Here is a 111533-nt window from a genome sequence, read left to right as displayed (position 1 = left end):
CAAACAGATCTGAACGTCTTCATCCGTCACCCCAACACCCGGCGCGCCCCCTCGCCCGGCAGGTGTCGGAGCCCCACGGCAGCCTCCGGCTACAAGATAAGCACGCTTCCTGCATGAGGTTTGGGCCTCCGCCATTTGCGCCCGTACCACCGCAGATCCCCCCCCTTAGCACCCCGCCCACAAACCCCCCCCGGGTCGCAACGCCGGAGGTTGTGGTCGCCAGGTGCAGACCTGAGAAACTCTGCCGCAGGCGCCTCTCACCGTGGCCGGCGAAGCAGGTCGGGGGGAAGGGGTCGGGGGGGTTGCAGTCGTTGCAACGTCTGCAGCGGTGGCGAGGAACCACAGACAAGTACTTTGGTTTGGTACCTTGACTTACGAGTTTCTGTGACCAAGCTTGTAAGTAGGCCAAACCATATTGAAACGTGTGCTGAAGTTTTTTTAAGTAATCTTAAGTACATTTCCAAGTCTGCACTGTACTTTTTTTTTTTTTGCAACAGTACTTGTACTTTTACCTCAGTCTTTTTCTACACAGCCAATTGTACGTAAGTAGCGAGTCAGTCCTTCCTCCAACTCGACTTGTCTGCGGTTGGTTGGGAGATGTTCAACAACACCAAAAGGTTTCACTGTCTGTCATTGTCTTACATCCTGGCTGGGCTCCTCCATGCTGTTTGGTGCTCCTAAAGGGAGGTGGGGGGGGCATGCTGTGGTGGCGTCGGGGGTGGTCTGTGAAACTTGTTGGTGGGCCCCGGACTGAAGCGGAAGTTTAGCTTCAAGGAGGAAGTTTGACAGCAAAAAGTTTGAGGCGTGTTTTTATTTCTCGCGTCTGACACAGTGAGGCCCTCTTATGGACAAGCAAGCAACTGCACACCTTGACTCCCTTTTGATGGAGGGGGGGCTAGATTTGTGAACCACTCAAATTCATGTCAAAGTTCAGATTAGCGTTCCAATTCTGAATTTTGGACATTGGTCCTGTCCTAAATTAGATCCAAGTCCCGTCCTAAGGTTCCAAGTCAGGCCTCAAGAGCTCCATGGTTGGGTACTAGTGTTGACGTCATATGTTGTGTGTGTGTGTGTGTCTGAGTAAGTGTGTGTGGAAAGGAAAAATCCCAAATTTACTCTCTTCTGTGTGTGAACTTATACATTTATGTATGTGCACACGTGTGATATTCACACTTATTACTCAAAATCAAAAAAATTGCAGCACATGCATATTGGCTCACACACACACGCACGCACGCACACGCACGCCGGATATCATCTACAGGCCATCTCACAGACCGTCCCATCAAAAAGAGCAACTATTCCTCCGTGCCATTTTTTTCCCCCCTCCCTCTAAATCTGACATGCTCTCATAATAAGCAGTCTTGCATATCAGCTCCTTGGAAAGAGATGCAACTGCTCAACTGAGGGAGGAAGGTGGCGGTGGGGGCGCAGGAAGTGGGTGGGGTGGGGGGGGTCGGATAGAAAACGGCGTCGACTTCTGTCACTTCATGAAAAATAGCTTCCCCCTTTGGACGGAACTTCACAGGCCACAATCAAGCGGTGCCAAGGCGGCGCAATCGCGGCAAATCAAGTCGGCATCTATTAATAATATTTCTGGGGCTGTGGCGGTGAGTGCCGCGCCGTGTCCTCCCGCTGTCACAGCCCCCGTGATGGAGCGCTGCCTTTATCTCGGGCCTGGCACGCTTCTGTCACCGTGATAAACAATTCACACACAAATATGAAGAAGGATCCTCCCAGTAGGCCCCTCTGCGCCCTCCCCCCCAAACTCCCCCCTCATTTTCTTGATGGGGGGAATCTAATCTTCCGGCTTGGTCTTCTTCTTGCTCTTTTCCCTCCCTTTCTCCCTTCTTCCCGTCACCCACCGCCCGACCCCTCGTCCCCCCCCCCCCCCACCCCACCACCACCCCCTCGCCCGCCGCCCTCGCCGCTCCGGTCCCTCCTTTCTCCTTCTTTTCAATCTGTCTTTCAAAGATATGTAAATGACCCGAGATGGGACCCGAGCGCGTAGGTGGTGTAGCGTGAATGTCAAAACCCGGGCCCGTGAACCCTATACACGCGCGCGCACGTCTACGCACACACCTATGCCGCATGCTAATTCGCCGTATGCACTTGCTTGGACTTGTTTGTCGGTAAAGACGAAGAGAGAAGAAAAAATAAAATGGAATTTCTTGGAAATCTTTGTTGAGAGTCCTTAATGTTGACTAGTTTAGCTCCCGCACGCAAAACTTTGCGTTGGCTCAGGTTCGAATATCACCGGAATATTTACGCTTTGAATCTCGGTCCGAGCTAACGCTACAAAAGGTTGCGGATTATCAAACACAATCTTTTTTTCATCCTGCTCATTATTTCATAGCGTTGGCACCTCGTCCGAGTGTAATTGTCAGCGCGGAGCACCCCGCCGAGGTGCCGCCCCCTGCACGTCCCCGAGGTAATTGCATCTTTCTGCCGCAAAAACATGCAAAAGCAGTCCAAATGAGATGTGGCTCAGCGGGGACGGAGACGGCGGCGGCGCTCATGACGAATGTTTGCGGAGATTGATTAGCGCCGCCGACAAGTGTGGCGGATGTCGGCCACCGCCGCGTGAAACAAAGAGGTGAAGTTGTTGGTGTGACCGAAAGGTGCGACGAGTGCGAAGTCGCTGCCGTTTGGACTGGGTGAGAAATGAGACGCTGGAGGAAATGTGAGCGGTGACGAATACGACAAAAAAATATATATACAGAATTAGTCGAGAGCGTTGTAAAGGATTGCGAAACTCTGACGCCGCGAGCTAGCTGCCCACACCGAGTCTCATGTTTTCAAACTTTCCACGGGATGTTTCTGGTTTTCAAGACAATATAGTTTTGCCGTTGCGGCATTAATGTGATATAATTGTTATATATATAGTTGCGTGCTAAATCTGCCAGTGCCATTCAATAATTGGGTAGCAAGTGGTCATGTCGTGCGTGGCGCTAGCATGATCACGCTGCACCCGTTCCTGATTTTAGCTTGAAACAAATTCCGCCCGTGCTGCCTGTCACCGTCCGCCAAGCACGAAAACTGTGAACAAACAACTTTTTTGAGGTTTCTTCTTTTTCTATCTCGGAGTTGAAGATTTGCTATTTTGCGGCGTCACATACTCGCTAGCTATATAGTTGAGCATTAAAAGGCGGTGGTAATAGCATTTAAGCTTGGTGCCAAGTGTCACTTATAGCGAGCAGGCGTATATTTTCATGCTTTCATGCACAGCGTGCGGTCAGCTTCAAAATAACAACGTTTTAGGCCAACGCGAATGAACAAAGCGCATGAATCGTCGCAGGAGCAATTAGCCAAAGGCCATCGCAGCGTGTTATTTTCAATGGTGGCTCACCGCGATAAGTGCATTTTCTTTTCTTTTTCACCTTGTTGACTCGCAAAGCACTTGACGGCATCTCACAAATTTTTCAAGCTGCAAGAGCGAGGGGCGTACACAAATTGGTAAAAGTATATTTCTCGGAAAGAACAAACTGGTTGCGTGTGGTGAGAAAATGACATCAGTCAAACTGTAGCAAGACTTATTTTGGTTTTTAAATCAAGAAATACAACTGCTGAATTTTTGGTGGGGGGGTGACAAAAATAGACATTTTGCCTTAAAATAATATTTTCTTGAAATAAGATCAGAACCGGTTGCATAATTTTTATTTCCCTTGCTGTCCCGGTCACGCAATAAACATGCTTTTATGCTATTCGCGGCGTCAACGAGCCCTTCGATGCCACTTAAGCTTGGCGGCAATGTCGTCGGGCCTGGCAGAGTCTCAGAGACCAAGCCAAAAAGCACATACACACACTTGTGTGTGTGTGTGTTTTAATGATGGTACACAGCGGCAATAATCATAAAAGGCCGGGGTCTCCTCCTGAACGGTAAGTGACATTCGTCTCCGAAAGTAACTGCAGCCCAACGCCGGGCAATTTCCTGCCGACGTGCCAAACGGCGGGGACGAAATGTGGGAGCTGCCATTCTCCATGCATATTAAAGACACTTGTCATCAAGACGTCACCCAGGAGCTATGAGAACAAGAGGCGCGCTTCCTCCCGAGACGTACTCGCTCGCCATCAAAACCATGAAATTAGAGCCCGGGAAATATCCTTGTGATGGGAAAAATGCTACACTTTAGTGCATTTTGCATATAAAAAAAGAAAAGTGGGGGGGGGGGGGGGGGGGGAGAGAATGGTGCAAAAAGGAATGCATGTAAATTGCCCGCGCCACAAAGACAAATTGGTAATTCCGGATTGGAATGAAAATGACTCTAAAGTGCAGAAAAAAAAGGGAAATGATGGTGTGGTGTGAAAGGAATAAGGGTTGTTAAAATGTCACATTTGAGATTCCGTGCCTTTAGGAATCGAGATGTATTGTCGGGAGGAAATGCGATAATGTACGGGCGGCAAATAAGAGCCGGCTGCGCGTTGTCTTAGTCACCGCGCTTCCAGCGACGCCCACCAGCCCATCCGTGCGGCGACTTTGACGCGCACAAAAAAAAAAAACACATGCTAAAAAAACGACAAACACACAGCGACGGAAGCACGTCGCGGCACAATGACACTCAAAGCCCAGCTTGCCGGTGAATGCGGACTCTTTGATAGCAAACGCGCGCGCCGCCTTCCTCAAATGACCGAAATCCGCGGGAAAATATGTTAATTCCACATTGAACACGCCCGATAATGTCGGAGCCACTCGGCAGCCTTTCAGCCGCTGCCAGCTTGCAAAGCCACAGACTTTTCTTTCTTTTTTTTTTTTTCTCTCCTTGCGAGCTTGTTTGCAGAAATTAGCATATATACGGTTGCAAACAACTTTTTCCTCCCTGGTGACAAGCGCCATTTGGTTTGTGGCGCCGCTCCTCAAGGGCCCGGGACCGACCGCTGCCCCCTGACCATGACAAATGGCCTTAATGAAATTGGACAAGTCAGCATACATGCATAAAAGGCTTTGAAATATTGATAGTGAAGATCAACTCGCGGTGCATATTCCGCTCTTTAATATTTTAAGTGTCAGACGGGTCTATTGTCTATCTATTGGAAGGGGGGCAAGCGAGCGGGTGGGGGGTGGGTTCAATGGGCGTCTGCAAGCACGGACGCTGTCAGAATGCGGCGACACCTCATCTTCTTATTCTCGCCGAGGAGCTTTTAAAGAAAGCACCTAGAAGGTGGACACGCCACATTCGGAAGGGAACCGTCAATCAAAATGTGCTACAAAATTCAAGCTCGAAGTCAAAGTGGCGAGAAAATCCTTTTGTGTCATTGGTGGATTTTTTTTTTTTTTAAAGTATTTTAACAACATTTTATGACGCTACTCATTAATGGCTGGCCGGCAAAGGGGCAAATCAGTTTAGTGCAAGACGCCTAATGCGTATTCAATGAATGTTGGAATATGAAAGGGACTCTAAAAATATTTTGATATTTTCAGCGGCAGCGGCTCACCTTGAGGGCATGGCGCCATGCTGCGCAAAGATCACAGAAATCACCATTATTCAAATTAGGGTAGGAGGAAAGGGGGGGTGAAGTAGTCGGGAGTAATCGGCTAATATCCGAAAAGGAAAATCAATTCCACTTCCATTTGGACACAATTGAATGTCTCTAAAGAGGCCAATTATTAAATATACAGATCAGATTCATAATTGGTGTGATGTGAGTGGGGGCGGGAGATGCGCTTATAAGGCTAATGCGTTGAGTGTGACATGCTGGGCCGGGACGAGGGGGGGGGGGTATCCTACATTCTTTAATCCAGCCCACTGAGCTTTTACATTGACAGTACTGGAGAATTTGTTAGATTAATTTAACCATTTTTTTTCTACAAAAGTTGTCATTTAAAATGAAATAATTGATTTATTTAATTCTAAGTAGATTTTTTTTTTGTTAAATGAATGTGCTATTATGATTTTTAAACAGTAAATCAACTCAGCAATTACTCAATGAGACAATTTAAAAAAACAACACTAAGATATTTTAAGTAAACAATTTAAGGCAGAAATAACAAAAATATTTTAAAAAATTAACATTGTTATTATTTCATGAAATGAGTGGTTCATCAGTCGTATTTTTACAAAGATTCAAATGAGCAAGATCTATAGTTGTATTAAAATAAATAGTTTTAAAAAATATGAGATGAATGAACATATGGAAATCCAACATATTTCACGTGTAACTTTTTTGTCAAGCTCACTGTACGAGTGAGTTGGCCCATTTGTCGCTTTTGTAAGAATCAAATATGGCTCTTGACCACCAAACTTTGCCCATGAAGGTGTGTGTGGGGGGGGGGTAAGGGTTAGGGTTGGGGGGGGGGGGCTGCCAGGCTGCTTAAGGGGATTTGCACCCCAGCCCACCTGGGGATGCGTCCTTCCAGGGGCCCACTCTTCCCCTGCAGGAACCCCCCCCCCTCACCTCCACCCAGCAGCCCCTGGAGAGTGGCTTTGGTACAGGTCCCCGACACACCGGAGGGATGACCCTGGGAATCTCATTATGCATACAAGCAAAGTGCACCCCCCGCACCCCAGTACACCCCAATTCACCCCCACCCCACCCGCTCGTGTATTTGCATAGAGAAGACAGAGCGAATAAGGCAATAAATCAGCAGCCTATATTCAAATGCTTTGCAGGGAGATTGAAACCCTGCCGTGCAACCCCCCCCCCCCCGACCCGAGTGAATTCCCACCCGTGCCGCTATTCTCCTCAGCGGACACGGCACCGGACAGCGGCATAAAAATAAATATATAAATATATCCGCCGTCTCATTGCATAGCCCAGGGACGTCCACGCTTCAATTGATCAATAGACAGTACAGATAGGCTTCTATAGAAATGAGCCTAAGGCAAACTAACTGCCCGGGTTGAGGTGGGAGGGGGTCTACGTGTCCCCCGAAGGTCACAGCTCATATTGAAGTGGGGGAGGAGGTGCCATTTGAATACTGCACTTAACGTAGTACGTCCGCCTTTGGTCGCTCGGCCTCGTCAATAATGAAAAACAGAAGCAAACATTGCGTAATGCACCGTATGGAATTCAAACTTTCAGTTTAGATTTTTTGCAATTTCCTTGCCAAGACTGTTCCTCACTTTGTTTGTCGTACTTTCAAAAATGACTTTTTTTTGCGTCAGGTTTGGACAATGACCTTAAACAAACGTGGATTGTTTCATTATCTTTCTCATAAGGTGTTTTTGGGGAGGCGGGTTTGATTAAAAAAGGATTTGAATATTCCAATGAACGCCCGAGTGCTCTTTTGCCGTCGTCAGTTATTAGCTCACGAGGGCGAACTGTATCGTTTCTTCCCCTTTTTGGACAAATTTCACGTCTGATTTGCGCCGGCGAACGAGGGAAGGCGCTTATTAAAGCGTTATTTACATTGACTCGGCTACACAAAGTTCCAGCTTGACATTTTGAGTCAACTTTTTTTTCCGTCTTCTTCTTCCGCTATTGACTTTTATTATAGATCGGCAACGACGCTCGGCGCAAAAACGAAGCTCGCCGCTTGCTGTTTACCGAGATGTAATTGGCTATCTCGAAGGAACGATATTTTTTTTTTTTGTAGGTAGTACCTCCTCTCCAAATAGAAGTCGGCGCCTGGCAATAATTATCCTGGTGATGTGCACCGCCGCCATTGTTGCGCGGAGATCAAAATAATGACTTGTCGAGACGCGAGAGCAAAGGATTAAAAAGCCCAGATGGATTTTCTTTTTTTTTTTTGTGCATGAGCAACGTTGCACAATTTGGTGTCGTGATTTGCCCCCCCCCCCCTTAAAAAAAAAAGGGACAAGTTGCCCTCTGTGTGAGGCGCGTTAAACAAACCAAGTAATAGCGGCGGGCTCCCCATTAATTAAGCTTGAAGGATTCCTCTTACTTTTGTTGATGGGATTGCATACTTCACAGCCTCTGCCCCTTTGATGGCAGTTTTGGGACCAACAAATTGATTGATGGATCGCCATTTGCATTTTCTTCAAATGTACACCCCCCCCGACGTTCTTATAATAAGATGGAAGTTATTACGCGCGCATTAATTTTGCGTGGCGATCACGGCGCAACCGGCCTTTTATTGTTTGGCCAAATCTGAGCGCATTTTTATTTATTTTTTTAAAGATTCCTGATGTTGTTATTCCATCTCACTGTGTCCTATTCGAGCGTACGCGCGAGCCAGACACTTGTTTATTTATTTATTTAATTTACTCTCACACGGTTTGAACCTCGCCAAGCGTGTGACATGTACTACGCTTCCTGCGCGCTAAAACAAAAAAAAATGTAATCGGGGTTTAAAACGTATAAAGAGGTACGCTTGTTTTGAATGGCTTGCCGCGTTCTATTTTGATAAGCAATTTATTATTTTGAGACATTTGAAAAGTTAAAATTGCACTCATCGTCTCGACAGGCAAGGAAGTGATGCTGATGGAGCTAACGAGCGGTTCAAAAAGAAGGAAGGAAAAACGGAGAGGAGGAGGCGACAGAGTGAGGAGAGAAAGCACGCGAGGAAAAGCAAGAGGACTAATTAGCAAACAAAGATGAGGTGAGAGAACACGAGGGGGGGTCTTAAAATTGGGGAGGGGGGGTGTCTTGATGAGGACTGATGGCACACAGGTGACGCTCACAATCAGACAAGCAAGAATTTACTCAAACCACAAAGGAATTCTTGGGAAGTCCAACTTTAAACAGTCTTCACTTTCCTTTGAATGTTTCACTCAGGGAACCTTTTCCACTACAGCGCCATCTGCTGGATGGGAAGGGTTGTATTGTAGTCATTCAAACTGAATGATTGAAATGACATTTGCATTTAATGATTAAATACAAATGAAATTTTAAAATGACAAAATCCTTTCACGGAATCAATTGCCGACTGACTGAGGAAGCAACTTCCTGTCGGCGTGCTCACTCACTTCCTGTCAGACATTTTCAGAGCGTTTACCTCCCAAAAATAAAACGTTTGATCATCTTCCTGGCGTCCTGACACTTGTGTTGTTGTGATAAGGTCTTATTGTTACCACATGTCGCACAAACGTACACGCACACGCACACACACGGGTTAAATCAAGGCTTAAAAAAAAAAAGAGGTAAATGTTTGAGGATAATCAAAAGTCAGCCGTGACAAGGAAAAAGCAAATGTGTGGTCTCAATTGGGGGCCCAAGGCCTCTGCAGCCATAAACAAAGTGATTTATTCCAACTTTTCCATATCACGATTCTGCTATCTAATTACTTCAGAGGGGTGGGCGGGGGGGGGGGCTATCATATCCCGCTCGCCCGTGAGTTATGGAAAATCTTCTTTATGAGTGAAGTTGATGGAGGATGTGGCGAAGAGCTGGTCATAAATCCTCAATAATGCAAACGTTTGAGGAATATCTCCAAAATAAAAATGCAAATGTGATTAAGGACGCGTTAGGGCCGTGCTGATACGGCAGCTCCGACGAGGTACTTATAGGGGAGAGCCTCCAATAAACAGGCGGCGGCGTTCCCGACTTGCGGAGGCCGCGCGCCCGCCCGCTCGTAAAGGCACATATGTCCCGCACGTGCGGCCGGGGGGAAAAGTGTCGGCCCGACGTTTTAATCCCGCGGCCCTAACGAGGGGGCATAAAGTTTTAGGAGGTGGGCTGGAGTGGCGTCTCGCCGATGCAAATGGGCGGCGGCGGCGGGCGTCACAATGCGAGAGCTTGTTAGCGCGCGCGAGGACGCCGGCGACACCTCGTCACTCCCCTTTTATCTCTCGTCATTCACACATGAAAAAAAAAAAAGATTGCCGCCGATCTGCCACATCCGTTCGGATTAGCATAACAAAGGCGGGAGAGAGCGAGGGGGTCGGAAGAAGAGTGCCAGTGAGAAAGAGGGAGGCCATATTGACCGTCCTTCGTGACAATTTTTATTTAATCACATGGTTCCGGACTGCCACCTTGAGAACATCGTGAACATTGTGTCATCTTGTCAAAGCAAAGGCTCAAAATCTAGTTTTGTGTTTTTCTTGAAAATCGATGACAGTGGAGTGCTACACTTTCTCACCGCTGCCATCTACAGGACAGGAGTTGAACGCATGGTTTGCGGTCCCCGAACATCCATCTGAATTAGCATAAGAAAGGAAGGAAAGTGAGAACATATTGACTGTCCTTTTTAAGAAATTCTTTGTCTATTCTTTTTTCCCCCCCTGTGGTGAGAACAGGTGTCGACGGCCACCTTGAGAACATCCTCAACATCATCTCCTGCCGTCTAGTCGGAGCAACGACAGAATTATTCCCTTTGAATAAAAAGTGGGCAAAAAAGGCAGAACTCATTGCCTTTCTGTTTCTATCACTATTATCCCGCCCCACACACACACACAAGCGCCATACAGAGCTCATTGGGTGGAAAGAGAAGGAAATGGGAAGGCTCTAAGAAGAAGGCGGGTGGGGGTGGGTGGTGGGGTTGTTGGAGGACATTATGCATATGAAAATGTCCTGAAAGAGGGCTGTGATTTATGTATGCATTAGATGCAGATTCCATTACGGGCCAGTGGCTCAAGTGAGATCTTCCCGGGAACGCTGGGGCCGACCTGATCAAACTCCACCTTCATTACCGGCCATACGGGCGCAGGGGGGAGGGAGGGAGGGAGGGGTGTTGAAGGGCTTACGTATTTACAACCGACACACAGACACATGCGTAGGTGTCCATACACACATCTACACACAGCTCCCCCATGGGGGTTGGTGGGCTAAATTGCAATCTGCCCTCCAAGGCGCTTACCTGAGAGGCGAAAAGGGGGTGTGTGGGGGGGGGGGGGGCTGTCCATTCCAGTGATGGTCAAAAACATTTTACTTGCGATTCTAAAAACGGCTCACGACCTCTGCTAAGGCCTGACAATCCTTAAACTGTCAAGACCACTCCCGTCCTGTAGGGGACGCAAAGGAGAGAACTAACCCAGATCAAAACCTAACCGCTCAGGACGTACTTTATGTACTTGATGGAAGTTTTCATTTTCCCTTGACCCAAGCACCATGTCTCCATAATCGCTTATGTCGTTCAATTAATTTCAATGGGGAAGATGGATTGACACGCTTGACCAAGGAACAAATTAACATCCTAAGTCAAGGTACCACTTTTCTCGTTTTGCAGTTCTCATTGCTGCTTGTCAGGACATCCACAAAGTGCATTCCAGAGGCAATGTATGCACGTGCACAGTGGCGGGAGGGGGAGGAGGATTGTTTGATTTGATAATCACGTGGCGGCCGGCGATAAGGAAAAAGTGTTTTGCGCAAAGAAAACACAGGCTGTGGCGGCGGCGGCGGCACCTCGGCGCGCGACCCCGCCGCCGCAGCCCCCCGTGATTGGGGTCAGCCGGGAGATTCCTCTCTGGCCAGCTAATGTGATTGCATGGCAGCAATCCCCCTAAACGCCATCACGTCTGATCTGCATAGTAATTGGCTGCGCTCTCCTTGGATGTGACCTTGGGGATGGGGCGCTGTCACTCCTGCTTTTCCCCTCCTGTACCACCAATAACACACACACACACACACATATATATATATAGGTAGACATATATATATGCAATGCATGCAGAGTGTCCGTGTGGAGGCGAGCTCGGACCGACAAGGTGTCCTACATGGATGGTTGGGTCCTGAGCGGATGTGACAAGATGGTAAGGGACGTGGCCATGGAGCCGGCCAGGAACATGCGGGGAAACATTTTCAAAGTGTGTCAGATAGACAGGCCCCCACGTCGGGTTTGGTATCACGAGAACAAAGACATAGGTCACCTCAGGATTTACTTCTTTACACAAATGGGAAATGTATGTCGGTGGTGAGACGGCGTCAGAGCGCCACAAGGTCAGAGCTTGACCAAAGATGCCTCATTGGCGCCCCCTACTAGTAGAAACGCAAAGGTCCCCAAATGAAAGCCCATCACGGTTTGGATTCATTTGCATGTTTATAATCAACAGATGTATGGTTGCCAGGGCAACGGCCGTCAGTCACTTCTCGCAAAAAACAAAAAGCAGCCAGGCGCAGCCCCGGCATCCAAAAGTCAAAGAACGGGAACGGCGTGTAGAATAACGTTTGCATCTGTCTCCGCGCACCACTTCCACTTCCTGGGCAGCCAAGTTTGACGGCGCAGCTGCTCGCCAGCGTTAGGAGAAAGCGGCAAAGACGAAGAGGGGGGAATAAAAGACACGAGAACAATAAATGATCGCATGCCGAGGTTGTGCGCTAGGGCGGGCCAATATATATTTTTCTGCAAAAATACAATTTAAATTTCTCAGAAAATAAAATTGGTTCAATCAAGTGACTAAAAGCTTTGACAAATGATTCGAATAATCGCATCTGACGAATGAGAGGGCAGGTGCAATGAAATTTTGCAAGAGTCGTGAAAGTACAGTTAAGTTTGGGGTTAAGTCGTTGTTCAAACACGCCCGGCGGCATCGCCGCTTTTTTGCTCCGCTCTCTTCTGGCTTTCCCCGCATCAGCGCTATTTGCGGAAGATCTTAACCAAAGACAAAGAAGCCAATGTATATTTTATGAACGTGCAGCGCCGGTTTATCGGGCTTTCTTTTATTATTATTATTTGGCGCGTACAAATACACGCGTCGGCGGGGCGGCCCTCAAAGAGCGCGTCGCCTTTCTTCTCCCCCAGCAACCCGGTGTCAGCGACAAGGTAAGTTGTGGCGTTTTCTTTGCATTTCAAACGGGCCAAACTTCACAACCCGGCACGAAGGCTAATTTGCAATGGAGATTCGCCCCCACCCCCCCTTCTTTATGATGATTTTTTACGATGGCGGCGGCGGTGCAAACGTGTCAAAGCGAGTGACGAGTTTGTTTTCGCTGTAATGATTTGCGCAAACTTGAGGTCTGTTGTGTTTTGTTCCTGAGACAGTTTGACCTAGTTGGAAACGCCGGAGCGTCCCCTCACTCGCGTCGCCTGGCTCATGCATTGTTAAAAAGGCGGGACCACCCAACACACAGATATGAGAATGAGGCTGACAGCTAATAGGCGCCACGGCGGAACCTCGAAGGTCCAACGTGAGCCGCTCCCCGACCTCCCATTTGTTAACAACCCTTCCCGCAGCTGTGCCGGCATTTTTACCGCCGAACATGCGTGGAAAATCAAGTTAGGTGTAAATCAAAGTGCCCGTCAGTCAAAACGTGTTTGAAAATGGCGGCAAAATACGGATCTCAGAAGCCACTCAATGAGTTAATGACACCTGTAGAAGGAAGGAGAAGAAAAAAAAGGGGTTGCGGCCTTCAAAACTTTTTTTTTGGGGTGAGTGAGGGCGGGCATAAAGTTTACAAAGCATCGATGTGGTGACAAAAGTCAACAAACGAGCAGACTCCCCCCGTCCTCGCTTGCCTCTCACCATGACACCCAACAGGAAGACGAGGCTCCTCCGGAGAGCACGGTGCGCCTCGTTGTCTCCAGGTGACAGATATGTCACCGCAGCTAAAACCCTGTGGCACAATTATACTTCTGTCGGTCTGAGGGGGGGCGGGCGGGGGGGACGCTGGGTAGTTTGGGAACAGAGTGAGTGAGACGTGTGTGTGTGTGGGTGTGTGTGTGTGCGTGAGACGCTTTACTCCTGGCTTATTCAAAGAGACAGCCCAAGGGATGCCTCTCGCTCTTCTAACAAAGCACTTTTTTTTTTTCTTGAGTATTGCTGGGTGCGCTCCAGTCAAATCCTCTGGGCCTCAGTCAGTCACCACACCCACCCACCTTATCATCACCGTCCTCATCCCCCCCCCCCCCTCCTTTCAGAGCTCAGCCATTTGAAAAACTTTTTCAAATCTATTCGTTTGTGGCGCCAGGTGTCAGGTCAAATGCGTTTTGGATGTATTAGTGGCTTTTTGTCATATTCGAAAGACACAAAATGGACAGTAAGATTTGAGTGACTTCTTCTGGCCAATCGGGGAAGTTGGTCAATGGTTTATAGCATTTGCAGAAAGGAGAATATGGGAGAAAAGTTCTTCTATTTCAATAGTTCAATGCAAAAAGGCCACAAGTGCCACTGCGGTCGCTCCCGCAATGGCGCAAACGCCCCCCTTCTGTCAATTGAAACTTTTGTGAGACTTTTGGACGTTCTCAATTTTTCAACCGAGGGCTATCGCATTTCAGAATCATGCAAGAGTTTTGAGGGCGACCTAAGACTTTTTAGAAGCTTTAAAAAGGACGACGCAGGTATCGCCGACATCTAAGACAATATGTCTGCCTGCTGTCCTTCCCTGAGAGACTTCGATTTAAAAGGAGGGGAGAAAAAAAAAGTGTCATTTTTACATAAATGATGAGACTCGTCCTCCCTCCTTTCGCTTGGCTCGCCCTCGTACTTCACAGCCAAATCAACGATTCCGTTGGCAGTGAAGTCGATTGAATTTGACAAATCCAAGAAAGACTTTCTGGAGGAGAGTTTTTTTTTTTTTCATTATTTTATTTTATTTATTTTTTATATATTTTGGGGTGACCTAATTGTGCGCTCCCCATGGCTGCTCCTTGTGCGGTCTCTCTCTCTCTCTATTTCTCGCACTCTCTCCAAACGGCTTCATTTCCACATTCAAATTATTCATCATCGCCCGGATTTACTCCTTCCTTTCTTCACTTTTCATACCTTTGGTGTTCTCTGCGGGGATTTGAGAAGTGGAAGAAGGAGGGAGGAGGAGGAGGAGGGTGATGCATCAAAAAAAGTGCTGCTTTGTTTTTTGGTGTGTTTTTTTTTTTTCTTCTTTCTTGGCGAGCTATTGTTGAAACACCTTAAGTCTCTGGTGTGTGGCAGGAAGCGAAGTGATAGACAGGGCTGCCCTATTTACAGCCAGATTAAAAGGAATCCGACAGCAAGACGCGGCTAAATGATGATTGTCTATGACATTTAACAATTGATTAAAGAAAGATAAGTTTTAATAGGTGCCGCGAGCTCGCGGCGTGGGCGGCGGCTTTTTAGCGGAGGGGAGGGGAGGAAGGAGGAGGGCTGCTTCTTGTCGTCTCATGTCGTTTCAAACATGCCACGGTCGTACAATGAGGCAATAGAGTCATTTAGCACCTTCCCGAAAATAATCATTATTGAATTCAATTGTTAAGAGAAAAAAAAAGTGACTTTTTGTGAAAGATATCCAATTAGTTGAAGAAGAAGAAAAACAAGTCTGGAAAGTTTCATTCTGGCAGAGTTAAAAGGTGTAAAAACGGATGAAGGATGACAATCCAGCACATCTGAGCTTTACAAGTGAAAACATGAAATGAATTGTAATTATTAACTCTCTTTTTTTTTCTCCGCCCGTCCTAACAACACATTTTCATATTTTTATTGTAATGTTTAAACCATTCGAAAAGCAAACCGTCGTGTCGGCCAGTTGTGCCTCCCGTGCGGGAAAACGAGATGACAACAAAGATGACAACAAAGATGACGAAGATGCGTGACAACGCCAGTGGAGTAGAAATTAGTCTGTTACAGTCGATTAAACTTTAAAACTTAAATAAATAAAAGTGCTGACATTGCCATAATTAGAGGGGCAGGCAAAAATAAAGAGTTTGATTTATTTGCATTTGAAATATATCAATTCTTTTTCTTTGTATTTATTTCTATTTTTATTTATTTCGTTTTTTTTTCCTCAATTTAAAAACCTGCCTATAAAACACAATTACATGTACAGGTTTGACATCTGCTAAATATATTTTCAAAAAATAATCCTAATGTTTGCTTTTCGCTTGGGTTCAACTTAAAACACTTTTCATGACCATTTAAAATGTCTTTTCTAGCACCTTTCACCTCGGGTGATCAATTACACGTTTTTCAAGAATGTCACATATTATAAATGATATATATTTCAATGTGTTATTTGCCCACGTCGCCTTTATGCGATCGAAGAGGCAGATGAAACGAAAGGAAATGAAAAGAGTCTGGAAGAACACTTGGCTTTGCTGACTGGTTTGATAAATATTCCGCATACTGTCTGTGTCATTCTGTTTTGGCACACTAACCTAATTGCAAATCTCAAATGAACGTCATTTTAATTCATATTTTATCAAGCATATCTATCAATCCATCCATCCATCTATCAGACATGAAAACGAATGTCGGCTCACATGACGTCGCATTCGAGCTGCTGCGTTTCCCGCCTCGTAGCGACATCTGGCATACGCGCACGGACGAGACGACAACTTTTCAAACTTCGCCCGCCCCGCCCTTCCAAAATAACGAAGGAAAAGTGCATTTAAATGCTGCGGAAACAAACAAAAGTTTTAGTGGTGGGGAAGGGGTGCGAAGAGTTTAATGAGTTGCATCGTATTGTGCCGTAAATAGCGCCTCTCGCCGGGGTTGCGCGTTGGCCTGCGGACGCTCGCTGGTGCGTCTGTGAAGTGTGGCGGTGCCCTGTGGGGACGCGCACACACGCACACACGCACGCACACACACACGCAGAGGCACGCCATCCCCGCCAGCATCCCCCTCACAACAGCTGCCATGCTGCGGGAGGCAGGCGCACCCCTCGCTGATCAAATCTTGTCCGTCACATTTCCCCTAATTAACGGGCATCTGCTTCCCCCGCGTTTCCCAACACGGCGGCGACGCGCTCTGCCCGTGTACTCGCAATCATCCGACTGCTGCGACCTTTCACCCCCGTGCCGGCGCAACCCCCGCGCCGCCGCCGCTGTTCCCGAACCAGCTGCGAACACGCGCCAGAGTTTTATTGGCCCAAATGTGCTGGAATGCTTTAACATGTTATTAGCTGTAAAAGAAATTTAAAAAATCAGGATAATAGGCAAGGCAGACGTAATTTGCACTTTAGGTTCGAGCTTGACAAACTGGCAGTTTTTTGTAAAGTCCTTCAAAAGGAACTTTTGATTTCATAGAAGTATGATCCTTTGATTTTGCCGTTCAGAAATTCAGCGAGTGCTGACGTTGGCGTTACGTCAAAAAGTTAAACGTAGATTTAAAGGTTTGGAATGAGAGTCACGGCGTGTATATATTTTTTTCTGTCCCTCTCACACACACATACATATATATAGTTTTATTAGTTTATGTTATTGCTGAATGTTTTTGGAAGGATTTTTTTTTTAAATTATTGCTAAGCTTGTTTTCTAAGTCCAGTTTTAATATAAAAACAAAAAATAGAATAGGACTAATATTGGAGGGGATTGACATCATGAAAGTGTGCTAAAAGATTAACACCAGTCACTCTCTTTGTTGAGTGAGGGTGCTAAGGAGTGAGGATGAGTGTGAGCGTGTATGTGTGTGTGCGCGCGTTCCGTCATTCACAACACAGACGCACCTGAGCAGGCACCAGCTGGCGACGTGGAGAGGTGCGCTCTAATTTAAAATGCATCTCATTAGAAGAAAGCCTTTGCCTGTCACATTGCAAGACAACAACCACACCGGCTGGAATTAATGACTCTCCCAAGGAAAGAAAAAAATCCATTCAAACCTATTTGGAAAGAAAATATCAAAAATATGCAGGATACAATGAGAGATATTTCGCTCTGATTTAAAACGTAAATTTGTGATTTTTTTTTTGGGTTGCTGTTCGACCTTGGCGGGGAGTCGCGTGCTTTCTGATGAAGGCTTTTGTTTGTTTGTGTCCATTGTGGTTTTTTTTTTTTTTAAAGCCATTCCCCCATTTGCGGGCGAAAGCCAAGAGAAATATACTTAAGAGAAAAGAAGTGTTTATTCATTTGTGGCAATGGCGCGGCGCCGCTGCCAAAGAGAGGGGACGTGATGGAAGCGCAGATTCATTAAAACTTAATTAATATGCATCATTATGTAAATGAGGGTGCAGTTAATGAGTTTTTAAAAGAAGCATTCCTTAATTAGTTCACTTTTAATGGCATCATCATTTATCTTTTTCTTCTTTGAAGCAGAATGATGCACAGGACGCGGGCACTTTCTAAAATGCTAATCTACGTTTTATCATCTTGTTTTTTCGCCCCCCCTCCTCGGCCCCTCCCCCTCCCGACTCCTCACGTGACGCCTCAAATCTTGTCACTAATGAGCGACGTTTACGCGTTCTAATGTTTCTTTCATGCAAAAAAAAAAAAATCCTTTTTTTGGGGTGGGAAGGATTACAAACAACACGGACCGCTTATTCTGCCACCTCGGGAAAAAAAGAAATGATAATTAAAAACGTATCGCCCGGTCCAAGTTAAATCCCAAACCCTTCGGCAACTCAACTGCAGACTTTTTTTTTTTTTTTTAAATTCCCTATCCTGTTTGAGGCCGTTAAAAAATAACTCCTTCCAACAACTGACGAGGTGACAGGGAACTTGACGGAGACTTCTGACAGCGCCACATTTCAGGGGATAATTGGTCGCCGGTAGTTCACGTGGGGAAAGAAAAAAAAAAAAGTCGTCAAACTTCCTCGTTTAACACACGATAAAAGTTTGGTGGCGACGTCGCATCGCCGACGACGATGGGGAATCACTCGGCTCTCATTTGCAAAAACAACACCTTGGGGTATGTTCAATTGTTGTCAAATCTTTTAGAGAAATATAGAACGTATACGTCGTTACGTTACCAAAAAAAAGGTCTTAAAGTGTCATGACTTGTATCTACGATTTCATTTTTATTGGCAAGTTGGACACTGCGTTTGATACTCAAACTATTATGTTTAAAACGGCCTTACAAGCTTTGCATGGGCTCACGTTGATATAATATTCTGAAGCTTCAGCTCTTCTCACACACGCACACACACACGAGCACAAGCGCGCGCACACACACTGATGAACATCCGGATTGTTCCGCCTCAGAAGGAATCAGTTGCATCATTCCTCCCAGGGCATTAGCACTGGGCGCTACAAGCCTTTTGCATTAACAATAAATTCATCATGCATGAGGATGGATGGCAGCGCAACCCTCCCCAACGTGCCCCCCCACCACCACCACCACCACCAGAAAGTAGAAGAGCGTGAGGTCGCCGTCACACCAAGAGAGTTCACGCCAGGCGTCGCCACGATGGACACGCTCCTTACATAAAAAACAAGTCAAAACTATACTAAGGTTTTTTCTGCTTTATTTGTTTTTTTAAACTGACAAATACAAAAAAAACAACAGATGCTAAATGCCTATGTTTGATATATTTTAAATTTAAATTAATTAAACATTAAATTAAATTTGTTTCATTTGTTTGCCAAAAATGCGACCAGAAAAGTACGTTTAATTCATTTCAAAAAGCGAGTGTCTCTTTCATTTCATTTTTTTAAGTCAAAAAAATAAATGCAACTAAAAGTTAAATACAACTGAGTGTACTTATAAGTACATTTAGAATATTTAATTCAGTAGCTATCACTTTTATAGAATTAAAAAATAATAATAAGAAATGAAAATCAGCATTTAATATTTAAATGCATGTTTCCAGTGTTTTAAACTTTGACACGGGCGATGTATCAAAAATTCAAATATTATTACAGGACTCTGAATGATTATGAGCGGGTCATATGTTGCCCGTAGGCTGTACTTTGCTCACTGGAACCAGCCGAGTTCGTTAAACTAATTTAAATGGCATGTAGGCTCCGTAAATACGACTTTTTTATATTGTTATTATTATCATCGTGCTTATTGCGGGCGCCGCTCTTGTTGTTGTTGTTGTTGTTGTTGTTGCGGAGAGAAAAAGCCGCCTTTGTTTGGCTATTATTATCCCCAGCGCTGCGGCTGCTTCTTATAGATGAAATGCAGCAGATTCTCTCATTATTTAGATGTGCATTCCTGTGGAATCAATTCTCATAGACACATATAAATTATTGTTTAACGAGAAGCTGTATCCCATAAATTATTCAAAGCACCTGGGATTACAATATGAGATCAAATGATAGGAAAGAAAGAGCACTCTGCTGGAGGCGGCCCGCACACCAGCCAGCCCCGTCGCCGGTTTGATGTTGCACACGATCTGCTTATGCAGGAATAATTGGGAGGGGGTAAGGCACACCATGTCTTACGGAGGGGGGGGGGGGATAATTGGGCCGCCGGACATGGTCAGCAATGTCAGCCCCCGATTGCTACGACATGCCCCCCCCTTCCCTCAGAGAAATAATCACTAGCTGATTTATTCCAAACATGTTTGGGAGGTGCGCCGTGTTTACAAGCGCGTACACCCACAAAGAGAGAGAGAGAAAGGGAGGATGTGTGAGAAAACAGTCGTAATTTTTTTTTTTTTCTCTACCGGCAGTATGGGCCAATCCAAAAAGCGCAGCGGCTCTCGAATACGCAAGCAGCGAAAAGAAGGAAAAAAAAAAAAGGAAGAAATTTACGGCACGTTACGGCGCCCTGAAGTGCCGTAAAAAAAGGGACACTCGTGCAGATAAGCAGGAAGCCATTGTGTGGCGGGTGACTGATGGAGGGCGGTGAGGGTGCGAAGGCGGGGGGGGCGGGGGGGGTCTTCGATGGAGTCCTCGGCCATAAAGTAAATAATGTGCGTGTCACCTAAGCGCCGGGCAGATAGAAGGAGAAAAGATGACAATGATCTGCTCTCACGGCACTTTCGGGGAGGGGGCGGGAGGAGGAGGGAAAAAAAAGGGGGGGGGGGGGTAGTAGTAGGCTCAGACATGGAAGGCATTGAGGGAAAACTTGCATCCATGTGAAAGCGTGGAGTGATCCGAGATCCACGCTGAGATGCAGCAACAAGTTTCAGGGGCTTCAAGTTCAGTCGGACCTTGACTGCAGTGATTACCGTCGAATCTCTAACAATTGTCGAATTTTATTGAAAGCAGTGTAAAAGCATTTATTTTACATGCCGTGAAATGTTGACCTAAAAAAATATGGGCTTTTTCCTGCGACCACCTAATTTCGCTCCGCCACAGGCTCTCCAAAACCTCGGGCATCATTCATCCCCGCGTCTGCAGACATGACAGCGCCCGAGCGTTTGGCCTTGGCGGAGGTCTGCGCTGCTCCACTTGCTTTTACATCGCCGGGACAATTTCCAGAACGACCCAGTAAAATATTGCAAGGCAACGAGAGAGACAGAGAGAGGATAAAATGCGTCCGCAAAAAAAAAAAAAGTTATGGAGATGTAAATTATTTTGCTTGAGGATGCACAGGTGCAAAGAGACCCGCAACAGGAAGACAACTTTTTTTTTTGTGCACAGGCACACACAAGAAGTAAAAATAAAAAAGTAAGTTAAACGAATACTTTTTTTAAAGGTAGCATATCTTGAATTTATAACTTTTGGAAAACCAGCTGTCTAAGTTTACTTCCAGTTCAAAAGAGTATAAAACTGTGTGGTAAGAATTCTTTATTATTTTTCTTCTCCTCACACGACAACTAAATGTTGATCGACGTGATATGGCCCGAGCGTGAGCCCTTGACAGAGGTCTGCGTCGCAACACCGGGTTGCACTTTGGGAGGAAAACTTCCAGAACAGGGAAAAAGAAAATATTGCGAGATGAGATGTGTCCACAAAAAAAGTTATGAAAGCCGTAAATGATTCTGCTTCACAAAGCGCAGGTGCCGAGATACCCGCAACAGGACGACGACGACTTCGTTTGCTTCACCTCTCTCTCACACACACTCAAAAAAAGTAAGTTACAAAAAAAAAAAAGCGGTGGCAGCGGCAGCGACGCCGAGCGAACACACGGAGGAAGATGAAGCGAGGACGGGCCATGGGGAGAGACAAACCGACACAAAGATAGAGGAGGAAGCGGGCGAGTGGGAGGGAAACAGGAAGCGGGAGATCACAGCGGTGGAGAAGAAGAGGAGCCAAAGATCACAAGAAGAAGGCGAGCGATGCACCATTTGCACACGAGAGGGAAACGAACGCGAAGAAGGAGGAGGTGGGAGGGAGGCCCGGGACCGTTGGGGACTGTCCCCATTCCGGCACCCCACGCTGAGGCTGACGCTCGGCCCTGGCCCTCGTGACGAGTGGCGGCGCCATCTAAAGGCTGGATCCCCTCTGAATATATCTGCACAAGCTTTTTTTTTTTTTTTCAATTACAAGAGGGACGCGTGTACCCACCCCCACGTCTTCCCATCCGGGGCCTCGGCCGCGGTCCCCTTGTCGTGTGATCTGGTGTAACTCGGCGGGACGACATGGTCGCGATACGCCGACGTGCCATTATCTGCATATTATATGTCGATGCTTACATTAGTGGATACAGCGAAGAGAAAGGGGGGGGGGGGGGCGAGGAGATTAGCATGGGCCCGGGCTGGAGAAGTAGCACGCATACATGCAAAATAAATTTATGAGGGCAAACATGTTGGGAGAGAGAAAAAATACGCCACGCCATGTTATGAATACAATCAGGACTGGTTCAACACACACACGCACACACAAAGTCACACACTGAGTGACTATTACACTCTAATCAGACCCACTACAAAAGATTTAACCCGATGGTTGAGCTTAAAACCCGCAAGCCCTTCTGACTGCAAGGGACATAAATTTAGGTACACCCGCAATATCAAAATAAAATGTCAATAGTTGCACTGACTCCCACAGATGCACTGTAAAATTATTTAAAAAAGAAAACATTTTATACATGCATAATACATATTCAAATACATAAACCCGAATTGGACTTCTATTTTCACCCTCTTACTAGATAGATAAAACAAAATTTTACAAAGTGGGTTCCAATCATTTTTAATCATTTGACACGAGCCATAAAATTAGGCACACCAATAGTGGCCGGCAAATTCGGTAGTCCCACGTAAGATTCAAGTATCATCACCGTGTTGAAATATCTCATGGCAAAATTAAGACGATCAAAATATTAGAAGCTGCAATCCTCGGAGCACAATCATAAATAGGAAATTAATACCATAAAAGGTGAGCATTATTACTTTGCATGGAAGGAATTTCCATATTAAGATGGTGCAGGTGTACCTAATGTTGTGTCCAAGGAATGCTGGCTAATCCGCATGTGCTTTTGCTTGACGGATTAGGAATAAATTGCGCATTTCTTCCCTTCTACCTGAAGTCTTTAACTTCCTATAATCTTGACTTCAATTCCGCCACGGGCTCCTTTTTTTGGGGGGGGGGGGGCTCGACTTCCTTTGGAGAAGCCGGGCTCCTCTTTGTGTCTTTTATTTGTGTTTATGCATATGAATGGCATACGCTGAATGCCGATGATTAGATGGCTTAAGTTCCCCTTCAGAGTTCATATCCGCCATAAAACTGTCCAATTACGTGGGAATGTTTTCACGAGGCGGCGCCGCACCAAAGCACGCGCAACACTGCCCCCTATCACTCGATATGCACCACAACGCCATCATCTTGATTTTTTTGGGGGTGGGTGGAGGACGAAAAATGCTGAATGATACGTCACACAAAAGGGCAAAAAAAAAAAAAAAAGATTTTCTGTGACAATTCCCTGTTTCCTAATCACTCTTTCACGCACGCACACAGTGGTGAAATTTCCAGCCGAGCACATAATATGCATACCTTGTCGGCGGAGCGGCACAATACCTCACCGGGAGTCGGTGAGTAATTTTTCGCTGTGTGAGTTCGACGGCGGAGCAGGGGGAGTTATTCGGCGGGCTGATAAGTGCCAAAATAACAGCAGATAATTAGGCCCTTTAGAGCGCGGGGGTGTCTCTTAACAAAGGCACCTGCGGCCCCCTCCCTCCCTCACCGCACACCCCGTCGAGGCGCCGCCGTGCAAACCCCCCCCAACTGATTGTCATTTTTAATCTGCCTCTCCTGCTGAGGCTTTGTTGGCGACGGCCTTGTTTGTAAGGTGGTGGCGCTACCTGTACGCGAAAGGTGTGGGGGCGCCATGTATGTGCAAAGGTATGCCGATGCGGAACATGCCATGAAACTTTATGTACAATGATACTTTTACAGCGGTATGTGAAATTTGTCAATATTGAGAGGCCATCAAACTATAAAGTCATAGCTTCGCCTTCGGAAAGGCCACTTAGCTTAATGCTAAGGCCATTGACAAGCTAATGAAATGTCATGGCAGTCGTGCCTATAGTAAAACACAAATGGTGCAACAACACATGTAGACAGGCAATAGACACAGAGACAGATATTCTTTGAAGATGCCTAATATTACATCCTACCGAGTCACTTGCAGTAGTAGTGAAAGAAAAACTATGCTTCTTGGTGACGTGAATTACAAAAGCAAAACAGAACTTCTGCCTCCACACACAAGAGCGCTCGGGTGCGGAACGGACAGCGAGTTTAATGTGGTCCGGGTGTGTTTACAGCCGACGGTAATACAATGTAATGAACAGACGCTCTCATTTTTACGGCTATCTTTGAACACAATTCAAGGAGAATTGTGGCAATCTTTCGCAAGGCTAATAAAACGATACTTTTGTAGCTCTTGTATGTGTTGCATAAGCTGTTGAAGCTCATGTTTGCAAATTGCGCAGGTTCAATGTAGTTTTTTGGGGGAGGTGGCGGGGGGCGGGGGGGGGGGGGGGGGTTTTGGCATGAACTAAGTAATTTCTTCCGAGCATCTTCGCTCATTCGACAACAAGCTCGCCTCCCTCCCCTTGGCTAACGCACCCCCCTTTTGTCTTTTTTTTTTTTTCACCCTCCCCCTTCCATCTCTCTCTCACACACTCTAATAAAGCAACAAACGGCGTGCCAAATAAACGCAATTCCTCTCCAGTGCAGCCATCCACATCCCGGACTGTGCCAGAGCTGGGAAATCATTGGGATTGTTTACCCCCTTCGCGCCCGCCTCCACCAGCACCCGAGACCCCCTCAACGCGCCTCCCCGCCTCCTTCTGCTCCTCCGCACACACAAAAAGAAAAGACGACGCCGGCTCGGTGATGGTCGGAGCCAATTTGCGGGGCCCGCGTGGCACCCTTCCCTTCAGACGCGGGCATTGTGCCTGGCGCTCGCTTGGCAAAGAGGCGAGGAATTATTTTTATCCCCCAAACACGCGGGGCTACGCGCCGATGATTTCCAAAAGGCTCGGCCCTATTGTGCGGACCGTTCGGGCCAGGTGCCAAAGCTATTATATTGATCTCTCTTTTCTCTCGCATTTCAATGCAGATTTAGCGCAGCGAGCATATTAGGGGAATACAATCAAGGCGGGAGAGAACGGTGGACGAGCGGTGAGCGTGTCTGCCTCGCAGCTCTGGGCTCTGAGGTTCTAATCTCCGCTCTGACCTTTTTCTTTTACATCTCTCCCACAAAAACACACGCGTTGGGTTCACTGAGGACTCAAAAGTTTGAGAGCCCGTCGCTAAAGAAACCGACTGGACGGACAACGGACGCGTTCTGGCACGCCAGCCAAATTGCACGTCATTAAGTTTCACAACATTTCCGCTATTATTTCCCTTTCTACTTGTGACATTATTGCTTTGGCATCTCGCCGATCCCCTCGGAGTGAGTCGCTGGCACGTGTAGCGGGCGCCGGCGACTTTGCTCGCAAAACTACGAGACCTCCGATGTTTGCCGAGGCGCGTGGGGGAATATTCCAATGTTGAAACTGGCAGTGTAAAAAGGAGGAAGAAGGGCGGGCGGGTGACGAGAGGGCGGCTAATGAGCGTGTCTAGGAGAAAATGATTTGCTTGTTTCCTGAGAGGGGAATCACAGAGAATGGATAAATGGGAGCTCTCCGAAGACACGGCGGCGGGCGGCAAGCCTTCGTGTTGGGAGGCCGACGACTGGATGTGCCAATGTCATTAGCGCCGAGAAACGAGCGTTAGCGGTGGCCGACGGGTCCCGTCTGTATACGGTCAAAGAACGTCCAGGGACATCCGTTGGAGCAAATGCTATTGTGGATTCAAAAATCTATTTGTTACTGGGTTGATACGGAGAGACGAATGTCAAAATGATGCGCTGTGGGAATGCTGGGAAACGAATAGTCAAACTAATGCTGCTGCCATCGCTGGTGTCGGGAGGCTAATCCGAGTAAACGTGCCAATGTCGTCGACGCTGAGAAGCGACCATCACACGGACTGGAGCCAAACACAAAAAGAAGCAAAAACAAAAGGCGCCCCAAATCAGACGGCGAGACGAGGTTACGCCAGCCGTTTGGCGGCCTTTCGGGGCCGACGCGTCTTTAGCCCGTTTGGCAGGCGCAAGGCGGTGCGACGACCAGCCAAAACATAGTGTCGCAATCAATGCATTGATCAGACGTGTAACAGATTTAAAAAAAAAAAACGTCTGGCAGGACAGAACAAGGGCTCAACAAGCTCGCGCTCATGTTTGCTATTAGCCTTCACCTTGGAGCGCTAACAGAGTCCTACTCCCACCAGCGGGTAATTTTAATTTGAGTATCAAAAATATTTGGAATTGTATGAAAAGCGACAAATATGAATTCCTACAATTGCTGACGTGCAACAAAAAAACGTTTTTAGCAGTGTCAAGGTAGAGAATTTCTAAAATGTAGTTTTGTGTTCATTTACATGGCTGACTGACGGCCTCGCATCGATTTTAATTGGTCCTAAGGCCAAAAGGTGATAGCAGACGCTCGTATCCTCCGGTCAGCATCCGGCACCGTCGGAATAAAGATTGATGACACCGAGGTAAGAAGGGTCATCGTGATATCACAGCGCTTTTAGTAATGAAATAAAATCACGGGGAGAAGCAATTAGCAAGCTCTCTGCATCCTTGACGAGAGACAAACGCTTCTTATTCGGCCTTCGCTTTTGCGGCGAGTCGTCCTGCGTTAATTGAGGTCAAAGCGTTTGGGCTAAGCCACGCTTGATTCTCGATGAAAATTAAATGCAATCTTAAAGTCTCGTTCTCACTAAGTAGTCCACTCCGAGTTGAGACTTGAGGGACATCCATAGCTAGATGGCTGATTTGAAGTGGTAGGGAGAAGGAAAGGGGCCAGCTGGCAGTAGCTGAAGTCCAACAAAGCAGCGTCTTCCTGCTTCCCGGTGATCCCACAAGGATCCTCCGGCTGGCGGCCCATCAGAAACCCGCCCTCCCTCCCTCTCTCTCTCTCTCTCATCGTTGCGGAGACGCAAGATGGTGCTCAGATGGCGAGCGCAGTACTGTCGGAGGGGCGGCATGTGACTAATCAGGAGTGGGCCCGCCTCGGCGAATAGTGCCGATTCAAAAGGCCACTGAGACCTGGCGGTAATGGAAAAGCATGATGGGGGCCATCAGAGGGAGTCAACAAGTATCGCGCTCGCTATTGCCTTGCTTTGCATCCAATGGCGTGCGTGGCAGTATTTCAAGCGGCCCCGCTGAAAGCCATCGTGGGATTCATTACATAATGTAAACAAGTGATTGATCCCTCTCTGCTGTCAATAATCTGCTTTACAAGTCAACCGCGTGGGAATGGGGCGAGTAGAAGATGGTGGGGGGGGGGGGGGCGGACCGGGGTGTCACCCGTCTCCCGCCTCCATCTTTCTCCCACTCCCTTGTTATCTCTTATTTCTCTCGGCGGTCATACGGCTCCTCCGCACGCGGCCATAAAATGGAGGGCGGCCAGGTTCCAATTCAGATCTCATTTGCGGCGCCGCCGGCCCCCTGGCCGCGCCGCAGTCGCCGAGAGGACCCGGGGGAGCTCCATCGCGGCTCTATATGCAAATGCACCCGCACCTGGGCAACAGCGTGGGCATGCTGCAACGCCAAGCTTATTTATGCAAATCTGGCAGAGCGCCACACGGAGCCCCGTACGCGGATGGCGACGGAGCGGGAAACGTGCACGACATGAAAGATGTCCTCCGAGGGGGTCGGGATGGGCGTGGGCACGCTCGGCGGACACGTTAGCGACACCTCGACTTCGGCAAATATTTCGACCTGCTTGCGCTTTTTTTCCGGTGAATTACTGCACATAAAAGTTGAATTGATGGCAAATGAACTTCTCTACATACATTTGTGTAACACTACAACTTTTTCTCGAAGCACAAGAAGAAGACTAAGTCTTCTCCGTTCAGCCGCGTGTCGTCGACAACAAAGCAGAGTGCGTCAAGATGGCGGAAGCTCAGAGAACAAAACCAATCTTTTTCCGCGTCAGCAACACTCCCTCGGCGAGCAAGGCGCCGCCGCATTAATGTGCAAATGGGATGCAAGAAATGACAAAATGACAACCGAGCCAAGAAGGCCACTCAAAATTGTTGGAATTATGAATAATTCTTTTTTTTTGCCTGAACTTTCTTCTGTTTTGGCCACTTGAGCCTAGGTGGTGAGGAGATTGCCATGTGGCAGCAAAAAGCGAGACGGATGGAAACGTTACTTCACGAACACGAGTGTTTTAAATCTGGTGTAGCGATGCAATTTTTATTTTTATTTTAAATTGAACATACAACATACATGCATATATATACATACATACAACATATTTCTTATTATTGTCAATGTATCTGTAAAAGTGTTTTGTAAATTCCTGCATACTAAAAGCAGATCATTCAACTTACCTTTGAAATACATTCTATAGTTCTTACAGTAAATCTACCAATGCATACTAAAAACAGATGATTCAACTTACCTTTGAAGTACATTTTATAGTTCTTACAGTAAATCTACCAATAGGTCCAAAATGTTGAGTTCTTTTTGTGTACACAGTGTAAGAAAAGTGAGGAATTAAAGTGGCTTACCGCCTGTACTTGACTCTTCCTGGGTCGGGTCATTTAAATCTTTTGCATGACTTGAGCATTTCTTTCATGATCATGCTTCAGAATTTCATCAAGGCCCAACTGCGATCCACCATCAGCGCTGAGCTGACTGATGAACGCAACATTCTGATGATTAGAACCTGCGGAGGAGGATCATATGTCTTACATGCCGCATCGAAATCTACAGTCCTTCGGGGGGAAACAGGACTTGGCGTCAAAAACAATGGAAAGTCTTTGGGCTTTATTTAGACAGCAGATCTGTCCGTGTGAGCAATTATAATCGAATCGATATAATCACATTTCAAGTGACACAAAACAGCTTTTGCGGCATCACCTTAGCCGCATTTTCCCGATCGCAACACTTGCGCTCATTTTCGCCTGTCAATAGAAAAGCGCCTCGGCCCGCGGGCTGACTGGCAGCTTTTGATGTTCTGATCACGCTCTGGTTCAAAACCCCGTTCGGCAGAAGGCCTCTTGCCGTCCCCCGCGGGGGCGTGACTGAATGCGGCAACGCGCCGTGACGTGGGCTGGCGCGCAGGTAAGTTGCCTTTCAAGAAGGTATACCGGCCCGTCGTGAAAGGTACATGAAAGCAGCCCTTTGGAGACGAGGCCCGAGAAAGTAAAATGTCAAGGTATTAAAGAAAGCATGCAAAAAGGAAAGGCGGGGGGGGGCATTGCTGCTGTTGTTATTGTGTTTGATGTAGCGCTTGACAAGGCGGAGAGAGTTTGGATGTCCTCATGTCATACAATATGCACGCCAGGAGAGGTTTCATTTAAATGCGCGCTCACTCGTATGCGGAGTGGCGGTCTGCCGGGGATTCATCACAGCCTCGCCGATAAAGACTCTCAGCAGAAACCGATCGCTCGCTCGCTCGCTCGAGGTGAGATTGCCTTCCGAATGGACACTTGTTATGTCGGAACACGCGACCCTGCCGGATATTATCGGCGCACTTGTGGACAAGCCGGTCCGCCTGTCCGAGGATTGCGTCGCTACTTTGGCTACCGAGCGTTGGAGTGGCCAATTTGGCGGATCGCTAAGTATCCGCTTAAACATAAAAAAAGAAAAAAAAAGAGACATCCAGCACTGAGTAGAAATAAAGCGTTGAAGCTTATCGAGGTCTGATTGGAAGCAATGGAAACAGATTGTACGAGAGAATTGGACTTCTTCGGCGACGACGCGTAAAGCCATTTTGTTGCTTGCTTTGAATTTAGCAGATGGTTCTGACCGAGCCGTCCGTCAATACTATATTTATAACAAAATTGAGCTGTTTGAACAGGTGTCCCTAATAAAGTGGTGTACGCGAGTGTCACAAACGCCATAAATTAACGACAGCAATTACTAGCTTTTAAGGAGCAATTAGTGCAGATGTGCAAGAGAAGGAAAAGAAAATGACAGCCTTAGGTGGTGGTGTAATTTTTTTTTCTCCCCCATTAGTCTATTGAATCTTTATATAAAAATTCATTGGACGTGTGTTTACATTCATAAAACATAAGAAAAATCCTACACTACCGAGAACAAAATGTAAAATCAATTATTTTCAGTTTAGCTACCAGAAAAATTCATTTGGAACTACAGTTAACGTTTTCACGCTGTGGTGGTTACAACGCAACTTTTCCCCCTTGATGTAAAGACGCCGGTGGCAACGCGGGATGCTGCAGGTGAGCTTGAGCAGAAGCTGAATCAGCAAAGGCTTCGCTGGCAATTAGCGCGGCGACTCTCGGTGGCGTCCTTGGACAAAACCGCATCCCCGCCTACGTGCATTTGCACAATAACACATGGACTAAAAGAAGTCCAAATGAATGCAAACACGTCCCTCCATCTGTTTCCGCTCCAATTTCCCAACAGGTTACCCATCGCTTTGCTTTTATCTCGTAGATGAGAAAAGTTTTTGGGGAGTGCGGCGGCAGCGAGGGTGGGGGGGGGCATAGCGTGGTGCCGGTGGTGGCGAAGGAGGCGGCAATTAGCGCTGAGCTAATGAACTGCTGCTCATTATCTGTGAATCAACAGGGCCGGCGCTAATTACGGCTAGCAGGACGGACCGGTCTCCGCCAACGTGGGCCTTGGGGTCCCTCTACAATGAGCACACGGTGGATTCATCTGCCAGGAGCAACAGGTGCTCGCCGATGCTAAAAACACGACAGAGTTGAGACGATACCAAAGTGGAGATTAAGCTCTCTGACACAACTCCGTAAAGTATTTTAGAAGCGAAACTTCTCGTGACCTTAAACCGACAACTAACTTGGAAAGGAGTGCGTCGTCTCCAGTGTGGCAAACAAACGTGTTTTCCCCAAGCAAACATGGCCTGATATTCGGGCATCAAACGCCCGGCGCCAGCCCACCGCGGCCGCCTTCCATCTACCCGGCAAAAAAAATAAGTTCTAAGTGCATTAATGAGGAGACTAAAGGCGATTTAAGCGAGCCGCCGAGGAGAGCAAATAGCAAAAAAGATTCTCCGGCGTCGAACCGTAAGAAGAAGCGACCTGGGCGTATAAAGTAGCCCCCCTTCCTCCTCCCCCCTGCATTTCCTCCCATAACTTAAGCAGAGATCAGTGGCTAACACTCTTAATCCCAAGGGGGTGCTTTCTGAGCTGTAATTTAAAAATAGCGTTTTAATAACACACCACCGCTACAGTACATTAATCTCGGAATTAATTATCTAGCCCACCCCCAGCCTATTTGCTTGAAAGAGACGCTTTGCCCGCATTTCTTGTGTTTTAGTTCTATTTATTCCACGAGCGAGCGAGCGGATAAAGAGAAGCTCGCCGAGGCTCTGCCGCGCGTGGCGCTAATTACGCCGCTGTACATTAGCGTGCGAGCGTATTAAATATTTAAACCGGACGAGGAAGCGGCGCGGGCGGGCCGGCGAGGTGTGAATTTCTTAAACGCCGCCCAATCTCGCGGCGGGCGTGCAACGTAAACAAGAATCAATTCAATTAAACGGGGCTAAACGCAAGCGTAATCCAAAGATATTGTCGCAAACGGCTTCGTTTACATTTTCGCTTTTTTTTCTTTTCTTCCCCCTTTTAATCAAACGTCACTCGCAGCCGTAGGAATTCAATCCCACGGAGAAATTAAAGGAGGGCGACGTGACGGCGCGAGAGGCCTAAAGGCAGCGCAAATATTCAAAAACAATATTAAAGTGCAATAAATAAAATATGAAGCTTCTTTGGCAATATAAGACCGGGGGCGTCGGGAGAAGTGGGCACTAAATGCGACTTAATGAAAGACGCTGGCGTTTAAAGGCGCAGTAATCACCGTGCCAAAGGTGGCGCCGCTCAGCCCTCCGGCGCGAGCTGCAGCCTGACAAGCACCAGACGGTATTTGGGCCACACGCTCAAGAAAGGGAGGAGAAAAAAAAGAGAATGAAATCTGATTTATTTTGGGGGGAAAAAAATTCAACTCTGAAATTCATGACTTCTTTTTTTTAATAATTACTGCTCTATTTACCAGAAATATGACTTCATTGTCAGATTGCGGCAAGTGAATAAACACAAAAAATTTTTGCTTCAACTCAATGGTCATATTACGACACCGTATTATTCTTTAATCCAAAAATACATCTTTCATGGACACAAGATTAAGTCTATGAATTGAAAGCATGTTAATAAAATCGAACGTCATTCTCGCCTTCCCCCCGATGATTGACTGACTGACCGACCTCTATTGTCACGTCGTCGCCGATCTCCCCACGCACGCCTCCCTTTGCGCCTCCTCGGCTGAATGGCGTCGAGGTACGCGAGGCGAGTGCCCCCGGGTCTGTGTACGGCAGATAACCTTTAAGGAGGTGCGGTTCACGCCTCCTGGCCTCGGGCACCTATCGCGGCGCGGCATCGCCACGCGCTAAAATGCGCAGAGCGGAGGCTCGCCGCGCATGATTGATGTCGACTGCGGCGCGTCCGCTATCGTGAGGTGTAATGCGGGAGATAGCGTGGAGTGGAAGATTGCGCCGGGGAGGAAATAGAAAAAAGAAAAGTATGCGGCGATAGCATCCTGTTTTTTTGCGTCCGCAAAAAAAGAAAATCAAAGCCTATCTCCGCGGGTTACGTAAAATAATAGCCTTAACACGTGTCGAAAGACGTTGCTCGCATTCAGATTGGGCAACTTGGACGTCAACCAGCAGCAAAAGTTGAGCGATTTTTGGTTCTGTCCATGGAAACCCAAGTCCAACCAATTTGTGTCATTTCCAGTGGAATAAAAATAGAGTGAAAACGATGTCACTTAGCTAGACAGTGTTGACATGTAGCAGAATTTGGCGCTATGCTAACGTGTCAAAATCATGGACAGAGGCGTTTTATGACCGGCTACAAATAGTTTTAAACGTTCTAATTAGGCTTGATTGAGTAATGTGAGGCGAGCAGCCGAGCGGGACGAAAAAAGAAAAGACAATTGGAAAAAAAGATGACACCTTTGTTGTTTTTTGGGGGGCGACACGCCGCCACTCTGATTTTTTAGCCTGTTCGTTTTGTTTACAGCGAGGCAGGTGGTCGTCGGTTTGAGTCGTCTCGTCAATCATCTTTTTTTTTTTTTACGTGCGTGTGTGCGGTACTGTTTTTTTTCAAACAGCAAAAATAAGTTGCTAAATTTGCCAGTGCTCTTTCTAGACACTGCAGGTTTAATTGCTAATTGTTAACTGGGAATGAATGCATTTGCATATTAATTAGTTAGCCCATTTGCATTTTTAATTTGCCGCCTTCAAAGGGGGTGAGATAAAAGGTCGCACAATTCTGAATAATTTAAATAATTTATGCTCCATTGGTGAAAAGGAGGCGAACAGAGAAGTGTTCCGCGGATATTAACCCCTGAGAGCTTTTACCGAATAAAGCACTCCAAAAATTGTTTTAACAAATCTAATTAAACGGAAAAAGGTCTGAACACACAACCACCCGGAGCACCAGCAGCTCGAGTGTGTCCTCGGGACCAAAACAACGCTGGGGAGCGAGCGGGATGGCGGCGGCGGCGAGGACGCCACTTCCTGTCCTCCGTGCGGATACGAAGGCCCGCGTGAGTCCTTTCATCAGCCGGATTGATCAAATATCCCTACAGGAATGCTGATGGAGTCGCCGCTTGCTAATCGGAATTCTCTCTGAAGTGAAGCTGCTCTCCGCTGAGCGTCACCCTCCATAAGTAATCAAAGAGAGGCGTGCATGCTTGAAAGTTAACCGGGACAACTTTGAGCGACGAGGCGGCCTAATGAATGGCGCGCGGCCCACCGCAAATGCAGTCCAAGCACCAAAGTCCATTGGAAAAAAGGGCAACTTTAGCGTCAGCACTAAATTTGAACAGTCGCTCAGTCATATCTTGCGCTCCTTTGTTCTAATCAAAGTCCAAAATGGCTTCTGGATCTTCTCGGGTGTCCTGGTGATCTTTGGATCTGGTCATCAAAACCCAGACATGGCTTCTTCAGTGGAGGCCACACAAATGTCCTTTGTTAAAAGTGCCAACATTTTTCCCCGTGCCCATTTTTCAAATTTGCTCCCCTTTCTCCTCCTCTTCTTGATCCAGGTCCCGAGTTCTTTGTGAGTCTGTCTCCTCTCCGGTGTCCTGGTGATCTTAATTACAGGCCCCAGGAGAGGCCCCTTTGCATCAGAAGACATCCAGCTTCTATTATGGGCTTGGCATTTGTTCTTTGTGCCCGTGCTCTTAAATTACACGTTGCCAATCGTGGTAGGCACGGGCGACGCCAGGACGGCTAAGGGACAAGTTGAAGGAGGGGTGGGCGGCGATGGCGGCGGAGACGCCGGCTTTCGGGGCTGCACTTGCCAACTGTACCCCCCCCCCCTCCCGTGCCGCTCTTTATCGCCAGATAACTTATGCAAAGCGGCAGATGAAATCCATTCCCATTCAAGTCGCGCTGATTGTCAGAGTACGCTCGCATTCCTTTGAGAGCGTGATTGACCGGCTGAAAGGCGACAAATTAGGGGGCCTGCGCCGTCTTTTCTTCCCGTCGGTCGCCGGGTTTATTTGCGGCAGATTCACCCGGGCCCAAAATGAAGTGAACTCAGGCGCCGCTGAATGGGGAGAGCTATGATTGAATAATTGATTTCCTTTGTGTGGCCTGTGTTTAAGAGGGATAACTCGACATCCTTTGGAGTGTAATGATTATAATTACCGCCATGACTGGTCATGTCAAATATGACACAAGAAAGGACTGTTATTAACCTTTATTCTCCACCAGGAGACCAAAAAAAAAATCCTCTTGTCTCTTGCCTTCTGCGTAGGGTTTTTACAGGCGGGTTGGAACGCTCGGACGAACTGCCAAAGGTTGACGGCTAATTGAGTGTGCAGTCGGCGACTCGCTTTTGGGTCAGGCGGCGAAGCAACGGCGCACTGGGCCTGGAGATGGAGGCGTGGTCAACTGTTACCTGGGGTCTTGAGGTCATAAAGACGGGTTGAAGGTCAGGGAAAATGTGACTCCAGTCTGGACGTGCCCGTGCATAACATTGGTCTTCTGCCATCTCTTTGGAATGGGAGCAAAGTGTCCTGCACGATGAACAGGGGTTGGCTCTACATTTGAGAAACGCCATTGATGTGGATGGAGATATATTTGGACATCTTCCCAGTGACAAGCACACGCTGCGGTCATGTGTCAGCCGCCCAGCGGGACATGTGACTCTTTTTTTTTTACAAGAGCGCCGATTAGCCTGTCGCGCACTCGGTCGCGCGGAAGTGAAGGCGCTCGTCGTCTGGAGTTGCCTAATGACTTCCTAATTCCTCATCAAGGCATGAATGTCTCCCCACAGCAGGTGGACCGGGCGCGGTGGCGGCCTGGCGGGGTGCCATCCAAGAACAGGTGCCGAGCACCCGCCGTCCGTGGGCCTCAATTAACTCCTTCCGGAAAAAAGCCCGCTCACCTACTTGCGACTAACGCTAATCATGCTGATTTTGACAGTTGACGCAAAGGAAGCTGGAAGACTTCGCTTTTTTTGGGGGCTTATTTAGTTTAGTAAATAAAAACGTTTCTGAAATTTACGCAGCAGGTGACAGCAAAATGGCTGCCAATATTCAAACACTACAATTGATTTGATACATTTGCTCCACCTCAGCAGGCAACTGAATATTGCACAATACTTTTAAAAAAAAAAAAACATTCATGGTTGCAATGTGAATTCAATTAAACTTACCATGGGGTGGTTAATGATTGCTTACCTTTTTTGTCCTTTCCAAGTTCAGCGCTACAATTGTTTACATAAGACACCATAGAGATCAAAACTAACCTTATGGTTCAATTGTGGCCACTTTTGAAACACATGAAACTTTTTTTTAGTAAACAAATATTGAATTGAATCATACCTTGGGTAAAAAAATAGGTTTCATTCCAGACTCAACACTTGTACTTTTCAAAGATGTACTTTTAAACTTTTAATCACCAGCATATACATTTAAACTTTTAATCACCAGCATTTACATCATTACCTTTCGGCCAAGGGAGAAGTTTCAAGCACTATTGTAAAATCGCATGTGAAAATTCAAATAGCGTACTGCCGAAAACAATGTCATACACATTTTACTTCTTAAACTCAGCAAAATTCTGTCAATGTAATATTAATTGAAGAGCAGACAATTGAAATAAATCTGTTATGATATGCTAATAAGTCACTTGAACGAAGCTAAATGCTAATTTCTTTAGGGTAGCATCTTACCTGTTGTGAGTCGTCTTAAACTTTCTGATAACGTCCCCCGTAGCTGTCATAAGCGTCCTGAAAGCACAACTTGTATTAAACGTGTGGTCTGAAAATGGACTAAATGTGACTTTTTAACGTTTTTGGCCGCTTACTTCGACGCTTTTCTTCATGGCGTGAAACATTCTGAGCAAGTGTATAGCCCTTTTGATGTGCCGCCCCTTTGAGGAGAAAGAAACCGAAGTCGTTTTAACGTTCGTTTTGCGAGGTCATACTATAGTAACGTAGCAGGTCTTAAAGAGTGTAAAACACCATACAAATACAATTTAGATGAAATGTGTGGTCTGCTAACAGTCTAAATGTGACGTTTGAGCGTTAATTGGAGACATTTTGGGACGCTTACCTCGACGCGCGTCTTCTTCTTCTATGAATTAATTCTCCGGGGAAAGTGTATTACGATGTGAAAGTTGATAGGCGCCCTCGTGTGGGGAAACTGAAGAAGTTTACATTTATTATCACGTTCTTCATTCTCTTATTGAAACACATTTTTGTATTTGTGGTTTACACATTTCATTTTTGAAATTTAATTTTTGAATAATTTTAATGTGTATATTCATTTAATTAGAAAAAATTATGTTTGTAAATTTTGTTTTCAAAATACCTTTAGGAATTAAATCAATGTTCGCGTCATAGGCCTCAGATACAACTGAGTTCCACTCCAGCACACCCGCCACCCTCCTTCAGAATATGAATGAAAGCATATATTTCATGCCTTCACTTGAATGGTATCCCAATACTTTTGCATCCAACAGCAACCGCCATCCGTCATTCCATTAGCCCTGTTGGCATGGTGCCAGCAACCGGGGCTGTGGTCGAGGGGCGACTCAGGGACGTCCGAGGGGGGTCCGAATCGCTCTGTCACTCACGGTGCCGCCAACCGTCATCCAGTCATCAATCGTGGCATGTAAGCATCCAGCCAACAGATGGAGGCCTGGCAGGAGGGGATGAGGGGGTGCCCTCAGCGTCCAACCTCACACAGCAAAGATGAGCCACCAGCAGTTATCATGGCCAGGCCCTCCTGTAGTTAAGTTCTAATGTCACCTGTGATTAAGTAGACTCCAAATGGACGTGTACAAACTAGAGAACACAAGGAGGTCATGTCATGGCTACACAGAAAAAAACGAGGGGGAAACTTCATATTATGGTATTTAGAACTACTGGGTATTAGTAGGAGGTGTGCATATGCATTTATTTTACTTTTAATAAAAAAAATAGTCTTGAAAATCTTTACATTTCGACTTTTTAAGCGGGCTTCTATAATGGTAAGATTATATTATTAGAATTTGTTGTGGAACAACAAAATAAATGTCTTGGTTGCAGCTAACATAAGAAATAAACCCCCTTGTGCCGGATGGCGAGCAAAAATAGCGATTAAGACGGATAAAGATGTCTCGCTGTCTCGGGTGAGATATGTAATGATATTCATAAAAGAGACCACCGACTGGGGGGGCTTAAAAAAAAAAAAAGAAAGAAAGAAAGAAAAAAGTGTTCCTAAGCAACAACAACATACACGCTCACAACAAGCTGCATCTTGGGAAATTTTGACCGTATTGGGACGACGCAAATGGGAAAAGCTTTTTCAAAGTAGGCCATGTTATGTGTGCGTGTGCCGTCTCTGCGGACGCAAACATGAGCCATTGATCAATTAAACATGAGAGCCTTAATCATCAGCCAAAGGTTGAAGCGGAAAGAGGCAAGCCTCAGCCATACGTACACTGGTGCCTTGAGATACGACTGAACCCACTAACGACCTTTGCGAGACACAAACCACCATTTGGTCAAATATTTGCTTTGGAGTTGCAAGAGGTCAAAGTTGGAGTTGAGGTCAAAGTGGCCTTAACTCACTTCACAACAAGCAGCATGTACATGTTCTGTTTTTCAAGCAATTTGTTAGGTTTCTTTAGAAAAGATCAATTCTACAAATACTACCACTGGAAAAAAACTGACATGCTACTCATACTCAATACGCTTATCTTCTGCTGGCAATATTGCAATATTCTATTACAGCAGCTAACAGCTGTATAGACTGATATCTATGTTATACTGCCCTCAGGTGGCCATGAGGCGCACAACAGAAAAAGCAGCGAAATGGCCGTTTAGTAGTATTAGTAGTCTACTTTATAAATTGAGTGTCAGCTCTTCAGGTTGTTACCATTTCGGGTTTTGAGTCCGTCCGTCCATCCATCCATCCATCCATCCATCCATCCATCCATCCATCCATCCATCCATCCATCCATCCATCCATCCATCCATCCATCCATCCAAGCAAAGAGAAAGCAGGTAAGTGCTTTTTAAACCATGCCAAGTTTGTAGTAGGTTGCGTCACCTGTCAGCACGTTGGAAGTTGATCATGACGCCTCGTTTCCTGATGGCCTGCACCAGCACCACCTAGAACGAAAAATGGTCAAGGACTTGGATTTGTCAAGTTTGTCTTTGCAACAGGTTCAAAACCTTGGAAGCGCTCTTCACCAGTCGATTCACGCTGCGGAAACCTGGTCCTCTGGCATCCCCTAGTGGACAAAAGAAGGAAGAGTATGCACATGCTGAAATACATGTGTCAAACATTTGGACGTGTGTGTTTCACCAGTGAGGAATGCAGGGCAGCACCGGACTTCTCTCCAACCACAGGCCCTTACTAGTCATCATCTGACATCCTGGAGGAGTTCATGCGGATAATAATGCTGCAAATACGGATGTAGCTGTAAAAAAGCTACACATTTCCATGTTTTGCACACACCCTACCCATGATGGTTGTTATCCAGGAGAAGTAGATCTTTTCTTTCTCAGTAAAATCAAATAATCAGTCGTTTTTCTATTTTTAATATCTATTTGACGTACATGCACCCCCCCCCCCCCCCCCGCACACACAAATACAGTACAGTTAGAGTAATGTAGAACACTTGATGAAGACTTAATGCCCCAAACTCAGTGGCGAGCGCACTAGTAGGCTTTCCTTGAACAGCTGAATATTTGCAAACAATCACCACACAAAGCAACGTCAGCTGACTACAATGGCTACGAGGGGAAAACACATTGACGTCCACCACAGAAGACAGTTGGTGTTTTGAAGCTATGCAGGAATTTAGAGGGAATTCACACACACACAAAAACGGGTTCAAGGAAATGTAAAGAATGTTTTGTTGTTGGATATGTTTAAAAAAATCAAATCAAATAAAAGCCAGCAAGTTTTGCAAATGATGGACATGTCGCAATAAATTCCACAGAGCTTTATAAGTCATTAAAGTTATGGAAGATTTTTTTAAAAAATATTTGTATATATGTTTAGAACAACCTTAGAAAGTCCTCGACCAACATTTGCAGCTTGAGGGTTCAGGCTTTGGCCTCCAGCAGCTCCAGTAAGAGTTTGTGCATGGGCACGCGGCCGTCCCGCTTGACGCCGCAGAAGTGCTGCACGGCTCGGGCGGCCGTCTGACGCAGCAGGGGGAGGCTCATGATCAGCTTGCCGGCCCGCCGAGGCTCCTGCGCGTGCCGGCTTGCCTCGTAGTCCTGCAAGGCCCCCTGCAGGACATCCTGGAGGTGCTGGACCGCCTCCGAGTCTTCCACGTGCACCGAGTCTGTGGGCGGCGGACAAAAGGAGAACATCAACCTTTACTGCTTCACTAGACCATGCAAGTCATTCATTGGACTACCTGAGTTGACCAACGCGATGGCCTTGAGGAGCACAAACTCTTCCCTCTCCAGCCGGACGCTTTTGTACTTCTTGACCAGCTGCAGGATGGCGTTGTTGAGGTCCAGCAGGCCGGCCATCTTGGACCGGTCCCGGTCCATCACGTAGTCGTCGGCGTACGCCAGCCGCTCGTGCAGCGCCAGCGAGCGGAAGACCACGCGCAGGATCAGGATCTCCATCCAGCCACTCTGCAGGAGGCTCATCTGGTCGGCCAGCGACAGCGACGGGAAGCCTGGCGGGAGGCCACATGGGGTCACGTGGCAGCAAAGCTTGGGCTGCATCATCGTCGTCACGGCCCAAAGCCAGCGCGGGGCTCCACTCGGCCTCCATCAGCGTCAATGTCGCCCAGACGCCGTCACCTCCCCCGAGGGCCGAGGACTCAGATGGCTCATACCGAGCCTTCGGCGGTCGCATGATGCGGGATCGTCACTCGGCCCCGAACATCATGATGGCGCCATGACGCTGACTTTTGGATTATTATTTGCTATGTCTCATCTATGTATCATTGGGCCTACAAAGGTCTGTCAGAAGACAGCGGGCTCTCGGGCCTACCTGGGATGTGTTTGGCCCAGCCGATGTTGACCACCAGCTCGCGGTCGGCCAGGTCGCACAGCGTGGTCAGCGCCTTGATGTCGCTGTCGGGCTCCGTCGGGTCGGCCATGGCCAAAATGGCGTCGGGTTCGGCCAGCAGGAGCAGCGACACCACTTGGTTGGTGGTGTCGCTGGCTGGAACGTCGGCAAAACATCAGCGACAAAGGATTCTTCCATTTTTGTTGGGAATGGATCCAACTTACAGGTTTTCTTGTGCAGCTGGCCATAAGAGCAGGTGCCGTCGTCAGCGTCCACTCGCCGCTTGTACTTTTGACGACCGCCTCGAACGCGATCCAAACGCACACCTACGAGACCAAAAAATTATGGAAAACCTTTTAATAGGCGGACACAAAAACGTGAAGAAGGTGAGGAAGGTATTAAAGAAATGGATTCACTGCCCTTTGACCTTTCCCGGATGTCACGGCAGGGGAAGCAAATACTAAGTGTGGATTAGCCCGGTCACTTGGCAGGTGCCGGTCCAGAGGTCACATGACTCTAAGTCAGTGCCAGTGTGTGTCTGAAAGAGTTTTTGTATTTTTAGGGTCGCTACGCTAAATGGGAGAAGCGTGCAATTGTTTGTCATGTAGACACGTAGCGGTGAGGGGACCAGCTTTCCGGCGCCACGGGAACAGAATGGGTCAGGTGGGTCGTGCCGCGGGACACGCCCCCCCCCCGCACACACAGACCCTCGAAAGCAATGATGAAAGTGTCCCCGAAATAGATGAAGAGACGCCAGAGTGCGTTTACACTTGTTTGTTCTCCACACAAACTATTTCTGGCCTGGCTTCCTGTCGGCACATTCCCACATCGCAGAGGAGCAAATTCAAATCCAAATTCACTTGCCGGGGTCTTTCATTTGACACGGCATTCCGAGAAGAAGCCAGTAGGTTTTGTGTTGTCATTTCTTTTGTTATAGGTGCATCACTCCAATGTGTTGTCCAATTACAGCTGTCTGGGCCTTTATTGCGCCCTCTCCTGGGGCGGAGGGCGTTACGAGGCACACTCGCCTTTCACGCAACGACGGGAACCCCGTGGGGCATCTGGAGTTATTTACGAGAGTGGTTGCTGGGATGATGCGCGGAGCCTTATTAAAAAAAAAAAGATAATGGAGGCATGCACGCATGTAGAAATGTCAGCTCGGGCTGAGTCATTCAACAAAGTCAGAGAGAGAAGAAAAGGAGCCATGGCTGCAGTAGGACGCCGCCAATGTTTTCCTTTTGGCGTCACTTCTAAATCGGGACAACAATATGTCAGCGCGCTAACACGCGCGCGAGCACCTGACCGCTGGTACGCACGCACACGTGCAGCGCAATGTACAACACGTCACCCAAAGCTTGCAACGGAAAAATACAAATAGGACGGGAGCGAGCTCGGTGCGTTCGGGGGCTCACCTTCCCTCAGCATGCCCACGGTCAGACACTTGACGAAGCGACACGCCTGGCACGACTTCCTCCTGCGCTTGGTGATTTCACATTGGTTGGAGCCCGGGCAGCTGTACTCGATGCTGCCTGAGTGGCAACGACAGCACGGTTGAGTTGCGTTTCAATTGTCAGTAGAAGGCATGACGTGGCGTGGCTCACCCTGGATGGTCCTCTTGAAGAAGGCCTTGCAGGCCTCGCAGGAGGCCACGCCGTAGTGGTAGCCCGAAGCCACGTCGCCACATACCAGACACGCGCGCTTGGCCGCCGAGCCCAGCAGGAATTGGCATTTGACCAGGGCCTCGTCTTCCGCCAACCTCGCACCAAACAGACAAATGGAAATTAATAAATCCATGTCATTCGATTGCAAAGCAAAGAAAGGCACCTGATTGGCTCTCGGACGTGGGCGGATCCCAGATCCTTGCCGTGGCCCTTGTCCAAGCTGGAGTTGGTGGATGAGGACGAGGCGGCGGGGCTGGGCCGGGGCGGGCTGGCGTCACCCTGCGAGCTACCGGGGCTGGACGGCTCGCGCTTGACAGAGGGGGGGCACGGCGGGTCCGGACCCCTCGCCGACATCCTGCTCAGCTCTCTGCGGGACGACAAATAAGGCCACCGCTGACCTTCTGGACTGGATTCATCATGACAATTGAGGTTCCACCGTAGCATCCATCCATCCATCCATCCGAGCGGCAGTTTGTGATTGGCCGCATTATGCAAACGCAGGCGGCAAACCGCCAGACTGCTTTGCTTTCAAAGAGGGGAAATGCCCAAGCAAATTTAGGCAAATACACTTGGCTCTGTTGCCGGGACATTTTATTAGGGACACCTCCGCAATTCAATAAACACGAGAACAGGACGAGCAATTTTGCATCGCTAAAGTTGCTGGCATCAAAACACACGAGTGGAAGTCAAAATATAAAGTGATTGGGAGTACGTTGAAGCACGTGTGCGTGCCAGCCACACTAAAAAAAATAAAATAAAAAAGCATGTGTCTTCATAAACACCCTGACACATTTCAGCATGCAACTGTTTGTCGTCAGGCCCACTTGAGGAAAAAAGGAAAAACTCCTCTGCTGTCTGTCACTCACATGAACACATGGTTGTGCACGCACACACACATGCACGCACGCACACACGTCAATCGGCTTCCTGCCATGAAAATGCCAGTGGCATGAGCCACAACTCATTTGCTTGGCAAAGGCCTTCAGTCGTTTTTAAGCGTTGCCCGAGTAAACCGCGGCCACGCGCTACTGACGCCTCCACAAAACCGCAAACACACACATAATTGTTGTGTGCAGCATTCAGCAGAAAAACAAGGTGTGCAATTTTTAAAAGTGATTCTCAAAGTGCAAGATGAGTAGCTCCCTCTAGTGGAACGCGAGAGAATCACTCAATGAAACACAAATTCAAAGTAAGACATTTTAAACAAGGTAGAACGACGCTTGCACTCATTTTTGAAAAATCCACTATAGTGATTTATTTTACTTATCAGATCTAATAGTATTTTTTGAAGTACAGTTCAGCTGTGTTTAACTTTAAAGTCCAAATTGTGTCATTGTTTAACACTTAGCAACACCAAGCGTGTTCAAGCTCAAGTTGGAATAGGGTGCATTTCTCTCCGGCATTATTCCATCGCTCATCCTTTTCCAATCCACTTTGAGACTATAAAAAAAAAAAAAAACAATACAGCGCGAGGCTCTCTAAAAGGACTCGTGGTAACCTTGGCGATCCATCACAGGCGTCCAGATTGACTTGTCAAGCACAGAGTGACATATACGTGCGGCCATATACACCCTCTCGCCATTAGAAAGCAGAACAATTTAGCTGGGCTAATGAAATGGCATGTGGAGATCATGTGATCATCACCATAAAAAGCCATCAAAAGGCGGGCCGGCATCAATCAAAGTTAGCGCACTTCTTTTTTTCCGTCACCAAAATGAGGAGGAAGGCCTGTCACAACATTTGGGTTTACATGTCATCTATTTTTATCATCGGAACAATTGCTCACTTAAAAAGAAGTGCTGTCCAGAAATAAAAATAAATATGAGCCCTGCTAATGAGAGCCCCCTTGTGCGGGAGTCGTTTCCCACCAAACTGGTTCTCGTCATTTACCATCACTAGCAACAAACAAGCCGGCTGCGTAACTGTCACCACTGCAACTATTACCATCGCAAACAAACCTGCGCCACGGCACGGAAACACAATTCCACCCTGGGACAAAGAAAAAAAAACAGTCTAACACTAAATTCAAGAAGTACTTCATAGCCTGGCAAACTTTACTTCATCACAAACTTCAGATTAATAATAGTGGTGTTCCACAAGGCTCTATATGAGGTCCAGAGATTTTTTTTACATTGCACTCCACTTATTTTAAGAAAAATACCTCGATGGTGCGTACTCACTGTGCGCCAGGGTGGTAGGTGAAGCACTCGGGGAGGTAGAGGTCAACTAAATCCATGTGGGATTATGCCAGCATGTTCTGAGGGAGCAGAAAAAAAAAAATCTCCTTTGCTATGGAGCAGTGGTCATCAGGCAATCTCACGGCTCCTTGTGAGCAAAGACGGCCCTCGTCAAGGTCCGACCGCAGCTTTTGAAAGGCCCACCACCCCTCCCCTCCGCCAGACGCCCAGCCGGAGCTCCATTGGTTCCGGGCTCGGCCAATGGCAGCCGGATCAAGTCAAATAAGAGGCAGTACGAGGAAGTCATCATGTGATGGATGACATCACATGAGGAGCCTTTCACAAATAGTTAGAACAGAAAGAATAACTAACTAATCCGTTAGTGCCGGTGAACTTTAGATGGAAAATCTGTGATAAAGCAACTCTCCACGCATTTTGGAGCTTTTGGACCGTGATTATACAGAGTCATATTTCCAAAAGATAATATCACTTTTTTTTTTTCTCTTGTGTGTATGCCAATTGGGACTTAGAGCGTCTGTCACTTGGCGTGTGGATGATGACCAGCGTCACTTTGGCACACGGCCGCAGCTGATTAGCTCAAAGTATCACACCGGCTCTAATTCACTTCAAGCCTGCTGTGCTGTCCTGATGTCTCCAGGAAGACGGCGAGGAGTTCTCAAAACATTTCACAGATTTGATGAGAGAAGGCCTATGTGCCTTTAGGACGCGGGGCCTGGTGAGGTGGCATCAAATAACATGCGAGTGTCTGGATGTGAGCTGTGGCTTACAGCAGCTCCTGCAAAACCATCACTTAATCAAATGTGATGTAGCGGGGGGGTGGAGGGGGCACCCTCCCTCGCTGAGCTGCACGCCATTTCTGGTAAAAATGCAAGTGAATCACACAACCTATGTGTGTGTGCTGATGATGTGGACACACACACAGAGGTACACAAAGAGGAGCATCAGGATGCCGATGGAGTAAGTGTAATCTACTTAAGTTTGGTTCTGACTCGCAGCCATCCGTCAATTAGCAAGACTGAAGCAAAGAGTCTTGACAGTGTGTGCAAACATCATTGTCTCGGTACACTGCAAATGCACGCAAATGCACGAGGCGGCTCAGGCGGGGGAAAGTAGGAGAGCGACAGACGGAGTCAAAATAAAACCATAAAGAACATCGGGCCCGTTAGTTACAGTGAGCTGATCCAAAATAGATTCAAGAGAATCAAATAGATTGGCCAACGGACGGCCGTTTGGAATTGAATCACTGTTGTTTTATTAATATGGATATTCAAGGACGGGTCAAAGGTCACAGAAATGCACATTTGTCACATTAGATGGCCTGAAGTAGGAAGGTTGGTGAAAATAAAGAAGGCCTGTGTGGCAATTGAACTGCTTGCTTTTGCTGCCCTCTTGTGGAGGAATGCGGAACTGGTCGGACCGTCGCATCTGATTTCTTCGTTCGATTTCTTGCAATATTCTTTACATAGCCGCCGCCGCCATATTGCGATGCAATTCACCCAGACTACACCTGCTTTTTTTTTCCTCACACACATCGACCATGATGATAGCGCGCACACACCTGAGCCTGGGATATGAAAATTTTAATTTCTTTGCCCACAGGTGGTTTGTTTATCGCCGGCTGCCTGCCAGCAGGTCGGTAATAAACCACAGCAACAAAAAAGTAAGCTCCACCTGCACACTCTCGTGAGGTCCATTGTAAAAATGAGAATAACTTTAGTGAGTTTACAGCCTGTCAATCAAAACGGAACACTTTTATCACGCTGCGTCGGTTCACGTGGGCTTTTCCTGACTTTGTTAGCAAACACATCATGACCCCCCCCCAAAAAAAACACAGACCTCACCTGGAAACCTCGCCTACATCACCTGGGCCGTCCAATCGGGAAGGTGAAAGCAAAAAAATCAAACACAAGCATGGGGAAAAAAGTCCTTCCTTGCTTCTCTTTCAGGACGCCCTGCTTGCTCCACGTCTGCAGTCAGTCAGTCTCAAGGACAAATGCTCCGCTCTCCTCGCCGCCGGGGGCTGTGTGGCTCAGCGATGCTGCAGAAACACACACACATCAACACACACACACACCTTCCTTGCACGGCGTTTGAGTTCACCTACCCGCCTGCTCGCTTGGTTCACTGGGGAGTCCTCAAAGTGTGAAAGTGCGTCGGGGAGAAAGCAGGAGACGGAACACTCCCATTTTCTTCTCGAGACCAGACTGTTCTGGTTGCCACGGACGGACCAGCGAGCGGTAAAGTCGGATGAGATGATGGGAGGAGGATGGGTGGAGGGCAAGACTCAACTGTCCTGTATTTGGCTTTTGTTTGTGGATCGTGACCTTGAATAATAATCTCTGCTATATAGTAGTGAGCTAGCTAGCTAGCTAGCTGCAGATGGCAAACAAGGATTTTATCCGATAATTAATTTTCATGTTGGTGTCACGTCATTTTATTGGACGCGTGTCTCCTGGACATGTTCAGGATCATAATACAGTCTGGAAGGACTTGCAATCAAGACAAAGACAAAAAGTCAAAAGAAAATAAAACATGAATACAATTCTTCCATCTTCTCGTGATTTCACTCGGAATCTAGTACACATCCTCATTTAAAATCAGCTTTTTCTTGAACATTACACTAAGCCAATTTTCAAACGTATACACTGGAACAGTAAAATGATTGAAACGTCAACAAGCATTAAAACCGTTCTAACAAAACCAACATTTTGAATTTATGCCAAAGGGATGCGCATACTTCACATTCATGAGCAAAACAAACGGGCAGATGATTTTTTTTTTTTTTTCCCCTGCCCATGACACGCATCCATCCGTACAGTTTGAGTTCGCTTCATGACATACCTGGAAATCTCTGACAGGTCAGTGACCTGCGCAGTCCAAGTTGATCAGTGGCTCACTTTTCTGGCGCCTTCTTTGATGAGGCAGAAAAGGTCATGAAATGTCCTCCGAGGTGGAATTCAGTCTCGGCTTCGAGTCTTTTGCGTCTCCCCAATATGGGAAATCCGTCTCCTTCTTTGCCCCGCGGCTTTGAGGTGGGCCGACGGCTCGGCGGTCAGTTGAAGCCCAAGCCCGTGCCTTTGGGTCTCTGCAGGGCCCGGACGGGCTCGGTGATGCCCCGCCCGTCGGGGCCCAGGCCCACGCCGGGGATCCATCCCATGCTCTGCAACATGCGGTTGCCCAGGTTGCTGTCGGGAATGGGCGGCGCGTTTTCGCCCACCGCCGCTGAAACAAAAGCCGAGGGGAGACGTTAGAAAACGGTGGCCGCCGATGAAATGGAAAATCAGAGGTGAGGTGCGTACCTGAGGGCGCGGTGGATCCGAGGGGGGCCGCCTTCCGCCTGCGCTTGACATCCCCCATGCACAGCGAGCCCAGGTGCCCGCTCGTCTGCCTGGCGAAGCCAACGCGAGCGTTCAGCAAAAGCGGACGGACCGGCGGGCCGGCTAAGACGTCCTCACCTGTTGGCCGTTTTGACCGAGCAGCTCCTGCGATGGCCTCGCTCCGTCCGAGGGTCCCAGTGTAACTGAAGCGGTGGGAGGACAAGCTTAAGCAATGTCAAACTACTCTTTTTTTTTTTTTTTTCTTTTCCCATGCAGGATTAATTCATGGGACGAAGGCGGCAAAAGCAAACCTGAGTACAAAGGAGAGTGAAGTGGAGCGCCCTCAAGACTCACCTGTGCGTGTTCCCTCCTGGGGCTGGAGCTGAACCACGGCCTGTTGAGGGACACACGTTAGCCCACGTGACATCATCAAATCGATCCCGCGTTTGGAAAAGGACGGTGACTCACTCGTGAGCGTCGCTAAAGTCCTGAGCGCTTTCGCCCTGCAGAACGTCGCCGCAGGGCCTCGGGTGCCCGTGATGGAGTCGGCTGAGCCGGGCCTGGAACCCTGATGATGATACAGCACTGCTGAGTCATCAACAATGTTGACCCCGCCCCCCCAAAAAAAACCTGTTACCCGTCCTGGCCTCGGAGGTCATGATGGGGAAGGAGCCCGTGAGGATGTTGTTGAAGACGGGGTCGTTCAAGTCCAGCTCCTCCGAGCAGCCGTCCCGCTCCCACCAGGGGATGACGCCAGCCACCCCGCACGCGCCGCCGCTGCCCGAGCTGGCTTCGCCCTCGCAGAACCAGTCGCTCTGCTCGTCGTCACCTGGCGGGCGACAGAACGCGTTATTTTGTGGATGCTAATGTAGCGGAAAGCCACAATGTGTACTTGCAACACAAAGCGTACCTTGGCGGCCTTCATCGTTGGTGTAGAGGCCGCCATCGCTGCTGTTGCTCACGCTGCTGGTTTCACTAAAGCACGGGAGGAGGAAACAACACCAATGAAAGGACAAATGCATTTCAATCATTTGATTTCTGCCTTTCTATATTTTGTGCATCATCCTGACCCGGACTGAAAGAGACTACACTAACCACCTGTCGCTCATCTCCTCATCAGAGCCCTTGTGCTCGTCCAGCTCCATCTTGTCCTTGGATCCTTCCAGCACGCACGAGACGGGCTCCTCGCTTTCCACCACCACCCCTTCGTCGGCAGCCTCCGCCCCCGGCCTGTGAGGGGCCAGCTTCCTCTTCTTCATCCGGTTCTTCCCTCCCGCCGCCAGCAGCGAGCCGCTCCCGCAGATCTCCATGGCCGCCCGGCCTTCGCCGGGGCTCAGCCGGCGGGGTCCGGCGCCCGCCGCGCGAGCCTTGGGAATGGACGGAGGGGCCGGCATCACAGCGGAGGGGGGCTCCGGCTCGCCGGGGGGGTCCACGGCCATGCGCTTGACCTTGCGCCGCCGCCTGAGGCTGCGGGTTCCCTCGGCGGAGCCCAGGACGCCCAGATCGTCCGGCCACAGGGGCCGCTTGCTCCTGCCCGGGTCAGACATCTGCGGGGTGCGGCGTTTGGGGCCCAGCTGCTCGTCCGAGTCGCTGTTGTCGCGAGCGTGGTTGTTGGCGCCGGACACGCCTCCTGTGCTGGCGCGGTAGTCCTGCCACAAAGAAACCCACAGCATGACTTTTGGCTAATGTCAGCGCGTGCATTCATTTCATTTCTAGCAGTCAATGTAGCGGACTCACCTTGTGTTCTTCGGCGCTGGACTCGGAGCCCTCGCTCAGGTGCGCCGTCTCCCAGGGCGGGTGCGGGTTGTCGGAGCGCCTTTTGCGGCCCCTGCGCTTCCTGGCCTGTCTCTTCAGCAGGCAGCCCACCGTCACAGCGTGGTCCCCGCCGTCGCCAAAGCCGCCGCGCGCCGCCTGCTCCGAGCTCTCCTCCAAGGCTGACACCAGATCATGGACCAGCTCGTCCATTGTCCGGCGAAAGTGCCTGACAGGAAGATGTAGTTAATGCAATAAAAAGGATATGGGCAAGAGTTTGCAACAACAATGGAGTTACCCAGCAAGCTAACTGGACCAGTTACAACCATCTGTGACAAGAATCAATCAGCATCTCCACTAAATGAGGCTGTGACTTGCAGAAGATTAGTGCTGTCCCTACTCGAGGTTTTGACAACAAATAGCGGTCGAATGAGGCCATTGTCAAGCGGCCAGTCGCTGAAGGACCCAGAAAAAACTACCAATTAGGGAAGCCGACTGTCACAACAGCCATTTACGAAATTGATGAGATTAATTCTCAAAATCACAACAACGCTGCTATTTCTAGAGTTGGCTTCATTAATGCAGTTATCTTAAAAAAAAGTCATTTACCCGAGAACTGTCACTAAGACGACAGTGTAACATACTTAGGGCAATAACTGTTTATAATGCTACCTCTTGTTTTGTTTTTGCAGCCATAAAAACTAGCTTGATTTATTATTAGCTTCAGATGCTAACAACACTTACTAGTTGCTCACTTACCTATTGACAGTCATTCAGAAACGCAACTAAACTCTAAATAACTTACGTTCATTAGTTGTTGAGCTTTTTTTATTTTTTACAAGAAGCAAAAGACACACGAGGAGGACGAAGCTACGATGCTAATGGGATAGCACGGCTAGCTGTAGCCGACCTTAGCTGCTACTTTCAGCGTCAGACAACAATCTGTTCTTTTTTTCTTTTTCTTCCGTCCTCCCAATAAAATGACGACCTACCAGCCGTTCCCCGCTTTGCTGATGCTTTTTCGGTTAGCCGCGCGGAACATCAAAGCCACCGAATGCCGTGCACTTTTAACCAGAAATGACGAAAAGACATTTACACATCACAAGCACCATCCTGACACAAAAGCGAGTACGGGAGCAGAGACAACACTGAACGCAACCATAGGTAAGGGTCCTTCACGTACCCTGGGAAAGTCGGAATGTCTCGGAGAAATCGCTGATTTCCTCGAGAATTTTTTTTTCCACTCAAATACATTTTTCTATCAAATTGTTAGTTTACTTTTTTTAGTGTAATATTAATCTGGAATCATGAATACGTTTAAACATTTATGGGAAGAATAAAATAAAAATAAAAAATAAAGAACTTGCACCCTCGCATGTAATAACGCGATTTAACCACTAGATGTAAGTGTTGCTCACCTCTGGAGAAAAGGCTGCCGGCAGGCCAGTCAAGCGCAACATACCAAAAGGTTAGAGGTTAAATCGTGGCTTGAGCGTAACAGTAATCACAACGGGCACCGCGGAAGTCTTGAATCTCAGGCCGCGGTAATCTGATCTCATCTTAGACGTCAATGACATTGCGCCTGCCGTCAACAACAGGTGTCCCCAAAAAGACGGAACAAGAGTCCAGCAAGGTCTCCACCATCTCCAAAACAAACATTCCGAGAAGCTGTCCAAGCAAGTGCCCTCTTCCGAAATGCCAAAGAAGTCAGCGGGTCCGGTTTACTAAACGAGGGGGCCCGGTCTCAAGTTTCCTGGACTTGAAGGCCCCAGGTAAATTTAGTCAGTTGCACTTGCAGTTCTGGTGGTCAGACTCATTGAGGCCACTACAGAGTGAGGATCACTGGACAGGACTCGGGGGACTTAAACACTTTTGTGGACACGTACTATGGAATCATGACATCGGCAGAGGAGTGCGAAGAGCTGGAAGAGGCAGTCGAACATGATGCCACTGACAGAACATGGAGCTGGGTAATAAGAGCATGTTGGAAGATACCAATGCAGCCATATGACTTGACTCGTGTATGTATTAATTACGTTCATTAACGAGCTGACAAGGGACTGATAACTTGTATATGTATTCCATTCATTCACGAGCTGCCGCTAAACTAACAAGTGTTCATCTACAAGGCAATTAGAAACTCATTATGCATGACAGTTATGCAGTGTTTCCCTTTCTGGTGGCATTCCGTTTATATAATATTGGTGTCACATCTGATGCCGCTCAGGCCACAAGAGCCTGACCCAATCAGAGGCCTACGAATGTGCCCAAGCAGTAAAAGAGATTTTTACATGCTACAGCGATACAGTTGAGTCAGCAGAAAGGGCGAGAACTCCAGCGACAGGGCCAATGTGCTCACGTGACAACTCATTTGAGGAAAGGAAATGCAGTGGCAGCAAAAAATGGACACGAGTCAAGGTTTGGCTTCGGTTTTTGTAAACAGTGAATTTCCACAACATGAGGGTTTTGAATGAGGCCAGACTCAAGTCACATGACTCGACTCTGGCGATGCTTCTTGTTCCTTGAAACTGTGTCTAAGAAAAGCGGTCAGTCTCGTGTGTCCTCAGAGGACTTATGTATTACTAGAAATCCATTTCCACATGTAGGGAGGGACGAAGTAAAAAAACACTTGAGTACACACACCTCAAACTTCTACTCAAGCACAGTTCTTTACTTTATGAAATATTTGCATGGCATGTTTATGCTCAAAGAAGGAGGTGCTATGGATGGGAAGGAGAGGCGGGGGCATGTCACACTAAAAACCGCAAACAAGAAATGTGGCTTCTCGCTGGCTTGTGATTGGCCAAGTGGATCGCCTCAGCATCAGACCGTTGATATGACGTCATCTCGTCGGCCGCCTCAGCCACAGTTATTTTTTTCCACATTTGGTTCAAATGTCCCATTTCCAACGCTACTACAAGTAATAAAATATAACTAATTCAATTCCTTTTCATTATTCGTTTGCTTTTAACTTTTATTTACCCCCGCTCATGCAAGTGACAGCCTTTCCACAAGCTCTATGCGTGTTTAGTTTTTAAAAGTATTTTTTGTCCATGAAGTGAATTCCCTTTGTGTATTAATCAAGTATCTACCTGCAAATCGATCAACGTATCAAACTCTCGCTTTAGAAAATGATTTGTCACCGCGGTTGCACTTCCACCGGTGAGTTTAGCAACGTCAAAGCTCAACGCTGATTGGCCGATGGGCGTGGCCTTGTGCATAGCACGCGACACCGAGACCGAGCGATGCGTCAGCTGTTCGGAGGAATGACTGCTCCATTTATCCATCTTCGGTTCGACATCGCACGTTTCGTCTCGCTTTACATTAGATAATGAATTGCGTTGGAAGGCAAGTGGCTCCTTTCTAATGCTGCGCTGAGGAACTGCTTCGTTTTCCCAACGGACTCAGAAGGTAAAGACACACTAGTTTGCATTTTCATCTCTTCAGTATATTGTAGTCGCATAAGTCTGACATATCAGGCAAAAGTGTGCACTAGTTCACATCTGCGCAAATGATTAGATCTTAACCTACTAGTGAGGACAGAGCGTGTACTAGTACATCGATAATGCATGTAAGTGTGTGTGCATAGGACAGTTGTAAGCACACTAGTATGAGTGTGTCTATTAGTGCATAGTAGTAGACCAAAAGTAGACCTGGGGGTCGTTCATGGCCATCAGCCAATTGATGGACATGTTGCAACATTTCCGCTTCTCATACATTCCCATTTTGGGCCTCAACAGAAAGTGGAGGAGATGGGGAGGGGGGGTCTGCTGGCGTTAATTCCTTTTATTCACTTCTAACGTCTGCCACTCTCAGAAAAAGATCTGAAAGGCTTGGAGGTTTTAAAAATAGCCACCGTCTGGAGATGAACTATTTTCGATTTACAGCAAACATCGGGGCGTGTTGACACTGACATGTTGTCAACTCAGCTGGTCAAGACAAGCCGAGCAACTGAGTCAGGCTCTTCTTGCGTAACACCATTCAAAAATGCCTTTGTCATTTAACATCCTCTTCCCATTTCCGATAATACATGACACAGTTCGCTTTTTAACCACACTTGCCTTTTTGAACAGTCTCACCCGCTTGTCTCCACCAGACCCGTCAGACCATGAACTACGTGGGCCAGTTGGCGGGTCAGGTCTTCGTGCAGGTCAAGGAGCTGTACCGAGGCCTGAACCCGGCCACGCTGTCGGGCTGCATCGACGTCATCGTGGTGCGGCGCCCCGACGGCTCGCTGCACTGCTCGCCCTTCCACGTCCGCTTCGGCAAGATGGGCGTCCTGCGTTCGCGAGAGAAAGTGGTCAGCAAACATATGCAAAACATGAAAAAAACAAAACTTATGAATATATTTTACAGGTGGACATCGAGATTAACGGAGAGCCAGTGGATCTACATATGAAGCTCGGAGACAACGGAGAGGCCTTCTTTGTCCAGGAAATGGAAAATAATCAGGTAGATACGATCAAATAAGCTATGCACAAAAAGAGGATTGAAAGGAAAACTCGTATGAAATGTAAACACGCCATGCCAAATATTTTACACGCTTTGAGGAATATAGGTCAGGCTGTGCGTGCACACTTGGCCCGGCCGCCGGGAATTCTTTTCCTTTTATAGCTGGAAAGCGATCCTTCATTTCCCAGAAAGCATTCAAGCTATATTCAAGGAACGCTTGGGCCATACATTTTGAAAAGAAGCGAAGGCGGTATTTTCTTTTTTTTTTCTTCCAGCCAGACGAGTGTCCGATTTCCAGAACAGGAAAAGAGTTTTTTCCTTTCCCCAACCACTCTGAGTTGTTTACATACAAAACGTGCCGACTACTACGCAGAGCACGACATGGTATTCCTTCGCCCTGACTTGCTCTTTTGGAGCTACAGTAGAAGCTCCTGGAAAGTGTTCTACTTTCCTGGAGCCAAGTGTAATCAAACCGGGTTTTTTTTCTGGCTCCTTTTTATAGTTCAGCTTATACTTGGAAACACCAGGAAAAGAAGAGACATGTTTTCTAATCACTCCAAAGGCCATATATACTATTTTTGTTTTGCTTCTCAACGTTAATGTCAACAGGAAGTGGTTCCCGCCTACCTGGCCACCTCCCCCATCCCGTCAGACGGGCTGGTTCTGATGAGCTCCTCGCTGATGGGGAAGAGCCCGGGGACTGCCGTGCAAACCGTGGGGAGCAGCGGAGAGACAGGCACGGCGGCCACCATGATGATGAAGAAGCGAAGGAAGAGGAGGAGGAAAGCTCGGACGGACAGCCTGAAGAAGGAGGAGAGTGGCGACGACTACTCAGAGGACGAGGACATGTTCAGCATGGACATCAGCTCTGATGAGGAAATGGAGAGCAACAGGTAAGCGAGAAGAAAGTCAAACCCGTTTGCAGAAACAAAGCCACATCAAGTAGGTCACACGTCATTGGATATGTGCAAGATCGGGTTTGGATCTAAACTTGGACGAGACTGAAGAGCGTAGAACTTGACCTGCTTTTTTTATAGAAGGCTGAGATGACCCCAAATAATCCAATTTATTTTGACTGAATGAGACGTTGCGTTTCAGGCCTCCTCCCCGAGAAGCGGCAGCGGCTCTTTCAAAACAAGCGTCCGTCTACGCTCACTCGGACGGCGACTGGAGCCCCCTCCAGAGGTGCCTTCTTCATTCAAAACCTAAATAGGATTATTTTATTGTTATATTTGTAATTTATTATTTATTCATATTATTTTTTATATCATTTTTTTAAACATTTGTATTTATATTCGATTATTTATATTTATTATCGTTATTATTTATTGTTATTTTCTTCTACCAATCGCCTCCAGCCCCGGGAACTCCCGTCCCGCATCCCCCAAAAGCGACTCTGAGATCATGAGGAAGCCGTCCGACGCGGGCAATCAGGATTCGGCCATGCATTGGGCGTGGGGGGAGCTGCCGCAGGCCGCCACCGTAAGCTGCATTTTTAACTTCGTCCTTCAGCGGCCTTCCCAACGTAACGTGAGCCCCGACCTCCCAGCCGTCCTTCCTCCCGACGAAAGCCGAGCCGCCGCCGATCGCGCCCGTGCCCATCCCGCTATCGGAGAGCGCTCACTTCTGTGCGATACGAACCGTCGGCGCGTCGACGGACTCGCCCTCGGCAGACGGCGCCGCCGAGGACGCGACGGGCCAGCCGGCGGGAAAGAATGACTCCCCATCCAAGAAAAAAGGTTTGGTTTGATCCAAACAGCATCCGGCTATTGCTTGAAAGGGGCTCAGAGTCTTGCGGGCCTTTCTGTAGACAGACGGAGCCGTCACCTGGGCGCCGATGGAGTTTACCTGGATGACCTCACGCAGCTGGAGCCGGAAGTGGCCGCCTTGTATTTCCCAAAGAGGTACAGCGAGGGGCTCGCTCGGACCCGATTCATCAAACACGCCATCATCTGCCGTCTCGCCACAGCGACGGCGGCGCGGCGCCGAGGAGCGGCGAGGAGCCGGGTGTTCGCAGCCACTCCCCGCAGTCGCTGAGCTCCGGGGGCGACAGCGGCGTGGACGGCTACGGCGACCCGATGGGCGACCTGCCCTCCATCGCCATCTCGCTGTGCGGCGGCCTCAACGACAACAAGGAGATCGGGTCAGAACAGTTCCACGCCAAGATCATCTCGTACCAGCAGTTTGTTCAGAACCCGTCCGTCATCGACGACCCCAACCTGGTGGTGAAAATCGACTCCAAGTAAGTTTGAAGGAAACAGAAAAGTGCTTTTGTATTGGACGGCGAGAAGCGCCGCTGGCGTACCTAATGAAGTGTCCAACGAGCGTCCACTCAACTAAATGGACTGCGCTTTCAGATACTATAATTGGAGCAGCGCTGCTCCCATCATGCTGGCGATGCAGGCCTTCCACAAGCCGCTGCCAAAGGTCGGACATCACACACACACACACGTTCTCTCGGGTTCTCTTATGTCAACTCATCGTCGTGTCCCTCCTCCTTGTTCATTTCCATCCCGCTTTCATCCATTAGCCGAAATACGTGTCTATTATTTACTCCTCCCTGCGATCGCTTCTGTGCCGTGCGGCTGATCTGTTGGGCTTCAGCTTTGTAACTTCATCCTCATCATCACGCCTGCATGATGATTTGTTTTTTTTATGGTCTGCTTATGTTGTCTTAAGTTGATTTTTTTTTTTTTTTTTCCCCCCTCTCTGGTGTTTTGTGTTTCCCACGATCCGCTCCAGGCTGCCGTGGAAAACATCATGAAGGAGAAAATGCCCAGGAAAGGAGGGAGGTGGTGGTTCTCCTGGAGAGGCCACAACAGCAAATCGGTACAATTGAAGTGTCCACACTAAAAAATTTTAACGTCCTTTTTTTTTGCCCACTAGAGGGCAGTATAGTTTAGTCATGAAGACACAACCAAGAAGACATCCACCACGACTTGAAGTCCTTTTTCACAGCGTCTCCCTTCTGCTAGGACTCCATCTCGGAACGGGGCGCCAGCGGCTCAGATCAACTCGGGCCGTCGGCCACGGGCCGGCATAAAGAGGAGTCATCGTCCAGCGACGAAGACCACCGGGTGGCCAGGCAGAGCTCGGCCGCCATCCAGTCGGAGGCCGGGACGGCCGCGGGAACCGTGTCGTACAGGAAGACGCTCAGACTCACCTCCGAGCAGCTGGTGAGGAGCTTTGACTTTGTCCTTGGCTCTCCTGCTCCATGGCATTTTCTAAAGCCATGTTTGGTCTCGCCACGTTTGGCCACGGCAGATGTCGCTGCAGCTGCGTGACGGGGCCAACGAGGCGGTGTTCAGCGTCACCACTCAATACCAGGGCACGTGTCGCTGCCAGGGAACCATCTACCTCTGGAACTGGGATGACAAGATCATCATTTCAGACATAGACGGGACCATCACAAGGTGTGCGCGTCATCCGTCACATCCTCAATGGCCATTCTGAGGCCCGAATCCATGTTTGGGTTGCAGGTCGGACACGCTGGGCCACATCCTGCCCACCTTGGGGAAGGACTGGACTCACCAGGGCATCGCGCAGCTCTACCATAAAGTCAGCCAGTAAGCAAATCTTGCCGACGCTCGGCTCAGTTCCGGTGGTAGCGGCGCTCAAACCATCCTCCCGCCTCACATCAGGAACGGCTACAAGATCCTGTACTGCTCGGCCCGAGCTATCGGCATGGCCGACATGACGCGGGGCTACCTGCACTGGGTCAACGAGAGGGGCACCATGCTGCCCGTGGGGCCCGTCTTGCTCAGCCCCAGCAGCCTCTTCTCAGCTCTGCACAGGTGAGTGACGTAATGGCACGCTACTGCTAGCAAGAAACGCTCTAACAGATATCTGCCCCATCTAACCAGGGAAGTGATTGAGAAGAAGCCGGAGAAGTTCAAGGTGGAATGTCTGACTGATATCAGGAACCTCTTTTACCCCAACACGCAACCTTTCTACGCAGCCTTCGGCAACCGGCCGACGGTAAACACACAAACAAAGGATCCAAGACGGCCGCCATCTTCCTAACCTTTGGTCTCCGTTTGGATCGACAGGACGTGTTTTCCTACAAAGAAGTCGGGGTGCCGCTGAAGCGGATTTTCACGGTGAACCCCAAAGGGGAGCTGGTGCAGGAACACGCCAAGACCAACATCTCGTCGTGAGTCCACGTCACGCGAGCCAAATGGTGACTATTTTGGAACGCGAGCCGAACTTGAAGTGACCTTGTTGCAGGTACGTCCGTCTGGGGGAGGTGGTGGACCACGTGTTCCCCCTCAAGGCCCGAGCCTCGTCCTCGGACTTCCCCTGCTCGGACACCTACAGCCACTTCAGCTACTGGAGGGAGCAGCTCCCCCAGGTGGCCCGCCAGGGAACCACACCCCCTCGGACGCCCGTCCCCGCCCCGGCAGCCGACTCCTTTTAGCAGCGTGACGCATTCAAATGCACTTTGTGACTGAATCATTTATTCAGGGCAGCTTATTGATTTGGAGGGAGCCTTTATATTTTTAGTAGAGGAGCTCAACTTGGTGCCAAATATATACCTTTATTTTCTTACACGAGTGACGAGTTAGTCCATCCAAATGCATTTTACTGCACAAATTTCCTTTTGTTCATTTGGTTTCGATGCATTTCTTTGTCACCTGATGCGTAAAAAAAATCATCCGTCTATAACTGCAATCAGAAGTCAGTTGATGGTGCTTGAAAATGCGTCCTATTCTTTCTATGAAAGAGCTGGAATTTTGTGTGATATCCTCTGTGTAGACCACATTCACTGTTAAGGTCAAATAAATGCTCTTGTAGAATTTGTTTTTGTCATGAGTGGGAAAATATCAAAGATGTCAAGTGGGATACAAGTAGGCCGTCATAACAGCATTCAGTATAGAGAATGAATGGATGGCTGTATTATACTGCCCTCTGGTGGCCAAGGTGTGCGCAACAGAAGGAGCAGTGGAGTTCAAATCAAAACCGAAAGTAAAAAGATAGAGGACACTCTCACAAAGCGGAAGGTCCGCATTTTTCACCATTTTTGTTTGCCACTTAAATTGTATGTATTTTTGGTCGACTTGCGCGTCATAACACCCCGCAGGGAGCATTCGGTAGAGCTCGGTTCGGCAAGACTCGTCAGACGCCCACCGAGAGATGAAAAAAACGGTAAGGAGAAGTTGGTCGGTCGAGTCTTTTTTCCCTCCAAATCGTCTTAATATATTGGAGATTGACGTGCAATTTACTCCGTGCGAGCCGTTGCACAAACATAGTGGCATAACGGTATTTGTCATTAATTGATTATATTTGTATTTTGTCTTACACAACACGGAAAAATAAATGTTTGCCTTTTTGGTTCCACTACTCTGTATTAACTTTACAAATAGGTCAAAAATAATGATATCAGATTGTATTCTTTACTTTGGCTGGCTTTAGTAGGTCACTGACCCACTAATCCATTTGTGCCCAGTTATGAATTATTGCTGTCAAACAACCTCGTGTTGATTGTCAACAGTGGGAGTACGTGCGACTCGGCCTTCACGAGGAGGATGACGAGGAGGACATGGTGGACATATTGGAAGAAAGGAGGCAAAGCAGTGACATAGGCCACGCCCTTAGAAACTTTAGGCCCCGCCCTTACAGAAGGGCAGAGGCCTTTTCTGCCAGTCAACTCAACGAGGCCGTGCTGGACTCCGACCAAGTACGCCGCGTGATGGTCGAGGTGGGCTTGCACCCAGAACCCACCTAAACGTAGCGGCATTACTGAAACCAACCTTTGCTCAGGTTGCCATGGAGACGGGGTCGCCACCAGAGGCGGTGAGAGCGCAAGCGGCGGCCATTTTGGAGGAGATGTCCCAAAAGCTGCAGTTGGGTTTTGTGCGTCTGATGGGCTTCATGCTCAGCAAAGTCCTCAAGCGCATCTACTCCGCCATCTTGGTCAACACGCGGGCGCTCGGCACGGTCGCTACACTTGACGCACGCGGCAAATTCAGTTTGATTCGACGCGCTCTTTGACGCATTTTGCACATATTTTGCAGCTTCGGCAACTTATGGAGGACGCGCCCGTCGTCCTGCTGCCCAGCCACAGGAGCTACACGGACTTTTTAGTCATCTCCTACATTATGTTTACTTATGACGTCCCGCTACCCGTCATCGCTTCTGGACTGGGTCAGTTTTTTTTCCCTGTCTTCCGGCATAGGTGGGGCACTCTTGCATTTGCCCCTCAAGCAAAACAGCAATCATAGTAAAGAGCCAAAGAGTGACTCACCGTTGCTGTTTCTTTTCCGTGAAGCTCTGGCTGGGATGAAGTTGATGGGCGAGATGCTGCGTCGCTGCGGCGCTTTCTACATCCGGCGCGACATCGCCTCCAACAGGCTGTACTGTGAAGTGCTGTCGGAATATGTGAAGAGCCTGGTCAGGGTAGGTAGGACGCCTTTCTGCTCCAAGCAGGAAATGTCTACACGTTTTTTTGTCCCGCAGACAGGATTCGCGCCGGTGGAATTTTACATCGAAGGCTACCGGAGTCGCTCGCTCAAATCCTTGACGCCCAAGCAAGGTGAGTCATATCCACTCGATGATGTTTTGAAAAGTTTTTTGTGAAAAGTCCACATGGAAAAATTGGAAATAACTATGCGTAGGGATGCTGCAGATGGTTCTGGATCCCTACTTTGAAGGCCAGGTGGACGACGTCATCTTGGTTCCTATCAGTTTGAGCTACGACCGACTTTTAGAAGAATCCCTGCTGGCCCGCGAGCTACTGGGCATTCCCAAACCCAAAGAGAGCACCCTGGTGCGTCACCACCTTCCACGGGTACTCGGTGCCGAGAACTTAACCCGTGTCTCGGTTTTGGTCCGCAGGGCCTGCTGAAGGCCGCCAAGGTCCTAGGCGAGGATTACGGCCGCATGCACGTCAACTTTGGCCGGCCCATGTCAGCCAGACAACTTTGTCAAGGCAAAATGGAGTCGCTCGTGTTTGAGTGAGTCATGTGGTTGTTTCGAATTTTCACATAGCTATGAAATCAAACCATTTTGGGGATTTTGCTTTCGATTTGTTCCCGCAGAGACGTTCTCGAGGAGAAACGGGCTTTTTTGAAGCGGCTGGCTCACGTAATCGTTCGAATCCAAGAGCGAGGTTGCTTCCACAGTCCGTGGTCCCTCATGGCCTGCCTGCTGCTGCAATGGCCGCCATCGGTCTTGACCCAAACGGGCCTACCTTGGCGACACCTGGCCGAAAGGACGCTATGGTTGAAGAGGTTGGCGCTGAGCTTCGGGGCGCGGCTCAACTGGCCCGGTGGGTTTGATGGGAAATCGCATCCCAGATCACCACTAGGCCACCGTGTTGTACAAAGTTCATGGGGGGGGGGGGCACTTTGCAGCTTTGAGCAAGATCAGACAGATTAAAGCAATGCGAGTTGGCACGAGCGTTCACATTCACTTACGGGATGTTAGCTAAGATTAGCGCTGATCCCAAGAGGGACCCGCTCAAACATCTCATGGCGAGGAAACACACGCCTTGGAAGAATGGAAGAATAGAAAGGTCACCTCTGGTCCGCTCTTTAGGACACACCCCCGACCTGGAAGTGATGTCATCGGCCGTGGCTCTCCATTACCCATCGGTCCGCCTGAAGGCACAACGTGTCTTCCTGGTGGTGGAGGACGAGGAAGCGGCGGCGGGCGGGCGGCAAACCGGTGTGGCCAAGATGGCGGCGGCCATGTTGATGATGGCGTCCTACCGCAACCAGTCGCTGCACCTTTTCGTCCGGCCGGCCTTGCTGGCCGTGGCCTTGAGTCTTTCTCCGAGCGTCCGGAGGGGTAAGGAAGCTGAAACTGGTAACCGTGGCAACGGCGCGTAAACCAACGGCATCGTGTTGTCACAGATGAGGTCTTTGCCACCTTCTGCTTCCTCCGGGACGTCTTCACAAGTGAATTCATCTTCATTCCTGGCGAGGCCCATGAGGTAAACCGGATTACTTTTTGGACTTTTTGCTCGAATACAGCTTTTTCTCTTTTCAGGACTTTGAGGAGGCATGTGGCCTCTTGAAGAAATGCGGCGCCCTCGACGCTACCGACTCCCAGGAAGTGACGGCGTCGGAGGGAGGCGGCGCTGAGGTGTTGTCTTTCCTGCGGGGGCTTCTGAAACCTTTCGTGGACTCCTACCTGGTACATTTCACCGTCAGTTGACTTTTTGTGAAGTTCTGCTCAAGTTTGTGCTTGGTGTCTAGGTCATGTTGGGGTTCCTCAGTGAGCTGGATGCACACGTGATCACCGAGCAAGACTTCCTACCTGCTGTGAGGAGTTTGGCGACCAAGCTCATTCTCGCAGGTAAGGACCACCGCCGCCGTTGACATCCCAGCCGTCTTCTTCTCGGGCTTCCGTCGGCAGGCGAGCTCCACACCTACGAGACGTTCTCGTCCGACGTCCAGAAGAACGTCCTGGCGTCCCTCAGGAACTTGGCAGCTGTGACAAAGTTGAAGGCGTGAGTAATGAGATTAAAGTCATGAGGGAAAAACTGTTTGGCTGCTAAGCTCATTTTGTCTGCAGCCCGCTTGACCGCTTTGGTCTCGTTTACAGGTCAGACAAGGCGTACCGTGTCGATAAAGACGCCGTGAGACGGATTGAAGGCATGCTCTGTAAGACAGCTGCTTGTTGTTTTGCATTACCCGATAATATTTGAAGCAAGTCGCCGGTGTTGACCAGCGCTCGGCTTGGAATTACGCTAAAGTGTTTTTCTCATCTCTAGCTGGCCAAATCCGTCCCCCGAAGATCCAGACTGAACCTGACGCAAGACTTTAGTCTCCACTGGAACAAGTCCAGCATCACACCACATTTGCATGCTCACCTCCACTTGACCTCTGTCCTCCTTGTCTTTCTTCTTGCGCCGCGCTTTACTTTTCAGTGTCGGCAAGCATCTGAAGACATCAGCAGCATTTAGATTTGAGCCAGTTACATTTCTTTGAAACTTTTATATGAAGGAGTGTTGGAACTACACTGAAAGGAAATATCATGACAAGGTTACCAGACTGAAGACATGGAAAAAAATGAAGACATTTATTTTGCATCAATTAAATCTTGTAACAATTTTTTTCTACTAAAATATTTTTGGCTTATTGGCTTTTAACGTCAAATACCACAGCAAATCAATATTCTATTTGAGACTTTTATTTTTTTTTTAGAACTTCTTGACATAATAAATAAATGTGAAATAAGCAGAACAAAATGCACCATGGATAAACCATCTCGGACGACGTCGCCTCTTTCAACAAGAGTGAGAACCAGAAGGCAAAGTTCAGAGTTCATCACTGCTGACCCGCACTGGAGTTAAAAGGCCTCGTAAAGTTCCACTTGGCCAAGCCTGCGGACACTACATTAGGTATGGATGCCTCGCCCAATCTTCTCCAGGTGTACCTAAGCGAGCGTCGGGCGGGCCGAGGATTATCTGTACACGGGCGGGACGTCCACTTTGATCCGCAAAGCGCTGACGGGATCCTGGCAAAAGACGGAGATGTACTCGAGCACTTTGGAGTTGAGCCTCTTCTCGCTTTCTTTGGCGCGGTGGCGCTCCTTATCCCAGCGCTCGCGCTCGCCGTTCATCTGCGTGAAGAGGTTGAGCTGGATGGCGCGCAGGGTGGCCGCCAGCACGTAGGCGCCGCCCTGCAGGCCGTGGCACAGCGCGGCGCCCACGCTCAGCGCCGCCGCCATCAGGTTGGGCATGGTCTCGCACAGCACGCACGCGCCCTCCAGGAGGTGCAGCGTGCACGCGCGGCCCGCCAGCGGCGCGCCGTGCGAGACAGGCGGGGCGGGGCCATGCTGCTGCTGCGCGCTGGCCAGCAGGTGGCGCGCGCAGTTGCTGAAGTGGGCGGCGGCGCGACGCAGGGGCAACAGGGCAAGGTACAGGTGGCACGCCGCCTTAGTCAGGGCGTGGAAGAGCAGACGCAGCTCCAACACGGCGTTGCCTGCAGGCCGAGAAAAGAGAGATTAGGAAATGGCCCGGAGCCTAATCTGATGCGGTGACTAATGTCAGAGAGCATTAAAGTCACCCGTGCACGCAAAGAAGCACAAAGTTTGGCACCAGCAATGTGAAAACTAGCAAAATGACTACAACGGAGCATCTTGAATGTCAAAGTGAATAACATTAAAATTACACGGCTGTCTTCAATTCAGACTTTATACATGAATTTATGCACATTATGGCGGTTTTCAGTGATAAAGACTGCTAAAGCTAAGCAAAATAATTAACATTACTAGCGCATCTCAAAACAAACTATTAAAACGTGTCAGTGGAAGAAGCTTCTATTTTTTTTGCACACATGGGCTATTCTTTTTAAATTCGATCCAATAGATTCTATAATAAATATCTTACCGTCTATGAAGCAGAAAATCCACAGGAACACGATACACGCAGCCAAATAGGTGACCCAATCCATGTGAGCCGCTTTTCCTCGCCGTCAGCGGAACTCCGACAAATAAATGAATAAAATGAAAATAATTTGGATTTGCGATGACAATGATGTCGTCCTGACGTCTTTGACGCACTCACATGATCAGATGGATGATCGCGTGTGACGGAGGAGCGTCTGCAACGTGTGCGCGACTCGGACAGAGGGACGCACAGACGGACGGACGGAGACAGCCGCAGTTAAGACTTTCGATTAGTCGACTGCGTCCAATAGCTCACGCTGTTTCATCTTTCGGTTCTGCTTTTAAACTTGAGGAGGAACGAGGGTGCCGTCAGTGATGTCATGACAACGCGTCACCGTACTTAACTGGAAGACGTCGAGTTGACTAATTACAAGATTGTCTGTCTTATCTTACTAATCGGTCAACTTTACTCACCTATCATGGAAGTATCCACATCCCTTTCAAATTCTCAAATAGTTACTCAATAATTGTATTTGCGCAAAAAGGCTGTGAAACTAACAAACATTTTTACGCTGCAATTGTGTTTTGCTTGTTCTTTTTTTCATGTTTGTACATTTCGTTTTAAACGATTTACCTGCATATATTTATTTTGACACCTTTAATAAGTGTTTGCTATATTTAAAGTTTGATTGAAAGATTTCATCGGCCTCTGTAACAAAGTGTGACGTCATAGAGTTGTCACGGTAACGGACCAGATCGATTCGCACTCACTCAAAACACCCGTTCTCCAAGTTGGGCCAAAACTACAAGCTTTTCGACAGAGGGTTGAAAATGTGCTAAATTAAGTGTCCCTCAAGTGTTGGCTGTAGCTTTTTAATGTCGCTCGCCTTGCAAACACCTTGACACTTCGTACAAGGTAAGAAAAGGGGGCGCGCACAATGCATCACGGGAGAAGTTGGTTTACTTATGAAATGTATTTCCAAATATGTACGGCTACTTTTGTTTGTGATTTTTTTTTAGACATGAGGCCAAAGAGGAAGAATGAGGGTGTCATCACCTACCATATCCCGTTCAATATTAGACTTCTGGCACCCGAGGTGGGTCAATGTCACTTTGGGTGGTGCGCTGATGCAGTTGAGCTAAAAAAAAAAAAAAAAAAAAGTATTCAAGTCATTTGTCATCTTAGTGTTTTATATCCACGCACCTTGTGCAAACTACAGGGGACAGAGTCCAAGTGCCTGTGGCCCGAGGTGAAACCGAGTGCGCCGGTGAAGGAGAGGAAATCTGACGGCCCCCTCAAACTCAATAAACGGGATGAAGCCATGGAGGCACACGCATCCAGGCCGCGGCGAGGCGCGCTCTCTTACACCTCCACCAGGCGACTGCAGGTACTGCACGACGCCGCAGCCCCCGCCAACGATATCATGTATCATTTAACTTCACGTTTATGCTTCAGATAAAAATGGAGGCTGAAATTCGAGAGGCTAAAGAATTGATTCGACCTTTAGTGGAAACAGACAAGGTATGAGTTAAAGTGGAACTAAAGGCATGTTTTCCCAAAAATGTGTTGCTTGCCCCAACACTAATCTAAACACAGGAGTGCCCTCTTGTGGCATCTAAGGGTGTTGCAGAAATCACCAAAACACATCAACAAATGGTTTTTTCAGCAAAGCAAGTATTTTTGATTTTTTTCACATGTAGCAAATTGAGAAAGCAAGGAAAGTTTTTTTTTTTGTCTGGAACAAATTGGCATTTCAATTAATTTCAACGTGGAAAATAGTTTTGAGATCCAAGTGCAAGCTCAGCAAATGTCATCAATAAAACTTAAGTGGTGACACAGAGAAGCTAGCAAAAGCTAACTTGTGTAGGAGCTGGAGACTTTCCTGAGCAGGCAGCACGAAGCCAAGACGATGGGGAGGGAGGTGACACGCAAGCGTGTGCACGAGATTGAGTGGGGTGCGCGCCAAAATAAGCTCCAGCACCACATGGCTATCTGCAACCCGCTGGAGGTCAAGCTGCGCCAGAACTTGTACCAGCAATTCCTGAATCACGGAAACACCAAGGTACGGCTGCCGCGAGGCCCGAGACGGGCGTCGGGGCTGACGCTGCTGCCTTACGCTTTCAGGGCTTCGTCTTTCTGGATATGTGCGACCTGAATGCGTACAACCCGTACGTCCTCCGCGACAAAACGCCACACCAGTGCAAGGTGAGCGAACGACATATTTCTAAACTATGTATAATTTGGTTAAATATACATAATAAAAGGAGATCAAAATAGAATAAATTCTGCATTTTGTTACAAAGATGCGCAATGAAAGGGAATGTATAAAAGGTGAATTTTGTGTCAAATGCGTTTCCCAGCTGAGGGCGGCCGAGCTGAAGGAGAAGGAATTTTTCAACGCCAAGTTCAAAATGAGGACTCGCTGTGATGCAGGTAAGCTACCTTTGGTCACATGACCTCATCGCAACAACCTCTGCATATCTATTTTGTTTCCTGCATTCAGGATGCTACTTCAAGTGGATCAACCAGAGCCAAACGGAGCACGAAGGCTACACGACGCCTTCGACCGTCGTCGACGCGCTCCCTCTTCGGTCGGCAGACAAGAGCAACACCAACCACGTCAGGTCTTGGTACGACCATGACAGTTTAACTCTGGATTTTATAAATGTTAAAGTTTTGAGCCCAAAGAAAGAGTAACATACCGCTGATGACGTGTCGTGCAGCTTGAAGGTGCCGTTCCACATCCGCGAGAGCTCGGCGCCGGACGGGACGTGCCATCACGCCGACTGCTGGTTCTCCAGATGAGGAGCGCTTTTTTTCTTCTTCCGCCACCTGTCGGTAAACCAAAGACGCACGCTGGCCGGAATAAGCGAGCCCTGAGCGAGCGGACTGGACAGCATGTTGTGTTTATTTCACCTTTGACCACATCTGAGCTGCATCATCTACCCGACACGTTTGGACGAATAAAAGCTCATCATCACAACGTCAGGTCCAAAAGGTTGTGTTTGGAAAATGAAAAAGATACGATTGCCATTTGTGGGGCAAGGCACTTGTGAGCGCAACGCGGCTCAGAAGTCATTTGTGGGGCGGCTCGTAGAGCTGCAGGTCCAACTTGACCCAGACTTCTCCGGTGGGGACTTCGTGGAGCAGCAGGCGACGACCGGCGGCGCCTTTGCTCTCCATTTCCTTCTTGATGGTCGCCACGGGAACCTCGGCGCGACCCAGGAAGTCTGATGAAAGCGAGCGAGTGCCGCTGATGAGAGAAGCGGATTTCCTCCCGAGACGTGTGCACTCACCATCCGGCGAGAACTGGTTCTTCTCAAAGACGGTGATGCTCAGGACGTCCTGGTAGAGGTCTTTGATGAAGAACTGGCAGTTGAAGTTCCACTTGGGGTTGAGCGTGTTGCTGGCGGGTCGAGACGTGTAGCACTGGGCGCCCATGGTTAGCTCGCAGTACGGGTTGCTCTTGCCTGCAGGGGGCGCTGGGGGTGAGATGCCGCTCACAACTCCGTGTGTGTGTGTGTGTGTGTGTGTGTGTATCACCGTTGGGCTTGCTAGCTTTGAGCTCTTGGGCCTCAGAGACGGTCACCAGAAGCCTGCCGATGCCGCTCGCCTTCAGAGAGCGAGCTGCGGGAAGCGCAGACGTCAGAAAAGCACGACGTGCGAAGAGACAAAATGTCTTCGCTGACCTTGATAGGCCTTCTCACGTTTCTTCTTCTCCGTCTCGATGAAAAGTTCAGACGCCACTTTGATTTTCTGTACCCACGCCGCCCTGACAAAACCCAAACAGGTACTGCTTGCTATGCCATCGAATGTGTCCAATCAGGAATTGAAAAACCGGCGCTCGCTGTCACCTTTCATTCAAGGTGTCCGTCCTGAGCGAGTAGACGCGGTCGATGTGCGAGACGAGGAAGAGCGGCTCGTCGCTGGACGGGTCCGGTGGCATTTTGACCAGAACCTCATTGAGAAAGAGCGGCTGTCGACAAAATAAAGGCAAGACGAGCGAGGGGAGTGACGTCTGGAGGCGGCGAGCGGGCGGGCGCTTCGGCTCACCGCTTTGTACATCTTGAGCTGGACGCCGCTGCTCTTGGGTCCGAAGAGCTTGTCGGGCCCGGAGAAGGACAAGGACTTGGCGCTCTGCGTCAGGAGCAGGAAGTCGTTGAAGAGGAAGGCCCACAATTCGCGGCTGCTCTTGCTCTTGTGCAGCCGGCCGCTGTGCAGCAGCTTGCGCGGTCCGAGGCAATTGGTCAGCGAGTCCAACACCAAGTTCTGGCCACCACACAAATGTTTTTTTGTTTTTCTCCGGAATGACATTTCTCAAAGGGATGGTCTTACCTCGATGGCGCCGTCGCACTGCACGTGGCTCTGGATCCACTCCAGGCGGTCCGAGTTCTCCTTTTCCCTGACGCCCTCGTTGACCTGAGAGCACAGCTCCTCGGCCCGCTCCAGAGCCTCCCGCAGGGGGGCGTGGTCCGCGTGCTGCTTGGGCGTGTGCTCCAGGATCTGAAACCGCGTCAAGACGGCACGCTCAGAGGAGAGCGCCCAAGACGGACGGAGGCGGTACGTACGTTCTTTATGAGCAGAGGGTAGCGGGTTATCCTCTGCATGGGCTTGAGAAGAAAGCTGGACAGAGGCATCCCCTTACAGCGGTAGTTGGTGGCGATTTTCTGCTCGGCACGGAAGAGGTCAGGTGATTTAAAAAAACAAAAAAGCCACAGTGCACATTTGGGCGAGTACCTTGAGGAAGTCCTTGAAGTCGGGCTGGTTATGGGTTTTGCTCTGCAGCAGGGCGGCGGCGTTGAGCTGGCAAGAGCAGAAGCCGACGTAGGGCCGCAATCGCGTCAGCTCCGACGCCAGCAGATCGCCGATCAGCTGCACCGGCATGTTGTCGCCGCCCGTCTGCTTGCGCAGGCGCAGCGCCCTGAAAGACGCCAGAGGGGTGAGAGTGTGTGTGTGTGTGTGTGTGTTTGAGGTGGGTGTGGGGGGGGTGTACTCACTGCAGCAGTCTGCTGTTGCACACGATCAGCTCTCGCCAGTTGATGAAAATGACGCCCATCTCCGCTTCCGTTAGGCGACCCGACTCCGACATGGGCTTGTAGAACACCTGATAAAGTCCAATTAGAGCATTTTGAAAATGGAGCAGTGACAATTTTGTGTGAGTGTGTTTTTTTCTTTTTTTTCTCCAAGACCTCCAGCACCAGCTCCAGGTCGTCCACGTAGGTCTCCTCAGTGCGGATGAGCTCGTGGATGTAACCCTGCCTCTTCCTTTCCTGGGGGCTCATGGTGTCCAGCGTCATCAGGTCCGCGCACCCTTTTGACGCACACACACAGACAAACGAGACGCAAGCAGTGTTCGAACCTCTTTTTATTCTCGACTTTTCAGCACCTTCCGTGATTGCATAGGCAGAAATGGAGGGAAGAGAGCGGAGAGGAAGATGAGTTGCTGCTGGCAAATGTCATTTGTAATTCTCATACGGCAGTGTTCCTAATATTGTGGTGTCACGTCACAATGTGTCATCACGCTTTGTGCCGGTGTCAATGTTAGTTGAGCAAAATGAGAGGCAAAAGTCCCCACCACCCCAAAAAACAAAATCAAATAAGAACAAGCAAGGCTGGTTCTGTCCCCGCCCGCACGCAGGTGGTCGTGATTCCGGTAAGGTGAGGAAGAGGAGGAGAAGGAAGAGGAAGAGGAGGAGGACGGGAAAGCCCACATTGTTTGTCCTACGGAGGAAACAAAAGGAAAGATGAGGCAGGAAGAGGAGGAGAAGGGGAGGGGGGGTGAGTGGGATGAGGCAGAGAGCACAGACATTAATCAAGCGGGAATATTAATGCGGGGCCTCGCCATGCACGTGCGCTCGTTACATGGCCGCTAATTACTTGGGGCGTTTGTTCAGAGATGCTAATTAAATGTGGGGCTTGTTAACAACATGTTACATCGAGCAACCTGAGACTCAGCTCGGGGCGGCCGTTTCCTTCTCGCCGCCGTCGGAAAGGTTTTTGCCGTACTCACATTGCTGACTGGGGTCGGACTCGGTGGTCATCTTGACGTAGTTGGTGGGGAGCAGCCCCGTGACGCCGTCGGCTTCGCCTTTCCACCAGTCCGGGTTGGTCTTGTCCAGGACGTTGATGAGCCGGCCCTTGGAGAAGCTCAGCTCGTCGGGGTTGGCCGCCGTGTAGTCGTACATGGCGATGACTTGGCACACTGCCGACACGCGCCGACAAAGTCTTTGAGGTTTTAATTCCGGATCCTCGCTACGTATGTTCGGCTCTGTGAGAAAATGTGGCCGGCGGACAGGATTGCGACCGACCTGGTAGAGGCGAGGGGGACGACTTGTTGCCGGAGGGTCCAAGGAGCTTGACATGGGACGAGTGAAGCCAGCCTCTCTGACGCTTCTTGCCACGGGCCTGCCCAAAAAAAAAAAAAACCCCACCAAAACGGAATTTACACAGATGGAGTAAAAAAAAAAAAAAAACCTGCGACTGACCTGCAGTTCTCCCAACCACCAGCCACTGGAGTTCTTGGCCAGGACCACAACAAGTTGCCTGGGAGACAGATGAAGCTGATGCATCGCCGGGGCAACGGCGGCAGAGGCGGCGACTGCCTGGGCGAGCTCTGCTGACCAATGGGCACAATTCAGATCTGCGTGATGGTCCCCCTGCGACTCGTGGGTTTTGCGTTCTCACCGGGCTTCTTTGTTGGCCCACCGAGTCTTGACACCTATGAGAAGGACATTGATGAATCGCGAAATTGCATGTCGTATCCACGGCGGCACTTGGGCGTTACCTCCAGCTCCACGGGCCTGACGTAGTTGGACGGGAAAAGGCCGATTTGGTCGCCGATGCAGCCTCGCCACCACTCGCCTTCCCGCTCCGTCACCACCAGCACGTCGCCCTCCTCGAAGGTGAGGTCGCCCGCCTCCGGGCTCTCGTACGTGTACAGCGCCACATATTCTGTTTCGGGCGACGGAGGTGTTACGTCCGATGGGACGGCCAAGCTTTGAGGCGTCGGCTCACCTTCAAGTTGAGCACCGTCGCCTCCATCTGCCGGCTCCGTGCTTTCAAAAGAACAACCGCACAGCGTTAGCTCGTTCCGAGATGGACTGCGGCGTGCGTGTGTGTTCATACTCTGCGGCCATTTCTCCCTCGAACGGGAGGTTGACGTTTGTTTCGGAGGAAGCAGTGGTGATGCTGGTGGTGGTGGCCGACCAGGGTGACCCGATCTGAGTCGGGCCAGGAGCTGGAAACTGAGAAGCAGAATTTTATTATCCTCATAATTGTGAGACGTTGTGCCAGTGTACCTAATGAAGTGTCTAGTTGTTGTTTTTTTAAGAAAGCAAAATTGCGGCCAACGTATTTACCTGTGACACGTCTGACTGTACGAGAGGAGCGCCATCGTTGTCCACGCGTTCGCCATCCGTCACTCTAAATGTAAACACAACAAAACATCGTTCAAAAGGTGCTTCTGGGAGTTTTGCTCTACTCCAAGTAAAATTACCCGGCGACAGGAAGCGGCGCCGGACAGGAAGCGGGCGGCGCTGAGCCGGTCTCGGCGCATTTCTCGGCGTAACTGTGAGGGAACCAGCCCTTGTTGCCACGGTAACTGCCGCACAGCCAGCCCGGCTCGCCCACCGTCTGCTCGTCCACCTGCGGAGCAGACCCAGCTCAATTTTTCGTTGGTCGAAACCAAGCGGGCCGGCGTCAAACCTCGATGAGGCAGTCGGCGTCGATGCTCAGCTCGTCCTTGTTGCGTGCTGCAAACGAGTACAGCGCTTTGTAGAGGTGCACCCTGGAGGCCGCCTGCACCTCCTCCTGCGCCCTTCGCGCCTCCTCCTGTGCCCTTCGAGCCTCCTCCTGTGTCCTTCGAGCCTCCTCTTCCCTCCTTTTTCGCTCCTCCTCCTCCTCCCTGGCCATCCTCTCCTGCTCCAGCTTGGCCCGCCTGGGTGTAAAAATGTCTCCGCAAATGACTCCAAGATTTGCATTTGGGTGAAGGCATCTACCTGGCTTCCTCCTCTTCCTCTCTCCGCCGTCTCTCCCGCTCCTCTTTCCTCAGTCTCTCCTGCTCCTCTTCCACCCTCCTCTGCTGCTCCTCTTCCTCTTTCCTCCGTCTCTCCCGCTCCTCCTCTTCCTCCCTCTTCCGCCGCTCCTCCTCCACTTTCCTCCGTCTCTCCCGCTCCTTCTCCTCCTCTTTCCTCCGCCTGGCTCTCTCCTCCTCTTCCTCTCTCCTCCGCCGCTCCTCTTCCTCCTCCTTGCATCTCTTCAACTGGCGCGATTTCTCCTCCTTGACGCGCCGCAAGTCATCCAGGACCGACTGTTGCTTGACCTGCTTCTCCCTCAGCTCCTGATGGGAGGGGGGGCGCACATCAAAACGGCTTTCATGGAATAATAATCGTGAAGACGTCTCGAGAACATCGGAAAGCGGGCCTCACTTCGTCGTGGGGGTCACACACTTACCGTCCACCACAAAGCAAACACAAGCATGAAGGATGGAAGGGAAAGGAAAAAAAAAACCTCAACAAAACAGGAGAACCTTGAAGAGAAGAAAGAGTTGGCTGAGACAAGCCAGCAGAGACAGAAGCGCTCTCAGCAGACAGTCATCCATGTCCTCGAGCTGACCACATGCAACATGGTTAAAAAAATAATAATAAATGGAGGAAGAAAGACATCCGGGAAGCAGGATTAAGAGGAGAAAGCAGAGAAAGGAGTTAAAACGCAGTTCCAAGCAGCGCCGCCGTGAAAGAAACCACGCAAGACAATTGACAAGATGGTTTTGGACTGACCTGAAGTTCTTTGTTGTGCAATTGCATCTGTGCCAGCTTGTCTGTGGTTTCCTTCTGCAGGGCGTCCAGCTGCTCCTTCAGATGGCGGCAGGCCACGCCTTTGTCGCTCACCTTGGCCGCCAGCGAGGACAACGTCGAGGCTGCAAGAAAAGTCTGAATGCCTTTGTCCATGATGCGAGCTTGGAGGCTTTAGGGGGCGGGACTTACGTAAAATTCTGTTGAGATTGACGTTACGCAGCTTCTCAGTCAGCTTCTGATGCTCGGGAGCCAGCGAGGAGAGCTTCAGCTGCCATTCCTGAGAAAAAAAAAAAGGAAGTGAGTCGAGGGTGAAAACAAAAAGAACTAAAAACGTTGTTGTTTTGTTTGTACCTCCAACTGGATCTGCAGCGCGTTGATCTCGGCGACGCGCGTGTCTCTCTTCTGGTTGATGAGCTCCACTTCGGCCTTCCGGACGCGTCGCTTGCTCTGCGCGTCGCGGAGGCGGTCCGAGATCTGCTTGTGCTTGTTGCCCTGGGCAACGTACGTAAAGCCGACATCTCGTAACAAGCTCGCGGGCTAGCCGGGCTCGAGCGGCGCGGGCCTCACCACGGCCTCCAGCTCCATTTCCAGACTCTTCTTCTTGGCTCGGAGCTGACAGAGTTCCTGTTGGTCACCGTCTCGCGTCCTGATCAACTCCTCCCTGCGACTGCGTTCCCACTGCTCCTGCCGCTGGCGCTCCAGCTCCTGCTTGGCAACGCAAAAGATTGCGCAATGTTTGCATTTTGAAATCTTGCCTTCAAGTGACTCACCTCCTTCCTCTCCAGCTCCCTCAGCCGCTCCTCCTCGCGCTGCCGCTCCACTTGGCGCTGCCTCTCCAGGCGCCGCTCCTCCTCTAGCCGGCGCCGCTGTTCGCTTTGACGGGCTTCCCTCTCCCGCCGCTCCCGGTCCTCCCGCTCCTCACGGGCCCGGCGCTCTCGCTCCTTCCTCTGCTGCTCCTCCAGAGCCTGCCTTCGTTTCTCTAGCTCGGCGCTGCCACGTGCAAAGTTCTCCTTCAGTTTGTCCTCAAAGGACACTGGAGTGGGGGGAAAAAAGATGGGTCAGCGTTTTCTAAGGTGATGCGAGATTAAAAACCGTACCGCTGCTCTTGTTCTTCAGGACGGGTTCTATCTCCGGTGAGTCCATCAAAGAGGGGCTGCCATAAGGTCCGCTGCCGTTGAGGAGCTCGCCGCACTTGAGGCCACCTCTGCGAGCGACAGATTCAAAAGGTTACTTTCTGGGTTGCAAAAGCAGAGCGGTTTTTTTTGTTTTTTTTTAAAGTTGACCTGAGAGAAGGCGGGATGAGGTCTTGGGGCAGGGTGAGCGGCAGCGGGCGGCCCGTCTTGGCAGTGTCCACCAGATGCATGGCCAGAATGAACTCGTCGGCCCGCAGACGGCCGTCCTTGTCCACGTCTGCCAGGTTCCTGCAAAATGACATGCCACATTGTGAACAAAATTCATCCAAAAGGACAAAATGGAAACAAATACAGCTAAACAATTTGCGTTAAATAAAATTTGGAATTACACACCAGATAGCAGCCAGCTGAGTCTGCGTGAGGTTGGATGCAATCAGTGCATTTCTCACTTGAGGTCCTGGGGGACAAAAATAAAAATGGAAAAATAAATGAATAAAAAGGAATAAATAAAAATACATACAAATAAATAAAAATAAAATTTTGTTTGTTTTTTGGCCTGCTTGAGCAGTCTGCCGGCCGCCATTTTGTTAGTTTTGTCTCACCTGACAAGTAGCCGCTCATGAGCTTGTCCAGCGTGTTGAACTGCTGCCGATACTTGAGTCTGGACGCTTGAGGCACGGCCCAGTCGCTCGAGCCCGCCGCCGCCGCCTTAGGAGAGTTGCTGGCCAGTGAGGTGGTGGACGAAGAGTTGGAGCTAGCAAAAAAGCACAGAGGTCAACTCATGCCCAATGACTGCTTCAAATAAACAAAAAATTGTGTCTCATTGCAAAGTGTGCGTCTTCCAAAAAGTGTTTTGTGCACATTCCTGGTGCTTGTTTAAACATCTTCGCACGGGGCGAGGAGGGCATTCAAAAGTGTGAAATCAGATACAAGACCCGACCTGTTCCCTCAAGACACGCGCGCGCGCGCACGCTACGCACGCTAGCAACGATATTAGATACTATTGTCGCACACAGCTTAACGCTGACCTCTTTGTTCACAAAAAGAAAACTTGCAGGATCATCTCCTAGACCTTAGTTTGAGTCCATGGTAGACAAAATGAGCCCGGAATGTCCCAAACAATTTCAGCTAATGTGCTTGGAAAGGAAAGCAAGCAAATTTCCGTTGCGCTGTGATTGCGAATTTCCTGCCGTGTCATCTGATTTTGGGGAAAAACTACTTCCTGCTCTGCCCCGGTTGTCACATCATCCATTCACCCGCCTAGTCGTAGGCCAATCTTTTTTTTCTGTGGTGAAACATTAACGCTGAGAACTTTTTTGGCAGGCTCACCTGCTGGAGCCAAGGTCCACCAGAGAGTTGGCCTGAGACATGCCCCGGCTTCCAGGCGGAGAAAAGGTCAGTGGCGAGGAGAAACCCGACAGGGGAGGACCTGCAAAAAATGACAGGGAATGTCGGCTTTCATTTGCAGGGCAAGATTATTCTCATCTTGGAGCGAATGCAAAAATTTGTCAGCGACGTTATGTAAGCGACCTGTCATGGCCTTCAAGCGCTAATCTTATCTGCCTGCGTTTCAAACAGACAAATGAGATGACCCAACAAAATGGCTCCAGCGCGGAACCGACCTGCGGCCATGGGAGGGGCGGGGCCGAGGAAGTGAAGGTGGCAGCGGGGGAAGCCGGCGAATCCCAACGGGGCGCCCAGCGGCAGCGTCATCACGGGTGGCGCCACTCGCACGAGGGGGTTAGCGGGGATGGGGGTTAGCATGGACATGGGCGGCGGCGGCATGGCGACCGACAAGTTTGGCAAAGAACCCGTCCCTGCAAGGAGGACGTGCAAAGTGGGTTAGTAGGATGGGATGAAAAGTGGGGCACAGAGGGGACAGTTTTTTTAATATATATATACCAAAGCGGGCCGACGAGGGGACAGAAAGCTGCCTCAAGCCCATGGGCAGCGCCGCGGGCAAACTGCGGCCCTGCAGTTTCACCTTGATGAGCTTCATGGCAATGGAGAACTCCTGCCGGTCCATCTTGCCGTCGCCGTCCACATCGGCCAGGTTCCTGAAAGATCAAATTCACAATTCAACCGCCCCGAGGTGAACGGACACTCTAAGCAAAAGCGCAGACTCACCAGATCTCGGCCAGGACGGCCGGCGGCAGGCCCGACTGCAGGAAGAATCCTCGGGCTTGCTCGCCTGCCGACGGAAGAACATAAAAGTCAGGCGACGTCCAAGCCCGGAGAACTTTGCACGGCGCCTACCCGAGACGTAGCCCAGGACGGGGGCCAAGGTGTCAAACTGCTTGTCGTGCTTCCCTCGCTCCTCCGGGGAGATGGACCAGGCGGCGCCACCTGCGTGCGAGAAGAACCGACATCAAGTCGACTCAAAACGCGAAAGCCCCAAAGGAAAAAAGAACTCAAGAATAGTCAACAAATAAAAAGTCAAAGTTTGACGGACAAATTTCTGCCGAGCTTGCATAATCGGGCCGGTGTGCACCCTTGAAGCGAGCCACTCTCTCGCCAATGATGACTGCGTGAAAATTCTGAGTCAGCTGCTTTGGCTCCCGCCCCGTTGCATGTCTCCCGGCGCTTTTGCGCGCCGGCTATTAAAAATGCAGCTGAGCCGTCCGTAAAAGTGGCAAAGGAGGAGATATCAATCAATTAGTCACGAGGGAGTCGCCACAATCCTATCGTGATGACGCCACGACCACTTGCTTTTTTTTTTTTAATGAGGAAAATTGAGCGGCTGGACGTTATTGTGATGAATGGACTTGTCGCGACAAATTCATCCATCACGCTCTTAGAAGGCCGCGAGCTGATGCGTCACACACACAAATTTCTCACTTATTTAGATTCCAATTAGGGACCTTGCAATCTACGCAGTTGAGATTTCTATCCTCTAAATTCTTTTGTAGGAAAATTGTTAGTATGATTGAACAGACTGGCTCACGCTGGCCCACGTCAGCCCGGCCGGCGAGCACCTGAGCAGGTCCCTGACCCACTTTGCGGCATCGTCAGCAAAACCCGCGGTAATTAATCCGGCGCCGGGATTTGGCACAGCCCCGCGGGGAGCGCAAGTGGGACGCGACAAAGATCCGCAACACGTCGACGGTTTGATTCCGACAGGTCGGGTTAGACGCCGTCACGGCTGCTCACAGAAGATTTTTTTTTTTCTGCTATTATTTTTTCTTTTGTATTGACTTTTTATTTGATTTATTACTTTTTTTTTCCAATTCTGCAGCACTCCACTGCAAAGAGCTCTCAAGCCACACGGGCCCTCCTGCAAATATCGAAGAAATACAAAGCGGCGCAGGTGGCTGCCTGAGCAGAATTTCAATCGACTGCAACGTTTCGCTTTGTTGTCTTGGTGCCGCCGTGTTGAGTCAAACCTCCGTAGACCTTCCTCAGATACCTTCCGGCCCTCGGGGGGGTGTCTCTGCTTTCTTACCGTTCATGGCTGCAGGTGGAGGTGTCCTCCGCACGGCCAGCTAACTCGCAGACATCGATCTGCAGGGAGGGAAGTTAAAGTCATTGTTTTCATCGAGTACGTTTTCCACGTCAGGTGACACCCGTGTTGTACTTTCTATTCTCTTGTGCAAACAAGGCAATCGAATCCACCCTGGTTGACAAACACTCGAGCGCTCCGAGGTGTGTTGTGAGTGTGTGGGCTTCTGCTCTTCCTCCTTTTTCTTTCTCTCCCGCTACCAAAAACAACCTGACGGGAAACATTTGAATACAGATCTTCGCTCGGGACGTGAATGTCGATTAAAGCTCGCAAAGACCCTCGGACTCTCCCCGAATCCTGATTGACACCTGCGCTCGGACGTGTCTATCAATGAATCGCTCTGTGTGTGCGTGAGAGAGAGAAAGAGAGAACGTGTCAAGCACACACACACTTTGCATAGAACCTTCCTGTCGGAGCGCCGGAAGCTCGGCCAAGCCACTGGGAAGAAAGAAGCCAGTGTGTGTGCGCGTGTGTGTGTGTGTGTGTGTGTATGCGTCGTGTAATACTCACTTTCCCCCTGTTGTGCTGGTGAAAGCGTAAATCAACCTTGAAGCTCCTTTTGGGACATCTATGAACAACAAACAAGCAGTTAATTTGCTTCCTTGTGTTATGTTACAACACATTTTTAATGGAACATTTATAGTGCATAAGACGAGGTCTATGTTGCAGATAAAAACAGATAGTGAGCAAATGTAACAAAAACAGCCACAAGACCATAGGCCACATTATTAGGTACATCTAGATTCAAGTTTCCCCCCCCCCTCACCAAATCCCTTGAACTTAAGTTACTTGTCACACTATCTGCCCTTCCAATAACAGTTACAACTTGTGTCACCAATACCCATAACATGTTTTTTTGTTTTTTAGGGCTACTGAATGTCAGGTTCAGGTGTACCTAATGTTTTGGCCTTTCCCAGCACAAGCAGAAGGGAAGAGAGGGCCCGGGAATATTTAGTGACTTGTGAATGAAGCTCGAAGGTTGGCTGCCGTTGGTGTTAAACAAACAAAGGCAGCATTTGTTCAGGAGAAGCGAGTGAGAAGTGGCAGGCGAGTAAAAATAAAAACAAGCGCAAAAAAAAAAAAAAACCCTCATGTAGATGTATGTCACTAACGGGCAGAGCACGCAAAAGCAGTCTTTCGTCGATAATAACGACTCAATTAAGAACAAATGTAGAAACATTCCCGAGCGTTTTTCGTCATATAATGTGAGACTGCTAACGGATTATTTACCTGTTGCGGTGGAACAGCGCCCGGTAGTCAAGACGTTCACGGGAGGGCAATTCGGATAGTGGAGGAGGAGGACGGAAGGAGGCGAAGACACGACGAAGGCGGGACCGACGTCAGACTGGAAGGGGGCGGAGCTACGGAGTCAAGCCGGAAGTCTTTTTGCAGTTGGGTTCCGCCAGGAAGTTTCAACATAAACTTACCAACGGAATGCGTGGAAGCCAGGTTTCAAAATAAAAGCTCAGTGAAAAGTGAATACTTTTGTAATAATTAGATTTTAACTAGTCATGCATGCAAGGGTTAATGTTTCTTTTGTGAGACTAAAATAAAAAACGTAGAAAAGTCAAGTGAGATAGACTGCCTCCATGTCACCCAGCTGGACATCACAACACCATGCAATGCAATAATACAATTTTGATCCAACAATGCAAGTAATAAATCCCCACTGAGTGCTCACCACAGTTTATTTCAGAAAAGAAAACACAGAGGCATCAAATGCTTCTGCAAATTGCAACTCATTCAACCAAATGATTCTTTTTTAGCTATGTGCACCATACAGGCCTGGGCACGGATGGGAGCCGCTCGATGCTGCTGCGCTCAGAAGGCTTTGAAGAGCTGGTTGGGCAAGTATCCGAGGTGGAGGAAGGACGTCTGGGCTTCTCTCTCCAGGTTGGCCAGTTCTTGCACGGTGGGGGCCAGCACATCCACGTGACCCTTGTAGTTGCCACCTAGCGCCGCCACATGTACAGCGAGGGCTAAACATCACAAACGCAAGCCAAATATGTTCCGTTTAAAAAGTCGTACCTCCCAGCTTCCGGCGTTGGCCATAAGTGACCTTCCCGTCAAAATCGTCCACAGGGACCTTGATGTCGGGCTCGCAATGGGTGATGGTGCACTTGAGGTGTTCCTCGATTTCCGAAAGGAGCTGCGATTGAAAAAGGGGGGCGGGCAATGACGACCGGCACGAGCAACGGCTTTGCGAAGGCGGGAGCGCCGCTCACTTCTTTCTCGTTGTACCAGATGGTGCAGCCGCCGTCCTGCTTGAGTCGTGTGTTGTAGCAGCCCCTGCCTCGGTTGGCGCACACGTGGTACCACACCTGCGTCACCGCAAATATTACAACACTGTTCCCAAAAGAGCCATAAATACAAAACACTTTTACCTTCTCCTTCTCCATGGCAACCAATGAGATGGCCAAGCCCATTCTGTGTTTAAAAAAGCAAAATGATCACAACGTTGATGAAAAATAGCTGAGCCGTTCGAGCCCTCACCTCTCTGCCCGACCCACTCTGCCGATGCGGTGGACGTAGTTCTGCTTCTCGTCTGGCAGCGTCACGTTAATCACTACCCAAACGGAAAGCACTTTAGACGTAAGGTGCGCAGGAAATTAAAATGCGTGACGGCTACCGTAGGGAACGCCGCGGATGTCGATCCCCCTGGCGGCCACGTCGGTGCAGATGAGAAGCCGCACTTCCTTTCTCTGAGGACGCGAGATAAAGTCAAATGCAGGTCGGCGGCGACAACGAGTTCTTCCTTTACCTTGAAGCGATCCAAGTTGTTCTTCCTCTCTTGGGGCTTGCGATCGCCATGGAGACATACGCAGGATAACTGGTGGTTTTTACTCTCCGGGCCTGATGTAAAGGGGCCATGTTACCCCCCCCAAAAAAAAAACTTAATTGTGATTCATTACCTCCTCCTTGCTGGATAAAGTACTGCTCCATGTTGTCACAGTCGATCTTGGTGCGGCAGAAGATGATGGCCTGGTCCATTTTGTGCTCTTTGATGGCCCTCACCGTGTACTCGCCTTTCAGTACCTTGATGGCCTCCGACCACATTTCTGGAACACGCAGAACGTGCCTGTGTGAGGTCCGGTGTGGCCCGCACACACGAACCATCCCAAACGCACCTGCTGAGTTGCTCCCTGGTCTGGTGTTGTCTTTGGCGTGGACTTCATCCGTCTGGAAAGCAACCAAAAACTGTTAGCAACAGCCAATTTCCGGTGGCCATCCGCCAGCCCTGTTGGCCCAACTGACCCGGATCTGGCTCTTGCCCAGCCGCTCCCAGGTCCGGTCGGCCTTGGGGTTGACGGGCACGACCACGTGGTGCACGGTCTCGGGCACCGAGTCCTCGCCCTTCAGGTCAACCCAGGTGGGGAAGTGCATGATGCGCTCCGACAGCTTCTTCACGTCGAACGAGTGCAGCGTGGCCGAGCACACGATCACCTGCCAGCGCGAATGTCAAAATCAAATCCGCTTGGCCCCGTGATGGAGGACCTAGCCCCCTGGCGGTACCTGCAGCCGTTTTCCGTCGGATGTCACTTGAGGGATTTGATGATGGATTCTGTTGATGAAGTCCGTGTAGCCCGCCGACAGGAGCCCGTCCTGGAAACGACAAAATGAGCGTGGCGGATGATTGCCTCCATCTGTAAAGCCCCACAAATAAAAGCGGTCATTCTTACGCATTCGTCCAGGACCAGAAAGCGGACTTGGGACAGGCTGAGCTTTCCGGTGGATATGAGGTCGTCCAATCGACCGGGCGTCCCCACCACAATTTCCACCTAACAAGGGATGGCAAAATAATCGACAAGGCGGGAGCGGCACGAGCGCGGCAGCTAAATTTTGGGATGCGGCTACGCACGCCTTGCTCCAGGGCGGCCATTTGCTCCTTGGCGGCCACACCGCCGATCACCAGCAGCTCTCTGCAAAGCACACAAGAAAAGCACCAGGGTGTTGGCGCCATCTGCTGGTGAGTTACCGGCATTGCGCTTCAGTGAAACGCAGTGACAAATTTTGAGCGGCACCTGAGCTTGGGGTCGACCACGTATTTCTTGAATTGCGTCACGTTGTTGAGCGTCTGCTCGGCCAGCTCCTTGGACGGCTCGATGATGAGCGCCTTGGGGGCGTTGCTAGACCCTTTGGCCTGACTCACCTTGGCGCTCCCTGCCAAGAGAGACACAAAATGAACGCTGCCGCTCGGTCACAGCTTTTCGAGCATTTTTTTTTTTTGGACGCTACGGACCCGTCTGCGAAGACTTGACCGTGTGAGCGTCCGGCGCCTGATGCAAGGCGACAAAGCCGCTCGTGGGCGCATGCTTAAAGTCCTCGCTGCCAAAGTTGAATTTCAGTTCTGCGTTCTGGCTCACATGGAAAAAAATAACCATTGTCAGTGCTGTGCGCTGACGTTTTATCAGAAATAAGCGACAATACCTTGAGGACGCAAGAGGCAAACAAGGGCTGACTCCTCAGATTCTGAGGGATCTCGAAAGCCAAACCCAGATCGTTACCTGGATGATTTGAAAAAGCCATATCAGACAACTGATTGTCCATGTGAACGTACAGTAGATAATAAATACCATTTTTGGAGAAGGAAATGTGGCCTTTGTCCAAGTCGAGGTAGCATCCAATCGTGTCGTGCATGGTGAACTCCTGTCAGGGAGCGAAAAAAGAAAAAAATGATCCTTTCCCAAATGAACACGCCGCGTCAAGTCAACAAAAGGTGACTTTTGTGTTTGACCTCGCCATAGCTGTCAAATTGCTTGTTGTATGATTTCTTCCCGGTTCCGCCAAAACCAAAACCGTACTTGTCGGTTCCTACAAAGGAAGAAAAGAAAAAAAAACAGTTGGGCAAAATGAATTAGAATTTTGAGTTGGTCAAAAATCAAAAAGCGTACCCAAGTCGAGAGCCGCCTGGCCGGTGCACCAGCCAATGCGACACAGGCCTTGGTCGTGGCACGTGACCTCGTAGTAGTACTTCCCTGCACGCACAACGGGAGACGCTCAAGTTACGAAACGTGGCTCGTGCTGAAGTTCGGACGGCTCACCTTTGCTCACGGCCTTGGTGGAGCGACAGCCGTGCCATTCCTTAAACTCTCGGCTTTGGCAGCACAGGCCGTCCGCCCCGATGGCTGCAAAAAAGCAACGAGTCGGGAGAAATTGCAAAGAATTCAACTTTTGCCTGTCTTTCATTTTTTGTTCTTGCTCTTCTTACCAAATGCAGCACTTCGGTCATAAGGGTTCATCTGCCAATTGTTAAAGACTGACAAAGAAGACACCGACGGGATCAGCATAAGATATCTTCAATATCAATACAAAGTGACAAATATACGTAGATACAGACCCGCTCCGCCCGTTGTGACGTTGGCTCTGCCTTTCTTGCCCTGCTGTTGGTCGGTCAGCGTTTCATGCACAATCTGAATGACGGGAATGCTGAAGGCCTGCCGATCACAACATACCCTGAGCAACACCTTATTAATCAGAAGTCTACGTCCATTTTTAAAAATATGGCTCAATACTCACTCCTGTTTTACCGCTACCGGTTTCTGCTGCCTTTAAGAAGAAAAAAAAGCTGTCAATTGTTCTTGTCGCACTGCGTAGATACGACATTTTTATTTCCAATCTGAATTCCGACTGATGTAACTTAAAAAACACGGCCCACCACCGCGAAATATTGACAGGCTCACCATGAGGACATCTCCTCCACCGAGAATCAAAGGAATGGACTCAGCTTGGATGTCAGTGGGAAGCCTGACATGAAATCATGGCAATAAAAGGAATTAATGGAAAAGCGTGACAGACAGCAATGTGGAAACGTTGCCAAAACAAGTGACTTACAGCCAGTCCATTTCCTCCACGGCCCTCGCGATTTCGGGCATCACGCCCAATTCTGCGCAACACAACGTTTACTCGCAATGACATTACGTCAATAAAACACGTTACGTTCATCGTACGGTCACGTTACAAGTTGAACTCACCAGAATATGCTGCCATAGTTGCTTTAGGTGGCTGACAGATGGAACGCGTACAGGAATGGACCTTGGGTGCACTTTCATATCCGGTCGATAGGAAACAGCGCTGTGATATTGGTTCCGGCTCTTTTATAATTTAAAAAAACAACAACACATCAAAACACAGCAACAATAACATCAAAAACTTAAATAAAAACTATTATGAGACTGTTCAAACATATTTAAGAAGCTGGTCCCTAAAATTAAAGTCGAATAACAATACGTTTAAAAAGAAAATACAAAATTATTAAAATATTTCAAAAAACATGTATGTTTATATGGATACAAATCTATATTTCTATGTATGGAAATAATCAGATGAATTAAAATGTGTATTCCAATGCATAGGTGGTGCTAGAGCACTTCAGGATTCAATGCGCCGTGTGTGCGTTGGTTTTCAATGAGATGTGCGCATATGTTTTTTCATTAGCACTCTCGTCTGATATGAGAATATGTCACAAGCAGATGGAGATGTCATCCGATGATAAGAATAATAAGGAATTTCCACGCATATACATCTACATTTAAGCGCACCAATAAAATATGATTTGACATCACTTTATGAGCTTTATGGTCGACTGTAGTTAATATAAGAAAGTGCTGAGTCAGGAGGGGAATAAAGTGCAGCTGGCGTTTAATTAGATTTACGTTGATGTATTATATCACAGTAGATGCTAAATTGATATTTTCATATACTTTTACAAGGTAATCTCAAAGTGTGCCAGTATATTTTTTACCCTTACTATTCAAAACTTATTTGACAAATCCCCGTCTTCAACCACTGCTGTTAGTTTAATGCTTCTGACATAGCGTCGCCTATTTTTGAAACTGGATGCAAAAAATAGAAGGAAGGAAAAAAAAGAGACAGCAAAGGCATCTTAGGGAGAAAGTCACGAAAGGAGACTGAAGTGTGTTTGCTTTCCATTCTGGAGAGGCTCTTGTAATCCTGCGCTAGCTCCTGCTGGGCCTTCACTATCATCAACGCCATGGCTGCTGCTTGTGTGTGTGTGTGTGTGTGTGTGTGTGTGTGTGTGTGTGTGTGTGTGTGTGTGTGTGTGTGTGTGTGTGCCAAGTCCCTGTGTATTTAGCAATAAGCTGTGCATGACTTTCAAAGGGGGATGAGGATGATAAAGTGAGATGACAGAAGAGCAAGCAAGAGAACGGAATGATGCTGGCCGCCATCCCTCTATCCATCAGACGCTCCTAATTCAGCTAATGAGACTTCAGAAGCTTCTTGATAGGCTCGATTGATATTTCTTCTTCTCATATTGCAAATAGAAAACATCCTGGACCAGAATCGAGACAATTTGATGATGACACAGGATGGATTAAAAATAATTACATGTTAAGGTATTTTACACATGCACACCTGACATCAAAATCATTTCTAATTGACTGACTTGAAAATCTTTTTGCACGCGTGACCCCTTGTTGCTAGGCAGATTTGGTCAGGCGCAGTCAGAGCCGCACTACAGGCCAATCGCGCAACGCAAATAATGAACGAGACTTAAAATTGAGGAGACCCTGACGGATGGCGAGATGGACAGAAAGCCCGTCGTCGCCTCGCGGTAATGGGCAGAGTGCTCCCGGCCTGCGCCGTGGAGGTCAAAGTTGGGCGTCCCCGCCGGCGTGGCCATCCCGGCTGAATGGAAGCACTCAAGATGTTGTGGATAAAAGCTGCGCATTAAAGCAAACAAGTGTCAGCCGGCTATATGCGGCGTGCTAAAAGCCACCCGCTGGTTCGCCGGCGCACCCCCCCCTTTGCGTCCGTCCATTCCAGACAATAAAGCATGTGCGTAGTGTTTACTCTCCGCGTTTAGATGGTAAAAGCTTTCGCTGCGGCTATTTACGCTACTACAAAGGCCTAACAGCAGCACGACGGTTTGAAGACGCGTGGCAAAAGCTGAGGTGATTTTTCTTAGAACGGCCCGCAAATGGCAATTTGGGTTCGGACGAGGCCGTGTCGAAAACAAACGTGACTCTTGAGTCCCGCTGGAGACGGCAGTTAATATTCTTCACCCATGTCAGTGTCGCGCACTTTCGCAAATTTGCCAATTACTCCGTTTTTGAAGAAGTTTGCATTATGTCGCCGGATGAATAATCACCGCGGGCGGCGGGAATTAACCTTTGAATGCCTTTGTGGTCTCGCCTCATAAACACGCCCCCGCACACACAGGCGGAAAAGTCAGCTCGTTGCGGAAATTGCCGCAGTATCGAAATCCCACATTGGAATAATAATAAGCGCGTCATTGTAATTCAGGTGGATCGAATGGAAATTGGATTTTTTTTGTTGCGTTTCTCTTGCATGAAAGGCAAAACGAATGGATGCTTTGACGTCTTCATGGCATCAGAGAAAAGGAGCCAAATCAAAACCCTCGCAAGCACTCGCGGCAGACAACGAGGCACTCTAAAGCGGGAGGTGAGCGCAGATAAGACTATTTATTTCAGAATATTCGGGATGCTCGACTCCTGGAGGCAAATTAGTCTCGGGCGAGCCCAAGCGAGAGTGACATTAATTATTTCTGCGGCAATTTGGGGGTGCGCCGCGTGAACTGCCGTGATGAGAGATCCTCTCATACAGAAATACTGTTTGCTCTCATTGTAATTGCCGGCGCGCTTCGGGTTATTGCAGCCATTTACTTTGCAGCGCGCCCGCTGAGTGCGAGCGGCTTCCTTTCGGGAGAATTTAGGAGCGTTTGCTTGCAAAAAAGGTAACATTTGCCAGGTGGGAGGGGTGAGCGGCCTTCGGCACAGAACTTCACTACACTTTGAATGTTTACTATCGCCAGTGAAAACATTTTTTCATTCACCGCTTATCCTGTTCATGTTCACTTATCGACGCGTGAGATAAACGCGTTGATTTCCTAGCGTGAGAAGATCAGACGTTCGACGGTGGCTCAGACGATTTAGTTGATTTGATTTTTTTTTGCCTCTCGTCAGAATTAGGGGATTAGGACCCCCCCCCCCCCCCCAAACCCCCAGAAGGCGACTGTTCTTTGAAATGTGTTTGCGTGGAGGTTGCCGACGCATTTGGGGCTCATGAATAAGTGATGGCTGTTTATAGGAGCATGACGCCGCTGCAATATTGATGCCGCTCGGGCTCTTTGCTCGGACCGACGACGCGCCCGCAGGAGAAATTCTCCACCGGCGTTGCAATATTTAGCGGGTGGCGATGGATGTGTTTGATAAGGAGGCGCAAAAACAAAACAGAGATGAATCCGAAGTTCGGTTTTCATTGGGTGCAAACGCGGACCCCCGCTTGGTGCCTTGAAGTTCAAGTTGTCCTGCGTGAGAAATAAAATTGAACAGGAAGTCAGCCATTTTGGTTTGGAAGCAACAAATTAGAAATTGATTCTGCAGTCGCCTATATCGGCTACGACCTTGTACCCAGCAAAGAATTCCAAAGCACGGCGGAAACGTGTTCCACGGCTCATCATACAATGAATACTTGCAATTTTCCATCTCAGCGGGAGAACAACGCAAGGACAGTCAGCGGAAGACTAAAGTCAACGTTGAGCGCAGCGTAAACAAACGATTAGGCCCCCCTCCCTCCCATGTGCATCCCTGCTGATTTTGCTCTCAGTGGTTGCGGCCCGCGCGACAGAGTGGACCCTCGCCTCGTCAATAAAGTCATGATTAGGAGCAAAATGGAGTCGACGGCGGTGCGGACAGCTCACAGGAGGGGTTGAGTGGAGGCTTGGGGGAGGGCCGGTCCCGGATTCGATATTTCGATGGCGTCGGCTGGAGCCAACGCTGGCAATTTACCAAATGGCGAAAAAAAGGATGGCGGAAAAGCAGAAAGTCCATTTTCATGACGTGACAGTTGTCTATGGCCTTGTGCTAGCTTTTAGGAACAATCAAGTTAAAGGTTAGGCCTTCAAAATAAAAGCACTTTACAAGGGACCGTGACGTTGGGCTTTTCGAGCAAATTCCACGCACGCTCGCTCGGCTCCGTCCTCGCCGCCGATCCCGAGCCAGAATGGTCTCGCCGAGAGCTCAGCTGTGACTTTGCTGCGTCTCCAACGCAATCAATCAAGAGTCCACCTGCGCCGTCCTTGGCCACGTCGGCAGAACGAATACAAAACAAGGCAGTCAAGATAAGTTATGGCCGTCGGTGCATCCCGCTCGCCACCAAAGGATTGCTTCCGTGATGGATGTCTGGCTTCCGCACGGCAATCACGTCGCACGCTGTAATCTAGAACTGTACGATTTTTTCTTTGTCTTTGGTGGTGGGGTCACTGGGGGCGCCGCCGTCCGCAAACACATCGATAGCGATCGATGACGCTTTAGGGGGCCACAAAATAAATGGAAGCTCTTCTTATTTTTATTTTATTAGCTTCCATAAACGCCTACTTTTGCGAGTCCGGGCCCGGTGTCTAACGCTAAACCCGCGGACCTCCTTTATCAGTGTTTGTACTCGGCTACCCCGGTGGCTGCTTTTCATGTTCCATTAAACACGAATCCGATGTTCCCATCTCGACGACATGAATAATGTCTTCGCTCAAAGTCGACAATCTGCGCTCGGCTGCCAACGTGACGGCGCTTGAGGGAGAAGCCGCTCGAGCAGCGACGCATGTTTGACATATGCGGGGAGCGACGGAATCTCTTCTGCTTTTATTTTAAATGTCTTTGGTGTCGCTCGGCATGACTCGCCTCCGGGCGGGCCGTCGCGGCGGAGAAAAAACAAACCAAAAGCGCAAACGAGACAGAAATGATGGCGTCTCTTTTGACCCGACTTGTTTTGCGTAACGACACTCGACCGCATCGATGATGTACAATCCAATATAAGGACGCGATAGCGCGAGTTGACAGGCGGCGCCGATACGCATCTGAAAGGCCGCGCGACGGACAGCGCCATCCACTTGGCGGGTAATCTCGCCCAGGCAGGCCGAGGCTGCGTATTTATCAGGTAGGCCCATCTTGTTGGAGGAATATTTCACGCAGATATCGCCGTGACATCTTCGACGGGCTCGTTAATAAACGGCGTTGAGCTCGGGCCGTCGACTTAACGCTTGGTTACAGCGAATTGGAGGTTCTGTTTTTAAAGGAACGATCGCTCTTGACAACGAACTAATTGGAACGCCGACGCTACTGATTAGCGACAGCGCCTTCTATTAGCGCATTTAGGTTGGAGCCGACAGGAATTCACAAGCGGGGAAAAAAACGTTTACCTTCAGCAAGACGGCAGAAGGTAGCATTTGACCAATTTTTTTTTTTTTGGATGCACAATTTCAATCCAAGTGAAAACTTGAGGGGACTCGAACATAACGCCCTTCAAATTGACTGTCATATTTCTTTTTTTTTTTTTATTATTGAAAGAGAAATTGCCGTTGGTTGCCTTGGCTACCGGGGCAACGCCGTCGATATGTGCACCTTGATCTGCTTATTAAAAACGCAAGTGATGGAAATGCGCACTGAGGAGAGACGGATTGCATTGATTACAGGTCTTCCTTTCGACGGAGGCGGAACCCGAGCAAAGTGGTCCGGAAGAACAAAGTTAAGAGACCAAAAATGACAGCGACAGCTCTGCAAAAAAAAAAAGACTTTGCTTGTGAAACGATGCTTCAAGGAGAAAAGTACACAAGAGATGGTTTTATGTGTGTGTGTTTGGGCCTTAAGCTCCACGCTGAGCTAATCCTACGAGTGCTTCTTTCAGCTTTTCTCAGATGGTGCAGGAGGAGGTTACAACTTGTGGAGAGCCCCAAAAAATACACAGCAACAATTTTCAACACCTCTTCGGCTTCTAATTAAAGCAGTTTTTTTTCCAAATGACATATGACCAATTTAGAAAAAAAAGAAACATTTTATTTTTCCAAAAATAAAAAGAAAGGGGGGGGAAAAAACGTTGAGCGAATGCGTGAGACACGACTGTCGAATCGCATTTAGCAATACCGGGCAAGAAACATCTGCGGGGACGGCAAAGACAAAAAAAGAAGCTTTCCAATGGGTGATTGATTCCCCCCACTTGTGTGCTCTGTGTTCTTTATTGCTTTGATTGTTTTTGTCCTCAAACGCGACATAGTGGACAAAAACAAACCATTAGGCTGCAACTGAGTAGACATAGATGCACTCCAGTCTTCTTTGCTTTTTGTTCATTAGGACTCCAAAAGTGATGGCTGGGAGTTGCTCTTATGGGAATGACCAACGTGAGTGTGATTCTTCATCCTTTGTGAAGAAACACTCTTATTAGTGCCGTACCGACGAGCTGAGAGCATCTCCCATGTCAAGGACGCACACAATGTCCATTGAATCGAAGCACGGAAATTGTGCCACAAAGTGTGGAAATGGGATTGTTCTCACCGAATGCTTGAAATAAAGTACAGCCGGCCCGGGAGTCATAACAAAAGCCGAAATGGTCACGCTTTAAACCCTACACCTCTGTGAGGCCATCGCAACAACACATATTAGCACGACTTCTGCGGTGTGGAAGTCCCGAGGCGGGGAAAAACAACCTGCCGCGTCGAATTCATCAAGCCCACTTTTGCTCAACTTTCCCGAGAAAGGAGGACTTTGTCAAATGTCAGCAGAGAGGGGCTTGAAGTGGCTGATAAAGACGCGTGGAGCCAAAGCCGAGCTTCGTCCATCACGTCCACGCTGCTGGTGAGTCTTTTATTTGGCGTCACGCCGCTACGCGCCGTATCATCTTCTCCCGGGCTGTTTTGACTTACGGTGATATCGGAGGAGGGCGAGTCGGCGACGGAGTGCCGATGCAAGATAAATTAGTCGCGAGTTAGACCACGTGGCCGTCCAAGCGTGACGCTAGCTCCGAGCCGCTGGGAAACCTCCGCTCGATTATGTCGTCCATTTTGAAGCCAACGCTTTTATGCGGCGAAATTAACAGTCATATATTTTGTTATTTCAATAGTTGTCCCCACGGAGCAGAGAGAAAAAATTTTAATTACTGAGACACGCATGCTAATTTGTGTTAGCCGGTCTATGTTATTTCACACTACAGTATATGTTAGCTTTTTGAGCCTTGAATTAAAAGACACAGGAAGTCGGCCATTTTGGCGGCCATTTTGGTGGCCATTCTGGCGGTCATTTTGGCGGCCATTTTGGCGATTTGCAGAACATTTTGCTACATGAAAGCTATGAGGCAGGTCTATCGTGTGGAGACTGACAGGTTTGACAATAAAACGCTCATCCCATTTTTGAGAGCGTGAAATTCCTTCCCTGCCTGCCACGAGACGCTGCAAATCGTGCGAGCCTGACCCGTAGGTGTGAGTCACAACTCTTTCGAGCGCTAGCTGCCTCTGAAGGCCACTGATAAGGCCTCCCGTGGGCCACCTGACAATCCCCACGCATATTTACCGCACTTCAGGCACAGCGAGTTTTATCTGCGAACAAAAACGTCACAATTTTGGGTTGAGTTTGCATCAGCGCCCGAGCCGCTTGCCTCGCGGAGAGACTGCCGAAAAAGCCGTACGCACCAGATGGCGGACAATTTTGTGTGCGAGACTTTGAAATGGAAATGCTGCGAGTAGATGAGCTGCCAGGTGCGGCGAGCGTGTGAAGTATGGTGGGTGGATAAATATATGGCTCATCTTGGCACACGTGACATCATCAGCCATTTAGGCGCTTCTCTATACATGCAGATGGCATGCGGAGTATTTGCACAAAAGCCACATCAGGAAACAGCTTCAGGCACGCTGACTATTTTTTTCATCTTGTGATCCTGAGGAGGCACAAGCGGGGATTTGACAACCTGCTGCGTAGATTTGTTCACAACACCAACAGAGGAAAAACAATAAAAATCAAGTAAAAAATGAGGATTATAAAGTGTGCAAAAAAAAATACAGTTAAAGCAGTTAAAGGGAAATATAATGATAATATTATGGGAATAAAATAATTAGCCATCGTCAAGACATTTTTAAATATATATTTAAAATATATTTTTCATGATTAGATTTAGATTTTACATTTATTTTTATTGCTACATTTTTGGACTTGCAATATATATTTAAAGGCACACAATATATAATATCAATAAGCCAAAATACTAAAACCCAATTTCATGCGTTGTTGCTATTTTTCTCATGGCAAGCGGCTGACACGTGATGCTTAAAGGACAAAACGCAGCGTTTGACATCCACAGCCGACCGACATGGCTCCGAAATGAGAAGAAGGAAGTCAACTGCCGGGTCAAAGTTGTCGCGCCATTATTGGCTTTGTGCAGAGGAGAGAAGGCAAATATTTGTCCAATAACTCGGGGTTAGTGGGCAGCGGCTAACCTCGCCTCCACTGCTCACGTGCGAGACGGCAACGAGGCAAGACCCTCGAGAGGAAACGCATGATCATGCCATTGATCATGACTTTGCTATGTTTAACAGCCAACAGCAAGACGGGCTCCCCGCAGCAGACATGGCCGTTCCCCATAAAACGGCGCTGGAGCTAATGTAGGTGCGCGGTGGCTACGCGGAATCCTCTGCGGAGGGCCCGCAGACAGACCGAGTCTCCGTGTCGCAGTCAAGCAGAATTTGTTCATTTACATATAGCATGCTCTTAGATGAATAATGGAAAATAGCAGATGTCCCGAAGGAAATGAAAGTTTAATGTTTACTGTATCTTATTAATTCCCCCCCGATACCGCCCTCTCTCCTTTCGCTCAACACTTGCCGAGGAGTCGCCCACGCTGAGTGAATCAATTACGAGCGCGGCGAATGCAAAACATATTGGCGTCGAAGCACTGTGTCATCATTAAAATACACAAGCCTCACCGAGAGTGACGGCGCATGCTAATGTAGCTTTTTGTCAACGCTCGCCGATTGCCTGGCTGGAAGAGCGCAAGCCTTCCACTGGATTACACTGTGAAACCAAGCGCAACATTTCAAAAGTCAAGCTAGCCCTCTTGTAAGCTAACGTCTGGTGCCACTTGCGTCGCTGCCTTTGCCTGATTTCCAAGGGGAATTACGGTGTGAGAGTGTAATTAAAGCGTGGCGTGTCGCCAAGCGGCGCCAACAAGCGGATGTGTTGCTGCCTGCCTAAAGTGTTAGCTAGCTAGCTCCATCAAGTACATCAAGTCCAACGCTGCTATTAATAGCCCGCTGACTTCCTTCAGCCAATATTAGCGTTCATCACGTTGCGGGCCGAGGCAACATTGGCAACAAGCGCCCATCAACGCTTCACCTGATTACTTGAGTGCACTCAAAGCACAAAAGCCTGGTCACCAGTCAATTGGGATGAAGTTGATCAGAATTCAATCAAAATCCTTTGGTGCACTGCAGAGTTGCTTGAGCTTGCTGGAAAATGACATTCTTCTCTTAGCCTGGAGTCCTCCAGTTGATTATGCGTGGCGCCGTCATTTTTACCCCATCTCGCTGGTTCGCGTACAATCAGCCTAATCAGATTGCAGCAAAGTGGCCTGGCACCTTGCTTGCCTTGATAGTCCCTCTTGATTACTTGGCGGGCAGAACAGTCGGAGCTAATGGCCTATTTGACAAGCTCTCTCTAGCTCTCGCTCTCTCCCTCACTGCGCCTGAGCGATATCCTCGGAATCAGAACATATTTTCAACACCTCCGGCGATAATTCGTGATGATGCAATCCAAGCAAATCCTACAGTTGAGGAACTTGAGGACAATTTCTCACTTCCTGCGTGCCGACTGGCTGTCGTGACACACACACACACACACACACTCCTGAGCTGTTTGCTGGGAGGCGTGTAAGCCGCCTCAGCGTGTCCCTGGCGATGAGCTACAGGTTACGCAGAGGACGCGTGAATAGCAAAGTGGAAGCACGCCAACATGCCAGGAGACGCTTCAGATGGCATGACGGAGGGGGGTGGGCCCGGATGTCAACTCTCATAAATGTGAGTGACTGGAGGGCACTCGGCAATGACAAGCAAATGCTAGCCGCATTTTCTGCATGTCCTTGTGGGGAGGGTCAGGAAGGCATCAGACAAGGGGAAGGCTCTGTCCGTCCGTCATCACTCAGCGGCGGCGGCGGCACGCCTGCGTGTCTTGATGCTAATAGGAGCTGATCATCAAACCTAATTGGCCTCTTCGACTGGAGGAAGCGGCGGCTAAAGCTCCCACGTTTGGTTCAAAGGTCGCTCTCACTTCTGCCATTCTGACGGGCGTTGGAAATCCTCATGTGCTAAAAATACCAAACTGTAAACCAAGAAGCTTTTGTAGATAGACAACGGTCAAGGCTCAATACTAGAACCACAGACTTTTCCGCAAAGTTAAAGTTACAGTTGAAACCTTTCCTCCATCTGACTTAAACGCACGCACACACACACACACACTTCGACAGATGAGCAGCGGCGCCGAGTGCACGACCGACAGACAAGTCGCAGGTTCTTCCACTCTGGGGAGGAGATGAAGAAATATAGTTTGACAAGGCGAGAAAGGAAGCAGAGGTGATTCCTGTGACACGCGCCGTCTCTTTAATCCCCGTTTTAATTTCCATGGGCGCCACCTCTGTCACCCCGTTCTCGCTTATCTCCGCTTCCGTCTCGTCGCATCCGCCTTGCATTCGCCACCTTATCTTTGTCATCTTCTCACCTGGCACTACCACCCGTTTTTACTCCCTCCTCCCCTCCTCGTCTCTCTCTCTTTCGCTTTCTGGGCTCGGTTGTTTGAGGTCGTGCTCATGCGTACGGGGACTTGAGTCTATTGATGCAGTCTTACTTAAAACGCATCCCTGTGCAAGCACTTCACTAGCGACCACAATAATCAATACGGGAAGTCAGACATCTCGGAGCCAATGTGCTAGGTGTGCATTTTCTTGCTATTAACCTCAAAGTAGCTGGATATATGGGGATTTGCCGTGATGCAATTTAGAGCGGAGTTCCTCTCGGATACGTTTAAAGTCCATTCATTTTGTGTCGAAGCCTCCAGCAAAGGATATCTATCGTCAGGTAGAAAATCGCCATGGCGACTCAAAGTTCTCGACCGGAACGGATTTCCGCAAGAGTCGAGAACCGGCCCACTGGCCAGAGGCTCCCTCGCATGAAAATTGCACAAAAGCGTTTGGAAGTCTTGGCGCAACGCTTCGTTCTCACACTGGCGGATTTGCATGAAAGCAATTATCTGGAGGTTCTCCACGGAATTTTGCCGCGAGTGCACGCGCACCGATTGCAAATGTAGACGTGGTTAAAATCGCCCTTGTGCTGTTTTTTTTTTTTTTTTACCGGTGGTGCTAAAAAAGAAAATAAAAAATGTGCGGATGATACTTTAAGTTATTTATGGAGTGTGTGAGTCGGCTACTCCGGCAGAACATCCAGCCGGAGCAAACTGAAGGGAAGAACAAAACTACAAAAAAATGTGTCAACGTTAAAACAGCTGTGATAGAAAACAAAATTTCAAATCCATTTTTCGAATGAAGAGCAAATCGCAAAGTCAAGTTGTTTGGCGCCGCCCTGGAGGCAGCTTTGAAGTGTGAATTTTGATCCACTCTTGCTTGTTTTTGTTGTCTTTTTTAAGATGAGCTTAAGAGCGAGCCTTCTGGGAGTTTCTTCCTTGAGAATATTGATTGTCTCTTTGACGTATTCTATTTCAAGGCAAGAGATTAGTGGCGACTCTCCTGCTGCTTGCCGCGTCTTAATTGTTCAACGTTGTGCTTTTATAGACACGTTTGGCATTTGGGCAAAAATATTCAATTTGCAAATTTCTACATGAGTCATACCAAATATTCCTTTTGGCTACTATTTTCGCATCTTAACTTAGCTGAAATTAACTCATTTAGTGCCATTGACGGTTATAGACGTCAGATTTATTAACTGGGTTGGCAGTCAATTTTGAAGCATATTTGATTTTTTGCATTTTCATGGGAATTCTTCTTGTAGGGGACTTTCAAAGTGATGTGAATAAAAGACCAGCAAAGTTGAAAATTGCCCAGACTGAGGCTTTCATCCTCGCTCTGTACGCCGTTGTTCGAGTTCTTTGGTGTGTGAGTAACAATGATTGGGCCTTCCGTGGTCTCGCACACAATTACCGCTAATCGTGTTGGCATTCACGGCCCAATTAAAATTTGCGTGAGCAGGCCGCACGAAACGATGGCCACATGGGTGAGCGCTATCGACACTTCATCTCCGATGGCTGGCAAAAGCGACACCGGGCTTGTATTTACACGAAGAAATGGGAAGATCCGCCCATTCTGCAAGGACACACATTCCAAAATATTTGGAGTCGCTATATATAAATCAGGGCAAAAATCCAATAACTCTTTTTTTTAATTCCTCGCTTGTGATTTTAATTGGCTTTTGGATGGAATTTCCCTCCAACCCAAACAAAACGGGGTCGCACTAAGCCAAAGGCAGATGTAAAAATAGTTATTTAGGGGGTCCATTTAAGACTGATAAATAATAAAATAGTAAGACTTCAAAAGAAGCTGAGGACACAAATTCCCTTTGCAGGAGGATTAAATGGCCGCCCATTAACCCGTTCTTGAGGAACTTCACCTGAACCTGTAGATGAAGGCTTGCGGCCATTTACATAATTTTTTTTTCATGCTGTCCGTTAATCTGTCGGCAGCTGACGCTTTTGCTGACTGCTGCAGAGTGACTTTCACTAGATTGCATGGAGTGGGCGGCGTGCGATATGGCCATTGCTGCGTTTGATACATTCAAAGGCCGCCGCTACCGAGCTTACTGATCTGCCTTTGAAGGTCTCAAACGATTGGCTTTCCCTTTACATACAGTCAATGCTCATTAAAATTAAACTGTTGCTTGGATAAGAAGTAAAAATAATTTAAAAAAAAAATAGCACTATATTTGTGCTTATGGATTGGTGTCCCACACGGCTCTCTGCTAGGTCCACTGTTTTTTTGTGTCAACATTGTAAATTCTTCAACTGCAGCACCAATTTCAACTCAGTTGCACAAATTTGCGAGTGCCTTGCATACATTTCAAAAAAATCCAAAGTCAACCATGTGATTCTTATCATTCCTCGACGCTCAGTGGACATTTGCTTCAGAAAATGTGGTCCAAACTCAGAATTACATGACACCAGGGACATTTAAGGTTCTTTCGTATACCTTTGTGTTTTAAAATGCCAGCAGTGTCTGTGCAAGATAAAGAAAATGTGGAACATGACTTCATTAAAAAAGAAAATGCGTCGCCGGGGTGTTGCGTAACACGCTGTTGAATGACAAGCTCTTAAAAGCCAGGCCTCGGCCCTCATGCGCCACTGATCCGGGTATTAAAAGACAACATAGTCGTAATTGTGCACAATCGCCGGCCAAGTCGGCCCCGGTGATGAAGAAGCAACCGGCGCCGTGTCGCCGGCGAGAAGGTCAAGCGCATCTATATGCAAATGGGCGCCGCTCTCCGAGAAGACAACGTTCACCTTTTGCCTTTTTCGGTTTGCCGAGCGAGCGAGTTCTGGCTCGGCTTTCACTTCATTCCAATCGGGACCATTCGTTTGACGATAAATCGACACACGTGACAGGGGTCGGGGGAAAAAAAAAAAAAAAAAACACAAAAGCTCACGTGAGGGCAAGTCGATATTTTGTGTTGAACTAACACGATAGCACAGTCTGACAAGACAATATTAAAGTCAATATTTCATTTGTTGAGCAGAAGGCTCTCCGAAGAATAAATGTTATCAAATGTGAAAATTGGACATATTCAATAAACCTGCGTCCCAAATGACTTTTAATTGATGCTTGCGAGAGAAAAATGAATCGGCGCTGATCTGACATTGTTATGGCCCAAAAAAAACGAGTTGAAATATTGCCAATGTTCAGCGAGTGGGCGCCATCTTGGAAGGCAAAGGACAATTTGAAATGTTAACGCCTCCTCCCCTGTGTGATTTTGTTTGCCGCAAATGTAAATGAGGTTTTTCTCAATTCAGGCCCGTTTCAAGGCTCCATTTGCAATTCATCAGCGAGCGGCCTTGCTAGCGAGACTTTCCTCTTGGGAATAGTAATCATGAAATTATTGATCACGGCAGGCCACAGATTGATTCCGGACCTACTTTTTCCTACCGTGAAACAAAGCGGCCCAATAAAACGGCGCCTCTACCTTTGGACACATTTGCTCGGTCCAACAGAAACGACCTTCCCCTCGTAGCCGCCAGGTAAATCATTAAACGGGAAACTAGTTTCTTCTCTCCACCATTCCAGATGAATGAAGGCAATCTATTTTAAAATAAATACAATTGTGCAAAAATTGAAGCATCTCAGCAGGAGCACACTGAAAATGCCCCATTGAAGAATTCTCACTGCATTCAAAGCAGTGACATCCCGACATTATTGACTCGATATTTCCGCCGGGCTTGAGAAGGCGAGCACAAAAAAGGAGGCGGGCAGCGGGAGGAGTGAGAGGGCGGGAAAGCCTGTGCGCCGATGCAAAGGCTGCCGAGCTGCAGAGACAGCCAGAAACATTTGTTTAACATGGGGGCGTCAAGGAGAGCAACATCGGGACAAATACATGAAGGGCAAAACGCCGCAGACAGAAGACAGTTGCAAGAATGGCGGAAATAAAAAATTAAATACAAAAAATAAATGTCATATATTATTAATAAAAACAATATAATATAATTCAAATACAACACTGAGCCCGATTTCATCAGCCAGGCTCTGAACAACATGTAGAAAATCTCTTAATAATGTCTTCTGGGTGCGAAAAAAAAAAAATGACTGTCAGATTTCTCAAGCTGTGACCTTTACGGCTCAGCGACGCTCGCTAAACATTTCCCCGTTTCAGCTCATTGTTTTGATGTCGGCCCTGAAATGGAGTTTCATTATTGCGGCGGCGCCGCTCGCACCAAAACTCTTTTAAACAACAAAAAGTGGATGTTTTCTTTTTAGACGAGTGATCAACCAACTGAAAAGTTCACTCAGTTCTAGTAGTGGGGGGGGGGGGGGGGGGGGGGGGGGGTGAGTTAAGACCAAAATATGTGATCCTGATCTTGTGGAACATCTACAGTTTTTGTGTGCAGAGGTCCTAACTCTTCTCTTCTGCATGGACAAGCCAAAAAAAAAAAAAAAAAAAACCCGCACCTAGGAAATTGTAATTGGCCCCCTCGGCAGCAGACAGTAGTGATGATTGTTTGAAAATTGACACGGCAGAGAGAGAGAACGAGATTTATTTCCTTATTTCTTGTCTCATTGCTCCCGTTAATTGAGTTGCGCCAGTGTCACAAACAACAGCCGCTGCCGCGGCGAGCAGATATTGGACTTATGAGACCGTTATAAATCCTTGATTGTGTACTTTAAGAAAGAAAAAAAAAAAACCACAGCGAGTATTGACTAATGCTCAGCGGCAGCCCAAGCGAGAGCCGCAGCGGCTTCGCTTATTGACGTGCCGTCGGGTCGCTAATCTTAACGCACACTGGGCTCGTTTACAAACCTTTCTCAGGACTGCATCAGTATTGGGCGAGTGGAATTGAAAACTAACATTGCCTTTTAGTAAGGAGGAACAACAAAACAGTCGAAGATTAAGAAGGCTTTTGCAGCTCTGTGGCGTCCCCCCTGGCTCCCTACCGAGACCGCTGACAATCGAAGCCTCCCGGGCGGGTGCACAATCTAACCTCTTTTCACCGGCGAGGAACAGATGTGGGATAATACGCATCAATTTTGGCCCAGATTTTTTGATTTTGCGCCACAGCTGCATGGTGCTAAGTGGCAACAGCTGGAAGGGTGCGATAATAAATCAGTACCGTTTAATGTGAACTTGTGAAAAATCTACATTTGGTTTTGGCGGACTTCCCACTATTAGGCACAATTGAGCAGATCTGAAAGAATCCACTTTGTATCTCCTCAAGGTACACAGGGGGCCCCTAAGGGAACGCAGTCACCAAATTGCATCGTAAACTCCTCGACTTGGCCACAAAGGCGATTCCCCCGACGCCGACCGCCCGTTAATTTGTCAAGGCGGCAGCATCCCAATGGCAGCACACCGATTGTCACACACACACACACAATAATGAGGACTCGGCGGCCATTGCGAAGGGGCAAAAGTCGGCGACGGGAGTGTTTGATGGAAGATTAGGCTGGCATGTCACGCGGGGGACGGGGACACACACAATGGACGCCGCATGCTGAAGCACAAAGAATGCTATTGGCCAATTTGAACGACCCCCCCCCCTCTAGAAAACCTGCAAATATATAAAAGGAGGCTTCAAAATTGTTTTGTGTTCACATGAATGTCAACATTGCTGATGGTGTTCCACAAGGCTCAATTCTATGACCTCTAATAAACATAATGTTAAAGAATAATGACTACCATCAGCGGCCCTTGACACTTTAACAAGTGGGTTGAACAAGCCTTCTCAACACGCTAATTCATTCATAATAAAATCAGAGTCAATTTTGAAGCGCGTCCCACAACACGAATTTGTCGTCACGCAGACGACGACCTCCGTCCGACCTCATTCGACACGGCCGACTCGGGTCGGGTAATTACGCACGCGGTCTGCCGGGCGGCGCTGCTGATGTCGGCACATTTGTGCTGTGGGACCGGAGCCGCTTCACTGCAGCTGATTAGCACTTTTAGGCCCACGCCAACGGCGGCTCGCATACCGATGGACCTGTCCGAGCGCGGCCGGTGAGTCCGATACCAACGAAATGCGAAGACGACGACGAGGGAGGGAGGGAGGTGACTAGGAAGACTCGGCGTGCAAGCTGTAAGTACCGGAAAGGAAGTCAGCATTCAAGGCCGCCTCGTGGACGAGCTTCCCGTGTGTCGGCCGAGGCCATCCCGAATGAGTCACAGTCTGACAAGAGCTGATAAGAGCCCGCCGACGGAGGAGACGCCGCTTTTCAATCACACGCAGATGCGAGGCGGCAGGCAAACACGCATGCATGCACACAAAAACAGTCCTTTGCCAAAAAGGCTTTGGAAAAATCCAATCAGGCGGATGTTTAGTTGTTGTTTTTTTTGAAGCAACATCGACTTGCATGTTAGGTGGTCGGCCAGAAAAGGCTCGAGTGAACTTTGCGTTGTTTGAGTCGTCGCCGAGCTTCCGTTTCACGTGAGACGTTTTGCCAAAATCAATTACCCACGTTGGCAAAATGAAAACGTCGCCTCGCTAAAAAGTTGCCATTTTCCTGTCTGCTCGACTTGAAGACGTTTTTGCCATTCTCAAATCGTCGCTGACATATTTTCAAAGTTGCTATTGATGCCTTTTACTATGTAAACGCATCTTTTATAGTAAAGTGAATCCAAAGGCAGGTCGCCATGGCAACACACAGGCTGAAATCTGATTGGATAAAATCATCTTAACAGAAATGTAGAAACTTGATTAAAAAAAACTAAACCAAAACACAAAGTCTATTTACTGCAGCTTTTGAGGCATTTTTTTCAACCTTGGATGGATTTATTAGGTTTCGGGATCATGAACTTTGGGAGCTCCCATTCTCTCTCATCACAAAGCGCTCCAACAAGTGCTCGCTGCACTAACTAACGACTACTCAGGATGCAGGCAAGTGTAAATACAGAAGAGCCGAGAGCTGAGTGGATGCTTTTGTCCTCTCTGCATGTGTAGAGCAATATCTCCCCTCACAAACAGCCCCCCCCCTCCTCCTCACCACCGCTGGAAACAAAGAGCAAGGACTCTTCCATGTCGGCGCAATCTGCCGCCATCTGGGAGAGCGACTCAGAATCTATGATGAGAAAGGCATAACACATTTCGGATGAGGAGGTGACGAGAGAAAACACGGCTGGGGAGGCTGATGTAAATGGCAAGATAGCGATCTGCTGATGAAAAGCAGCCCCGGACGACACCACAGCGACCGCACGCACGCACGCACGCTACATTATGCATGCGGCACTGGCTCGGAAAATTTGAAGCCGGTTGTATTTGGGGCTGACGCAACATCCGCCGGGTCAACAATCTTACACACTTTGGAATGGTCTCGCTGGGGAATTGCTTGTTTTGGCTGCTGCCGCCCGTCACACACTCACATAAGCTTAGAAGTGAATAAAATGGCTGGGGCAACACATGTAGACCCATATTGATAAGCATATATTCTTTATCATGTAGGGAAAATGCTTCATGTTACAGCATTCCTATCACACTGCCTCCTGGTGGCGAAAGCAGAAATAGCCGACAGATGTTTTAAGTTGCAAGCTAATGAAACTCGAATCTCAAGACAAAGAACAACTCAAATGTGACATCACAGGTTCGCTTTCGGATTTTTTTTCCTGCTTCAAAATAAAGTATGTGCCTGGGGCTCAACAAAGGTTGGGAGATCTTAAAAAACATGAACATCTACTGCTCATTTAACGGCACATCCCAAGTGTAAGCTTGTAGAACACAATTCAAGCTCGCCTCCCGCTGTGATGGAGCTCGGCTCCCTCTCGTCAAGAATTTCCACAGCTATGCGACACATGCACAAGCGCGCGCGCGCGCACACACACACGCCATACACGGCACGGTAACAAGCGCCTACAGTGGCCACACGGCCGTGCGCGTCTCCGATTGGACGGCGGCGCTGAATGGCGTTTTCCACCCACTTTGCTCATTGGCGGGCCGGTGAGGGGAATCGTGCGGCGCGGTCCACTACCACCGAGAGGAGGGGGCGGGACTACAGCGGCCCCCTTAAATGCCGAGGACGCCGGAGGAGCTCTAGTGTCGGCAGGCTCGGACTCCATCCACGGAACGGCGCAGCGACCACAGTGGAAGAGGAGCGAGGACGCACGCGCGCGCGCTCATGGAAGTGAAGGATATTTAAGCACCTGCCTGGGGGGCGCACAGGTATTCTTTGTTTTGGCGTGCATAATAAGGCGCGCGACCGCATTGGTGCGTGCCTGCCTCTCCGTGAGGCTGGCGTGGCGTGGCGGAGCGCGCCGAGTCGAGCGTCTTTGTTGAGGCAGCAGCGTCCGTGCGTAAAATGTGCGCACTGGCGTGTTTGGGTGACGCCTGTGCTTATCCCTCCCACGCAGACACCGCAGTCCATGCCTCTGCCTTGCCGGGTCCTTGATGGGAAACCAACTGGACCGGATCACCCACCTCAACTACAGCGAGCTGCCCACGGGGGATCCGTCCGGGCTGGAGAAGGACGAGCTGCGCGTCGGCGTCGCCTACTTCTTCTCCGACGAGGAGGAGGAGACGGCGGACGAGCGCACGCCGTCCGACTGCGGCTTCGGCAAGGATCTGAGCCCGGCCGACGAGGACGGTGGGGTACCGGAGGGGCCTTTCTCGCTGAGCGAGGTGGAGTACTCGGCGTTCCGCGCGCAGGAGTGCATCTTCTCCAAGCTGCGCGAGAACGAGGACCTGGACGTGTACGCGGCCACAACTTTGCTGGGCGTGTGCAAGCCGGGCGACCTGCTGGAGCTGGTGGCCGCCGCGCAGCCGCCGCACTGGGCCGTGTGCGAGCACGACGGCCGCGTCATCCACCTGCACAAGGGCGAGATCCGGCGGGACGCCCTGCTTGAGGTGTGCAACGGGCGCCGCGGCAGGATCGCCAACGGCCGCTACCGCTACCGGCCGCTGCCCGCCGACCTGGTGGTGCAGAACGCGGCGGGCCACGTGGGCTTGCGCAGCGACGAGATTAGCTGGACCAACTCGGAAAGTTTCGCCGCCTGGTGCCGCTTCGGCAAGCGCGAGTTCAAGGCCGGCGGCGAGGCGCACTCGGCAGAGCCGCAGTACTTGCTCAAGGTGCGCCTGGCCGGCAGCGGCGTGCACACGCTGGTCTTTCGCAGCCTGGAGGACTTGATCCGCGAGCGGCGGCGTGTGGACGCCAGCGGAATTCTCGAGGAGCTCTCCCTGGTCAGCGAGGGGAAGGAGTGATGGGGGGCGTGGGGGGATTCCTTCGGATCTGGCCCAACCGCCCCCGCCTCCTCTTGGGGGCGCGGACCTGTTGGTTGTGGACAGCGCCGTGATACGTTTCAAGCCCTCAGGCGCTGTGCTCGTGTGGAATGTGGAACCGTGTAAACAAGACAACGCCCCTCCCCCTTTTCATCCCACCTAAAAAGACCCCCGCCCCGACCTCTCATGACTGGGCTTGGTTTGGATACTGGATTTCTTTCAGGGGGGGCTGCCGCGTTGAGAGTCCAATATTTGAGCGTCCCCCTCCCGGTCACACATAAGCTGCCTAAAGAACGACGGAAAACCAAACGAAAGCAATTTTGGCTTGCACAAAAGCGCCCCTCTTCTTTGCCATACAATGACAATATACTTTATTGTCAGCCCACAGCCATCCTGCTCCACGCCAATGGATGTGTGCGCGCGTGCGCGTGCGCGCGTAGAAAGAAAATGTATTCCTTTATTTTTGTATTTGCGTTGAGTGGATTATTGATCCTGATCTTGTCGCCCCGCCCTCTTTTTTGGTTCAAATAAATGGAGGTTGAAATATGAAAACAACTGCTTGGTCCAGCAGATGTTATTAGGTTTATACACACACACACTCACACACACACACAAAGCTCGTACTCGCTATATGAATTATTCATACGCTGCTGACCTGCCCGAGGCTCGATAGGTTTCATATATCTGCCCATATTTGGAAGGCCGGGAAAGAGTCACCTGTGCATGCAAAAGAAAACAAAATATCCACGGGGAGTTTGAGAAAGTGTACCGCTCGAGTGTTTGTCCTTGCTGTGATTTACGTGAAGCGTCGCAAAGGAAACGAGCCGAAGCGCTGTGCTTGCTCTTTCAGAATAAGAGCACAAAGAAGAGCCACGCTACCCTAGTTAACTTAACTCCCCCTTCCCTTGAGAGTTATCGAAATGAGGCTAGTGGGCCGCGAGAGGTTGCCAGGAAGATTTGGTCGCGCCAGTGACCATATGTGCGAATGGGCTCGAGGAAGACTGCGAAGCAACAAGCTCCAAGATTGAGCATCTTGTTTTGCCTCAGCCATATGTCGCCCGCATCTTTATTCATGAGGGTCTGCCTCAGATTTGATTTTCCCCTGGGATGAACGTAAACGTCGTTGCCACGGGAACCAAGGCTGCCATGGTCGGGAGGACCACTGTGTCAATCCTTTGCAGTCAAACAGTCCAATTAGTGATCCGTAGCTATTAGCCGATCAAAATGTTCTTGAAAACTTTGATCCCGCCTTGAATTGAGTGAATTCTCATTTTCACTTGAACACAACTCGAAATTCAACAGGCGAGTCAACGGCCTGTGACGGAAATCAGCGCTAACCACCGAGGCCCTCGCAATGGACCGAGCGACTGATTGACTGGCCGTCGCGCACGTTTCAAACCGGCCTCGACTGTCAAAACAAATCGAAAGGACGTTTGCGCCGCTCGGAATGCTAATGACAAAAACAACGTTGGCAATCCATTAGCTTAAGAGGAGAAGGCGGAGCTAAAATGGGTCGTGTTGACCCTGAATGTGTGTGGTCCAAATCCTGCCCTGCACTTTCTTATTGAAGTGACCTCTCTGGCATTTTGATTCATGGGAATGAGCGAGCCTGGCACCGCCGTGGCTTTAAGGAGTCACGGGGGGTGAAGAATTTTGGAATCTCAACACTGGCCCCGAGCTATTCATACTTTTTTTCTCTCGGTGTCACAAAACACACCGGAAGAGCTCGTGATGGTTTAATCACACCAGTCAGGCATTTTGAGCTCCTTGATATTTTTGTCCATGCACAAGTTATTCTCAGGATGCCAATCATGTGGAATAAAAACTTGGCCATGACAGCCATGTTGTGACCCGAATTGTTCCGTCGGAGTCGAGCTATGCCGGCGGCGAGGCCTTGCATAAATACAACCACTCAACACTGCACACAAGTGTGAGGAAGGACCAAGCCATCAAATATGTCGGACAAGGCTGAGCTGTCATGCTCAAAGTGTGTGTGGGGGGGTAATTTACTACAAAAGGGGAAAAGCAATTTACACACAGTGCTCAGAAAATGGGGGGGCTGCAGGAGTTAACTTGGTTGATACGCTGCTTTGTGGTTCTGTCAATTGACTTACAAGTTCTGTCACAGAACTAATCAAACTCGTGAGTCAAGGTCCCACAGTAAGGCGCAATATATGTCCACGCGTGGTTTTCAATCAGCTCTACAGTTAAATGACTTTTGCAGCTGATCCCAGAATTGATCGTAAACAAAACACGCAATATACCGCTGATGTGCAAGCAGGTGGTTCATAATGATGCACAGGTTGATGGCGTATTGACAAAGCGGGGGCGCGCGCGCGCACACGCTCGCGCGTAATTGCCGCCGATGTGTTTGCGCAACAAGCTCGCTCGTAAAAAAGCGCGCGTGGCAGCCAGCAAGGGAAAGCAAGGCATAATCCGGCGCTAATGGATCATGAAGCCGAGCAGAAAATTGCAAAAAGAAAAAGGACTCCGAGGATGGCCGTCGGCTGTGATGAAATAAAAGCTCGGCGACTACAACTCGCCGAAGCTATAAAGACGAACATATGGCGGCTGATGTTCTCCATCGTTGCAAGAAGGCTTTGGTTAGTCCAAACAACTTCCACCAACACGCGCGGCTGAACCTGGCTGCGTCATTTGAACGGACGGAATCGGAAATGGCCTGTGCGCGCAGTTGTCACTTTTAGCTTCACTGGCAAAAGTCCTCAAAGTGTCATTTGGACCGACTGCCAAGGTTCTTTCCGTTTCATTCAAAACGAATTTCCGCCGCGCTCCGAACGAGAGAGCAACCTTGGCAAGTGCCATTCAAAGCATAATGTGCGCTTTGACACATAATTGGTCTCGCCGAGCCCAATCAGCAGATTGGCCATTTATTTGCTTTTGCATACAAGCCAGACATTGCTGGAAGGTGTCATTTAAAATGGCAAAACGGCATGATAGCTTGGAAATAAAACGAGTCGTGATGGCCGGAATTATGGACGTGAAAAATGTCATGGGTTGGCGCCATGCAGCGTCCGTATGGCCGAGTCTTTTCGCTCATGTTGCGGCGCCGCATGAGGCCCGCCTCCGCTGCTGGTCCTTAGACGCGATGGCGCAAACCAAATGGCCTCAAGATGAGCACATGCAGAGACACCCGACAGCGATCGCGCTGCGCTCTGACCCGGCCTGCCCTGACGGAAGACTTTGCGACCCGGACGTCAGCGCCTGCCATCACCGACCTTCCGCGTGAGAATTAAAAAAACGTGTTGCCAAATCGCAAAAGAATTATTCACGACCATCTGGCCGCGGTGGCGCTCTTTCACCGTTAGCGGCAGACACGAGTCGGAGCCTCCCTGCGGGGTTGCAGCCTGCCCGACAGTCCTTCAGCGCTGTGCGCTGGAGCATAGCTAAAGCCTTATTCAGACGCCCAACCGGTAGCGAGCAGAGGCTGTGAAATATTGATGAGGAATGCCAGAAAAAAAGAGAAAGGGGGGAGAAAAAAAACACTTCTACTGGCACTGAAGGGCTCGCACAAAGAAGCTCTATGCAGGCAAAGTTCCCATGCAACTAGTTGCGTCAAACAATATTCATGCTGCTAGCCCCCCAAAAATCCGATTTGGGTTTAATTGCATAACTGTCACTTTTGGTGCTCTCTGGTACATCGAAAATCGGATTTGCCTAATTGTATATTGTGGATTGTTTGTCCTCCGCCAAAAAACACTATTACTGCAGCTTGATGGAAGCATTATATGGTTTCTTATACTGCCCCCTGGTGGCCAGGGCGTGCATACCAGAAGGAGCTGCACAAAGTCCACTCAATTGAAGCAAAAACGGGTGACAAAAGCAACTTCATTCTTTACATTGCACTCATTTACATAAAAGTTTCAAAACAGCAACTATCAATAATTGTCTGCATAAAGTTAGCAGCTTGTTCGAAAAGCAGTAGAAATAGCACACCCAAAACGGGCAACAAGATGATTCCTACGTGTCGTGACCAACACCCGAGGGATATTTCAGTCCGCATTTCAACTCAACACACCCCCCCCCCCCCGAAAAACAACAACTTTTTTCAAGTATTGCATCAGCTGACATCCAACCTTACGCCGTCCTCCAGTAATGAATGAATCCGCTGCAAGGCCCGAAGCGGTCCGGGGCTCATGCAATAATCACGCAAACCTTCACATACGTAAAATTCCAACATGAAAGCGAAAAGCCTGCAACCAATTATGAAATGCTAATGGAGGAACGTTCAGGGACGAGGTGTTATCGGAACGCTGGAGTGCGTCTGGCCTGCTGATTTATTTATCCTACCTTATTTTGTTGACGCTGCGAGCGGTGTGCTCCCCGCGGCGGACTTAATGAAGGATCATGTTGTTGGACTAAGCTGTTAAAAGGCAGACAGAAAACCAAATTCAACAGCTCTTGACCCCCCGGAGAGGTGGACGGCTCATCAATCTGCTCAATGAACGAACCGACCGACGGCCCGCTTCGGCTTAGCGGAGGTCGCCGAGTCATTGTGGCGCAAGTCCCGGCCAGCTGCGGTTTAATTGCGGCTGCGGCCGAGCGATCGGGTTTGCCTTTCGCAGAGGTACAATTAACACGCCGGTTAGCTTGTAAGCCTTGTCAAATGCCGGCGTGTGCACTCGCCTTGTCGCTTCTAATTAGCACGCTTTGCACATGTTTGGCGCAGGCGCCAAAAGTCAGACTGCAGAGTCGTGAATCATCGTTCAAATTTGTCTGCAGGGTAAACTGCGACGTCCTGACTTGCCACATTGTTTTCATCTGGGATCGGTCCTCATCGGAGTTAAATCAAGGGTAAAGAGTCTTTGTGCATCATCATTAGATCATTGCAACACTTTCCGGTGTGCACTGCTTGGCCACCAGGGGGCAGTGTGATTCAATCAAGCCCAACAAAGACGACTTTCACTACTACTCAAACCGCAGTCATCATTTTTTCGAGGACGATGACATAATGCCTGCAGAATTACATCTAATTTAAAAAATGATCACGATTAATTTAAATGAACCTGATCGTCTGCGATATTTACTTTTGGAATGAAGGCAAAGACAGTCTGCACTCAACAAACATCTTCTCAACCAGCAGTGGACCAAATGAGAAGCCAGCAGCAGCAACCTCACGTCGCTCGCTGCATCGAGAGAACCATCGGGTCATGTGGAGAAAAGAAAGCAGTCCGGCAAAAATTGGAGCTAGAGCATTAGCGTGAGGAGCTAGTGCCTCCATTGTCATAACACTCTGTCATAGCAAATTATTGTGATTAACGACCATTAACCATGCAGCTAGCTCCATTGTGAGCACTGTTGTTACGACTTCATCATTGCACATTGAAAATTATAGTTAAGTCAATCAATTGCCTTGATGCATTATGATCATTGTTTTGTGCTTCTTGGCAGAAATTTGCTCTTGTCTACAAATTATTCCTATATGTATTTGCTAAATTTGCATCAGCTGTTTTTTTTTGGGATGCAATGATGTCAATAAAACACCGTTGGAAATGTGAGAAATTGCATGATATACTCAGAAGTGGTTTCATTTAAAAAAAATAAAGATTAACTCACTCTTTTCGCTGTACTGTTCGGCACCATGACAGCCGTGCTTGATTGTTGACGGTTGAGACAGGTGAGGGCGGAAGTGAGGTAAATATTCCACCGTGCTGCGAGTGCCTTTCAGAATAAAGCAGGAAGTTGAAAAATGACACCCAGCCTCATGCGGTTCTAATAAATAAAATATAATAAATAGAAAACTAGAATAAAAAAGACAAATTTTGAGCGCAAAGTTTGGATAAACAGAACGCGTCACTGTAACTGGATGCTTGGCATGTGCTTCAGCAATGTGTCTTGCAATCAAAAATTCCAAGTTCGAAGCCATGCATTTGCATTGTAATTGTCTGACGAATACGCCTCCCTCCCTCCCTCCCTCCCTCGCTAAAAGCTAATCCATCAAGTGAAAGTCATTTTATGTGTGTGTGTGGACATATCGCCGCATGTATCGGCGCGTCTGGAAGTGACGTCGGTGCGTAATTGTCGCTCGCCGTCAGTGACATTTGCGGACGTGCGCGGCAGCTCGGTTGGGGAACGGGTACAAGAACGCCGTGTCACGCCAACCCATTTAATGGCTTCTCTTTGTGTGCCTTAAAAGCCGCTTGACATTTCCCATCAGGATCCCGGACGCGCGCGCGTGCGCGCGGAAAGTTCTTCAATATTACTTTGGAGTTCTACACGCCATTCCGTCGGAAGAGAGCTCATGTGCTGACAGAAAACTGCTGAAAGTGAAAGCAGGCCATCTTCTTGTCAGACAGATTCTCGCTCCATTGAGATTTGTTACAGGCCCAAAAAAAAACATTTCAATTTTTTTTGGTACTTGTTTTTAATAAAGATAAATAGATAAAATAGTACAGTATTGTATAACATTTTTAATCAATTTTGAGTTTTTTTTATAGTAGAACAAATATTAGTGCTGTACTGATGAGCTGTCTCAATGTCAGTGTAATGGCCCCGTGTCCCAATACTTTTGACCATATGAAAGCACGTTGGAGAAGGTCACAAATGTGTTCATTGTTGACAGGTGGAGTTGAGGGTGTTTTTTTTTTTGCATGCGCGCACACGTGCTTAAGGCATTAGCTCCTCCCCCCCACCCCACCTCGCCAGCAAGGCCTTTTAGCCGGCCGATGCGCTAGCGCGGGCCATCGATCGGCTGCTTAATACAGCAGACACACATTTAAGCATTGATTTGTGGCTTCTGTGACTTTTGGCCAGTGAGGATGATTAACCGAGGTCTCGTGGCAGCGCCCTCAAGGTTTGTGTGTGTGTGTGTGTGCACAGTGTACGAGATTTAATGGAATGTACACAATGGAGTGTACACACATGCAGTGTACTGGAGTTAAATATTTCAAGGTGGAAAAAAGTAGTGAGGCAACTTTTGCCACTGACTTGAGGTGCATTTGACTTTGCTTGCCCTTCACAAAGCAGCAAAGTTAGCAAGGGCTTGAAATAGATGCACCCATTTTTGACTCCGCATGAACACAATCACAATGTGGCGTTCCACAAGGTCCGATGCTCGGTCCACGGTATTTTCTCGACATTGTGGATTTTGACCTTTTTCAGGTGTGTAAGTGTCGCCGCCAACAAACGGGTCCATCGCTATATAATGAAGGTTATTAGGCGCCGGCCAGCCGGCGACGTGGCTCGGCCCTGGTTTGTCTGTCACCTCGATGCGGCGGCTGACAGTTATCCAGGAATTACCTATCATTGTACTGGAGGAGGCGAAGGGCGTGGAGCGGGTGCGAGTTGACACTTTGTCAGGTGAGAGACGCTGAAATGACCGTTTAGCAGCCGCCGACTGCCTTATCGCCCGTCTCGGCTTTAATTATTCCCTTTTCTTTCCTAGCCAGAAAGCACTTCATGGCGGATTTGTCGAGATGAGCGAGGCCTCCCGTGGAGCTCGAAGCCATCGTTTGATGATTGGTCTGATTAGGACAATCAACGACAATAAGCAACTCAATCGTTTTCTGTCTCTCTCACACACGTGGAAGAGTTAAGCGCCCTGTCGCTAAGCAAAACAGCAGCACCTGCATGTTGCCTGATAGTCCTCAAAAAGAGCAAGCTTTCAAACACACGCGTTCTTATTTTTCACAGCAGCCAGCGCTAAATAGCCGCCGTCTTGCCGGACGCCCAAGCGACCTGACACGGCAGCGAATTGGCGTGATTTGCGCGCTGGTCACGGCTCCGCTCTGAACTCTAATCATGTTCCTCTTGAAACACAACGGACGGAATAAGTGCAACATGTTGAATTCTTTTCAGGGCTGCTTCTGCTCCCGTGTTGACCGTTGTTGGCCGTTTGCGCTGTGTGAGCTGTGGTTACCGCGGCAACACCGTCAAAACTAGTCACCTTAATTTGAGTACGTGCGGGAGCTGTCCAGGCCGGTCCACTAATAACAGTAGCAGGCGATATTTGGTTACCGTGGCAACAGTAATTGAATACAACTACACAAGTTGACCATCTGCTAGCTTAACGCTAACATGCAATGCAAAACGCCATTACCAGGCTGTAAAAAATAACAATAAAGCATCTATGAGTGTTTTGAATTACAAATGTAGTCCGATTCAGCTCGTATCTCAAAGCGCCTGCTTGGCTGCTTGAATGAAAATGCTCAGTGATGTGCAGTTACCATGGCAACAAACTAGCGATGCTATTGTCCATGTTACAAGGGCGCAGTTGAAGCTTTGACTTCTTCGCGCTTCACGCAGTCAAACACAACATACGGCGCAACATGCACATCGCCTCGTTCCTAATTAGCTTGAAAGCCCCGACCGACGCCTGCTTTCAACACTGCCGATTGTGTTAGTTAAGATTCCA

General features: G+C 48.9%; 8 protein-coding genes across 21 annotated transcripts; 4 read left to right on the top strand and 4 right to left on the bottom strand.

Moving 5' to 3' along the window:
* Positions 1 to 34034: 34034 nt before the first annotated feature.
* Positions 34035 to 62769, top strand: LOC119118272 (dihydroxyacetone phosphate acyltransferase-like). Of its 5 annotated transcripts, XM_037245155.1 has the most exons (18): positions 34035 to 34046; positions 37448 to 37457; positions 58382 to 58858; positions 59191 to 59397; positions 59460 to 59636; positions 59714 to 59843; positions 59968 to 60095; positions 60156 to 60231; positions 60314 to 60465; positions 60534 to 60652; positions 60737 to 60966; positions 61236 to 61487; positions 61553 to 61632; positions 61689 to 61835; positions 61898 to 61997; positions 62058 to 62151; positions 62247 to 62305; positions 62416 to 62769. In XM_037245155.1, exons 3-18 carry the CDS (start codon positions 58583 to 58585, stop codon positions 62466 to 62468), a joined length of 2280 nt encoding a protein of 759 aa, XP_037101050.1. In that variant the 5' UTR covers positions 34035 to 34046; positions 37448 to 37457; positions 58382 to 58582; the 3' UTR covers positions 62469 to 62769. The 5 variants fall into 5 exon arrangements, with proteins under 5 accessions (XP_037101050.1, XP_037101051.1, XP_037101052.1 ...); XM_037245156.1 differs by lacking the exon at positions 34035 to 34046 and having other exon boundaries at positions 58378 to 58858; XM_037245157.1 differs by lacking the exons at positions 34035 to 34046; positions 37448 to 37457 and adding an exon at positions 49071 to 49081 and having other exon boundaries at positions 58378 to 58858.
* Positions 38883 to 46391, bottom strand: LOC119118277 (estrogen-related receptor gamma-like). Its single transcript, XM_037245166.1, has 10 exons — positions 46283 to 46391; positions 46020 to 46216; positions 44161 to 44237; positions 42144 to 42347; positions 41921 to 42075; positions 41732 to 41848; positions 40544 to 40645; positions 40302 to 40475; positions 39712 to 39981; positions 38883 to 39636 (listed from the first exon to the last, which is right to left on the bottom strand). The coding sequence occupies exons 3-10, from the start codon at positions 44214 to 44216 to the stop codon at positions 39392 to 39394; spliced, it is 1323 nt and encodes a 440-aa protein (XP_037101061.1). The 5' UTR covers positions 44217 to 44237; positions 46020 to 46216; positions 46283 to 46391; the 3' UTR covers positions 38883 to 39391.
* gpatch2 (G patch domain containing 2) lies at positions 46589 to 50783 on the bottom strand. 4 transcript variants are annotated; one of them, XM_037245165.1, is made up of 10 exons: positions 50666 to 50783; positions 49233 to 49476; positions 48591 to 49144; positions 48406 to 48470; positions 48133 to 48324; positions 47964 to 48063; positions 47850 to 47889; positions 47634 to 47698; positions 47478 to 47566; positions 46589 to 47400 (listed from the first exon to the last, which is right to left on the bottom strand). In XM_037245165.1, the coding sequence occupies exons 2-10, from the start codon at positions 49458 to 49460 to the stop codon at positions 47231 to 47233; spliced, it is 1503 nt and encodes a 500-aa protein (XP_037101060.1). In that variant the 5' UTR covers positions 49461 to 49476; positions 50666 to 50783; the 3' UTR covers positions 46589 to 47230. The 4 variants fall into 4 exon arrangements, with proteins under 4 accessions (XP_037101060.1, XP_037101057.1, XP_037101058.1 ...); XM_037245162.1 differs by lacking the exon at positions 50666 to 50783 and adding an exon at positions 50240 to 50431; XM_037245163.1 differs by lacking the exon at positions 50666 to 50783 and adding an exon at positions 50240 to 50431 and having other exon boundaries at positions 48594 to 49144.
* si:ch73-21k16.1 (phosphatidate phosphatase LPIN1) lies at positions 51010 to 58495 on the top strand. Of its 3 annotated transcripts, none has more exons than XM_037245153.1 (18): positions 51010 to 51217; positions 53344 to 53547; positions 53604 to 53699; positions 54309 to 54592; positions 54798 to 54884; positions 55058 to 55181; positions 55249 to 55438; positions 55510 to 55603; positions 55675 to 55941; positions 56057 to 56126; positions 56442 to 56528; positions 56675 to 56875; positions 56964 to 57112; positions 57179 to 57265; positions 57341 to 57493; positions 57563 to 57677; positions 57749 to 57852; positions 57927 to 58495. In XM_037245153.1, the coding sequence occupies exons 1-18, from the start codon at positions 51143 to 51145 to the stop codon at positions 58114 to 58116; spliced, it is 2577 nt and encodes an 858-aa protein (XP_037101048.1). In that variant the 5' UTR covers positions 51010 to 51142; the 3' UTR covers positions 58117 to 58495. The 3 variants fall into 3 exon arrangements, with proteins under 3 accessions (XP_037101048.1, XP_037101047.1, XP_037101049.1); XM_037245152.1 differs by having other exon boundaries at positions 55669 to 55941; XM_037245154.1 differs by lacking the exon at positions 51010 to 51217 and adding an exon at positions 51965 to 52658 and having other exon boundaries at positions 55669 to 55941.
* Positions 62770 to 64638: 1869 nt separating the features above from the next.
* fam228a (family with sequence similarity 228 member A) lies at positions 64639 to 66898 on the top strand. Of its 2 annotated transcripts, XM_037245168.1 has the most exons (9): positions 64639 to 64950; positions 65055 to 65131; positions 65255 to 65422; positions 65491 to 65556; positions 65903 to 66097; positions 66160 to 66240; positions 66396 to 66468; positions 66539 to 66665; positions 66759 to 66898. In XM_037245168.1, exons 2-9 carry the CDS (start codon positions 65057 to 65059, stop codon positions 66838 to 66840), a joined length of 867 nt encoding a protein of 288 aa, XP_037101063.1. In that variant the 5' UTR covers positions 64639 to 64950; positions 65055 to 65056; the 3' UTR covers positions 66841 to 66898. The 2 variants fall into 2 exon arrangements, with proteins under 2 accessions (XP_037101063.1, XP_037101062.1); XM_037245167.1 differs by lacking the exon at positions 64639 to 64950 and having other exon boundaries at positions 64988 to 65131.
* A 27-nt stretch (positions 66899 to 66925) lies between these two features.
* LOC119118270 (intersectin-2-like) lies at positions 66926 to 78819 on the bottom strand. 4 transcript variants are annotated; one of them, XM_037245149.1, is made up of 40 exons: positions 78693 to 78819; positions 77973 to 78030; positions 77406 to 77464; positions 76220 to 76309; positions 76091 to 76154; positions 75866 to 76020; positions 75586 to 75780; positions 75293 to 75392; positions 74566 to 74717; positions 74357 to 74420; positions 74114 to 74251; positions 73928 to 74034; positions 73601 to 73863; positions 73398 to 73535; positions 73182 to 73322; positions 73020 to 73107; positions 72813 to 72952; positions 72563 to 72643; positions 72033 to 72373; positions 71740 to 71971; positions 71531 to 71679; positions 71394 to 71457; positions 71161 to 71279; positions 71050 to 71090; positions 70820 to 70986; positions 70720 to 70753; positions 70521 to 70648; positions 70344 to 70440; positions 70046 to 70237; positions 69225 to 69346; positions 69033 to 69139; positions 68773 to 68956; positions 68604 to 68702; positions 68371 to 68538; positions 68089 to 68304; positions 67890 to 68011; positions 67725 to 67807; positions 67579 to 67662; positions 67332 to 67505; positions 66926 to 67265 (listed from the first exon to the last, which is right to left on the bottom strand). In XM_037245149.1, exons 3-40 carry the CDS (start codon positions 77410 to 77412, stop codon positions 67111 to 67113), a joined length of 5001 nt encoding a protein of 1666 aa, XP_037101044.1. In that variant the 5' UTR covers positions 77413 to 77464; positions 77973 to 78030; positions 78693 to 78819; the 3' UTR covers positions 66926 to 67110. The 4 variants fall into 4 exon arrangements, with proteins under 4 accessions (XP_037101044.1, XP_037101043.1, XP_037101045.1 ...); XM_037245148.1 differs by having other exon boundaries at positions 73398 to 73538; positions 77974 to 78030; XM_037245150.1 differs by lacking the exon at positions 72563 to 72643 and having other exon boundaries at positions 73398 to 73538.
* A 313-nt stretch (positions 78820 to 79132) lies between these two features.
* ddx1 (DEAD (Asp-Glu-Ala-Asp) box helicase 1) lies at positions 79133 to 83544 on the bottom strand. The gene is made up of 26 exons (XM_037245160.1): positions 83435 to 83544; positions 83295 to 83346; positions 83144 to 83207; positions 82980 to 83009; positions 82801 to 82897; positions 82672 to 82719; positions 82505 to 82588; positions 82355 to 82438; positions 82198 to 82274; positions 82037 to 82109; positions 81891 to 81967; positions 81703 to 81817; positions 81485 to 81623; positions 81322 to 81382; positions 81143 to 81241; positions 80976 to 81065; positions 80718 to 80906; positions 80591 to 80642; positions 80375 to 80521; positions 80224 to 80315; positions 80092 to 80164; positions 79956 to 80028; positions 79847 to 79889; positions 79688 to 79783; positions 79491 to 79611; positions 79133 to 79414 (listed from the first exon to the last, which is right to left on the bottom strand). Exons 1-26 carry the CDS (start codon positions 83448 to 83450, stop codon positions 79284 to 79286), a joined length of 2223 nt encoding a protein of 740 aa, XP_037101055.1. The 5' UTR covers positions 83451 to 83544; the 3' UTR covers positions 79133 to 79283.
* An 18423-nt stretch (positions 83545 to 101967) lies between these two features.
* Positions 101968 to 103717, top strand: lratd1 (LRAT domain containing 1). The gene is made up of 2 exons (XM_037245169.1): positions 101968 to 102109; positions 102298 to 103717. Exon 2 carries the CDS (start codon positions 102335 to 102337, stop codon positions 103142 to 103144), a length of 810 nt encoding a protein of 269 aa, XP_037101064.1. The 5' UTR covers positions 101968 to 102109; positions 102298 to 102334; the 3' UTR covers positions 103145 to 103717.
* Positions 103718 to 111533: the final 7816 nt, after the last annotated feature.

The sequence above is a fragment of the Syngnathus acus genome, chromosome 24, assembly GCF_901709675.1.
Source record: "Syngnathus acus chromosome 24, fSynAcu1.2, whole genome shotgun sequence".
Taxonomy (NCBI): Eukaryota; Metazoa; Chordata; class Actinopteri; order Syngnathiformes; family Syngnathidae; genus Syngnathus; species Syngnathus acus.
This window is presented reverse-complemented; position numbering and strand designations above follow the sequence as displayed.

Bases quoted from the DNA above. Each gene is read 5' to 3' on its own strand.
- LOC119118270 (XM_037245148.1), bottom strand. The intron at 73,108-73,181 runs GTACAAACAAAA...TTTTTTTCTCAG, and splicing joins CGCTGCAGATCCAGTTGGAG to GAATGGCAGCTGAAGCTCTC. The intron at 71,972-72,032 runs GTAGATGCCTTC...TTTTACACCCAG, and splicing joins GAGGAAGAGGAGGAAGCCAG to GCGGGCCAAGCTGGAGCAGG.
- lratd1 (XM_037245169.1), top strand. From the start codon at position 102,335: ATGGGAAACCAACTGGACCGGATCACCCACCTCAACTACAGCGAGCTG.
- LOC119118277 (XM_037245166.1), bottom strand. From the start codon at position 44,216: ATGGATTTAGTTGACCTCTACCTCCCCGAGTGCTTCACCTACCACCCT. The intron at 40,646-41,731 runs GTGAGCCCCCGA...TTGGTCTCGTAG, and splicing joins CGTGGGCATGCTGAGGGAAG to GTGTGCGTTTGGATCGCGTT. The intron at 39,637-39,711 runs GTAGTCCAATGA...CGCCGCCCACAG, and splicing joins CATCGCGTTGGTCAACTCAG to ACTCGGTGCACGTGGAAGAC.
- gpatch2 (XM_037245162.1), bottom strand. From the start codon at position 50,289: ATGTTCCGCGCGGCTAACCGAAAAAGCATCAGCAAAGCGGGGAACGGC. The intron at 48,325-48,405 runs GTACGCTTTGTG...GTCGCCCGCCAG, and splicing joins CAACGATGAAGGCCGCCAAG to GTGACGACGAGCAGAGCGAC. The intron at 47,567-47,633 runs GTGAGGACGTCT...TGGCTTCGCCAG, and splicing joins TCGGTCAAAACGGCCAACAG to GCAGACGAGCGGGCACCTGG.
- fam228a (XM_037245167.1), top strand. From the start codon at position 65,006: ATGTATTTCCAAATATGTACGGCTACTTTTGTTTGTGATTTTTTTTTA. The intron at 65,132-65,254 runs GTGGGTCAATGT...TGCAAACTACAG, and splicing joins TTAGACTTCTGGCACCCGAG to GGGACAGAGTCCAAGTGCCT. The intron at 66,098-66,159 runs GTACGGCTGCCG...TTACGCTTTCAG, and splicing joins TGAATCACGGAAACACCAAG to GGCTTCGTCTTTCTGGATAT.
- si:ch73-21k16.1 (XM_037245152.1), top strand. From the start codon at position 51,143: ATGACATCGGCAGAGGAGTGCGAAGAGCTGGAAGAGGCAGTCGAACAT. The intron at 55,182-55,248 runs GTAAGCTGCATT...CCGACCTCCCAG, and splicing joins AGCTGCCGCAGGCCGCCACC to CCGTCCTTCCTCCCGACGAA. The intron at 56,127-56,441 runs GTCGGACATCAC...GATCCGCTCCAG, and splicing joins TCCACAAGCCGCTGCCAAAG to GCTGCCGTGGAAAACATCAT.
- ddx1 (XM_037245160.1), bottom strand. The intron at 82,720-82,800 runs GTCTGTATCTAC...CTTCTTTGTCAG, and splicing joins CGTCACAACGGGCGGAGCGG to TCTTTAACAATTGGCAGATG. The intron at 81,242-81,321 runs GTGCGTAGCCGC...ATCCCTTGTTAG, and splicing joins TGGCCGCCCTGGAGCAAGGC to GTGGAAATTGTGGTGGGGAC.
- LOC119118272 (XM_037245155.1), top strand. From the start codon at position 58,583: ATGGATGGCTGTATTATACTGCCCTCTGGTGGCCAAGGTGTGCGCAAC. The intron at 60,967-61,235 runs GTGGGTTTGATG...TCCGCTCTTTAG, and splicing joins GGCGCGGCTCAACTGGCCCG to GACACACCCCCGACCTGGAA. The intron at 62,306-62,415 runs GTAAGACAGCTG...TCTCATCTCTAG, and splicing joins ACGGATTGAAGGCATGCTCT to CTGGCCAAATCCGTCCCCCG.